This window comes from Uloborus diversus, chromosome 3, assembly GCF_026930045.1.
Source record: "Uloborus diversus isolate 005 chromosome 3, Udiv.v.3.1, whole genome shotgun sequence".
In the NCBI taxonomy this organism is placed as follows: domain Eukaryota; kingdom Metazoa; phylum Arthropoda; class Arachnida; order Araneae; family Uloboridae; genus Uloborus; species Uloborus diversus.
This window is the reverse complement of record NC_072733.1, coordinates 163,707,535-163,851,713: the sequence shown is the minus strand read 5'-3', so window position 1 is coordinate 163,851,713 and position 144,179 is coordinate 163,707,535. Positions and strand designations below refer to the sequence as shown.

Sequence of the window (144,179 nt, the reverse complement as noted above, 5' to 3'; positions counted from 1 at the left end):
TGGCATGTAGGAAGTATCTTGTAAATAAATTTGATCATTTTGGAACAGTTTATATTTGGTAAATGGAATTAAAACTGAGAAATTTTTCTTCATTTTTTACGTCCAACACCATGGAATTGCCAATATGTAATGTGCTTACCATATTTTTATGTATGATAACATGAAGCAGCCTAATTACCACAAATGATAGTTAAAAATCTGAAAAATACGTATTGCACAGATTATAATGCAACATATTCACCACAAGCAATGGCACAGCCAAAGGTGGGGGGGGGGGGGGGGCAGGGAGTTAGAACCCTCTCCGAAATGAGAAAGAAACTTCAAAAATGGAAAATGTCCATTTTTTACACGTAGTTTTCTTACATAGCACAAAAAAAAAAAAAAAACTAATTGGAGTGCGTAGAATTCCATATACAGTGAAATCCCATTACAATGAAATTTTCGAATAAAAAATACAACGAACCCATTTTAAAACGTATTAAGATGATGTATAAAACATCTCATTTTAATGAAGAAATTTTTTTCAAAAATTTGTTCCACGAAATATTTTTTTCAACGTCAGTTCGAATATTTTGTACTTAATGCTGTTTTCAGAAACTAAAAAACAACTTTCACAAGTCGCTATGTGAAAACTCCATTTGTACTTTCAAAACAGAGCCATTCAAGGTGGAAATGCACTCATACTGAAACATGGGTTTATGTGTGACAACAAAAGCAAGTGTATATCCAAGCGCTGTCGATTTCTGCACACCAAAACGCAAGGCACCTTGCGAATTCGGAAAGGGTTCTTGTGGTCAGTATAATAACGATTATCAATTAGAATCTTTTATAATGTCTACTGGGACCAAATGTCTCGCATAAAAGAAAATAACAACACTTTTTGTGATGACGACCAGTGAATAAAAGTTCAGTGTTCAATATTTTAATTTTTTTTTCAGAATAATTAATGTGTTAATTATATTTTAGTTTTTTGTAACTGTAAAAGTTGCATATTTACGTATATTAGGGTGTAGGTTTGTAAAATTGACACTTTTATAAAAATAAAGTAAGTTTTTAGACGATTCCGTTACAATGAAATATTTTATCAGTCCCTTGGAGTTCATTGTAATGGGATTTCACTGCATTTCTTTTACTTATGTAATGCAAGGATCGATCGAATTTAAAAACAAACTTTTTCCTCCTTTTTTCATTAAAAAAAAAAAACCTAAGGATTTCACAAAACAATGATGATACGACTAAAGACAATTATTCGATAGCGATTATGGGAGGGAAGGAATTATAGATCCGGGCCTAGGCCGGACATATAAAGGTGGGGTTGATTATTGCAAGGCCGTAGCCAGGATTTTATTTCGGGGGGGGGGGGGGTTTTATAACGAAGAAAGTTTATAGATAAAAATGCAAAGGGCAGAGGCCCGGTAGCAGATGTTGATTTATTCTGTTAAGTCCTCTCTCTCAATTGCCGGACTGTCATCAAACCCGTTAGAGTTATAAAGGTAGGGTACTCTGTTCTAAGGAGAAGAGGTGGTTTCTGTGCCAACTCATTCTTTTTACATACCCCAACAACTGTTTGATAATTTTTAGGTTATCATAGCTATGGGCTTACAACCCATAAAATTCGACATAATCATAAATTTTTCATATGAGGGGTGATTTTCACTTATAACATGTACACGTCAGCAGTGCTTCAATTAAGAACAAATGTTTGAGGGGACATTAAAAGAAAAGGTGGTTTCAAACCAATTGACATCACATTTGCATTTATTACAGTAAAAAAACAAAACAATTATACTACAACTACAGCATTGTGTGTAAGTATAAATATGTATGTATGTAAAAAGGAGCAATAGAAATTTTGTTGGAAATAAAAGTTTTTATTTGAATGTGTTCTTTTTGTGCCTTCCATGTAAAATTATTTAATTGATTTCGATGATTTTTGAATGATAAAGTATCAAAAAATTTTTCTCCCACAATGGGCAGTTAAATTGCAGATACAGTGGAACTCCATTCTGCTGGTCTCTGAAAAAGACTGTACTGATACGTTAAAATATTCCGGATTTACTTTACCTTTTTTCAGAAAGTCCACATGATTGTTTTTCTACAAACAGATCAAAATAATTTTTCAGCTACAAGACTCGCAGAATTTTTTTAAAGATAAATGTTTTATAGCTGTTTGAAGCCGCTCTGGCATCCTTTTTGCACTGTCTAATTTTTCTTTGTCTGTGAGAAGGATTTCCTCTGACCGTCCAATATTCCTTCATGGCAGTTGAGGACTAGAGCTGCTGGTACCCTTCTTGAAATTTTTCCAGCAGTTGGTGACACATGTCATCTCGTTAAATAACGAAGTCCTTCAAGATCAGATTAACTGAACGCCTTTGATGATAATAACGAAAACAAAGAAGATATAATCGAGAATGTCCCCACAGATGATTAAGCAATTCTAAGTACAAAAACTCTAAAGCTATTTACAATTATAAATGCCAACCAAGAAGTGAATTTGTAAAAAAAATGTTAACGAATTGAATCGTGCTATAAATGAAATTGTATCAAAAAACAAGTAAAAAGGTTACACATTTCCCCCCTACTTCCTTGAATAAGAGTCAATTTTTAAACAATGTGCTCAGATTTTGAACAAGGCCCTGATTTTAAGTTTCCCCACTTGGAACGTTTTTCATCACTGGTTCTACAGAAAGTGTAAAATCAAGTTTTCACTAAAAGATAATTTTCTATTCATTCTAAAAACTTAATACAGTTATCTCTGACTTATATGTCAGCACATGGGATCAAAATAAAAATAAGTGGCCCATTCATTAACGGAATTCACATTTTAGATCAAATTAAATTTCAAACCAGTTAAAAGAGTTGACACACATAAAGCAAAATGAACTTGAAAATTTTAACACGAACCATGAACTATTAAATTTGACTTTATTTCTGTCCATGTGGTAAAAATACATGATGTGGTAATCGTATGGTCTAATTTAGCGAGAAACTTTATATTTAGAATATACTATTATGTTGTTCCGTATTTGGTAGCAGAAACAAGTCCATATTTCTGTTGTCAAATTCAACGCATCCTTATGAAGTGTAAATAGTTCTTCCAAATTTTCATACCAACAAGATCATTCGCAGGGCAGAATTTTAAAGACTAACTCTGTCTCTGAACAAATGATCCAGCTAGTGAGAATTTTCCTTGTGTTTCTGATACAACTTTTTTGGCACTTCTCATCCGTAGAGCTACAGGGGCGAAACATTTGCGAGACTGTCCCGGGATTACATTCTTTTTCGATAGAACATGTATTAAGCACATATCCTTTGCCTCTTTTGGGAATTGTCATAACTATACAAACGTTCAAGAATAATAAATTTTTAATAAAGAACATTTAAGCATAAATCCAAGGAGAAATTTTTGACAACATGGTCTGTAGAGTTGGAGGGGAAATAAAAGAGTCCAGCAATTTAGAGCCTTCGACTCTGACTCCTTTACCCCAAAATCAGTCCCACTCCGGCTCCGTAGACCTGATCAAAATTTATTGCTTAAGAAACACTATGAAAAACTTAATAGCAGCAGAAAATAACACCTACACTGCACAGCAAAAGAAATAGTATAGAAGGCAACAAATGTCAAACAAACAATTCCCAAAAACAAAGGGAGGAGGGGGAGAGAGTTCATAAAATTTGTGGAAAACTGTTTATTTTGTGACTTTGACTTATCTAATCTCAATGTGATGAGTTTTACTGAGAGGAAAAAGTGTAACGAAGTTTGTTTAGCATGAAATTGAATAGCAACACAACGCGGAGCAAGTCGGTTCAGTGATTATAAAAAATTTTTTTAGAATCTAAGACCCCTTTTACACGATTCCCGTTTTCGGACATCGGACGGCAGACATGTGACGTCACAAGTCAGAGGAAAATCGTTGCTCATTTACACGAAGGCGGAAAGCGGGAAGCGTATGCAAATTTCGTAACCGGTTCGGTGTTTTGACAGGGCGTCTGCACCTGTTTGTTTATATTTGCTTCCGTTGAATCTTCTGTTATTTCCTACTATTTTTTTTAATTGTTAAAGAATTGAAGTGTTTTCCGTAAATGTTGAAGGTTTATTTTTTAGAAAACATGTCTTGGATAGCGCTTTTTTTAATCTTTTTTTTTGAGCCACGCTAAAAATAGAAGTAAAAAATTCTAAATTTGCCAAACAGTGCTTTCCCGTGTTTCGCTGTTTTTTTTTTTTTAAATCTGTGTGCATATTCAATACATAACATGTGCACAATTAAGCCAGGCTAAAAAAATAAATAGAAGATAATTCTGGGTTCATCAAACAAGCATTCCCTCCCGCCCCCCCCCCCCATCTGAAATTCAAAGATTAATTTAAAAAATAGAATGATCTATGTTCTAGGATCTTATCACATCATGCTGCTGTTGTATGCATGAAAAAATGAAATTGCACAAGGATTTCATAAATACAATAATTTTTAGAATACTGAAACATATATTTATTTATTTGCTTATTTTAATCAATTTCAAAAATGAGGTTTTTGGCTTGTGCAAATTATTCTCATACAGTGATGTTCCCATCTATTTTTCTGAGGGTATACTCCCAGTAATCCATTACGCACAATATTTGTATGCGATCAAATCGTTGCCTCAGAGCAACAGTAGGATATCTTAATGTTATTTCGAGGATTAGATGTCTTAGTGTTGCTCTGAGGCAACGATATATGTAATATGTGTTTATATGGAAATTTTTGAAACTTGAAGGTATACGCTATATGTCTAAAAAATATTTGAGAATATACGGCATACATGGAATATACCCTATGGGAACACCACTGTTCTCAGTGTGCAAAAGTTTTTCTTTCTGATAGCCGCTCGGAAAACAACAGTTGATAATTTTTGCTGTGTTATTGCTATTACATTTTCAGAACTCGATGAGGAGCATTTTTTCATTTAGTGATACAGTGAAACCTGTGTATGTTGACACCTTTATTTTCTTGAAACATCATTAAAAAGTGTTGAATTATATAATTCATAGTACAGCTCGAGTTCAATAATGAAAACTCTTAAGTATGGCCACCCCTTCTGTGTCCATTTTCACTGAACGAAGGGGTGGCTTCTCAGAGAGGTTTCACTGTATAATAAAATGCTTGTAGTGATGTATCAAAATGTATATTTTTTTAGAACTGCTTTGCATGTTATTGTGGAATAATACTAACAGTGGTGTTGAAATATTTTTTCGGGGGGGGGGGGGAAGGCTACATTTAACACATGTGCAAATCTACGTGTATGCAGGCCCGCACCAAGCCTGATCGGCGCCATCGTGCAAATGTCTTTTGAGCGCCTTTATGCATTAATGTTCGAGAAAATTCTAGTTAACTCCTGGGGTGAGGATTTATAGACAAATGCAGTATTGAAAAAATACGTTTGGCATTTATTTGATGTATCAAAAGGAACATAATGTATATATATTTCATTTTGAACACAGTGTACGTTTTTACCTTTGAGCAGGAGTTAGTTATCTCTTCATCTCGAAGTTGTTTCGAGTAAGGGTGGATGTAAGGGAGGGGTGATCGGAATTGACTTTTGAATTATGGCTTTTTCTCTTGGAAACCTTGCATTGAGCTGTTGTTAAAAAAACGATGGCCATTTTCAGTTAATCAAAGCATTTCCCCCCAACAATTTAAAAAAAAAAAGTCTTGGAATTTGATTGAAATAATTCTTGCTTACTTTAGTCTGATAAGTACTTTTTTGAAAAATGGGAAATGGCTAATATGCAGCCATTACAAGAAAACGGAACTGTTACAAGAGGCATTGAATTTAATATCTAAAACAAATATGTAGTCCTTCCAAAATTTTTTTAAAATACACAAATAGTAAAAGAAATAAAGGGAGGGGGAGGGGAATTGAATAATTATGGTCAAGTCATTACTTTTCAGAACTAAAAAGTTAACCTAAATTATTGTCCGAAGTACATACTGTCCAACCAGGGATTGCATGGAATTTTTATACGTCCAGATAAGACGAATCTATGTGAATAAGGGGGAAAGGTAAAAATTTGATGCCCGTATTCCACTCATTTGAATGAGACTCTGCTTCTGCAAAAGCTGGCATCGATAAAAAATAATAGATTTGTCCATTTCCGGCTGTAAAACGGATGTTTGTCTTTCCATACAATCCGTGGCCAGACAGTAAATGTTACGCACATCTAAATAATATACATATGAGCAAACTATTTTTTTATGTATGATAACACGAAGCAGAGGAATTAACACCAATTAAAAATCGCAAAAAGAAGCCAAATTTTGCAAAGATCTGTTGTAAGTTATGGAGCTGTATAAGGAAAACTCCTTATGGGGCGTTCTCCCCATAGGTAGACGAATACCCTCCTATGTGTATTCCTAAGCATTGCACGACCTCTGCACAGTGGTGTAACTAAGGTGGGACGGAGGGGTTGGTCTGCCCCGGGCACCATTTTGCTGGGGGGTGGCAATTTCATGCTCTTGATGTGAAAAAAGTTCAACATTTGCTGATAGGGAAATTATGCTTCTGATCAATTACTGGAGGCAAAAAAAAAACTTTTCGTTATAATATGAAACTAGCACTTGATTTTAAGAAAATTACTCGAAAACTACCTTATTAAAAAAAAAACTATTTTTTTGAGGAAAGTTACAACAAGAGTAAGAAAAGAGAGGTCTGGGCAATTAATTGCTTATCTTTGGGGTAGCATTATCTGTTTCAGAAATTGCTTTAATTGGTCACTTATTACAAAACTTTTATTCAGACCAGAATTAATTTTATGTTTATCTTATAAAAGTACTTACTCACAACTCAAATAATAACTGCGACTAATCTTACTGCTTTATATCAGTAAAATTCCTATAAACAGCGAGTTTCAAACTGAGACATTCATTTAAGCAGAAGGTTTTTAATTAGTGAATTGATGTCTAAGTAAACCTTTCACATTCACATGGAAAGTAATGATTTTCAATACACAACTTTTCCTTCTCATGAATCAGTATGGTTAATCGAACTTATAGGGCTCATTAATCTTATCACCCTGTATCAGTGAAAAAGAAAACCATCCAAATTCTGTAATATGGCAGTATTGGATCTAGGAAAGCAGCAATTTCCGAGTTTTTCAACATTAAGACAGGCACCCCAGCACGGATACAAAAGGATGTCATTACCCCCTTTGAAAGGACCAAAGAAACCATAAAATTGCATACCTAGATCTTTAAATTAGGAAAATGTCCTGTGCAGAGCGCCGGCCTCTAAGCTCCTGCCTGGTGTCACCAAAAGGTTAAAATGCATTCTTAGGGCTAATTTAGAAATTTTTTCTGAATAGAGCATATTCTTTATTTTTCTTCGTAATTAAGTTCTTATTTTTCCTTTAAATACTTTTGACTGTTTCTCAACCAAAGGGCAGCAAATTGAGGAATTGTCCCAGGCGGCAGAAAATGTAGCTACGCCACTGCCTCTGCACAAGATTTGATAAACTGTATTTGGCTGAACAGTATTAAACTGTAAGTGGATTAATTTTAAGGGCTTCAGAGTCAAAAAACTAAGTTGGAATGGGGGGCATGGTTCAAGCACCAGGTATCGAGAAAATGAAATGATTTTGGGTATTGCTAGAAATGGAAATAAAGTGACAAACAAGAGTAGTAATGTTAACAATTGTAATTTAGGAAATTTCAGGGTGTTAAATAAAAGCAACTTAGGCATGCTTAAAGTTTTCTATACCAATGCTCGCAGTATTAGGAACAAGATGGATGAATTGAAAAGCATAGTTATGGATGAGAAGTTGGATGTTATCGGAATTACAGAGACATGGGCTACCGAATCTGATGCAGAGTTATTACATATTGCTGGGTATAATTTATTCAGACAGGATAGAGTAGGTAAAAGAGGTGGTGGGGTTTTATTTTATGTTAGAGACAATTTTATTTGCAATGAATTGGTCATAAATGATAAGCCTACTGATATTGATATGGTTTGGCTGGAGTTGATGAGCAGTAAGGGCAAAAAGCTACGCTTTGGAAACATTTATAGGCCACCTAATTCAAACCAGGGACAAGATGAACAGATGTACCGTATTATTAGTGACATGTCTAGTAAGGGATCCGTTATCATAATGGGGGATTTCAATTTTCCGGGTATTGATTGGAATAATTTTTATCCTGGTAATGGCAAAGAAGAGGAATTTTTAAAAGTAATTGGTGACTGTTTCTTAGATCAAGTTGTAACTCAGGGAACTCGAGAGGAGGCCATTTTGGATCTAGTTTTTTGTGACATAGGTAGTTTTGTTCAGGGGTTGAGTGTAGGGGAGCATATTGGAGATAGTGATCATAACAGCATTAGGTTCCGGGTTAAATTTGAAGTGTGCAAAGATGATAATTTTAGGTTTGTGCCCAATTTCAGAAACACCGATTTTGTTGCACTTAGGCAGAGCTTGAAAGAGGTTTTTTCGTCAGGGTTGGAAAATAGCGACGTAGATCTGCAGTGGACGGAATTTAAGGATAAACTTGCTAAAACCGTTGGGGACTATGTTCCATTTAGGAGAAAAGGTGTTAGTACCAAAATTTGGCCCATGTGGTTCTCCAGGGAGACTAAAGAAGCTCTTAATTATAAGCAAGCCACTTTTCGTAAGTTTAAAGAAACTGGTCAGAGTGCGGAGAGGCTCCAGTATGGTAAGGCAAGGCGAAATTTTAAGTATTTGGTACGGATTCAGAAAAGGGAATTGGAGCAAAGGCTGGCAGATGACATTGATGGGAACCCTAAGAGGTTTTTTGCTTATGCTAATTCTGGGAAAGCTCGAAACAGTCAAATTGGGCCTTTGGTTGATGAGCATGGAAATTTAATCCAAAACGATAGGGATATTGCAAATGTTCTAAATAACTTTTTTTCCAGTGTGTTTAACGATAACTGTATCTCAACAGTTGACACTAACAAGACACAAGCTATTATACAGCTTGAGGATTTTCTATTTTCCAGGGAGGAGGTTTTATTTCATTTGAAAAAGATTAAAGCAACTAAAGCTCCGGGACCAGATAATATTTATCCAAAAATTTTAGTTGAATGTGCAGAGGAATTAGTGGATGTTATTTTGAGTATTTTCAATGCTTCTTATAACTCGGGGACGGTGCCAGAGGACTGGAAGCTGGCTAACATAACGCCACTCTTCAAGAAGGGGTCTAAAGGTATTGCTGGGAATTATAGACCTGTAAGTTTGACTTCGGTGATTTGTAAGATTTTCGAAACTTTGATCAAAATTAAGATCATGATGTTCTTAGAGACTAATAGTCTGTTGACTAATTGACTAGGACCAGCCTAGCTGGGCCCAGTGCCTGTTGCTGGTCGTCACATTTGTATTTGTATTTGTATTTGTGTAAGGAACACCCCCCCCCCCTCCCACGGTTGTGCACCGTGGGGTGAAACTCCTCATGTAAATTCTCAAGTATCAAAGGACCTTTGTGACAAATTTGGCAAAAATCTGGCCTTAATTGTGGATTTGTATAAACTACATAGCACACACAATCACTAACATACATCATATTTTGTTTAGATATATAGATTTTACTTTTATTGTTTATTTAACTTTTTCCATGATTTAATTGAAAAATAATCAGTTTAAATTTTGAAAGAAACCAAAATTTAAAAGTTACCTGAAAAAATCCAGGTGCTCCTTTAAAATTCCAGTTCGGGTTTTTACAAATGATAGTTTTACCAACCGCCTTTTCTGGTGGTCAAAGAAGTGATTATGGGTGGGAAGTTGCTGAGGGGGGGGGGGGGTCATGACGCAGTCTGCACCATATAAATGTTCAGAAGTGTATCTTTATGGTTTTTTTGAGCAATCATGATTGCTTTATTGCTTTCATTTGACTGTTTTGATGTCCTATGATTTTATTTTCCCACCAGCACCCTCTGCAGCATCACCGTCGACCGGCTCTTCACGATGCTGCTCCCCTAGCCAAAACCGTCTCCAGGTTGCATCCATGTCCTACACACACGCACATACATACACAACTACATGCACACACAAATACCCACACACTCATGCCTGCACACAGACAGACACTCATGCCTGCACACAGACATATACACACACGCATACATACACACATATACCCACATTCATGCCTGGACACAAACACACACCCCTACATACACACTCGTGATTGCGAAAAACATAATTTGAATTCAAGATGTCAAAATTCAAATTATTATTATTTTTTTGACTCTCGCTACTTGCAAGCACAAAAGGAAATGAATATAGAAACAACAAACACGAAGATAAATATTTTACCCTCAGCTAAAGTTGATTAGCAAAACCAGAGGTTTAATTGTGAAGGATGTGAGAGCAGGGACGTAACTAGGTCATTTTCTTCAGGGGCAAGACCTCGTTTTGGCGCCCCCCCCCCCTACATAAAAAATAAATATCAAAAAATTATTATTTTAAAAATATAAATTACGCAGTGATAAGGAGGCCGCGTGTGTTGATAAGCCTATAAATGCGACTTTTACGTAGTTATAAGTTTTTATACAGTTTTATCACTGGATTGCATTTTTTAAAATTTCGATAGTGGGTAAAAATAGTTAAATATTTTATTTATTTTTGGCATACGAATTTTTTCAACTGAAACTATTTTGTATTTTCACAAGGGAGAAATTAACAACTTGTTGCATTATTTTTTTTATCATTTTGGCTCTGCCCCTTGCTCGCTGACTCATATCAACCCCCGAAGATTGCTTCGCAACCTTATTTGATTCACGAAGATTTTAATCGTCTGTGAGAAAGAATCAGATTGAAAAACACGTTACGAGTTTCGTTTCGAACAAAGTGAAAATTCCCCTCTCCCTCCCATAGAGTTTAAGTGAAGAGCTAATTTTTTGAAGGGATGTGAGCAATCTTTCATCCCTTTAAAAACAATTTATGTGAAATTTTAGCATAAAAAATTAATTACAAAAAGAAACTAATTAGAAATTTAAAGTAAATAACCCCAGATTCAAATCCTTGGGGATCGAAGTAATTTTGTACAAAATTTTAAGGCTGTAGGTGCTCTGAGGTCTCCTGGACGCAGGCCCGCCACAGGCATCTTTTCACAATTTCTTTGACGTTACTTTTTTTTAAATGTATCGCGATGCGAATTTGAAATTATCACTTCAAATGAAAACAATAAAATAGAAATGTGTTCAACTATTTATTTTTAAGTATTCATATTATACTACTATGAAAACATTTGTAAGAAAAATAACAGTATTCAACAATATGTCGCAATAACGCGTGAAATAATTTTAACTCCGATGAAAAATTTAGTGGGCTACGTGTTTTTGTTTCTCACGTGAAATCAATTGAATATTGCTTCTACTTAGTATATAAACTTTAATCCGACAACATGCAATAGCTCGAATCGAACAGATTTTCTTATTTGAACATTACCTTGAAAATTTTTCATGCAACGCATTTTAAATTGCCGTATAATCTGTATAGTTAAATATTAATTATTAAAAGAGCTATTTTTTTTTTATAAAGAACGCACATTCCTCACCTCTGGTATTTAGCATACATATGAAAAACATTTTTTAGAAAAACAGATACCTAATGTGCTTGATATCAAAACTCTTTCTATTAACCTTTTTTAAAAAACACAAATCTTAAACATATTAACATTACATGTTTTCAGTGCGTTTCTTTTCAGCTTATTTCCATTTACAGTACAACCTTATTTATTTAGACTAACTTGGACCAAAGACTATTTGAATAAACGAAAATCCGGATAGTACGGATAATAAGCAGTAATTAATTCGCAAATAAGAAGACTTATCTTTTATTAGCAGGGAAAAGCGATCTTTTGCAGAAAAATTACATAGGATTGTTACTCGCAAATACTTAGTCATTAATAGTTCAGCTGCAGTGGTGTCAGGTCAGACTCACGCTCCAAATACGTCACGTAGTTCATTAGATGACTATAATTTATTGCACGACCAATATACATGTTATAGCAGTTGTGTATTTAATCAAAATAAGTGAATATTTGGCACATTTATAGTTTCGTTCTTACTATCATTAATTTAGAATTATCAGTTTATAGTGAATATATTTTTTAACTCTACGAATTTGATCCGGAGAAGCCGGAGATCTGGATAAACGGGAGCCAGATAAATGAGTTTCTACTGTAAATATGAATATGCATCAAAAGTACCAAAGTAAAATTTGAGAGGTGTAAAAAATTGTTGATTTCTAACACATTAATTGAAGTAGATGATTTAAGCATATTTAAAATATTGTGTGGGTGGCAAAAATGTGTCGAAACTAAATCTAAACTTTCTCATTTCAGCTGAATTTATCTCTATAAACCTTAGTATTTTCTAAAGAAAAATGGGAAGCCTCTCGCACTTTAAATTGAATCTCCATTATTATAGTGCGAGATTTTTCACCAAGAATGAGAAAAATTGTAAACTAAACTAGGTCAATGGAACAGTGCAACGATTTTCTCTTACGACCAGTGGGGTAGACAAGCTCTCGTCATTGTAAATGAGAGGAAGACATCATATTGGTAACTTTATGACGTTTAATTGTCGAAAAATGACATTTGAGCATTTCCGCTGTTTTGTACTTCCCATAGCTTTGTTCTTATATTCCTCCTCCGAGAGGCAGGTTCTTTGAATAAGATATAACAAGTACTAGTCACTCTAAGAAAATACTTTCATGCTGTTTACTGCGCCCTCCTCGCTCTATTTCGGTCTATTAATACCATTCTTTAACCACATTAAACCATGCAAGCTTTTTGCCTGCGCCCGCACGGAGAGTTTTTTTCTTTTCTTTTCTTTTTTTCTTTTCTTTCTTTTTCTTTTTTTTTTTGGACTTCTTTCATAATTTTTTTTTTTTTTTTTTTGCAAAAATTAATCTGAGCATTAGCTTTGTCAGTTTAGCGCCCCTAAAATCTGGCGCCCGGGGCACAAGCCCCGTCTGCCCCCCTCTAGTTACGTCCCTGTGTGAGAGGAAACTATTTTAAACATTGAAATTTTAGTCAGATGAAAGATGTTTATGGTCATTTTTTATTCAATGATGACAAGGAAAAAAACCCCTTGAAGATACCCCCTCCTGTATATAAACAGAAAAATCAGATAAATATAGCTTAAAATGAACATGCGTAACATGCATTGAGATTGTTTTCCTTTCGTCCACCCACCTTTCACTATAGTTTGACGCTCGCAAGTAATGTCTATCCTTTTCCAATGTTGATGTAACTTTGGAAAGAAAGATATCGAACAAAATTTTTGCATTTAATATTCTTATTATGTAGCCAACTAATGAATAATAACTTTCTTTTCAACTCCTGTTGAATGCTCATGGAAAATATTTATCAGGAAATTAAAGAAAAAAGTTGTAATTAACTTGTACACATTGTATTTATTTTTATCATTATCATTAAATGTAAAATTTATACCTGTGTGTGTTTTTTCCGTAAACTCGAATTTAAGACCGCATAAACCAAAAACTAGGGACGCACTGAATACCGAACATTAAGTTAAAAGTTCAGCCAAATCATGAACTGATTCAGCACATAACAATTTGTCGTGAATATTTTTTTTACAATAACTAGTACATATAGTATTATGTCTCATAATAAGTTACGAACAATTATGCCCTAGAATAAAACACAGTAAATTTAAAAGAATCCATTGCACCATAAGCGGTCCCATAATTGAGAATATGTACCTACTTGGAAGTTCCTATGAAAAAAGTAACTTTACAACATTTGATTGATAATTATTTAAAGATTTCTTCATTTGTTATGAAATGAAGCTATTACAATATTGCTTAAAACATTGTTTAAACACTTCTAGCTACTAATGAAAACAATGTCATTATTTTTATAACATAATAATCTAAGTAATATCACAAAGTATTTGTAAGATAAACAATCACAATGGTACTTACTTGAAAAGGTTTCAGGTGTAACATTGAAAATCTAGTAAATCTTCTCATTGCCTCCATAAGCAAGAATAAAATGATAATATCTTCTTTTTGCCAGCAAGATAATTCTTATGACAGAATATACAGAAATGATCCTGCCGATAAGAATTACCCAGCTAATTCGTATAGATGCTACGCTGCAGTTCCTAGCATGTTTAAAATCGCTTTTTTTTTCCAGTGCATGATGGTCCTTCATAAAAAAGAGGCTCATTCATTTCGCGCGATTATCAATGATTTACGTAGCTTTGTTCAATTTCGAAGTTACACTTTGAAATTCACTTATCAAAATCATTACCGTAGACACAAAGATGGCTACCTTTTCCCTGATTTTAGAAGGTTTATTGCTACCATAGAAACGAAAGCATGTGACATCAATAGCCAATCATTGCACGTCGGACTTCGCTTTTCTGGGCGCGTTTCTAAACTCGAGACCGGTCGCGACCGATCGAGACCAGGAGTGTTTATAAACTCTCTTCGGCGGCTCCGAACGAAACCCACTCGTGTTTATAAACTCCGATCGTGGTCATTTCGGTCGCGACCAGAGCGACCGCGCTTTTTCGCCGGGCGAATTCGTCACGTGACCGGTCGAATACTGTTTTTGCACAAATAGGCCCGCGAAACTACTCTTATTTACATTTTGTTGGCTGCCGCGCAGATTGAGAGTATTAGAACAAAATAGAAAAAAAGTGCATTTTAGTCGAAAATTCTCAATCATTTTAATTTTTTTTAACTACTGACAACCTGATCCACTGAATGTTTGGCGGAATCAACTCTTTTATTTTGTCTGTTCTTTTAGAGGAACACATTTACATTGCATGTTGAAGTTAGAAATTCATTCGTACAGCGGTCCTTAAACGTGGGGATAGAAAATAAATTAAAATTTTTATGCTCGAATGATGCATATGCAGGGTAGAATTTAAAGTTGAAATAATGGTAAATTTTTGTATTTAGCTTGAAACGATGATTGAAAGCTTCGTTATCATATTTAACGCATGATTGTTGGCCCTAATATGCTGTTACAGTTGATATTTTTGTCAACCTAAAATTTGCAACTTTAGATCTGCATTTAAGATTCTTTTGATTTTCAGTGTGTTGGTTTTAATGAACAAAATTCAGTTTTATTTGCTTCAAGCTAAATGGAAATTTTATATGTCAACACTAATTCCTTTTAAATTCTATTCCTTGTACATATTAAGAGGATATTCTGTTTCTTTTTTTCTGAACAAGAGTTTCATCAAATATCACAATATACTTCCAGTTTCAAAACTTCAACTGAAAAAGTTCTTTCTTTAAAGTAAAGCAGCTGCATTTATTCCATGTTAACAAAATGTGATAGTTCTAGCTGTATTACAGAATAGTACTTTTAATTTCCATTTTTTAATTTTAAATGGTCATCTCTACTGAATATTCTCTAAATTTGCCAAAAAACACAAAAAAGGATATATCTTTAAACATCTCTACAAAGGTACTAATAGAAAAGTGGACTGCCAGCTGAATATTACTTAGTACTAATTTTACATGTTAAGCTTTTGTTAACTTATGTATACAAGATAGCAAAAAACAATGAGTTCTCAATTTATACCAGGATACGTGTTCAACATATATTGCAGATTGCACAAGTAGGATGAAAGTGGCATTTTTTGAATTTGATTACCATTTAGTGTGAATGCTCCAATGCTTTTCTAGTATACAACAGCTTCTTTGAAAATATGCGGATTTTCTCATGGATGGGGACACCACTTTTTACCAGAGCTTGAGCATCAGTTTCCGTTGATCGGGCACTGCGTGTTCAACCATATTGGGGAAGGGGGTATCATTACCTGTTCTAGCTTTTATTAAAATAGAACAGACTAGCATTTTTAGAAAAAGTTGATTTTTTTGAGCAATATACCTTACTATTCACATTTAACGCATCAAAGAATAAATTAATATTTGTGCAAAACAAAACTTTTGATGAAATTTCCAAAAAATCATATTCTGATTTTTGTTACAGCATTTAATTGGTGTAGTCCTGAAAAAAAAGGTGGGGGATAATGCTTACAGATGAATCAGTGGTATGTTCAATGAACACTGGTTTGGGAAATTAAAGAGTTGGAGAACATCATGCCCTCTTGACTACACACCTGAAATACTTGAACTGCCAGATCTAGGGGGAGCAAGCCGGAGCTTTTATAAGAGGGTAAAAAACTACAGTATAACTTCGATTTAACGATACCTGATTTAATGATTTTCTGAATTTAAGGATACATTTCACTGGTCTGGGTTTGACTGCATTGAATGTCTATGCTCCTCGATTTAACGATATCCTTGACTTAATATCTTTTTCCAGTCCCTTGACAATTGTTAAATCGTGGTTAAACTGTATTTGTCTTTTTTTTAAGTCGATGTACAAACTCAAAGAAAAATGAGTGAAGGCATCAGTTGTCTGGATAAATGAAGGTTTACTGCATTACACGTTTCCGTGACATAAAAAGCATTTGAGTGTTTTAGACTAGCGCTTCTCAACCTTTTGTGACCCGCAGACTGGTAAAAGCTGTTGAAAAAAGTTTGCAGACCATTTAAATTTCTTTAAAAAATATATAAAAAAAACTTATATTTGCAGACTATATTAAAAACATGCGACACTTTTTTTTTGAGGCTGTGGTTTTTCTTCCATTTATGGATTTATTTTAGAAAAAAAAAAAAAACTTCTGACTCAGGGAATGATAAAACTTCATAAAAGATTGTGTTGACAGCAAAGTTTTTTAAAAAAATTGTTGCAGAGTAATAAAAATAAATGAATAAATAAATAAAGAAAGGAAACTTAACAGGATTTTTTTTTTAAAAACATGAATGAAGAAAAAGTGTTTGAGGACTGGTCATGATTTTTTCCTGCTAACCAGTACCGGTCTGCCGGACCACTGGTTGAGAATCGCTGTGCTTCACTATAAAAAATTTTAACTTGAAAAATTTCTTTTTAAATACGGTAAAAAAAAATTAACATGAAACTGAAAGGACTAAAGTTTTTTTGTTTAAAAAATTGAATTAATTACACAATACTTTGTCCGGACTAATATATCATTGCGTGTTAACATCGCTATCATGTTAAACTTTTTTCACTGTATATCCATAGATGCAAGTTAGGAGACGAGCCCTGGATTGAAAGTATCTTGAATATGTGCCAGCATCCTGCAGTACTTATTTATCAAAAAAATCAGATATTGACAGTTGGCCCAGTTATTTTCATGGTCAATTTTTTTTTTTTTTCATTTTGCCATTACCTGAACCACGAAGGTTCAGGTAATGGGAATGTTCAGGGTGTGGAAGGTCCACCTACCACATAATTTAATTACCCTAGCAAAAGTTCTGTAGTCCTGCCTACATCTTCGGACACTTTCAAAAACCATATTCAGGGGCAGACTGGATCCCGCAAGAGGGCGTCAACCTTGGCCTCCAAAGGGCGCAAAAAAAAAGGTGTAAACAAAAAAAAAAAAAAAAAAAATGCAACAAAAAGATGGAAAAAGAAAGGAAAAAAAAAACAATGGTACACAGGTTTACGAGTTAAAAGAAAAGAAACAGAAAAGGGAAGTCACACAGGTTCGTGAACGCAAAAAAAAAAAAAAAAAGGAAATTGCACTTAAATGTTTTTTTTTAAATTGATTAAAAGAAACCTTTTTTAAAAAAAAATGTTTTTAGGCTTGAGGGCACATTGGCCCGCGGGCCAGTCTGCCCCTGGCCATATTTAAATCACTTAGATGGAGACTGAACACTAAGCACCCTTAAATATTTTTTAGTGTAATGTGCATAAAATGAAAGATACAATAAACCAAATTTTACTGTAAAACTATACCACCTTTGCATTTTTCAATATTAAATTGAAAACAAGTCATTTTGAAAGATCTTCTCTATTTTGATTCTTTGAAACTTTACTGGTAATTAGAAATATGCATTACATAAAATGTTTAATACAAGAATATGCTTTATTTAGAACAACAAAAAACTTCTAAATTACGGTAAAACTACAGTTACCCAAATCAACCAGACCCTATTCGTATTATTAGATTTTTCCGATAGTACATTCTAATCTACTGTCGGCCCCATTTACACAAATATTGTTAGTTCCACCATATATTTGAATAAGTGGGGATTTTTAACATTTCATCTACGGCATGGTAAATATTCGGTTCCGGGATATTTTATTTATAAGCGGGGTATTCATTTATCCGTTATGCGATTAAGCAGAGGCGACGGTATTTACTGTATGAATGTTGAAATTCAGAAAAACTATTTTTAAAGAGAAAGAGCTATCAATTGGTCAAGTAGAAAAGCTAACGCTTTTCATGCTAAGTGTACTAACAAGTGCTGCTGCAGAGAGAAGGATAATAGCATGTGCCGACAGAATAATAATTTTCCAAATTGCAGCGAGTGCAATCGCCTTTATTTTTTGCTCAAATTCTGAAAGCGATTCAGATAGTTGTTGTAGAGTCATACTGTATATGTTAATGTATGGCATAACAATAAGAAACGCTTTGAATTTTCAAAAACCATTTTATAAGTTAAATTTTTCAATAGTACATTTGTCATTTACTAATCATAAAACCAGACACATGTTTGCATATATATATATATACAATGGAGTCTCGAAAGTTAGAAGTTTCACTTAATTTGAGGTGTTTAATTTATATTATCAGTTATACAGTTTAGTTCCAAAAAAATTGATTTTTATTAAAATCTAAAAATAAATACGTACAGCGTACAGACCTCGTGAGAAAAAAAAAGTTGCTTAGAGGTAATTAAAGCAAAATTTATGCTGAAATATCTGTGATAATTTTCCATGAAGACAATACTTCCTTTTCTTTGCACAAAGAAAAGAGGCTCTTCCATACATTCTCTAAAAAGGGTGCAAATTTAATCTGGAAGAATTTTCCGGATAATCCGAGTTTTCATCGATACGAGCCCCCAATTACCTTGAATTTTCGAGTTTCTACTCTGTACCCATATGGTAGTTTCCGCTTAATGAGATTACTTGGACAATAATTTTGATACCTAACTAAATTTGTAAAAAGTTTTTCAGGGATCCATCCAGTTTTTATTTTTTGGGACCCCATTTTGTGAAAAAGCTAAATATTTTTTTGAATTTTCTTTATTTTTGAAAAGTGAATCATTTTGAATTACCAGGTTATATTTCAATTTGCTAGCTATGAACGTGGCAAAATGATGCTTGTGCAACCTTTTAATTAGGTGTACGAAGGAAATTGTTAATGTCCAAGCTATAGAATCACAAAAAGTCTTGATTGCGGGTCACCACTTTTTCAATCTGTAGTGTCCCATGGTGAAGGGAGACTCTGAATCTTGACTTTTATTTCATGATGCAAATTTTTGTGAATGAGCTGCATTTACAATGTGTAATTTTGTGAAGTATCCACAAATTGGACCCAATTCAGGTCTGGGTCGATCCCTGTTCTTATATTTTTTCAAACAATTATGTATGATTAGATACATATTTTGGCGAACTCTGGGCCACAGAGAGCCAAGGAGGGCCCCTTGTCCGTTTGGTCGATGGGTGTTTGCTTCCTATAAAACTTATAACATTTCCTGAAATGGCCTATGGTCGGCTCTGGGTGAGCAACAAAGGTTGTTCACAAATTTTGAGGTACTCCCAATGTTGAAAAAGCAACAAGAATAACTGAAAAAATATGCTGGTATCATTGTGGAACTCGACTATGGACATTTTTGCTGTCGTCATAATATAGCACTCGAGACTCGGGAGAAGTACAGCGTTTTTTTTTTTTTTTTTTTTTGCAGAAATTTTTTAAGAGATAATTTGAATCACAGACAGTTTTAAATCTTATCAAGATTCTGGTTGAAGTTATTGTGTACTTGAATTTGTTATTTTTGATTTCAATGAAATCCTATCAACTTGAAACAGCAAAACATGCGAGAAAAATCAAGTAATTTTGTTTGTTAATTGAGCTTTTTACCGAAACAATATTATCAATGTATCATGATTATTACATTGTGCAAGCAAATGAGATAGAACGAACATCAAAACACCATAATTGAAATAACATTGGACAATAACTATTCTTACTTACCTGTCACAATCCAAAAAAGGGAAGCATATAGAACAAAAAAGGTCAGCAACAGAGTATGTTAGATTTTAAAGTATACTAGCACTCTCTTTTGCTGCCCATTTTGTTATCGATATTTCCATAATAAAGCTCGTTTGATGCAGTAGCGTAGTATTGACTAACTTTATATTAAAAAAAAAAGACTGAAACAAAACGCTTTTTGAAAAAACCTTCTTTGATTCTTACAGCTATAATGCATACTCAACAAAATTAGTAATGAGAGCTAAATATCGATCAAATTCAAATAAGAGCTAATGAATAAGCTGCTCTTGCAGCCTTGTTTTTTTTTTTCCCAAAGCTTCCCTGATTATAAATTGACGATTAAACTAAGTCATCTTCTCAGAAACATTCAGAGAAAGCCACAGAATACTTAAAATTCATCCGACTGAATTTTTACATGCCTCTTTTTTAGACTAGCACGAAAACAACAATAGGATATTATTATTCCTGAATTTTAAAAGCGAACTTTCAGTTTCACAGTACTTAACACTGACTTTCAAAATGTATCCATTGCGCAAATAAGCGAAATCGACCGGAACGACCGCGCGTTTGTTTATAAACTCCTTCGATTCAGTTGATGACCGTGACGTCAGAGCCGCGACCGGTCGAGAACGGAACAACCGAAGATCAAGAGTTTATAAACGCGCCCTCTGACTTGGAGTTGTGGACGATCCACAACCCATTCCCGACGAAGTCAGGCAGGTTTTGGAGGCGCGAAAACTGGTTTTCGAGCTCAAAATGACGTCAGATGTCCGAAAGCGGGAATCGTGTAAATCGGCACAAAGAGATGCTTTGACAGCCGAGCGAACAGCACGTTTAGTTGTCAGCAGCACTTGGAGTTTGTTTGTCCACCAGGATGACGTCGTCTGCGTTTCGCCAATACAGTGAAACCTGTGTAAGTTGACCACTTGCGGTGCAGTACTTTGGTGGTCAACTTAGACAGGTGGTCAACTTATAAAGGGGGTAATGATTTTTTCTTTTTTTGTCATTTCTTGCACCATGTATTCATTTTTTGACTAATTGACACTTACTCTTTCCATTCAACTCACTTTCATTGTTTAACATTACTTTGAAGCAATAATTTGAAATGTTATTCAAATATTTTTAGAGGTTATTTTCTCAGAATGACGTATAATGTGTCATGTAAATTTAAAATTTCAGTAAATTGATCAAAAAAAAAAAAGAATATCATTGTTTATAAAATGTTATTTGATATTAACAGTTCCTAAAAATTCATAGCTAATCAAAAATAACAAATTTTTTGATTATTTTTTTTCTCATATACATTTAATACATTTATAACCATGATGATCTACTTTTCAACAAAATAACTCCTTATTGAAGTTTGGCGCACTTATTAGACACTAGTTTTGGAAATGTGTCAGCGAATTTTCTCTGGATTTCTCCCTTTTCAATTAATTTTAATATTTCATACTTTTTATCAATCTCAAGTTCAACTAATTTTCTTTTTGAAGCCATTTTATGTAAAACTATAACACAAAGAGCAATAAACTGGACTCTCATCTCTAAAAGGCAGTTGAAAATGAAAATGTCCTATTTCTTATTAATCCCTTGCACCAGAAACACTGCAATGCAAGTAACTTTTACTCTAGCACAATTCCAGTGTTGCCAAAAAATATTGCAACTGGAAAAAAATACTTTGTACTTTTCTACTGACATATGTTTTCATTGAACAGAGAGTACAAAAGGTAAACTCAAATAGAACAACAAAAGAAAAACAAGTTTGGAGAATCTGGTTCTTAGTAGTTTTCCAATGTGGTTAAACTTACAAGGAGATTTAGTTATGCTGCTGTTTTATTTAGTTAGTAAAATGCTGGTCTGGCATCAAAAATATTCTTGGAAAGCTATAAAAAAGTAATAAAATAATTTTCTAAATTAAGTTTTAAAAAATAAACCAAGTGGTCAACTTACAAAGGGTTTTTTACATTACTCCAAACCAAATTGGGGGTACATTAGTGGTCAAGATAGACAGGTGGTCAAGATAGAAAGGTGGTCAAGTTACAGAGGTTTTCCTTCATTATACGAGATAGGACTAATTCCGTTCCTGACAAAAGTGGTCAACATAGACAGGTGGTCAACTTACAAAGGTGGTCAACTTTACAGGTTTTACTGTACCACTGAGTAACCGGTTACTAACCGCTGCGTTCTATCATCAACCGGTTACCGTATTAATCTGTTGATTAGTTGATTGAAGCACGTGATCATTGGATGTCACGTTATCGGTTAACCGGTAGGTACCGGTTTAGCTCGTCGAACGCAAGCATCGAGAGCGTTTCAACCACGGAGTAGGAAGAAGGAGAGAAATGTCCTACGGGATTGCTAGTGTAAAAGTGGCAACGATTGTTCACTTTTTTAGAGGGCGCTGTCGGCAAACCGCTCCCGTCAATCACAGCAAATCAATGTAAAAATGATGCTAAGTTTCTCATTTTTTTAGAGGCAGCTATTAAAGCAAAGAAAGAAAAAAACTACTGGAAATTGGTTGTAATAAGGGGCCAGTATAGTTGACAATGTACGGCTTTCGTCCACAGGAAGTTAGCGCAGTATTTTGATGAAAAAAGTTATTTTATTTTTCATAACCAACTTGCCGAATTCGTCTGCTATTAATATTGCGCTGTGCGATGTTTTATTTATTACGAGTTGGAATTTTTCTATTCCTGTAAATAACTGACGAAATGAGAATGTAGTAGAATTATTTACGTAAATATATTTTTTTAATTAGCTGTAAATTTCGTGACATTTTTCGAGAACTACTTAAAGCGAAAAATTATTTTGCTTTCACGACCTTTAACAGAAAAAAATAAATGTTAATGTTCTATTTACTTAACTTCAAGCTGATATTGATTATAAACATTTTATTCCATAGACTAATAATAAGAGTAGACCGAGCTTTCTCATTCTTGCTGATGAAGAAAATTGGTTCATAGATGTATCATGTGACTAGTGGAAGGGCTTGACGAAGACTTTGGCAGCATGGTTGCTAGATGGCAGCATTATCTATAGTTTGGCACTCGACATGTATTTTAAGACAATGTGTTTTCATTAAAAAAAACTTCCAGGTGTAGAGATTGAACTGTTTTTCTTTTAGTTATGCATTATTTTGACATTAGTAATAGTTTTCGGTAACTTTTATTTCATTTGGAGCTGTCAGCGTTGGCGTGAACGAAATGGCGTAAACGTTTTGCGTTAACGCAAAAATGTACTAATCGGTATCTTAAATTGAAATTGTAGGTAAAAATACCGTTTGCTGATTCTTCTTGGTCGCTTGCATCTTTTATTGCTTAGAGAGTTATTGAAATTGACTAAAGAAAATGCACAATACAATCTAAACGACGACAATCTAAGACGACTCACTATATTAACAAAATATTTACAACTTAGAATAACAAATTTACAAATCGGACTCCATAAAAGATCATTCTTCCGTGTTCCATCAATTCTATTTATTTCATTTCGCGCTGGCGTTGATCGTCTGCTACGATTAACGCCCGCTGTTGCTAGGATATCCACCAGTCACATGGTTTGGTTTATGAGCAGCAAAAGGGTTGCCATAGCTCGGTCTACTCTTATTATTAGTCTATGTTTTATTCATGTATTTACTCACTGCTTAGACATAATTGTTATCATTATTTTTTTTAATTATTATTGCCTTTTTTTCTACAACCAAATCGAAAAAAATCGGGAAACCTTTTTCATTTAAAAATACATGTACAAAAAGAGTAAATTGTAATTTTTAAAAACATGATTATTTCAACAGAAAACCCCACAAACTATCTCAAAAAAGCGTTCCAAGGTATTCGCAACTCCAACGAACTATAGGGGGCACTGAAGTCACTGTCTAATGGCGGACTTAAAAACTAAAACAAACGCACATGGTAACGAAGAAAATGCTAAAAGTGTTGTGATTTTTGTTCGTACGTATGATTTTTTCGCTTTATTCTTTTTAAATTAATTTTCAAAGTCTTGTGGATATTCTGGCCCACGTAGAAAGAAATGAGAATTCAAGAAGCATTACTAAACGTCTAAGATTAATGCAAACTACGTAGTTCGTAGTTCTAAGCAGCTATTTCCACGATGTTGAAGTCGATACTTATCAATTCTTGATAAAACTAAATAATAATTGTGGCCTGACAAGAATAACAATTAATGCTAGATAATTTAATTATATGACATTACGAATTATTATCAAAAGAAGATGATACTTCTTTGCCTTGCTTGGCTAGCGCTTATTGTTTTCCATTTGTAGCTACTACCATTTTATTCCACTCATGATAAAAATTAAAAATGGTTTAACTAAAAACGCGAAATCTCGCCAAGGCTACTTTTCTCGCACTATACTAAAACTATAACCCTAAACAAATTTGGCGAAACCTTTCAGCTGAGAATAAAAGGAATAAAGTAAATTCTTTCTCGGTTATTCATTTTGTTCTACGATAATATATTCAAGAAAATATTTTGCATACTGTCCATTCCAACTAAATGCTGCTGTAAAATATGGTAAGTTTAATTAATTTAAGATTAAAAAAAACTCCATATTCTTACAAATTCATACAAAACAATAAAAATTTTTACCTTGTATAACGTTATCCAAGTTTGTTAATCCAGAATTTTCGCTTTCACCAATTATTAAGGAAATAATGAAAACCAACATTATTTTGAGAAGCTCGAGAATACTACTAAGGGACGAATTAATTTCTGTAGCTGAAAGCAAACTAAGACACATCGATTGCGTTAATAAATACTCAGAACAAACTTCCTGTGTTTACGTCAACAGACACACGTGGAGCGCAACGTGGCAATGTTTTAGTTTCATTTGCAGTTTTGTAAATCACCGCAAGGTAGCGTATTCGAGCGCTGGAGTTCCGAATAAATTTTTGAATAAATAAGGTTTCTCGATTTTTTTTCCATTTGGTTGTCGAAAAAAATTCAATAATAAAAAAATAATGATAACAATTCTGTTTAAGCAGTGAGTAAATTATTATAATCAATATCAGCTTGAAGTTAAGTAAATAGAACATTAACATTTATTTTTATCTGTTAAAGGTCGTGAAAGTAAAATTTTTTTCGCTTTAATTAGTTCTCGAAAAACGTCACGAAATTTACAGCTAATTTAAAAAATTTATTTACGTAAATAATTCTACTACATTCTCATTTCGTCAATTATTTACAGGAATAGAAAAATTCCAACTCGTAATAAATAAAACATCGCACAGCACAATATTAATAGCAGACGAATTCGGCAAATTGGTTATGAAAAATAAAATAAATTTTTTCATCAAAATACTGCGCTAACTTCCTGTGGACGAAAGCCGTACATCGTCCACTATACTGGCCCCTTATTAGAACCAATTTCCAGTAGTTTTTTTCTTTCTTTGCTTTAATAGCTGCCTGTAAAAAAATGAGAAACTTAGCATATTTACATTGATCTGCTGCGATTGTCGGGAGCGGTGCACATACAGCGCCCTCTAGAAAAAGTGAACGAACGTTGCCACTTCTACATAGTAAAGATTTATCTCCTCCCCTTTAACCTCCCTGGTTTCAACGCCGCCGGGAACATTGGACGCCGAGTATTTTGGACGCTGGAAACATTGGGCGCCGAGCATTTTGGGCCCCGGGAATATTTGGCACAATATGCTCGGCGCCCAAAGTTCCCGGCGCCCAAAATGCTCGGCGCCCAAAACGCTCGGCGCACAAAATTCCCGGCGCCCAAAGTGCTCGGCGCCCAAAATGCTCGGCGCCCAAAGTTGCCGGCGCCCAAAATGCTCGGTGCCCAAAGTTCCCGGCGCCCAAAGTGCTCGGCGCCCAATGTTCCGGGCTCCCAATCTTCCCATTTCGGCGCAATCTTAATAGCAGACGAATTCGGCAAGTTGGTGATGAAAAATAAAATGAATTTTCCATCAAAATACTGTGCAAACTTCCTGTGGACGAAAGCCGTACATCGTCCACTATATTAGCCCCTTATTACAACCAATTTCCAGTAGTTTGTTTCTGTTTTTGCTTTAACAGTTGCCTCTAAAAAAATGAGAAACTTAGGGCCGCCATTCACGGGCGCTCCATTCATCCGAATGGCGCGGCACCACTCCAAAATCCAGTCGTGAATGCCGAACGCCTCATCCATTTGGATGGCGTGGCGCGGCTCGCTGGATATCCAGCCGAGCTGAAATCCATCGCACCGCGCCGATTTTCGACCGTTCCATCGCATCGTGAATGTGAAAACCCGCTTGGAGTGGGAAGTCGAGATCGCATGTACTTGAAGCGACTAATTGATATCAACCAATGAGATTTGAGCTCCCTGGGTTTGAGAGAGGTAGCAGAGGGGTGAAAATCGTGATGCAATATTTGTTTTTGTTGATAAAATCATGTTCTCTCATGTAATGGATATGTTTTTTTCAACTTTTAGCTCTACAATTGGAAAAGAAAGCAAATTCAATATAAAAATGTTGCCGTTTAAGAAATGCGTCATATGTTCTACATGCATATTGTATTTGTTTTGAATGAAACGCATGAGAATGAATCTGACAAGGGTCAAAGATTTTTCAATAATTTTCTCACAACTGAATAATACTTAGGGAATTTTGAATTTAAATTGCAAAATAAAAGCAGTATTATTTAAACCAATTACTGTTTGTGAAAATGCGTTTCGTAAACAGAGGTAGGAGAACAAGAAATTGGAAATGAAAAAGATTAACTCGTATGATCTCACTACTCTCAAAAATTAGAGCCTATAAAAGTAACAGTATGAAATAAATAGGTTTTATTAACAGTTGTTAGGTTCAATAGATTGTACTCAAGGTGAGGTTTTTTTTATATGGCTAAAACCAACTGGTGCAGCACATTATTCATACTTGTCAAAAAAAAAAGCTAAAAATTTTATACGTATCTGTTCATCAACTTTAGTTAGTAACCACTAAAGCTGACTTTTTTTTACAGCATACTTTAAATATCTTTTTCATAACTGTAATGTAAGCATTTTTTAGTGCTACATAAGGCTGCACTAAAAACTGCATATTCTGATATGTTTCAGTTTCATCAATTAAAAAAAAAAAAAAAGAAAGAAAGAAAGAAAATCCTACATGCCTAAATTCTTGAATTCAAAGAAAAAAAAGAAAGTCATTCTAATATTTTGCACACAAACAAAACAATATGAATTCTTTTTTCTTAGTGATAAAGATTTCATTGAAATTAATAGTAAGAGCAGATATTTATGGTTCTTAGCACTCAGCTAAATTTTCCTACAAAGACCTTATTAAGCTCTTGCAATTAAATGAATAATCAAGTGCATATTTTCATGTTAAGAAAAACATGTGCTATAAATTTTGCACTAGTGCAGATTGATTTTTTTTTTTTTGGTCATAACAGTTTTGGAATGACAATATATATTAAAACCAAATGTTCCTGGGGGGGGGGGGAAGGGGCATGACTTTCTTTGCAGCACTAGTTATGAAAAACCTTACCTGGCAGCAATGAAATGGTAGGATTGAGATTTGCATAGCCTTTACAATACTGCCAGGTTAGGTTTGCCCTAACTGTATGTCTTTGATAGCAATGTGCCAGATATCCAAAAGAAAATAAAGATTTGTATCCATATCATGATTAGTAGATCTTAAATGGATTTTTAGCCATAAACTCTTATTACATATTTGAAATTCTACATGTGGATAACTATAAAATAACATACAATTAAATTTGAATTAGCTTTACATTTTTTAAAGATATTATAAGGTAACATTTCAGCAATTTTTTTTTACTGATTAAGGAATTGTACTATTCCTCCTATCGATTTTTCCAGCAATTCTTCGAAAAATTGAGACAGAATTCTCCGATTACTCTTCGTAAAGATGTTCTTGGCAGTGCTATGTCGGTAAGGGCAGGTCGAGAGGAATGGAACAACAGCATTTATATGCCGAAATATTATTTCTAGCCAGCAGATGTAGCAGCTACTAGTATAGCTACAGACCAAGCTAGAAATAATTTTTCACATTTTACTTCGTCTTAAATGCAATGCAGTCTCATTCTTACCGACACTCCCCTTCTCTTCGTAGAACTTATTTTCGAAATAAATCAAATTCCTGATTATGTTTCTGCTACGGATTGATTTTTTAAATAAATCGTGCTTTTACCCTTACGGGAATACCTTTCATCTCAAATTTTACACTTGGACAAGGATCAAATCGGGTTAAAAATTCAAGGTCCATATATGTATTTGCGGATCTACATTTTTATGATCCGGCAATTCACTAGTAATTATACACTGTAGCAGTGTTCTATTTTCAGTAGGAGATTTATGGAACCACTGTCAATTTTATAAACAAAATTTGATTTTAGAGAAAACTAAAAACATTAATTGTCAATATTCTGAAAATATTAATGATAATTATTTGTCTTTTATTCGTTCAAAAACAAATGCTTTTGATTTTTTTTTATTATTTGTGTGTGTTTATGAAGGTACTGGATTTACAGAAAAAAACATAGATTGAAATAAGAAAAATTCTCGTAATAACAAAATAAGTTTATTCATACAGCATTTATATACATTAATCTTTTAAAGTGAACATTTATTGCCAGGTGGTGTAAAGTTGCACACATCAAATAAAAGACTATGTTACTAAAATATAAATAGTCGAAAGAATGTTAAAAATATATATATATTTAGATTTTATCAATAAGGAATTAAATTTCAATTTCCAAATTTTACTGCAGACAATTCTTTACTTAGAAAAAGCAATGGTGTTATTTACTTATACAACATTTTAAAATCGGAACACTCTCATTTTCGCTCAAATTTTGTAGAATTTTCATGACATTGGCTGCGTAGAAAGCTTCATTTTTTAAAAAAGTTTCATGTACTGTGAACAAAGGCAACCAATGCCAACTTGTATCCAAAAGCGTGAATCAGTATGCCTTGTGTACCAGGCTAACCTAGGGTAAACCTTGTGTACTAGGCAAATCGGAATCCTTTTTTTTTTTTTTTTGAAAATTCGTAATTCCAAGTGGATAAAAAGACGCCCCTTTTGTCCCCACATGTACCATAAAATCATTAATCTCAGAGGCATCTCATACAAAGCCAAAAATTTATAGTTTTTCTTCAAAACCATTGATTATTTCTTCCTTTTTTAAAAAAATCAAACATAAGTCTAAAGAAAATATCAAGTTGAAAAATACATTAGCTAACAAACTTGCGAATCAACATTTGCAAATGAATAATAAAAAAAATAACATTCAAAACGAAAAAAACAACTGAAACTTACAGAAATCAATATTTTTAAGCACTATGCGGGAGATTTTAGTGATGCATGAGAGCAAAAACTATTTCACATTAATTACCTAACTACAAATAATCAAGATAATCAGTTACTACTTACTGTTTTTCTATCTAGCGAATGCTTCCACACTTTCAAAAGTAAAGACGCATTGGTCTCCACTTTTCTAAGTTCACAATTATTAATTAATCGTAAAATAAAAGATCGACTATTGTGTTTACAGAAAAAAACAGACTTAAATATGTTTTACATTTTTCTCATGTAATTTTATACAAATTGAAATGGAAGGAGGGAGTCTCTACTGGGGGGGGGGGGGTGGCCATCCACCTCGATTTTTGAGATTATGTCCCAAATGTATTTGAGAATGTCATTTAATTAATAATCACGTTAAAATCCAACATAGTCAAATTTTCATGAAAAGTTGATGATGAAGAGTTTACCCTAATCATCTCTTCCTGCATCTTTTTTGGTGCATCAGCCATCTATAAATCTTTAATGAGCCAACTTATGACTACAGGGCATTAAAAATGTATATAATTTAATTAAATCAAGCCGATTTCTTTCAAAGAGCTAGCTGTGTCGAGCGTTTTAACTTTTATGGTTCTTTTAAAATAGTCGTATATCTGTTGTTTAATTATGACCACCTTGCCCCATGCACCACTCCTTTTACCTCACCACATGGGGTAAAGCAGTCATAACTACATATGAAAAAGAAAGTGAATAAAATATTTTTTTTTCTGAAAACTTAATGCAATGTGTTCTCTTAATGTAATGTTTCAAAACATATGTGAAGTTTTTACAGGAAGTCTTAAATATTTATTACGTACATAAGTTGAAAAGCAGGATTTTATGACAATTCCCCACCCTTTCCTGACGGTAATAAATGAAACAATATCATAGAGAAAAATAATAAAGCACATACACCAAATCTAATTTTTCTTTTTAAATTAAAACTAAAAATTGCATTGCATAAAAATAGTTTTCATAAATGTCCTATTTTCAATCACAAGTGATCATAGCCCCTACCACAAAATAAAGGAAACATAAAATTATAAGATAATTTTTTGTGCAGAAATCATTAAACGAAGAAAAACTGTTTTCCTAGAAATTAAAATTGCATAACTGCAACATTTCAAAACAGTAAATATAAAAGTAGTATGAAAGTCAGTGGCGCACACAAGGGGGTCCAGGGGGGCATGGGTGGGGTCCGGACCCCTCCCATAGCTCGTTTTTTTTCCTGATTAAATTCCCCGCACGTGAAATAAATTCAAACAAAGGTAACAATTGTTTCAGTTCCAATGAGTGAAAAACTAAAATCCTCGTGTTAAAACATTTTTTAAAATATTGTGCACTTTTCACATAATGCATTGCCTTTTAGAAGTGCAACGGCGATTATAAATGAATACACTGTAATAACCCTGTTTTTAGTTTTGACATTATAGAAAGAGAATTGAAAAGAGATTCTATGAACTTGAATCTATTTTTTAATTATGAGAAATGTAAAAGTGTAAATTATTTTGCTCTCTGGTTATTTTGTGTATTTCATTCAATGATGCTAATTACTTATTCAAGTTTATTTTTTACTGTTTTCCATTTTCGGGCACTGATAAAATCAAGTCGATATGTTTGACGGCATAATGGGGTATGAGATAGGAATTGCGCTTTCGACCTTGGACCCTCCCCCTTGCAAAATTCCTGTGTGCGCCACTGATGAAAGTGCATGATAAAAGCAAAGTCATTATTGCAAAACAAAAATTATACAAACCTTTCTTTTTTTTAACTTCCACTACTGAGGGATACATCCTAAAAGCCAACAAAAGCGAAAGCCAAATTTAAATTAACAGGCAATCACCATCGTATGACCATTGGGACGAATTCTCTTTATCCCTTTATGTCACTTACCATAAACATGTTATGCGTCCTTTTCAGTTGCATGCATAGTGAACAAAATTGCCATTAAAAATATAATGCTGCTGCGGACGAGAAGGTAAAATAATTACTTATTGAAATGAAAAATTTTAATTTAGGGGAGTAACTCAATATTAAAAAACTTATATTTTACAGCATTAAAGCAAATGCGACAAGCTGTTTGCTTTTTTTTGAGTAATTGTAAATATATATGTACACATGTGTCAGGTTTTTCAAATAGATCATAAAAGAAAGAGACGACTTTTTTTATGAAGTTAGAGTACACGATAAGGACTTAGAAAATGCTTATTTTCAGTCAATGCAGTCAGTTAATGGCTCTCTCCTTGTTGGTTGCTATAAAACTAAGAAATAAATTATCTTAAAATGGGCAATGTAAGTTTTTTTACCTTCAAATGTCTGTTAAACAAGGTAGTTTTGCATAGCACATTTCGAGAAACGTCAATCGTTGTGGCGAACGATTAGCGAATTTCAGTAAAAGGTAATCTGATCTATGTTTGCAACGAAAAATCTTAAATTACATGTGAATACAAATGCTTAAGAGGCCGCATCAGACAGATTCCCGGTTTTCGAATCCCTATGTTAACCTACGGGGCAGAATGTCTTCTCATTCTTGCGATAGCTCATCGGGAAATTGAGATTTTCAAACTTTTCTTTTTTTGACTTAATCTGTGACGACTATAGAGTGCTTCTATTTTTGCGGTTTTTCATTAAAATAATTCAAAATTTTTTTATACAAACTTGAAGTTGAACTTTGAGAAAAGGTGAATTTTTGACGAACCAGGAGGAGTATTCGGATTTTTAAAAAAATAGAAGCATAGCGTATAATCTCAGCTTTCTAAAGATGTTAAAATATTTTCGATAGCTTTAATAGAACAACAGTAATCAAATAAATGGTGAGCCTATTCCAATTCACAAACTAAAAATTTCCTTCCCCCTTTACGAAGGTACGAGATTCGCCTCTACGCAAGTGATTTATGGCCTTTTCGGGGAAACGGTCAGCACCCCACTTGTGGGCGTGTTTCTTCTCCACCTGCTTCTCCACAGATCGACTGTCCTAAAGAGCTGTCTGGAAAGATTTTTTCCTTCGCTTGAGAATTGCGAGGAAAAAACCTGGCAAAAATGACGCTCTTACATAAATTTAATTTTGCTTATTTTTTAATAAATAATTGCGGGTTTTTTTGTTTTTTTTTGTAAAATTATGTATATAAACACAAAATTTAAGCTTTAAAAGTATTTACATCACGATTTAAATGCAGTTGCAAATCTTCGGGGGGGGGGGAGAGATTGAGAGTTTACGTGCTTCTCTCGAAGGGATAAAATTAATTGAACTCACCCATTAAATAATTTTCAATTAATTTTGTCACAATGTAACTATATATTTTTTAAAATTATTACATTATATAAAAAGGAAAGAATATTTGAATATACCTAGAAGAAAATTTGAACTTACCCTTATCACTTTTATTTGCTTTTCGAGTATTATTGGAATTTAAGGATAGTAAGAAAAAAGATATGTAACTCAATGGTTTTAAACCCAAGGGTTATATATTATCGCGATTTGTCTATTACTTCTTTTTTCATTGAATTAGTAATTAACATTAAAAAAATACATATGTATATGCTTACCTAGAAGAGTTATGGCGGGTCAGAAAGCAAATCATAAGTTTATGATCAGTAGCGGATTTTAGGGGTGCCCCCCCCCAAAGGGATGAATTAATTTAACTATTTTATTAATTATTTTTAATTGAATTCTTTTTTGCATTTTTTATATAGGTTATTGACACAAAACACACACAGCATATTTCGAATAAAAGCATTCTTGTTTGCTAAAGAAGTAATACTAGAGTCAGAGGTCCAGAGTGGCAGAATACATTTAACTCACTGGTTTCGAATTCTAGGGAATGTTTATCACCATTCATCTACTAATTCTTCTTTTATGGAATCAATAATTAACATTAAAAAAAAAAATGTGCAGGTTCGCCTAAAAAAGTCATTTTGATCCAGGCAGTTATTTGCCAAATAATAGATTTCATTTTCAGCTCATAAAAAATGCAAAATGATAGAAATCACATGATGGTAGTTTCTTGGAAAAATCATGATTATTAATGGAAACGGCATGTAGAATACAATATGTTATCTCAACTGTGTCATGACTTTAAAAACAATCAGTAACTGCTCTGAAATTCATACAGAAATAGTTTCTGAATTCTTCAATAAAACTTATGTTTTATGAAGTTATGATTTTCTTACTAAAATAATATTTTGTAGTTAAAATATAAATTAATTTATAAAACTCAAATGAGAGATGGGTTTATTTAATAACATTTCCCTCAATGTTCCTAATTAAAACCGCTCATTGTATAGCATCTCGGTGATATCAAATTGGGTTTAGTATTTAATTGGCTTGAAACGTTGAAGATGTTTTCCGTCCACATTCAAAATATATTAGTGCATAATATTCCTATATTTAGAAGTAGATTCATTGACCGCAAAACCATTAAAAATAAAGTCATCAAAACTCTGTTGTTAAACATCGAAAAGGCGGGGGGAGGGGATTCAATTTTCGGGTCTCCTCCAAAAGATTTTTCTGTATCCGCCCCTGTTTATGATGGCATCTTTTTCAGCTTATACGAAACAGCATGGTAAATTAGAGTGGTCCAAAATAAGCCTTTTTATTATTTTTTATTTTATTGGTTTTACTCTCCCATTTGGTTTCACCTATGTAAAAAATAATGATTGTGAAGTTTGAGCACATAATTTTAACATTTAGAGAGAGGTTTCTTAACAGCCTCGAAGTTCTGCGTTTTCCCATCTTATGCTACGAATGTAGGTAGAAATAAAACGGATGCTAGGAAAGGTATGTAATTTCATTTCATGCAAATACACAAAACTTTCCAATCTTTAAAAATCCAAACTTCAGATAAAACGTAATAAACTGGAGTTATAATAAGCGAGCTTGGGCCACAGGGGACATTTTTTTTGCAATTGTTTTCAGAAGTGTTTCCAGAAATAAAGTTATTAAACTCATACTTCATATTGAAATAAAAAATATTTTTGATGATTTTTTGATCTCTTATGGCAGTGGTGCCAAACATTTTTCTACTTGAGACCACACCTCATATTAAAATGATTCTAGCGGTTCAGAAAATAACTAAAATTTGAAAATGTTCAACATTTTTTTTAATTACATGTGAAAACGAGAAAAAAGGAATGAAAATTAAAAACCAATGATTGATGTAATCATTACTTGATGCATCTTTTTTTTAATTGCATCAGTTTATCAGAAACCAATTCTGAATATTTAGCTCAATTTTTGACGTTCTCATTAAACGTGCTTTTCGATTTGTTGAGTTTAAAGAAGACCACGGGCCACACGTATCAACTTCACAGATCGTATGTGTCCCTCGAGCCGCAGGTTGGGTGCCACTGTTCTTATGGTATAACTTTTACACTGTTTCGATTCATTAGTATTCTTTTCGTGAAACATTTAGCGTAAACAAAAAATCTGAAAAGAAAACCTGAAATTTATTCAAAACTCTTGCTTTTAAAAACATACATAAATCAACTACTACGCACAAATTCGAAAAGAGAAAAAAAGGACATTGAAAAAAAAAGGTAAGTAATGATTCAAGATTGCAATCTTTGATTAAAAAACTTCAGAAACAAATTTTATTTTCTTTTTCGAACGCTTTACTAATTCTAAAATTTACCCTATGAATTAAAACAGTATGTTTCAAGTCTGAAAAATACGTTCCCTGATAATTCGATAAGTGGCGCGTGGGGGGGGGGGGGAAGGATTCTGTCATTCCCATACAGCTTGACAAATATGGAAATTAATGCGGAAAAATTTTCATAATCATTCTTTTTCCGTTACTTTTATTTCGATTCACGTTTCTACAAATGAATTTATAATTTATCATACCAGTGTGTTTAATTAAATCAGGATAAATTTAATTGATTATTAAATTTACTGACTTCTGGTTAGAAAGTTAACGATGGTGTCGCAGCGGCCAATGAAGTTCTTAAACGTAATTTTCATAATCGACTTTTAAAATGTGAAGCAGAGGCTGAAATAGATCAAATGCTACAGAATATAGATTGCAAAAGATTAAAATAATCTTACTACCATTATATATGCGAAAGTTTGTCTGTATGGATGTATGGATGTTTGTTACTCTTTCACGCAAAAACTACTAAATGGATTTTGATAAAACTTCACAATAATATAGCTTATGCATCAGAATAACACATAGGGTAGTTTTCGTCCCATTGTGGGGGGCAAAACCCCCTTTGGGAGGCAATAAAACACAATTTTAGTATAAATTCTCTAATATGGGGATGAAAAAATACTTGCACATATTAACATTATATGTCCATCGAAAGCTCTGATTTTTCTGCTGAAGATGGCACCTTTTCGAAATTTCTAAGTAGAATAAAAAACGAGTTATGAGCTTTTTAGTTCCATGTTCGAAGGCTTTCCTTAACTCAATACAATATTTAGTGTATCATCTCAACTCCCTGTCGATAGCGACTATTGTATTGTTGACTATCTTTGCTTTTCGTGACTGTTCAAGGCTTTTCTCAAGTCAAATCTTGAAGTAAGATTTTTGCACAAGATTGGCAAATAATACATGGATTTGGCTGATTTTTTTTTCCCATTTTAATGCAACTTTGAGGCAATTAATGGTTTTTTTTTATTTATTTGTATTGACTGGGTATATTTAATCGATCAGCTGGAATCTAGCCAAACTTTTTTTGTGGAATCATTTCAATAGCTAAGGCATTTGGCATTTTTTTCAACTGTCGCTGTTTTTGAAGCTAAAGACTACGCAGTACTGTGTTTCTCGGTTTTCACCATGTAACCGAATATCACCATTTCTTTAACATTTCTTTAAATTTGTTAACACGTAAAATAATTCGCCAACTAATTCGCAAATTCATAAACAGCGCAAAAACTTCCATTACTTTATCTTTGCACACAATTTCATACAATTGCCAAATTTTTACTGTTTATTGGAAACATTTCGGGTAGCATCATTGTTGATCCCATTTTGGGACGATTTCTACGGTAAGAAGTTATACATTATACAATAATTTAGATTGCCGGTGTAGCGCTGGATATTATGCATTTGATGGAGATCGGGATTATAAGGGAACTGTTTCACTTTATTTAAGAATAGTTGACCTCACTCGAATAGGTTTTGTTTTGGAAATTACCCATGACTTCTTTGCAACTCCTGAACGTTTTCGTGATTTATTTTTTGTGATTTTTGGGTGTCTTCTCAGTTTTGCCGACATTTCATTTACTCCCCTTCCCCCTAATTTTCAGTTTTAATCATACCTTTTGATACATTTAAGGGGACAGACAATTTGAAATGTCGACGAAACTAGAGACAAACAATTTTTTGGTAACTATTTGACCTCTGCCTGTAATGACCATTAACTTAAATCAATTGAAAAAAACTACATCAACGTGAGCGAAGCCGCGGGTAAGAGCTAGTACTGGAATATAACTGTTTTCAATAGTAACAGTTTTGCTTTTATTCGAAAATATCATTTCAAGTCTAAGTCGTTTCTTTAAAATTGGGAGGGGGGTGGGGGCCTTGTTTTGGCACATTCCTCAAATTTTGAATAATTGTTTCATTTTGGTGAGTTCAGCCAGACTGCAGGAATTTCGCGCCCATTTGCCTGGTGCTGGCGGTAATGATGCGGTAATATTTGATGAACAAGAGCGCCAAATTCGAATCGCAACGTGATCCATAATTTCTTTTATCAATCCTGCAAATGCTTTTGATTTGCAGATTGATAATGCTGCGTTTCGAAGGAAAACGAAATGTTAATGATCCTACTGCATATCCTTCTTGTGCATAAAAAGTAGCATGTGAAAGCATTTTAATAAATCAAATTTAGAAAACAAATAACGAATATAAAATTAACAAAATTTCGAGTTACAGTGCATAAGGAAAGGAAATTTAGGCACAAAACACCGTAAAAGAGTCAACGCAAAAATTGTATGTGGTCATCCAATACTATACACGGACCCTCTTCCCCTGCCAATAAATTTTGAGCGGTGACAGCATAGAGGGGAAGACGTCCCCCAAAACCTGTCACCCGCTCCACGTAGAGGGGAAGGGAAACGCTACAGCTTTCTCTCTCTCTCTTCCGAAAGCTAGAAATTTTCTGTCTGATGAGTCCTCTTAACCTCGTCTTAGTAAAAAATCAAGACACGTTTACACAAATAAATGAAGAAATTTGGCTGATGAAGCCAGGAGATAAACGTATTACAAAGCTATTTGAGGACTAGCTATCATTAAATTGACGTTATTTGACCAAGGACATCCAAATAATTTCAAATAAATGCAGGAATAGCGATTTTCTATTTCAAAACAAACATTGGTGTGAATGCGGTCGTGAATGCGGTTACAATTTTATCCCATTCCAAATGGAACGACTCCGAATGGCTCGGCTCTATTCGGCTCGCTCGTGAATGGCGGCACTTAGCATCATTTACATTCGCAACTGCAACGAACTATAGGGGGCACTGAAGTCACTCTCTAATGGCGGAATTGAAAACTAAAACAAACGCACATGGTAACGAAGAAAATGCTAAAAGTGTTGTGATTTTTGTTCGTACGTATGATTTTTTCGCTTTATTCTTTTTAAATTAATTTTCAAAGTCTTGTAGATATTCTGGCCCACGTAGAAAGAAATGAGAATTCAAGAAGCATTACTAAACGTCAAAGATTAATGCAAACTACGTAGTTCGTAGTTCTAAGCAGCTATTTCCACGATGTTGAATTCGATATTTATCAATTCTTGATAAAACTAAATAATAATTGTGGCCTGACAAGAATTACAATTAATGCTAGAAAATTCAATGTGACATTACAAATTGTTATCGAAAGAAGATGATACTTTTTTGCCTTGCTTGGCTAGCACTTATTTTTTTTCCATTTGTAGCTGAGTTATTTCTCTGGAATTCCCGAATCGGTTAATTTAAAAATTTTCTGTTTCGATTTTTCTAATTTCTGAGTTACGATTTAATTGTGTCATGTTATGCAAATCATCAACATAATTCTCACGGATATATGGTGGTAGTTTTCTTTTCAGTTGATTGACCATTATTTCCTTTCACTTATCGAATTCTGTAATCTTACTACCATTTTATTCCACTCATGATAAAAATTAAAAATGGTTTAACTAAAAACGCGAAATCTCGCCAAGGCTACTTTGCTCGCACTATACTAAAACAACAACCCTAAACAAATTTGGCGAAACCTTTCAGCTGAGAATAAAAGGAATAAAGTAAATTCTTTCTCGGTTATTCATTTTGTTCTACGATTCGGAACTCCAGCGCTCGAATACGCTACCTTGCGGTGATTTACAAAACTGCAAATGAAGCGTTCCACGTGTGTCTGTTGACGTAAACACAGGCAGTTTGTTCTGAGTATTTATTAACGCAATCGATGTGTCTTAGTTTGCTTTCAGCTACAGAAATTAATTCGTCACTTAGTAGTATTCTCGAGCTTCTCAAAATAATGTTAGTTTTCATTATTTCCTTAATAATTGGTAAAAGCGAAAATACTGGATTAACAAACTTGGATAACGTTATACAAGGTAAAAATTTTTATTGTTTTGTATGAATTTGTAAGAATATGGGGTTTTTTTTAATCTTAAATTAATTAAACTTACCATATTTTACAGCAGCATTTAGTTGGAATGGACAGAATGCAAAATATTTTCTTGAATATATTATCATAGAACAAAATGAAAAATGTTTAACCGAGAAAGAATTTACTTTATTCCTTTTATTCTCAGCTGAAAGGTATCGCCAAATTTGTTTAGGGTTATAGTCTTGGTATAGTGCGAGCAAAGTAGCCTTGGCGAGATTTCGCGTTTTTAGTTAAACCATTTTCAATTTTTATCATGAGTGGAATAAAATGGTAGTAAGATTACAGAATTCGATAAGTAAAAAGAAATAATTGTGAATCAAATGAAAAGAAAACTACCACCATATATCCGTGAGAATTTTGTTGATGATTTGCATAACATGACACAATTAAATCGTAACTCAGAAATTAGAAAAATCGAAACAGAAAATTTTTAAATTAACCGATTCGGGAATTCAAGAGAAATAACTCAGCTACAAATGGAAAACAAGTGCTAGCCAAAGCAAAGCAAAGAAGTATCATCTTCTTTTGGTAATAATTTGTAATGTCATATTAAATTTTCTAGCATTAATTGTTATTCTTGTCAGGCCACAATTATTATTTAGTTTTATCAAGAATTGATAAATATCGAATTCAACATCGTGAAAATGGCTGCTTAGAACTATGAACTACGTACTTTGCATTAATGTTTGACGTTTAGTAATGCTTCTTGAATTCTCATTTCTTTCTACGTGGGTCAGAATATCAACAAGACTTTGAAAATTAATTTAAAATGAATAAAGCGAAAAAATCATACGTACGAACAAAAATCACAACACTTTTAGCATTTTCTTCGTTACCATGTGCGTTTGTTTTAGTTTTCAATTCCGCCATTAGACAGTGACTTCAGTGCCCCCTATAGTTCGTTGGAGTTGCGAATAATATATTCAAGAAAATATTTTGCATACTGTCCATTCCAACTAAATGCTGCTGTAAAATATGGTAAGTTTAATTAATTTAAGATTAAAAAAACCCCATATTCTTACAAATTCATACAAAACAATAAAATTTTTTACCTTGTATAACGTTATCCAAGTTTGTTAATCCAGAATTTTCGCTTTCACCAATTATTAAGGAAATAATGAAAACCAACATTATTTTGAGAAGCTCGAGAATACTAATAAGGGACGAATTAATTTCTGTAGCTGAAAGCAAACTAAGACACATCGATTGCGTTAATAAATACTCAGAACAAACTGCTTGTGTTTACGTCAACAGACACACGTGGAACGCAACGTGGCAATGTTTTAGTTTCATTTGCAGTTTTGTAAATCACCGCAAGGTAGCGTATTCGAGCGCTGGAGTTCCGAATTGATCTGCTGCGATCATTGAGCTGTATAGTAACCCTGGAGTGCGGATCGGGTCGAATCGGATTGGGGTAGAGTGTAACCTTCGAATCTCGCCAATGTTCCCCTCATTAGGCTTAGGAAATGATCTTAGCATTGGAGTCTATGAGGACTCTCGCGAGCTTTAAAAAATATTTAAAAATAACCCATTTGCTTTTTGTTATCAAATGACCGGTTTTTAACTACATCACGTTGTCGGTCTGCTGAATATATACATCATTAAACAGAATAATTCTTTACTTTTATTTAGTATAAAAATGAAAATTTGGCTACTTTTCGGCAACTATTTTTGCCAAGACTCGGGGCGACGTGAACTGACGTAGAAGGAGAGGGAGGGAACTTCCATCGCTCGGAGATGTGTTTTTCTTTCCCTTCGTTTTTAGTTTGTTTCGCTTAATAAGAGTAAGAATAAACAGATAATTTGTTGATTAAAATTTTAATTGTATTATAAAAAATGTTAGTATTTTTTCGTCGAGAACGTAGGATTATTTAATACAGTACTTCATAAACAAATGCAGATTTATTTCAATTTATTAACCATTTACCTACTGTAAAAGCACTTGCACGAGTTGTAATTTTTGCGAAAATGAACGTATCGGAGACTTTGCGAGATAAAAAATTTAGTGAATTTTATGTGAATAGAATAGAAAGTTTAAATATTTCGTGTGACTTAAATTTTCGCGATAATAATGAGCTCGCGAAAATTAAAGTAAAACGAAACCAAGTCTTTTTACATTCACAGTATTGTTTTTGTATGTTTCTCTCTTTATCTCTTTTCTACAAGGAAGTTTTAGGTTTTCTTTCCGAAGTATTCAGCAGATTTTCCTTGAGAAAAGTACGAAAATGGTTAAAATTAAAGGCACATTTTAAGCCTATATCCCAATCCATTATTTTATTATACAAAGTTGAAGAAAGAAGTTAATGAAAATGTGTACGCAAACATAAAATGAAAAATACAAAATAAAATTTAAAAAAATGCGCTTTTGTAGCTGTATGAACTAAAAAGTAAAAAAATAAATATCAGTAGCGAGATCCTCAGTAATGAACCTTTCGTATAATAATTAATGTATATTTAAATTTCTGGGGTAATGCATCGCCCCCATAGTAGTAGTTTTGTAGTACCCCCATTAGTGAGTATAGGATGGGGGAAGGGGGGTACTCCCTCATGGGGGGTAAGGAGGGGTCCTTACCACAAATGTTCATGCTTTTGAACGTTTTACCTCTCTTGCACCTCAGATGAATGCTCTCTTCCCCTCCAAAAAAAAAGGATATTTAACTATCTAAATACTGAAAACTAATTAGGGGACTACTCCGAAAAATTTTAAGTGAGGGGAGGGGGACAGTGGTCATATTTGGATTCAGGAGCTCATTTTTACGCATGGGTCAGCAAGAATGATGTCAAAAGCATTTTTGAAGAGGCATTTTCATTTCTTTTCTTTTTTTATTATTTTTTTTATCGCGCAGTGTTATCAAAAAGAAGTATGTTTTTCATTAAAAAAATACAGTTGTTGCAAATCAGCAAATTGTGGTTATCGTAAAATAATTATGAAAACAAAACAAAACATGAAAAGAATTCGCTTAGAATTAGAAAATACGTGGTAAAAGAAATGTATTTGAAATTCAGAGTGATGTTTCAGAATTAATATTTCCGAATCATTCCCCCATTGTATATATTAGTGAGGGGATGACAGTGAGGGAATTGCTGCAATTTGATTTCAATAGCCACGACCCAGGCGTAATAAATTTCTGAATTTAAGCACACAAATATTCTTAAACAAGGAATTAATGACGATTATTCACTTTTCATGCATTATTTTATTATCCTTTTCTTATGAATACAGCGTGGGAAAATGACAAACGTAAAAAAAAAAAAAAAAAAAAAAAAAAAACCGTTGCCTGATTTGGTGAACTCAGGACTCTACTTTATTCTACTTTTTTCAGCTGTTAATTACTGAAGGTGAATTCCAAGAAAAAGGAGATTGACACTTGAATTTTAAAAATTAATAATCTGCCACTTGCCATATACTATTCCCATCAGAAATAATTGAATTTCTTGAATCTTAACCTGTTTTTCTTAAATAGTTTGATGACTTTCAGAAAATCAAGTGCAAAATCAAGTTTTCTGTTTATGTTTTTACGCAGCAAAAAATTTCTGCTTTGTTACATCTGTTTTTCAAATAAACTTATTATCAGCATATAATATTTAGGTTAACTTTTGTGTTTTGAATGTGTAGATAAACTTTTTGGTAAGTTTTTTCAAATTTCTTTATTTCAACCATGAAATAGGTCCATAACTAAAGTGACAATTTGATGTCCTTCCGTTACTGAAATACTACATCTCAATTAGTTCACCAAAGAACCTATGGGATATAGAAACTAATGTTTTTTTTTTTTTTTAATTTTAGTAGATATTTAATTTATATGGTTTTTAATGGCAACGGAAGGACAAAAAAATACGGTAACGGAAGGGATTTATCTATAAGCTAATGCAGGGCGCAGGGTAATATTTAAGAATGCTAGTAGAAAACAAACTCTTGTTTAAAGTAAATAAGCACATTTAAGACGGGCCTGATAATCGTTATTTTAAAATTTTCTTATACATTCTTTTCTAGAAAGAAAACATGCTAATATCATTTATGTGAGTCAAAACATTATCTAAAAGTGCCTCTGAAACCTTTTTTTTTAAAAATAGTAAAAGGTGAAATGCACGAAAATATACCACATTGATCAATCCAACAGTTTTTGAAAATCATGAAAATGTAGTGCATGGTATAACATAAGATAAATAAATATCTTTGTGCTGAAAAGTAAAGTAAGAAGTAACAACGTCAGAAAGCACAAATTGCAGATTACTGCAGACACGTGTTTCGGTGTTACAAGGAACGCCTTCATCAATGCAAAAGAAATGGGCTTATGGATGAAAAGACATTCAACAAAAGCTTTTTTCGGATGTCTTTTCATTCATAAGCCTTATCCATTTTAATCCTAAGCTTTTATTCATGTATGCGATTGGTGACGAGGGAAAGATCACTGATTTAAAAGTTTTATCTGTTCGGCCAGTTTCTGTTAAATAAACAAAATACTTCTCATTTATTTCAGCAAGAAAGGCTTTGAAAAAGATTTAAAATTTTCCCTTGATCCTACTTTTGGGGGTAGCAACACTTGGAAGTTTAGTTACGTTTCCTTTTCCGTGCTGTTCTCTGTTATTTAGAGAAAAAAAAATCATTCGAATTTTGACATCTTGAGTTTTTCGCAAACACGAATTGCGATAGGACCCTACTCGTTGAAGTTCATGTTTCTAGAGATGAAATGGAATGTAAATGGCAAAGAAATCTGCACCCGTCCAAGAATGACTCATGATTTTCCAGAATAGATTATACGAGGCATATCCATGAAAAATAAAATAGCGATAAGGATGCAGTAATTAAGATTGTGATTTTATGGCCGATGTCCACCAGTACATTTATCATAAAGATTATTTACAGCGTATTACGTTATGTATTTTTTTATTTCTTATCAGTGTTAACTGATGGAAATGAGTAATCGGGAAATTTTGAATTCAGATAAAGTTTTACTGTTTAAATTCATCCATACAGGTGTTTTCGCCTGAAAAAACGTAATTTTACCCAGAAAAACCTTCTTTTTTAAGTGTAAAGTCTGATTGAGTTGAGCGTCCACTGACGATTTCTAACTATGATGACGACAATTTTGCTCTCTAAATAAATACTAATGACAACCGTCGTCATGGTAATGATTTGTAACTATGAAGGCGAAAATTTCGCTCTTAAATAAGTACTAAAAACAACCATCGTCATGGTAATCTGAAAAATCAGAGCAACATCAAACTTGGGAAATAAGTGAGAATAGTACGCAATTCGTGATTGCTCAAAAAAAAAAAAAAGTATTCTATTTTATATGTGTTCGGACTGACCCGTTGATAGTAATCGAAAGAACACATTTTTCCTGCTTACAAAAGAATTCGTTTGGGGCTTTTGATTCATATTGAACTGAAGGTATAAATAACCTTTCTGAAGTAAGTTTTAAGAACAATTGTAAGCCTTTATTTATGCGATTGGTAACGATTTCATTACTGTCACACAATAGTAGAAAGCTTGATCATTTAAAATTCTTATCTACTGTCAATTCTTATGAGTTAACAAACAAAACACTTGTAATTGATTTTAGTAAGGAATTTTCAATTTTCTCTCATGATTCTGCTTTTACGACTAGCAAAACTCAGTAGTTATGATTATCTTTCTTTTTGCTTGTTTTCTCATTTCTTGTAAAAAATATTTGAATTTAAGATGCGCGCTTTTCCCCGCGAGATTCATCTTAAAATGAGTTGAGGGAATCGAGGTCGCGATTATTTTATTTTTTTAATTTAATATAAGTACTTGTACTGCTAACTACTGTAACATATTTCACATAAAATATAAGTGTCAAGTCCACCCTTTATGGTTTTACAACAGGATACGGTACACAACACAGCAATACTTCATTTAAGTTTCAATTGCATCAATTATTTCCTTTCAAGAGAAAAACAAAACTGCCATCCTCCCAAAAAGCGCAGCTATTGCATCACTGGTTGCATCCAATGAGATCAGCGATCGCACAGTGCATCAGCAAAAATCGTAACGCCAGCGAAACAGCGATAATCTTACAAATCTAGTCTTTCACTCTACCCCTTCTCCCGCCAAGCGAGCTCAAGTTTCCACTATTGTAGCTTCTCTCCAGGATACTATATAGAGCTCAATGGCTGCGATTGACGGGAGCGGTTCGTCGACAGCGCGCCCTCTTCCTACTCCGTGGTTTTCGCATAAGCGCGTGTTTGGCGTGAAAGCCGCTAATGATCGCAATTCTGCAGAACGAGAGTGGTCGTGTATTAGGAACAGTTGGTTGGTCTTGACATGAAGTTTGATATCTTTCTTCATGGTTTCATATTTATAAACATTTCTCTGTACATGAATATTTATAAATGCATCTACTACATCTTCAGTAATTAGGCTGCGCTTGACTATGATTTATATTCATTTTTTAAACTTAAGTTTGCAAGCTAAATGATATGCTTTAACATTTGCAAAAATTTTATAGGAAAAATATTCTTTACTCGTAATTATACAAAATGAACGGTGATCCCGGTATTATTTGTTATCAGCATCGGAAGAATGAATCAAAAGTATTTTCTTTTGTTTTCTCTGATGTGTGCAAAATTTGTGAGGCTGATCTTACTGAAGAAGAACTTTTTATCCCTCCATTTAGAATTCCGTACCCGTTTAGATGTGCTTGTCGAGAACCTAATGCTATAGTAATCAAACCAACTGAGGGAGATTTTTTAAAGTAATTTCCTTTCATCCATGTTCGAAGCTTTTACATCATGAATGTGTGGTTATTGTCTATTTATTAATTTGAAAAAAAAAATCCCTAATCAGTTCTTGTTCTTTTTTTAGCAATTACGCGAATTCCAGCAATTTACATATTGGAATTACTGATTCTAAAGGTAAATATACTAGCAAAGTGCCAATCATATTCTGAAGTTTTCTTTGTGTTATGAAAATGAGCTTTTAAAATTTATCCTTGAAGGAATTTAATTCAAATATTTCTGTATTTGGGAATATTTTACAGAGGTGATTGTGTTCCGGTATGTTACCGGATTTCCGGTATTTTCATCTTGAATTCCGGTATCTTCATCTTCGAAAATACCGGAACATCTATATTTTCAGAAAAACTCACTTTTGTAAAATTTAGGGCGATGTTTAATGAAACGTCAAAAGTCCAAATTGAAGACGTTTTGTTTGGTATAAAGCGGAAACTACGGTCATGTTTTGTAAACTCTATGGTAATTATGGAAGAACAGCTGGGGTGGGGAATGGAATAAAGGCTAGATAAGAACATTTTTCCTTCTTTTGCTTTTTTTTTCTGCAAAAGAAATGGTATTTTTCACACGTGCTTCAAGGTCAAACTGGGAAGGGGTGAAATCGGTGGCTAGTTTTATTTTCTTTTGGGGAAGGTAGGAAGAGAAAAGTGGGACTCCTGTCTTTGTTCTTTATTGCAGTTGGAGGAATTTATCGTATGCAAATATTTCCTTGATTTTATATTCTGGTTTATGATCTTTATCTGCGTGCGTTCTGTTGTTATTGAACTAATTCTAATTATACTTTATCGTTATTAATATGTAGTTAACTCTTACTTTTTATTTTGCTACTGTTTTTGTTTGATAAATTTATTCATTTGAACTTTGCATGTTCTCATTTAAAAAATGAGTTATCTGGATAGATCTGAAGATATCGGCTCCATCGATGCAGGAAAGAAGAACAAGTTTAATTGGGAATGGTTAAACAGAGGGGATTCCTACAATGAAAAGATGGAAATATAGCGTAAAAAATTGATAGGGCTGTATTTTGTTTTTGTGTTTCTTGCAACAAGCCCTTTACATATGCTAATGATAGTGTGAAGGCATTATTGCAACATTCTTCTACAAATACCCATAAAAGAAACCAGGAATCATTAAAAAATGCTGGTGTATTAGGCTTTAATGTATTAGTAAATGAATGTAATTAAGGATTCAGATACAAAGGAGAAAATAAAACATTCTTTGAAAAATTTTAAGAAATGAGAAAAATTAAAAGAATTTAATTCCCACCATGCACATGGACGTATTAAGTCCAATTAAAAATTTGAGTTTTAGTCCCAACAAATAATGTATATAAATTATTTATATACATAATATAATGTATACATACACGTAATGTGTATATATATATGCCCATCAAAACACTTTTTCTTCTTGGAAAAAAAAGTTCAGGTATTTTTTTATGGAGTCACAATCACTCCTGAAATTTTATACAATGCATATTTTCCTATTTTCTTTCCCATTCTGTCCAAGGATATATTACAAATTACCAAAAATTCTGCTTATGGATTGCGAGACAACTTTTCATAGCTTGAATTTCGCAATTAATTCATAGGCGGATTCAGGGAGTTAATTCCGGGGGTGCATCAATACTGGGGACCTGGGTCTTCCCCAGGCCAAACAAGTTGTCCAAGGGCTTTTCTTTCAAAAATTTTGAAAATTTACCTTAAAAATGCTGGTTTATAGTCGATTTCACAGCAGATTTTTTAGCATCGTTTACTGGAAAGATGTGCAGGGACCTAATACAGTTAATATGGTTTTGATAAAGTTTATTACAATAACCATGCCTTTTGACTTCATTTGCCATGGTTGTTTCAAAGTAAAAGAAATTGTATTTCGATACCAATAAAAACCTAATCACAGAGTATACAATTATTCTATAACCCAGCACTGAGTAATGATAAATTTAAGAAATGTCTTCATTTGATGCCTGTAATTATGTATTATCTTTTTTTTCAAATGGAAAAAAATACTCTTATTCTTAATATGTTGCACAGTGTCTCTCGTACTGGCGATGTGTGGAGACTCAGGTCAAAAAATAAATAAATAAATAAATGACTCATTTTTGTTTCTGTAGGTGTGTTTTTAAGTAAATTAACTTGTGCTGTTGCTGTAAAATATATATAAGGTATTTTCCAAACTATGTTTCCTAACAAAATATATGTGATTCAAATTTTTTTAAAAATCCAACCAAAAATTTTGAGGGTGCGGCACATCCCCTTGACACCCCCATAAATCTACGTATGTTTTAATTGTATGGTGAGTTTATATATGTCTTTTCCAAATGTGATCAGGCATGGCTTAAGTCACCATAGTCAACCTTTTTTTAACAGAGAAATTTTGGTTTTAGATACAGTAGAATACCTTTATAATACTGACCTTAATAACACGATTATCTATAAACCGCCCAACTTTTCAGAAGTAAACAGTAGGTTTTTGAAGTTTTAAAAATCCCTCTGTTTTTCTTTACGAACATAAAATTTTTTCGGCAAATTGAATCTTGAAACAGTTTTTCATCTTTCGATCTTAATTCAAAGCTTTTAAATGAAAATTAGTACTCACAGTAAACAAAAAATACCAGGTAGCTCTTGAAAATGCATCTGTCATACAAACCATGAAGCTAGCAGAAGTGCAGAATAATTTACTTTCTTTTTGATTGTGAAACATATTTATTTTTTTAATGACTAATTGTAATATTAGTGCTTTTATACTCATTGCAGATAAAACTCATTCTGAAGTGCTAATATATAGATATATTCAAAATATTAGTTTCAAAACTTGTGAAATGCTCTATATAACACAAAAATCTGTGTAACGCAAAAGGTCTGGTCCCAAGGTGTGCGTTATAACGGTCTTCTACTGTATTATACATAATTCGCTCCAGGTATTGTAAAGGTTCAGGCCTGGCAAAAGAGGTGTAGGAGCTTTATTGTTTTTCAGAACATATATTCAGATGTAACTAGTTTGATTTCTGAGATCAAAAAAAAAAAAAAAAAAGAACCAAGTTTCCTTGAGCTCGAAGATGAATTAAGCTTTATGTTTGGGATGGCCAACAAGTGGTTCACAGTGAGCCATGTTGTGATCATTGGAGTTTGCTTATTTGAATTTGAAAAATTAATCTTGAAATCATTAAAAAGAAAACGCCATCATTTTTGCTTACTCCTCCTTCCATATGAACTAAATGTATGCTAAGAGAAACGCTAAGTACCGAACAAAATGCAACCTAACTTTCACCAACCTAATAAAATGTTTCATTTAGTATGTATCTTCAAGAAAAAAAGCATAATTTACTATCTTATCTTGTCTCCGTTTGGTGACCGGATCAGAGTAGTCCCAACGTCGTTTATGCATGTCATAAGAGGCGACTAAAATAGATACCCGATCTAAGGTATGAGGCACTATGTGATGGATAGATGGTATCCAGGTTGTATGCTGTCTTAAAAGGTACCCTTGAAGAGCCAGGCAAAATCTCGTTCTCCCCCCCCCCCCATACATCGCGAATATATATACATATATATTTTAATTAAGCGCTCAGTAAAGGTTTTTGAAAATTTCTGGGCTTGCTTCTAAGTTATATTTCCTTATTACATATTTTCTATTAGCTACATTAAATTATGTTTTATTTGCCCGTAAATCTCTAATAATATAATGATAGGGAGTCTTGTAAAATTTAGAATAGTTCAGGAAACTGAAATAAAAAGTATTCTTTGTCACAAAATAAAGTGAAGCTTTTTTTTAAAAAAGGCTAATGAGTGAGTGATACAAGACAAAATTATTGCAATATACTACAAATTTATTTTATTGAATTAATGACACTTAAAAACTTGGAAATAAATGAAAACACAACACGTGTAAAGCTTTTCAAAATTTTTAAAAAGTTAAAAAATTAATGTGCAGATTGCATTTGTTTACCGCTAAAAATTTCAGTCCATTCAGGGACAAACTTCGTAGTTCCGATCAGTAAGAGTAATTTTAAGTGTTCGTCTGATACAGAAAATACTTAAATTCAACATACTACTTGAATTTTGAAAATGTCTGTTCGCACTTGTAAGTGGATGCAAAAAGAGAAAACATAGCTCTAGCATGAATTTTTAAGAAAGTCTTTTTCTTGTAGAGAACTGTAAAATGGAACACATGTTTTCCCTGGGGCCAGGAAATGCCCAATGCCAAGAATGTAATGGGAGAGTAAGGCGCGAAGAAAAGAGATTTGTTCTCGGAAAGATCAAAAAGAGAGAATGGGTGCTGCAGACGTAGTTAACGGTAAAAAATGATTAAAAAACAATTTAAATTAATGGTAAAATGATTTTAAATAATTAATTGTAATAAAAAATATCTCAATTATATTTCCAACGAGACTGTCTCTGTTCCTGAAAAAAAGTTTGTAAGCTTCCTGCGGGCTGGACAAAATCTGTTCACGGGCCATAGGTTGTAGAGCCCTGACGTAAAGGAGAAAACATGCAAACTTGCTGCTGGAGGAGTTGAGGGTGCGGGTCGGCCAGAAGATAGTCATGGATTTCAGTTGTATTAATGGAAGGTAATTAAGTTGTAATAATAATAACTCTTAATATTTTGTTCGGGACTTTCAGATTTGCCGTTAACAAAATGTAACCTGTTTGGGACAGCACGCGAACTGTGCATACTGGCCGGGGCAATTTCTTCCACTAAGCCTAATAGGCAATTTCGGAAAGTATGTATTACATAATCATGGATAAAATGTCGACTTAACGTAGAAATAAAACCATTTTTTAATATACATGATAAAATGTATCATAAATTTAATTGTAACAAAATAAATTGATAAAAATAATTGATATTTAACAATAAAAATACAAAATATAGTGTTTTTTATTGTAACTAAAAGTACCGAAATTAAAAAATATATTTTGTACAAAGGAGGAAAAATATTTGTGCTTAATATTAGGAAATACTTGAAGGATATTGTAACAATATTTCAAAGCCTGATGAAAATTTTCAAAGCACGGAGCAATGCGCATTATATGCTCATAGATAGCGTTACGTCTTAAATTGTGCTTTGAGCAAACTACTCATCTCCGTCTAAGTTCTTTGCCTTCTTTTTCCGCATATGATTTTAGAAAGTAACTACTGTAGGAAGAACTCCAATAAAAATAATTTATATTTTCAATGGCACCCAAAAGATCCATAGATGGATCAGTCATAAATTTAGATAGTTCCTCGTTGGAAAGAACACGTGTTCACCATGGCTACACAAATGAATCTACCAGTAAAATCGCTTGCTAGAATATCTCCCATGAAATCCCATTTTAAAATGGAATCAAAACTACAAACAACCACTTCAAAATGAGTATGCCTTTCTCTTTTCACTTGCTAGGACACATGTTTATATTTTCTTTCACAAATCCAATAAATCACAGACACTTGAAGGACCCCATTCTGATGTCAGAGAGGGAAATACTAATGTTCAAGACCAATCATTTGGACGGAACATGGATAAGTAATGCCATCTGACAGTAAACATTTTTTTCCGAAACCAAGCCGCATACGAGCGTCGTTCGGATTCTTGAGTAGCATGAGCCAAAACGCAGATTAGCATGATTTGGACAGGAGGAGCTGACTCAAACTTGCGTCGTTCGGGTTAAGAATCGTTATTTTAACAGGAAATTTCACCGTATTTATTTTAAAAAAAATTAACTGTTATTTTCAAGGTAGACCGTGCAAAGCCGAGCAGCGCAGCTAGTCTAACAATAAAGCTCATAATTTCTTTCAAAAAAGAGTTGGTAATCCTCATATATATCGAGTAAAACGCTCCTGACGTCATCAACAATGAAACTTGTGTCACGGCATGATAATATGTTTTGGTAATGTTTAAAATGCAAGTAAAGGCTTGATTTTGACTAGGCTGCATTGGATCAGGTAACTGTTTTACTGGCAATACTTTGTCATTTTAGCGGAATGAAGAAACAAAAAAGTGATGAACAATGAACACTATCTCCTGGAGTTTAAGGTTAATGCCCCAGAGTTAGGGTTAAAATTTCAACTATCAATATATCACCAAGCAAGCAATTGCTTCGTTCAAATGTAGAAGCAATTTTTACCCGTCATATCTTAACAGGTGATTTTCTAGTTGTTGAGAGAAACTAATTTAGTTTACATGCAATGTACTGCTGAATTTGGTTCATTTTAAACACTATGAGTTTTACAAATGTATTCAGTATAACCTTGATTTAATGATTGTCAAGGGACAGGAAAAAGAGATCGTTAAATCAAGGACCATAGACATTCGCTGCAGTCCAATCTTGACCAGTGAATTGTATCATTAAATTAAGGAAATCGGGTATCGTTAAATCAAAGTTATACTGTACTCACACGCATCTGTTAAGTGTTGTTAGGCAACCCTTTTTTTTTAAATTGTGCTTACCCTCAAGTGAATAAGTAGGGGCTGTGCTATGTTATTCTTTTTTAATTATATATGTATTGGTTTAGAAAAAAATATACTGAATTACTTTTTTTGTCCTTGGCTTTTGGCAATTACAATAAGGCCATTTTTTTCATTATATCGCTCGTTTTGAAGAAGAGTGCCACAACATGAAATTTTTAATTTTCTTTTTTTTCCTTGCTTAAAGGGCTTCAAATGCTGTTATCTTCTTTTGAAAATAACTATTTTTTTTTTCTGATATTAACCTCTAAAGAACACAACAAATTTACTTTTCTTATAGCAAATATCCTGAAGAGTTGAACTTCAAACGCTTCTCCTGTAAAATTTCATTTCTTCTCATTGTGACACTTCTTCCAAATGAGCGATATGTAATAAAAAGGTATTATAGCATTATTTGTTTTAATGTACTTATGATGTTTTCAAATTTTAAAGATGTAGTACCTGCTATAGAGACTTAAAAATTATTAGTAATTAATAATTTTCCTTTTCATATATTTAATGTTACCTAAAAATCTTTAGGAAATGTCTATGAATATGACTATTCTGGTATAAGTCAGAATAATGGTGACAGTTGGTCTCAATGTTTTCCAATAAAGATTTTCAACTCAAAATCATCATGCTTACCTTCAGAGTGGGACAAAACTTTAGATAACATGCAAATGCAAAAGTGTTGGTCAGCTGAAAGGTATGGTAGCACACAACTGTGCACTTGAAACACTGTTCTCTCATATAAATTTTTATAAATTTATTTTGTTGTTATTTGTATTTCAATAGTTTTTATTTGGAATGAAATCTGTCATTTGACTGCAACTATTCACGTAATCCAGAACTTTCCAATGTCATTCTTTGTTGGTCCGTGAGAGCTGCTATATCGCTAATGTTAAAATATTCCTCATTTCATGTTACCTTTTTTCGGATAATCCGCTTAGTAAGATTTTTCAAAAGCAGATCAAAATCCTATGTGCCCTATAAAATATTAATGAATTTTTTTCTTGTTTCATTTTTGAGATAATGTGTTTTTTTTTTAAGTATTTCTTAGCTGTTAGAAGTCATTCTTTTATTAATTCTGTTCCGACTTGCTGTCGTTATTCAAAGCATAAAAAAGCTCTGAAACAATTTTTAACTGCAAATACAAACTATTCAAACCATTGCTTCTTGGCAACCATTTCCCCAAGAAGCAAATTTGTAAGAAATTGTGCTATAAATGAAATGGTATGTAAAATTGAAAATACATTCAAGTTACAGATTTCTTGTACTAGTCCATGAGGGAGTTGTTCATTTTTAGTCAATATGCTTTACCTTTTACCGCAGTCCCCAATTGAACGTTTTCTCGCTTGGCGCATTTGTTATCACTAGGTCCGACAGAAAATTAGGGTACTACTGTATTGTAATTTCATTGCTCTTCACAGTACAATGCTTTTACAAGAGAAATACTATTTTTAAATAATGCACAACCATCCAAATTTTTTATTTTAAAATTCTTGTGGTATTTTCATAATTTTGAGTTTATAACAATAGTTTTCTATGTAGTGTATTCTGTGTAGTGATTGAATAAATAAAAGGATCTGTAATATTGTATGCAGGGTCAACATACCAATAAATTATCATTTTTTTAAAAAATGCTTCTATGAAGATATTCAAATTAGACATTGTCTAGTCCTAATCAAACTTCCAGATCATTTTTCTGGTTTCTTTGAATCAAAGCAAATGGAGTATAGCCCCTTTAAATGAGGGTTCGTGATGTTTTTTTTAATCCAAAAAGTTTTTTTTATTTAAATCAAATTTTTTTTGATTTAAATCAGATTTTTTTAAATGTTCAAAAATTTGTAGATATTCCCAATAAGCAAAATATCTTGCCTCAGCATTGCATAAAGGTTGACATGCAAGAGAAATCATCTTGCATTAATGCTGCCTCAATATTGTTATGTTACTGCATTTATGCTGTCAGCAGGCTGCCACAATATTGACTGACAAGGTGTATGCAGCATAATATCAGGAAAATATCAAGGTAGACTGCTTTTGTAATCTTGCATACGTATTGATATGACAGGATGATATCAAGATGATGTCATGACAGCATGAAATCAAGGTCTAGGCCAGATGATCTTGCTTTTGTAATATTGCATACGTATTGATATGACAGCATAATATCAAGATGTTGTCATGACAGCATGAAATCAAGGTCTAGGCAAGATGATCTTGCTTTTGTAATATTGCATACGTATTGATATGACAGGAAAATGTCAGGTTACATTGACATGACAGTATGAAATCAGCACGTTTGCAAGGTGTTTTATCCATTTATTTATTTGTATTATTTTCACTTTAAACTCGAGAATTAAATTTCATTCTTTAATTATTTTTGTTATTCTTCAAGATAGTTTTCGATCCTAAGAATATTTTCTTATAGCTGACATTTGATCGGAAATTTATATAAAGGTTTTAATAGTACTCGCAATTTAATTTAAAAAATGAAAGTTTCTTCGTTTTGCGTAATACTTGACTCTTTTTTTAAATTCATGCTTCTAATTGTATTATAAAGACATAAATGCCTAGTTAGGAATAATTGCGGAAGTTTTTATAGCGCATTTAAGAGTAAAGATAGCAAAATAATAAATAAATACAATAAAGTACATTTTAAAATGGATGTCAGCATTGAAAATATCCCATGGACAAAACATATGAATTTATCTTAAAGAATAACATAAATAACCATTGAATAAAATTAATCTTACTCGTGAGATTGAAGTGATAATAAGAAGTTCTGGGCTTCATGTCCTTTGTTTCAAAGTCTAGGGATGAAAAAAGCTATTTTCGGCCATTTCTAACATTGATCGCACATCGTCTGCGATATGATTTGTTTAGTACTATATTAATAAACAAATGCAGTTATCAGTCATTCATAAGTTATTCCTAAAACAATACTATTCCACACTAATAACTAAGCAACCAACTTAACGAAGCCTAAGAATGCAACGCCACGTGCAGCTTCTCTGAACCGACTGAATCACAAGTCGAAACAGGAAGATGTGCCAGGAATGCGAGGGACGCTGGGTAGAAAGAACTGTGCGCATGCGCAAGTATCAACTAAGGTCCACCTGTTCTATTGTGTACTAATTACCTTGACCGCAACAGCATGAAATCAATATCATCTTGACGGCGTCAACATGTATGCAATGTTATTGTAAGGTAATATCAATATTGATATTTTAAGATGAATGCAATGTTGCATACGTGTTGTTATTGTACTATTGCTTTTTAATCTTTATGCAAGCTTTATGCAGTATGAAACACATCAGTATTGACGCCGTCAGTATAATATCAAGATCTGTCAAGGTTGATGCAAGAAATTTTGCTTGTAGGGATTGATTACTTTACATTTATAAACATATGTTTCATACAATAGATGAATCCACTCGGCTTACTTATAAAACTTCTCCAACAATTGAATAAATTTTTAAGATTAATAAATACATAATGCTTAGATTAAGATATGATTTTGTTTTATGCTTTGCTTAAATATAAGGTTTCCATCATCATATAGGTTTTTAGTGAAAAATAATGTGTTGAACAATTACTTTTCTTAACTATATTAGTCATGATGTATAAGAAAACTACAAATTCTTATTTAGTTCTAAACTGTAATTTTGGAGTAAAAACAATATTGTAGGAGTGAAAATCTGTTACACACACAGAAAAGAGAGATCTATGTAGTTTTACCTGTTGAATTTAAAATAGTATAATGATATAATGCAGCGTAATTAAATTTAGAGCAATGCATTCTAAAAATGCAAAATACATTTATAAAAATAAAATCAACTGATTTTAATTAATAATTTTGTTTATAAAAATACTTGATTCAAAACAATTGATTTAAATCAATGATTTTTTTTTTTAATTTACTTGATTTAAATCATGATTTTAATTGGGATTTAAATCAAGCTGATTTAAATCAACGAACCCTGTTTTACATGGTTTGTACATTTAAAAAAAAAACTGTAGAAACTGCTTGAATGCTCAAAATGTGTTTTTAGTTCTTGAATTTTGTTATTTATTTTTAAATATTACTTTTAATTATTACTTTGCTGCCATTTTTTGCTGAATTTGTCCAATTTGATTTGTATACTGCAAAAATTGGATTTTTTTGGGAAACTTTTTTGAAAATCTTATTTTTGGAAACTTCTCAGCTTGGAGCCAGATTCCACTATGGTGGAATTTTTTGCTAAATGCAAAAATGCTATCTGAGTCATGAAAATGAAACAAAGCAGTTCTACTATTTTGCTCAAATCAGAAAGGGGGAAAAAAAAAAAAAAAAAAAAATAAAGCCAAGGAATGTGCATTTGAGAGGAAATGATGCACAATTTAAGAGAGAAAGCAAGCATAGCGATATTGAATTATCTTATTATAAAGCCTAGCTAGCATGTTTTAATTGCTATTAAGTTCAACAATACTTTGTCTTTAAGGCATTACTTCCCCCCAATAATTGCATTATTGGCATTTTAAAAATTTAACTTGTGTCCTCCCAATGCTAAGAACTATTCTAAATTTTTATTTAAATTTTGAAGGAAAAAAAATATTAGCTACTTTGTATTTATTTTATGGTTGAATTTTGTTTTTAACTGGAGATGAAACACATAGAGCCAGTTAGAAAGATATGAAAACATATTCAATATCTTTCAGCATTTTAACATTTTGCTAAAATGATGAAAGATATTGACTAAAGCTCATTTCCCAATTTTATCCATTTTACTTAAGAACTTTTGAACTCAGCTTAAGCCCTGTATCAAGCTTGTGCTTTGCAGAAAATTACATGTAGTGTTTCAGATATCAGTCCTTTTACATCTTGTCGAGAATACTCCGACTCCAGGTTTCTTTTTTTTTCTTTTATTTTCACTGACTCCCCTTACATATTTTAAAAAACTGACTACTAATCAATTTGATTACATGTATAAAAGCCTACTAATAAGGAAATAACTGTCTTATGACAACCAGCTGGCTTGATTGTTTATCAAACTTTCTGTAACAGCTACCTACGCCGTCTACTAATTTGCTTATTTTCAATTTTATTTAACTGATAGCAACTGTCAGCAAACAGTTTTGTTGCCAAACATTTTCTAATCACTTTCAAATAAAAATAATAATGAATTTTTTCCCTCGATCTCAGTTATAAAATAGTAAAAAGAATGTATGTATTGCTTGAGCTAGTCGGGGAAACTACTGAGGGTGCTTGGCAAATTCAAACAAGTGTTGGCACAAAAGCGCAAATCCAAAAGATCCGATAAAAGATAAATTCTTTTTTAAATCTAAAGACTTTATCTAAGAAAACAATGGTTATCACTGAAAAATACAAAATAAAATTTGTACATGATTTATTTGTTACAACACTCAATAATTGTAGATAATCCAAAAATCTTCATATTAAGTTTAATTCTGAAGCTGCCAATCGAATTAAAATTAAAAATAAAGCCAAGAAATGTAAGTATAGTAAAAGCTATTTGTACAAATTTGTATGCCGCCGCATTTTGTGTAAAATTTACTCCAAATGTACATGTACCCGACTTCTCTGCAATATAATGCAATATTTTTGTTGAAATTTTTAAGATGAAATTTAAGATTTATTATTGGTTATTTTTTTAGAATTAAAGTATTTCAATTTTCATAAACTCTGAAATTAAGTTGAGGTGTCACCCACCAGATGGGTGAAGGGACCGCCCCCTCTCAAGAAAAGTTTTTGATTTTGCAAAAAAGTTTTTTTTTCTCTCTCAAAACTCTTTATCTAACTCTTCTCTGTTCTTTAAAAAATTGAAAGGACAGGATTTGATCAACATCTATTTTTTAAACATTAAAGGGGAGTAAATTAATCCTTTTAATTTTCTTTAAAAAATGGAATTTTTAAGTAATCACACTGTAGAAATGGCAACTATTGGGTAATTTGATTTTCAAATTGAATTTCTAACGCTGTATGCATCTTAGATTTACAATAAAATACAATGTGAAAATTAATTAATATTTCAATCCCTGTTTAGGAGTTTTTCCCCTTCCCATTGGGGGGGAGGGGTTGAAAAATAAATAAATAAATAAAAAAATCGGAGTCGGACGTTTAAAAATCCAGGAGGAGTCAGAGTCAGCCATTTTTCTTCTGACTCCGCAGCCCTGTGTGCCACATGTGTCCAAAAAGAGTATTAGTTGCCAAACTTATATGCACGTAAAAAATCATAGCTTGTATAAGGCGACAAGCATTGGGGAAATGCCCTGTCATATGTTTTCTGTTTATAGGAAACAGCAAAACTTAAAAATAAGTTTGGGCATTACTTCTGTTTTTTTTTTTTTTTTTTTTTTTTTTTTTTTTAATTACTGGTTGAATTACATTAGTCTTGAATTTTTCTGTAATACATTTTTATTATATTTTTAGTTCAGTGGTAGTCCATCTGATCCTTGCAGCCCACACTATTAAAGATTGATTTTGATGCTTTAATAATGTGGTGTAAATGGTTTTGTTTAATGCTGAAATTTTTACATAAACTGGAACCAAATTAACACTTATTGTTTTATTATTGTTGAAAAGTTCATGCTTTCAGATAATCCCAACTTGTCCTTTAACCGGCTCATTTTATCCTTGAGAAATACTTGAAGTCTGCTTGAAGAAAAATTCAATTTTTGGTATGAACCATGCTTTAGGAGTACTAGAGGTGACATTAATTTCTAAAGTGCCCTGCATCAAAAATCATAAGAATTAAGTCCTATTTGAAGTGAGTTAACACCTTTATTTTATTTTACCTGGATAAGTTTTGAGTTTATGTGGATGCAGTTTGCAAACAGATAAAATTTTCCCCTCTTTCAAGATCCAAACTCCTGAAATTGCAGATAATACACAGTAAATTCAATTTTGGATTTCCAATCAGCAAGCTGGTGCTGCTAGAGACATCTTTCAGAATTGGTACCAGAGCTCTTTCCAGAAGTAAAGCTATTAAACTCACATAATTCAGAGCTCACTAGAAGAAAAGCTTTAATAAGTGACAAAGGAGAGCAAAACCAACAAGGGTACCAAGGTCAATAAACCATGGGTGCAAGACCTTCCGTCTCAGGACGGATTTCCGTCTTAGACAAAATTTCTGAGACGGAGATCGGAACAGAAAGAAATTCAATGACTTTCAGTTTTTACTTAAAAAAGAAAAATTCAGTGTTTGAAAAATATGCTTTAATATTACTGGACCGTTCCATAACCACGAATTTACATCGACATTTTCTTGGTTTTCTGCCATGGACTTGTTTTGTTTGCAACATGCTTTTAGAGGAGTGGCTTTTAGACTTGCGCTGTTTGACTTTTTCTAGGTATAGCTTTGTTATTTCCAATTCACTGCATTGCAGACTGCAGAGTTGCTCGTTATTTTACTGAATTTTTCAAATACTTGTCTCTAATCGAAAAGTTAACAATTTTGCTTGCTAGTTTCGATCATCCTTTCAGTTTTTTTTTCATTTGCGTTTTTTTTTTGCAAACTTTACACGCATAAGTGAAAATTATGTACGCTCTTAAAATGTCTTAGAGTTTAATCTGATTCACTGATTGAAAGTGATTCCTGACGAGATGAAATATTTACGCCACAGCAAAGGCGTCCACATACCAGGTAAAGCGGGAACTATCAGGGATTTTGAAGATTTTAATGGAAATGGGAGTTTTAGAAAGAATTGGAGGGAAATCTCAAGTTGGTTTGAACCATCAATGAGCAATCGTTCCTGCATTTTTAACAAGACTTGTGGAATCACTAAATTCCAATGTCATTCAATCTAACACTTGCTAGAATGGAAATATGGGGGTGGGGGGGGGCGGGGAGAGAGAGAAAGAAAATGAGAAAAATAACGGCAGCACAAGTTTGCGAAAAAACACTGTTCTTGCAAAGATACCGCAAATTAACCCAAGATACTGAGGTCTTAAAACTTTTATATCTTGGACAAGCTAGGAGGGGGGGGGGGCTACTCTCTCCCCCCAAAGTTTTCCCATGCTGAAGTATTGAAATGCTATGTTGGCCATTTTTGAGTGAGTTAGGGAATTCAGGGGCTTTCTCAAAACATTTTCAAATTGTAGTCTTAAACCTTTGAGTTGTCTTTGGCGATGTGTGGAGGGGAGTTGCTCTTTCAATAGAAAAAGTTAATCTTAAACACAAGCTTACACTGCCTTTAGTAAACACAATGAGAGGGAGGGGGGAAGGGTATTCCTGACGCTCAGCCCGAAATATTTCTGTTTCTGAAACTTTAAGAGCTTTGTTTTGAGCTATCTTTGGATGACTTAAGGGGGAAGGGTCTAGGAAGCTTCTTTCAAAAAGTTTCCGAAATTAAAGTATTAAAACTTTTAGCTGGTCATAAGTTATGTTTATAGGTAAAGGGGGTACTATTCCTAGAAAAAAATTAAGAAACTGGAGGACTTAAAAATTCAAATTTAGGACATTTGTGGTGAACTCAGAAAAAAGGGTTCAGGAGTTCTCTTCCGAAAATGTTTTGATGCTGAAATATTTAAAACGCTACTTTAGGTTATATTTGAGTGCCTTAAGAGGGATGTGATACGGGGACCCTGCCTGGGGTAAGGATTCAGTTCCCCTAGTTCTTTTTTTTTAATCAATGAATATTGGAAAGTGTATCTCATTAAAAAAATATATCTACTTCAGTGAAGCGGTTTTTTCATTGCTAATTTCACCATCTGCTATCTTATAAAAAAATACTTTTTCAAATGAAAACAGTTGGGGGGGGGGATGTTGCCAGTTCATTATCATTAGTCGCCCATACCCTTCCCCCACCTTTCTTTCTTTTCTGGTTTGTTGGCGCTACCTTGGGTAGACTTTCCGATCAGAACTGATTTATGATGCAAAAGTGAAAATCTTATGTCCCGAGCGATTTTATTGCTGCAATAAAAATGTTTGCGATCGGCAAAAAACTAATGGCGGGGAGCTGCTACCACTTTTACCCCTAACATTATCCAACATTGTGTAAAATTGCGTTTTTGGAACTTCAATTTCGAAATATTGCTGAAGGAGGGTTCCTGAACTCCATCCCTTTAATAATGCAGTCAAAAAGCGTATAAACGTTATGAAAGATGGAGTACAATTTCGTTTTGAAAGCTTATATTTTGGGGAGAGCCCAAAGCGCCCCCCCCCCTTTCTCTAATATTTTTGAAGGTCGCCCAATTTTGTGATTTTTGGGACTATCAGTTTGAAATAATTGATGTAATATTCCCTGAACCCCTCCTTTCCTTTAACTTTACCAAAATGGCCAACCATTGCGTTTTTTGGACTTCAATTAAAAAAAATTTCTGGGGGAGAGCCTCCAGACCCCCCGTTATTTGCAGTTTTTTAGGTTTTTAGAATATTACAATTTAAATGCTTAAAATTCAAATCAAACACAGATTCCAAAACTGGCATTGTTAAAAACTACAACATTTATACACATAATTTTTTTAAAGCACACATGCGTGGGGGGGGGGGCTGAAAATATTTTCCGTCTTGAACACATCTCCAAACTTGCATCCATGCAATAAACAGAACCACAAGCTTTCACATTGAAAATTGTGAGCCATTCAGCCATTCCTTAACAATAGCAAACAATTTTTCAGATTTGTTTGTGAAGTAAGATTTCATCACAGGAATGATGCGATGTATCATGGAAGCATTAATGAGACTAACTCAGAACTACAGAGAAAAATAATTAATGACTCCCAAAAGAATATCATAACCAGCTCTTTTTTATAAAGGCTAAGTTAATTCATGTTTCCTTTAAACATGTTGTGCATGTGTATCGTCACAAGTACACATATTTGTCAACCCCTATAGTGATTTTTTTTTAAATCTATGGAACCTAAACCCAATTTTAATACTACTATTAAGTTTTAATTTTCTCGGTTTTGATCTATGCAGAATATCCGTTTAATGTAACTCCTGTGTAAAATAAGGGTTTTCTGTATTCATAAAAAGACTATAATTCGGCTGCATTGAATTGATGTGTTGGAAAAGATAAAGCAAATCGTTTCAATTTCTTTAGAAACACCATTAAGGATGAGATGTTTACTGATCCACTCAGGGCCCAGGTTTATGGGGCAGGATGCACCATTGAAATCTTTATTTTTTTTGGAGAGGGCTTTGTCTCTGAGGCATAGTTATTATTAGCCGGTACTTCGAATTTGAAGTATGCCATTACATTTGGGGCAATGCGCACCCCTAGTTTCTGTTACATTTAAAGCTTTGCAGACATTCTATGCAATATCCCATGATTTCTTAACTTAAAAGATTGGATAATTTGATTTTGGTAATATTGGTAGTGTACAACTTTTAAACTGTATTGTTTGTTTTTCATATGGCTTTCATTTCTTTTTTTTTCCTACGCCTCCTAAAATTAATACATAATGTATTTTATCCATCCCAATGCTTGTAACACATGTAGACAGGAACCATGAATAAAACAAAGAACAACTGCACATGCACAACAGCAGATCAATTGGGACTAGTAAAGGAGAGTTCTTTTGTTTTTTCACCTTCCCAATATACTTTAGAAAATTAGCCACTTTTTTGTAGGTCAAGTCTCGGGTGCAACAATAAATGTTCTACATTCATTTTGAACTTGTGATGCCGATTTAGCATTTAATACTGGTTGTTGTGTTGTTATTGCTGTCTTGTGCCAGCTAGGCTGCCAATTTGGGGTGTGCTGCTTTACTTTTCCAACTGTACCGTAATTTAGTGTGAACTCCATCTTCCACAGTACACACATTTAACAAGGAGCCGTTTATAAGGTAGGCAACAATTCACAGCACAGCAACACAGTCACACAAAGAATGAACTTGAACAGGAGAAAGAAACTCAACCCATATCAGAACCGGGATTCAGACCCGGGGCTGTCGTTTTTTAGATACGTAATTTTGTATCTGATTTGTAAGATATTAGGGGATTCAGTGTGATGATTTGTTGTTACTGTTCGTACTGTTCAAACTTCGGTCCTCTTCGGACCCCCTCCCGAAAAAGTTACGAACTTCGTGGATGCCCCCCTCCCTTCCCCGCGCGCACTAAAGAAAAATAATTTAACACAGTTATATCTATTTTTTCTAATACATATTTTTAATGCTTTTTCTCCTTTATCTTTATTTATTCATTGTTCTGTACATGTTTCAGAACTCTTGTCTGTTTTTCTTTTTTGAGCAATCACGATTGCTTATTGTCCTATCTTGACAGTTTTTGGCGTCTGGTTCCTTTTACAGCTTGGACCAAGGGCCTCTGCCGCATCACCGCCCACTGGCCTGTGCAGGCAGCGCGGCTGCTCCGGTCCTGAGCTATCCGCTTCTCCTGGTCGGAGGCGTCCATGTACTACACACACGCATGCTCACACACATACACTCACACATGCCAACGTGCATACACGCAGGTAAACGCACACATACAAGCCTACACACTTACACACATAACTATGCACACGTAACCGCACAGGAGGAGAAGCGAGCCATTTCTAGAAACAATAACTCCAATTAATAGGGTCCTGTCGTAGCTCGTGATTGCGAAAAATATAATTTGAATTCAAAATTTCAGAATTCAAATTAATTTGGTTTTTTTTTTAATTATTATTTTAAATTTTGGAAGTAAAATTCTAGTTAAAATTTAATTATTCAATTAGGAATAAAAATGTTATCACCAAGTTTCTACAACAAGTTTACTAATAAAAATGAACCTTTGAAGTTAGTGAACAAAACACTGTTAGCCTAGTTTAAGTGTGTTAATTTTTCATATGAGTTGAACTTTTATGGCATGTTTGGATTTTAATTATTAAGTATGGTTCAGGCAACCCTACTCTGGCAGTGTCATAATGCTGTGATTAGGATCTGCATCAATCATCACAATCAATGCATTATTAATGCTTCAAATGTAATTATAATACTTAAAAATTATGCTTACCATTAATACAGAAGAAAAACATTACAAAACTAATTCCACTTGCACCAGTGCTACAACTTTGCTCACGGCTGTAAAAATGTGCCTCAATGTTTGCATTTTACATAATATAGTTTTGTAACAATATGAACTTCGTCATGTACACAAAATTAATGTGTATTGTTTACTTTCAAGAGTCCCGATGGGGGGGGGGGGCCTGCTGCATCCTGCATGTTTTTAAGCAAGAACTTTTTTATTTCTCATACATGAGCTTTCTTTTTGAATTAAAGTATTGTTACTCGTCCCTCAATCTCAATTATATTTACATTTTAGCTGGCTAGCTCTGCGGACCACAGTTTGGAAAACTCTGGCCTATACTGTGGACATAGAGTAGAACCAAATTTCCAACCTAAGTGAAGAGGTTGATATTTGCTAAAAGTTGTTATTGCTATAAGAATGAGTGAATTTTAGCCTTGAAACTAGACATTTATCTTCTTACTGTATTGCAATGTGAAAATAATTTGCCGTATAATCCAGTTTTATCTTGAAACTTGGTACCATCTGTATTAATTCTGGTCCATTTGGAGTTTTACCTATTTCTTGTCTATTGCATGTACTGAAATAAATATATAGAACTGGGTATTGATTATCTTTCTTTTCTTCTAAATGTCTATTTTTAGACATTTTCAATGGCTACAAATTAAATTATTTTCCCTGCATGTTTAGCTCACTAACATTTAAATTACCAGTGAACCCGTTCCTGTCTGTGGAAGAATTATTATTAACCATAAATGTTTTTATATATTACTTTGCTTTAATGCATAATGCTAGAAAACTATTACTAAAAGAAGTCTGTGTTTTAAAAATATTTTTTTATATACTTTAAATTCAATGTTTTATTTCATATTACAGAAGAGGGCTGTTATAATGCACACTTTGGGACCAGAGATTTTGCATTTTATAGGGTTTTGGCATTAAATAGATCATTTCATAAATTCAGAAAATAATATTCAGAATATATCAGCATATTTACACATCAGAGTAGGTGTATAGTGCAATTAATGTTAAAGTTCAAGTTATGCAATATTAAATATGTATTATCATTCACAAATTTCAACTTACAAATAATTTCTTAGAATTCTTATGCTAACTCATTACTGGAAGAAAAGTATTTGTTTTATATTTCCTATAATATTTCCCTGCAGATAATTTAATGTACTATTTTTACAAAAAAAAAAAAAAAAAAAAAAAAAAAAAGAGCATCTTTTCAAAATATATTTTTAATTAATAGCTTAATGTGTTTTAAACACTATTTTCTTTAATATAAATTGGTTTTCAAGTAGGGCAAAGAAAGGAAAACATTATCATTGGTAATGTAAATCAGGGGAATTTAGTGAGTTTAATCAGGAAAAGTTAAGGAAATTTTTTTCACAGTTCCAGTCGCCATCCTATTTTTGCAACTAAAAATGTTTCTTCAAATAAATGAAAAAGGTATCAAATTGAATTAACAGTTGCTTTCAAAAGTAAATTATTCCACAACTCTAATGTTTATCACGAAACTGTCCAATTGACTGCGCTACAGTAACCCACCCAATTAGCGAGCGAAGTGAACTCCAAGCGACTAACAATCCAATCCTTTTAACGAAAACGTTTAAACGAAAATTCCCCTGCTGAAAAACAACGTAATTAAAAAACACAGTATATCTAGGACAAAAAGGAAAACCCGCACCCCGTATAAAAAAGAATTTTTCTAAAGAAAAGCAATTGTTTGAGAAAATTAAAAAAAACACCTCTAGAATAAGAAAAAAAAAACCCTCCCTCTTCTGATGTGAAAAAATCGATAATCATATTCTTTAACGGAAATGCATAAACACCCTTTAAAAACCTAAATACAATCCTTTGCAATTTAATTATTTTGCCAAATAAACAAAAAATACTTTAAATAAAAGTAGCTTTCAAATGTAAAATAGTTGTGCAACTCCATTGTTTATCGCCAAATTCGCCAAGCGACTTTCAGAATAAGAGAAAATCAGTTAACATATGCACAATGTATTTAACCTAAAGTAATAACTAAAACATACGTAAACAATAACGACAACTTTCCCCTAAATGTAAAAAAAAAGTAAAGAAAATATACAAAAAGCCATCCTAAAAGAAAAAGAAAAATCCATAGGGCATTTGAAAAATGTTGTCAGAAAAAAGAAAAAGGCGCATATTTTATTCATTTAAAATGCTCTATAAACAAATCAAGATTCTCTGGTAGCCCTATCCGAACATATCCGTATGCCAATGATGACGTCACTACAGAAAAATAATTTGACATTAATCAAAGTTTAGCCTTGAAAATTGGCTCAATTAGATTCGCTTATGTCTCTGTTGAAATTAATGGAGAGAAATGAAACAAACTTCTTGTTCAGAAAAGAAAACCCTTTCCAAAGACATATAATGTTAAAGGGTGGGGGGATTTTTTACCCCCTAAATAAGTGAAATACATAAAATTTTAACTTAATTCATTAATTTTGAAAAAACTAATTGAAGATGCAGACTCCCAGGGTGCATTCGAATTTTGTGCCAAGTTTCAGGGCTGTAGGTGCTATGGATCCTCCTACCCTCTCAGGTACAAAGAAAGAAAGAAAGAAACAAACAAACACTGTCACCTTTATATATTTAGATTCTTTATCTTACTTTTGTGATTTATTTACATATATTAAAATACAAATTTATACTTAAGGTGAAATATTTGCTTATCTTGAGTTATTTCTGTGTTTAGGTACAATGAAGAAAGCTACAATTGTTACAGTTTTGTTTTGAGTTTTCTGAAAGCTCTGGACTTACAAGAGTTGCATCCTTACATCCAGAATAAAACAACTTTTTGTGAATATTTTGTTGCACCTCAAACTTGCATTGCTGCCAAATATATTAGCTTGTATAGACAGTTACAAAATGAGGGATATATTGTACAGTGACAAATTACGTTTACATTGTTAATCCAATAGACATATAAATTTTTTTGTGTAAAAAAGGAGAGAGAGATAATAAATAAAATTATTTATTGTTTTGATGTATCATGATTTTTATAATTGTAATTCAGCAGGTGATGACTTTTTTATGTTTATAATTTTTAGCTATTTCCTTTTTAGAAAATAATTCACAATGTTTTTAATTTTACTGATTAGTCATCATGAACTGTAATTAGTTATTTTATTCTGCCATTGTATTTTACTTTTTATTAGTGTTTTAAAAATTAAACACAGACATCTTGTTTTTAAATAAAAAAAAAATGCTTTTTTTAATTTTTCGTTTTCTACATGATATTGCTACATGGCATATGGTACAATTAGAAACATTTTTGAGGTATGCAGTAAGGACTCTTCATACATATACATCACACATATACATCAATCTTTTTTTTTCAGTAAATGTTCCCTGTAATCTAGACTTGACTGATATTTAAGGACAAAGAGAAAGATAATTGCATGTCAAATATGAAAATAGTACTGTATATTAGGGCTAAATTCTCGAGTAATGGGGTTCTTTATACTACTGTTGATTTGAAGTTTTTGTTAAAACAAGAATATATATATATATATATATATATATATATATATATATATATATATATATATATATATATAAGATATATATTCGAAAATGGCTTACTGGTAGGAAGCAAAGAGTAGTTGTGAGAGGAAATCATTCTAATTGGAGTGATGTTTTAAGTGGGGTTCCTCAGGGATCAGTTTTAGGGCCTCTTTTGTTTATTATATTTATGAATGACATCAATGAAAATATTTCTGGAAGCATGAATTGTTTTGCTTACGATGTAAAAGTTATGGGGATTGTCGAAAATGAAGAACAAGTAAAACAGCTGCAAGAGGATTTAGATCATATTACTAAGTGGGCAGATAAATGGGGTATGGCAGTTAATGTAGGGAAATGTCAAGTGCTACACTTAGGTCATGGAAATAAGCGTATGAGATATCGTTTACAGGGTTCAGTCATAAATCAGGCAAAATGTTATGGATCTGGGTGTCTTTATAAATCAGGACTTCAAGTTTAGTCAACAGTGCAGTATTGCTAGTAACAAAGCCAACAAAATGCTTGGGTTCATCAATAGATCTATTTCAAACAAATCTAAGAAAGTTCTTCTGCCTTTATATAGGAGTTTAGTAAGACCTCATTTGGAGTATGCTGTTCAGTTTTGGTCGCCTTATCTGAAGAAAGATATTTTTGTATTGGAAAGGGTTCAAAGAAGGGTAACTAAATTAGTAAGGGGACTCTCAGATTTAGATTATGATACCAGACTTAATAGGCTTAACATGTATAGCCTGGAGCAAAGGAGAGTCAGAGGGGACATGATTCAGTTATTTAAATTTATCAAAATGAAAGATGTAAATGGATTAAATTTTTGCGGGAAACGCAGGACAAGGGGTCATTGTTTTAAGCTATTTAAATCTCAGGCTAACTTGGAAATCAGGAAAAACTACTACTTTAGCAGGGTCGTGGGCACTTGGAATAGCTTACCGGAAGAGGCGGTAATGAGCAAGGGAGTGGATAGCTTTAAGAGGGCCATTGATCTTCATTGGGGACTAATTAATTGACTAGGACCAGCCTAGCTGGGCCCAGAGCCTGTTGCTGGTCGTCACATTTGTATTTGTATATATATATATATATTAATTTGAATTTTTGGCATTTTGAATTCAAATTATGTTTTTCGCAATCACGAGCGTGTGTGTGTATGTATGCATGTGTCTGTGCGCAAGCATGAGTGTGTGTATGCGTGTGTGTGTAGGATATGAACGCAACCTGGAGACGGTTTTCACAAGAGGAGCAGCATTGTGAGGCCGGTCGACGTGATGAGACGGTGGTGCTGGCAGAGAGTACTGGTGGGAAAATAAAATGGTAGGACGCCAAAAAAAAAAAAAAAAAACAGTTTAGTGAGAACAATAAGCAATCGTGATTGCTCAAAAAAAAAAAAAAAACCTAGTTTTTAAGAAAATTACATTTTAAATACTAATTTTTTAAAATATGGCTCGAAATTTTTCCATTTTCAAAAAGGTTTATTAAACTTTTTATCATCCAGTCATTGAAATTATAACTTACACAAACGATCATAAATGCATGATCGGGAGAATGAAAAATGAAGTGGAAAAATGATAGGTTTTTCATCCTTTCACAAATATTTAAGTGAAAATAAAGCTTTAATTCCACATGTAGGGGAGAGTAGCAATTTAAAAACATTTAATTAATGCAATTTTCTTTACTGATAAGATTTTTTTCAAATAATCGAGAAAATTTCATTACATATTCAGCTACAAAAAATTCAAAAAGGGGGGGGGGGGAATCACCTGTAATGAACAATAATAAAAAACTCAAGAGTTTTATTTGTCCCATTCATCCCCACCTATGTGTTTGAATGGATCACTAATGGTAATGAAAAGGACAATGTTTAAAATTACAGTTGGCTCTCTGTTTAACGACGTTCTATTTAACGTTTTTCCTTACTTAACGACGGCCTTTCATGGTCCCAGATGGTTCACTACAGTGTTGAAAGCATTCTATTTAAGGACAATTTCTACTTAAAAGACGATTTTTTGTGGTCCCTTGAAAGTCGTTAAACAGAGAGCCAACTGTATATGTATATATCTACAAAATAATTATTATTCATATGATGAATACTGACAAGAACAAGTGACAAAAAAGTATTATATTATTGGTTTACTGAGGAAGTAAGCAAAAGAACCAGTCAATGTAAAACTTGTAATTAATATATGTATTTGCTTTCTCAGAGAACTCATTCAATAAGTAAAATTAATTGAATTGTGCTAATTAAGAACTAAAATAGTTTATTGTATATTAGTGCTTCAAACATGAAATGTTTTGAAATGTTACCACATGAAAAGCTTTCCCATAAAACATGTTTTTATTAAAAAGTAAAATTTAGTATTGTTTAGCACTTTAAAATCTGTATTTCTTTGCAAAACACTTAAAATACATGACTTGAAATCATTATGTATCAAAAATTAATCTGAATAATCATACACAAACTCAGAGTTATATATAGAATTACAAAGAAAATCAGTTATTTCTTTAAAATAACTCTTAACTTTTGTGTAAGTAGTTTAGATCAAATGATTTCAATAATTACTCAAGCATGTTTAAGTGGGTAAAGGAATATTCAAATTATATAGGGGTAGGTGCCAAAAGGTTCATGTCTTTGTATCTTGCTTATCAATGATTCAATTTGCTCCAAACTTTGCACGTTCATCATATGATTCATAAAAAGTAAAAAAGGAATTCTGTGTGAAAACTTTTTGAAACAGGAACATACAGACCTTCTTCACTGAAGTTCATACTTATTCTTACAGATATATACTATTTGATAAAAATATTGTGTTAAGCTCATTAGTATAAATAAATTGATTTTTTACCATGCTTTGTTTCTTTATTTTTTATTATTCAAATGGTTTTAATTACCTTTTTTAAAAATCCCTCTTTCTAATTTATATATACTCAAAACATAATTAAAGTGTCATTGTTGTTTTAAGTGCAGAATGATTAAGTTCGTGAAGGAAGGTATCAGGTAAAACTCAATACTTAGTTCATCAAACTTTATTTCAACATAAAAGCTAAGATTACTGTTTTATGTGACATCTTCAAAAGAAATATTTTCTTAAGATCTACTAAATATGTGCATATGTTTTAGTAAACACAATGAGAAACTTCTGTTTCACCTGTGAAAAAAACATTTGAAAAACAATGTTAATATATATTCCAAGTGATGTATAAATTGCTTTTTTTTGTTTTTATACATAATACACATGCAGATGGCACACTAAGAATATCTCAATCCTTTCTGACCTTGTGACTCCATCGGAATCACTAAAATGCTGCTAAGTGTGAAATGTGCATCTTAGAGTGCAAATCACAAATTCTAGCAATGCCAAATTGATAACTTAGTAAGATCTGAGCCCTAAGCTTTTGTAACTAAGCTCTAATGGCAAATGAAACCATTTTTATGAGTTTGAATGGAAATTTTGTAGGAATTTTATATGCATAAAACGAAACTTGTGTGTGAGTTTTAAACATCCATGTCATATTGGAAAAAAAAAGGATAATTTGAATTGTTTTCGAACAAGCAAAATTGTCGAGTTTTTCTTTTTTTAGTCCTGCATTTGGCTCTATGTAACCATATAATAAATGCTTAATTATCGTTTGGGGACATCGCATTCTATTTTTTCAGTCATGCCGTTAGGTACAGTAGCCCCTCGATATATCCCGCTTGTCGGGAGACAACAAATAAAAAAACAGTTTAAAAAACTGAAACCTGACTACGACAAAAAAAAAAAAAAAAACTAAAAGATAAGAAACAAGGTAGATGCTGTTCGATTTCGTCTTATAGACATGGGTGCAAGACCTTCCGTCTCAGGACGGATTTTCGTCTTAGACAAAATTTCTAAGACGGAGATCGGAACAGAAATAAATTCAATGACTTTCAGTTTTTACTTAAAAAAGAAAAATTCAGTGTTTGAAAAATATGCTTTAATATTACTGGACCGTTCCATAACCACGAATTTACATCGACATTTTCTTGGTTTTCTGCCATGGACTTGTTTTGTTTGCAACATGCTTTTAGAGGAGTGCCTTTTAGACTTGCGCTGTTTGACTTCTTCTAGGTATAGCTTTGTTATTTCCAACTCACTGCATTGCAGACTGCAGAGTTGCTCGTTATTTTGCTGAATTTTTCAAATAATCGTCTCTAATTGAAAAGTTAACAATTTTCCTTGCTAGTTTCGATCATCATTTCAGTTTTTTTTTTCATTTGCGTTTTTTTTTGCAAACTTTACACGCAAAAGTGAAAATTATGTGCGCTCTTAAAATGTCTTAGAGTTTAATCTGATTCACTGATTGAGAGTGATTCCTGACGAGATGAAATATTTACGCCACAGCAAAGGGCGTCCACATACCAGGTAAAGCGGGAACTATCAGGGATTTTGAAGATTTTAATGGAAATGGGAGTTTTAGAAAGAATTGGAGGGAAATCTCAATTTGGTTTGAACCATCAATGAGCAATCGTTCCTGCATTTTTAACAAGACTTGTGGAATCACTAAATTCCAATGTCATTCAATCTAACACTTGCTAGAATGGAAATATGGGGGTGGGGGGGGGCGGGGGGAGAGAGAAAGGAAATGAGAAAAATAACGGCAGCACAAGTTTGCGAAAAAACACTGTTCTTGCAAAGATACCGCAAATTAACCCAAGATACTGAGGTCTTAAAACTTTTATATCTTGGACAAGCTATAGGAGGGGGGGGGGGGGCTACTCTCTCCCCCGAAAGTTTTCCCATGCTGAAGTATTGAAATGCTATGTTGGCCATTTTTGAGTGAATTAGGGAATTCAGGGGCTTTCTCAAAACATTTTCGAAATTGTAGTCTTAAACCTTTGAGTTGTCTTTGGCGATGTGTGAGTAGGGAGATAATTCCGGTTCACCGACAAGAGGGGGATCTGGGGATCAGATCCCCCTCCCAACTCCTCTCACTCCCCCTCTCACCTCCGGGTTGCGCCTGTGACCTCGCCTGGTTGCGCCTCTGACCTCCCCACCACCAGGGCCGCCGCGAGAACCCGTAGACGGTGACGAGGTTATTTTGGTGCGTTTTTGAATATTTTCGCGCCTTTTTTGGACTTTGTCGTTTCTTCTTCTAACCTTATACGAAGGTTTTCGCATGACCACGTTTTCGCACGGCCGCGTTTTCACACGACCGCGTTTTTACACTTTGTCGTTTTTTACTTTTAGGGAATGGCAACACTTGTTGTAATGACAACTGAAGTTTTCGGGTGGCAACACTTGTTGCTATGTTTTTACCAGGGAGATTAAAGGGAAGGAGATAAATCTTTACTATGCAGAAGTGGCAACGTTTGTTCACTTTTTCCAGAGGGCGCTGTATGTGCACCGCTCCCGACAATCGCAGCAGATCAATGTAAATGATGCTAAGTTTCTCATTCTTTTAGAGGCAGCTATTAAAGCAAAAAAAAGAAAAAACTACTGGAAATTGGTTGTAATAAGGGGCCAATATAGTGGACGATGTATGGCTTTCGTCCACAGGAAGTTGGCGCAGTATTTTGATGGAAAAATGCTAGTTTTGGAAGCCCAGTTAGCATTAGGGTGTAAGCCAGTTGTAGAGGGTATAAATGTTCCAGAGATTCAGGGGGAAGTTTCAAATGAGGAGTTAGATTGGGAAACTAAGGGTGTAATTTTGGGGGACTCTATGGTAAGGGAGGTGGGTAACACAGTTGGGAGAGTAAAGCGTAAGGTGGCTAGGTGTTGTTTACCAGGGGCTCGGGTAAAAGACGTTAATATGGTTGCTGAAAAGAAGGGAGTATTGAATAAGGAGGACATGGTTACTTTGTGGGTGGGAACAAATGATGTAGGCCACAGTAAAAATGAGGAGTTTTCTAGGGAATGGGAATCCCTGTTGGATAAAGCAACCAGCTTTTCGACAAATGTCCAAGTGGTTGGTTTGCTTCCCAGGTATGGAGTGCATAGGAGCTGGCTAAATCAACGTGCGAGGTGTATGAACTTGCTACTGAAGTCAATTTGCGAAAAGCGCAGTATCAGGTTCATTGATGTATGGAGTCATTGTAAACGGGATTGGATTGCTAGGGATGGCCTGCATCTGAGCTCTACAGGGGTCAAAATGGTTAGTGGATTAATTTTAAGGGCTTTGGAGTCAAAAAACTAAGTTGGAATGGGGGGCATGGTTCAAGCACCAGGTATCGAGAGAATGATATGTTTTTGGGTATTGCTAGAAATGGAAATAAAGTGACAAACAAGAGTAGTAATGTTAACAATTGTAATTTAGGAAATTTCAGGGTGTTAAATAAAAGCAACTTAGGCATGCTTAAAGTTTTCTATACCAATGCTCGCAGTATTAGGAACAAGATGGATGAATTGAAAAGCATAGTTATGGATGAGAAGTTGGATGTTATCGGAATTACAGAGACATGGGCTACCGAATCTGATGCAGAGTTATTACATATTGCTGGGTATAATTTATTCAGACAGGATAGAGTAGGTAAAAGAGGTGGTGGGGTTTTATTTTATGTTAGAGACAATTTTATTTGCAATGAATTGGTCATAAATGATAAGCCTACTGATATTGATATGGTTTGGCTGGAGTTGATGAGCAGTAAGGGCATAAAGCTACGCTTTGGAAACATTTATAGGCCACCTAATTCAAACCAGGGACAAGATGAACAGATGTACCGTATTATTAGTGACATGTCCAGTAAGGGATCCGTTATCATAATGGGGGATTTCAATTTTCCGGGTATTGATTGGAATAATTTTTATCCTGGTAATGGCAAAGAAGAGGAATTTTTAAAAGTAATTGGTGACTGTTTCTTAGATCAAGTTGTAACTCAGGGAACTCGAGAGGAGGCCATTTTGGATCTAGTTTTTTGTGACATAGGTAGTTTTGTTCAGGGGTTGAGTGTAGGGGAGCATATTGGAGATAGTGATCATAACAGCATTAGGTTCCGGGTTAAATTTGAAGTGTGCAAAGATGATAATTTTAGGTTTGTGCCCAATTTCAGAAACACCGATTTTGTTGCACTTAGGCAGAGCTTGAAAGAGGTTTTTTCGTCAGGGTTGGAAAATAGCGACGTAGATCAGCAGTGGACGGAATTTAAGGATAAACTTGCTAAAACCGTTGGGGACTATGTTCCATTTAGGAGAAAAGGTGTTAGTACCAAAATTTGGCCCATGTGGTTCTCCAGGGAGACTAAAGAAGCTCTTAATTATAAGCAAGCCACTTTTCGTAAGTTTAAAGTAACTGGTCAGAGTGCGGAAAGGCTCCAGTATGGTAAGGCAAGGCGAAATTTTAAGTATTTGGTACGGATTCAGAAAAGGGAATTGGAGCAAAGGCTGGCAGATGACATTGATGGGAACCCTAAGAGGTTTTTTGCTTACGCTAATTCTGGGAAAGCTCGAAACAGTCAAATTAGGCCTTTGGTTGATGAGCATGGAAATTTAATCCAAAACGATAGGGATATTGCAAATGTTCTAAATAACTTTTTTTCCAGTGTGTTTAACGATAACTGTATCTCAACAGTTGACACTAACAAGACACAAGCTATTATACAGCTTGAGGATTTTGTATTTTCCAGGGAGGAGGTTTTATTTCATTTGAAAAAGATTAAAGCAACTAAAGCTCCGGGACCAGATAATATTTATCCAAAAATTTTAGTTGAATGTGCAGAGGAATTAGTGGATGTTATTTTGAATATTTTCAATGCTTCTTATAACTCGGGGACGGTGCCAGAGGACTGGAAGCTGGCTAACATAATGCCACTCTTCAAGAAGGGGTCTAAAGGTATTGCTGGGAATTATAGACCTGTAAGTTTGACTTCGGTGATTTGTAAGATTTTCGAAACTTTGATCAAAATTAAGATCATGATGTTCTTAGAGACTAATAGTCTGTTGACTAGTTTGCAGTATGGTTTCAGGAAAGGTAAATCCTGTACTACTAATTTATTGCATTTCTACGACAAGGTTACCTCAGCTTTAGATAACAAAAAATGTGTGGATGTTGTTTATATTGATTTTCAAAAAGCTTTTGACAAGGTACCGCATGTTGCTCTTCTCAGCAAGTTAGCTGACATTGGAATAGGAGGAAAAACTTTACTTTGGGTTAGAAATTGGCTTACTGGTAGGAAGCAAAGAGTAGTTGTGAGAGGAAATCATTCTAATTGGAGTGATGTTTTAAGTGGGGTTCCTCAGGGATCAGTTTTAGGGCCTCTTTTGTTTATTATATTTATGAATGACATCAATGATAATATTTCTGGATGCATGAATTGTTTTGCTGACGATGTAAAAGTTATGGGGATTGTCGAAAATGAAGAACAAGTAAAACAGCTGCAAGAGGATTTAGATCATATTACTAAGTGGGCAGATAAATGGGGTATGGCAGTTAATGTAGGGAAATGTCAAGTGCTACACTTAGGTCATGGAAATAAGCGTATGAGATATCGTTTACAGGGTTCAGTCATAAATCAGGCAGAAAATGTTATGGATCTGGGTGTCTTTATAAATCAGGACTTCAAGTTTAGTCAACAGTGCAGTATTGCTAGTAACAAAGCCAACAAAATGCTTGGGTTCATCAATAGATCTATTTCAAACAAATCTAAGAAAGTTCTTCTGCCTTTATATAGGAGTTTAGTAAGACCTCATTTGGAGTATGCTGTTCAGTTTTGGTCGCCTTATCTGAAGAAAGATATTTTTGTATTGGAAAGGGTTCAAAGAAGGGTAACTAAATTAGTAAGGGGACTCTCAGATTTAGATTATGATACCAGACTTAATAGGCTTAACATGTATAGCCTGGAGCAAAGGAGAGTCAGAGGGGACATGATTCAGTTATTTAAATTTATCAAAATGAAAGATGTAAATGGATTAAATTTTTGCGGGGAAAGCAGGACAAGGGGTCATTGTTTTAAGCTATTTAAATCTCAGGCTAACTTGGAAATCAGGAAAAACTACTACTTTAGCAGGGTCGTGGGCACTTGGAATAGCTTACCGGAAGAGGTGGTAATGAGCAAGGGAGTGGATAGCTTTAAGAGGGCCATTGATCTTCATTGGGGACTAATTAATTGACTAGGACCAGCCTAGCTGGGCCCAGTGCCTGTTGCTGGTCGTCACATTTGTATTTGTATTTGTATTTATTTGTATTTTATTTTTCATCACCAACTTGCCGAATTCGTCTGCTATAAATATTGCGCTGTGCGATGTTTTATTTTTTACGAGTTGGAATGTTTCTATTCCTGAAAATAATTGACGAAATGAGAATGTAGTAGAATTAATTACGTAAATACTTTTTTTAATTAGTTGTAAATTTCGTGACATGCTTCGAGAACTAATTAAAGCGAAACAATTTTTTGCTTTCACGACCTTTAACAGATAAAAATAAATGTTAATGTTCTATTCACTTAACTTCAAGCTGATATTGATTGTAATAATTTTATTCACGTGTTTACTCACTGCTTAAACAGAATTGTTATCATTGTTTTTTTATTATTATTGCAATTTTTTTCTACAACCAAATCGAAAAAAAATCGGGAAACCTTTTTCATTTAAAAAATACACATGATTAATTTCAACAGAAAACCCCACAAACTATCTCAAAAAAGCGTTCCGAGGTATAATTTTTTGAATGAATAAGGTTTCTCGATTTTTTTTCCATTTGGTTGTCGAAAAAAATGCAGTAATAAAAAAATAATGATAACAATTCTGTTTAAGCAGTGAGTAAACACGTGAATAAAATTATTGTAATCAATATCAGCTTGAAGTTAAGTATGTTTGTATTACTCGTACGTCAGTAGCAAGAGACTTATGTACACTTCTTATTGGTTAAAGTGAATATTCATTGGTTTATAGTGGATGTTTGGAGAATCATTTTCAGAGTGATTCTGAGCTTTGAAAGACGTCGTGAAATTTTGTTCTATGTACTTAGGATTTTTCTTCACCCGCTAGTGTTAAAACCTAGTTTGATTTATTTTTTAAGTTCACAGGAAGTTATTTTAGTACTGTGACTCCCAATCCTATGAGAGTTAAGAATGAGTAACGTTGGTGAAAATCATTCTGAAACTTTGAAGCCTGAAGATGAACAGATGGATGCAACGAACATAAAAATTAACATTGAGGCTTCTCCACAGCCTGATGATATGATACACTTATGTAATTGTATTTTCACTTTAGTGAATACTTTTCGGAAACGTACACGCGTGCATATTAGAAGATATACGTGTGAGAAAGATGGTATTCTTCGACCAACTAAGGATGGTATTTCCTTAGAACCAGATGTGTGGAGATCACTTATTTCAAGCCTACGTAAAAATATAAATCAAAAATTAATCGAAGACCGTGATTTCGCTTTTGTTATAAAAAAGGACTTATGTGTATTCAACGAGAGTGCGAATGGTAACATCTGTGTTGTGTGCAAAGATTGTTCAAACTGAAACGAGAAGTGTTCCAGTTGATGCCTGATAGAGTTCTACTTTTGGAAAGTCAGATTGACAAATTGTGTTACGCGTCCCCTTGTATCTCACGTAGTGTCAAAGACAAACTTATGACTTATACTCTAAAAGAGTACATCCTTTCGGAAGTTGAGAAAAAATATCCCTGTGATTGTCGATGTGATAAAATCAGCACATATACATCACAAGGAGTTAGTAAATTGGCTAATTCTCTACGTAAGTGTCTATTTGGTGAGCTCATACGCAACATAAACTACCTTTCAAAAAAAGAATGTGAGGATTGTAAAAATGGATTCATTTTTTACATGAGAGTGCATGAATGTGAATCATTAACAAGGGGTCGAAAGTTCGACACTTTTTTCGAACAGGCTCTTTATAATGTTAATTGGGAAAACTTGGCTCGTGACTTCGTTACTTTGAATGTTGATAGTCCATGTTTAAAATGTCTTGTGTCTGATTTATTTGATGCAATCGATGTTAAAAATATGCTTGAAAGTGTTGAAGAGTTTTACTTAAAGATGTAAGTTTATTTAATTGTCTTTTACTGCGTGTGCGAATAAATTGTGTTTATCATTTTAAAAGAGACTTGCGTTTTTATTGAGTTGTTGAATATGGTTGATGGATTATACTTTGAAATCACTCTTACATATATTTTTTATATGCACTTTCTTGTAAGTAATCTTTATACTATCGGTGTTGTCTTCATCTTATTGTATGGTTTTGTAATTAAGACTGAATGAAAATATAATTTTTGTGATATTTCAATAGATTAATACATGCGAAGGACTTCGACTAATGCTAAGTGGAAAGTCACAATTAGAACCGTAAAGCTTAAACATGTCAATGTTTTGAAAACAATACATAGTTATATTCACATACACAAACTCGTACGTGTCTATATACTTATATTGGAAAAAAATTTTGATATAGACCTTCAAATTCTCATATGAGATAAGAACGCTCTTTCTTAACTTAGTTGGTTACATGATCAATAAAAGACCCTCACCTATTTGTGATTCGTCATGAAATAATAACGATAGATATGTTACTAAGTGTGTAATAGTTTTTATTTTTCATAAATTCAAAGTTAAAACCAATTTGTTAATTGTATGATTATATTAAGTGCTAAAAATGTGATATTTTCGCTTATAATTTCGGTTGATGAGTAAAGTTTAATTACAAGTTCCCTCACACGAATGAACAATAACATGCTAGATGGATGTTTGAAAGCTTGAGTGGATGATTTGTAAGTATCTTAAACAGTATTATTATTATTTGTAATGCGTGTGTGTTAATTAATACTTAGAGTGCAAAGAGTAAATGGTTAAATGCTATTGGTTATTAATACTAAGAGTAAAGTGTTATTGAGTTTTAAATTTAATTAAATCATTTCGTTTGAAGATTCAGTTGAAAAAAATTTTATTTTGTAAGTTTGAAAATTTTTGAAAAAAAAAAAAAAAAAAATAGTTTTGCAAAAAAAAAAAAAAAAAAAGATTGAAAAGAAAAAAAAATAATGTGTTACAAAAATATTATTATTATTTTTTTTTGTTTTGAAAAAAATATTTTTGCGGAAAAATTTATTTTTGTAAGATTAAAAGTTTTTTAATTAGTGGTGATTTTTTTTTAATTAGTAGAAAAATATTACAAGTTTGAGAAATTATTTCTTAAAAACATTTTATATGATTGAAGAAAAAAAAATATTTGATTTCATTTTCTAAGTAGAAAAATATTACAAGTTTGAAAAAATACTGTTTTGAATCAAAAATCTGGTTTTAAAAAAAATATTCTTACAAGTTGGAAATTTTTTTATAAGTTTGAAATGAAAAAGAAATTAATTCGAAACTACGAATTAAAATCTAAAATTTTGTTTGGAAAACCTGGCATCAGGCTATTGACGATCTATGATTGAGATTTGCCGTGACGTTTGAGAAACGTGAACTAATTTTAATTGGCCAGAAACAGTGACATCACTTAAAAGACGTGCTTGCTAAGGGGTGATCATACTCGCACGTGGGGTTTATTATCTGTTATCGGTAAAGGGTAAATAGAAATATTGATAAAGTCATTTCCTCAATTCGCATCGGTGTGTATGTGGACGATCCGAAGTGCTGTAGGATGAGGGTAGCTTTTTTCAACAGCCGCGTTGATTTGCCGATATCACGGCATGCCTTCTGCAAATCGACGATGGGGAGCCAGCCGTATGCAGCGATTTCAAATAAAACATGCGTGTTGTTTTATTTGAAATCGCTGAAATAATCGTTCAAATAAAACATGCGTGTGTAATTTGTGAGATTGAGTTATAATTAACAATCCACTTATTACAATTTCATTCATTGTTTTTGAATAACATCGCGATAGCTGGTACTTGAGGGATTTCACCCCAAAAAGGTTAGTCTTTTGTACTTAATTTTACTCAGTATTTAGTTATAACTTAATTTTGTCAAATTTTAGATTAAGTTTCTTAATTTAACGTATAGCTGACCATTTGAATGTTTTGTTCGAAAAGGATAAAGACTATAAAATAAATGATGTCGATTTTGTTAAAGAAATTAGTTGTTAAAGTAAAATATTATCGGGAAAATGAAATAGACAAAGTGAATCTACTTCGTGAAAATTTTTGTTTTATTCTAACAAGAGTGGTTGTGTGAAAAAAAAAAAAAAAATAAATAAAAAAAACAAAGTAAAATACTATGCGATGAAATGACTAAGTTAAATACTAATGAAAAAAATAATTATTAGAGTTGATTAAATAAAATGTGATAAATTAAATGAAACTCTTGAAAAGCATATGTAGTGATGAAATGTAACTTGAGTGCGAAATTTGCTTACTGGAAAAAAATTAATTTGATTTTTTTAAAATCCGTGAAAATTTGTTAATGATAAGTGTTAGTTACTACTAAGAGTAAATTGATCAAATTTTTAAATTAAAATAGTTGGATGAAAAATTGTAGACCTGATAATGTTTCGAAAAATTTGAAGGTTCGATTCCTGTCACTAATTGTGAAAAGTTTCTAAGTTTAAAAATATCGGGGAAAAAAAACGAAAAAGTAAAAACAAGCGAGAAAATGATCAAACTCTAAAATATACTAAAAAAATCGAAATCACGAAAAAATAATCTAAGTCTGAAATGCTTGAAATTAGTTTAAGACTAAAAAGTAAGAAAATAGTTAAAGACTGAAAATAATTGAAAAACGCTAAAATAGTGAAAAAAAATAATCAAAGTGCTAAATGACAGGAAAAAAAGTTAAAGTTCAAAATGTATGAAAGAATATTTAAGTTAATTATTTCTTCGAAAATTTAACAAGTAAGAAAAAATATTTTGTTGTATGAAAGTAAAAAAAAAAATTACGAGTAAGAAAAAAATAGTTAAGAAAATTATTTCTTCGAAATTTTAACAAGTTAGAAAAAATATTTTGTTGTATGAAAGTTAAAAAAAAAAAAAAAATATTTCATTTTTATTCGTAATAAAAAAAAAAAAAAAAAAAAAACGAGTAAGAAAAAAATAGTTTAGAAAATTATTTCTTCCAAATTTTAACAAGTTAGAAAAAATATTTTGTAAATTTGAAAAAGAGAAAAAAAAATAGTTAAGAAAATTTAACAAGTTAGAAAAAATATTTTGTTGTATAAAAGTAAAAAAAGAAAAAACATATTTAAGATGATTTTAAAAAATTCCGTGAAAATTTGTTAATGATAAGTTTTAATTAATGCTAAGAGTAAATTGATTGCAAGTTTTGAAATTCATGCAAAGAATCAATGTTGTAAAAAAAAAAAAAAAAAAAAAAAAGATAAAGTTTGAAATGCATGAAAAAGAAAATCAAAGTTTAAAATATATTTCAAGTCCACAAAGCATTGAAATAAATCTAAAATCTCGAATGCGTTGTATTTAAATAAATCTTTACGTAAGTGAAAAACTTTGTTATTATGAAAACTAATAATAATGATGATAGTTTCAATTATGAGCTGAAATTTAGTTAATGATGTGCCATAATTAGTACTAAAGAGTAAATTAATTGATGGTTTTAAAATTAATTTCATTGTAATATTCGTTGTCATGGTACAGATTCACATTAAGACTGAAAGAGTAATGGGAAATATAGCATAGTGGTTAGCATACGTTTTTGCTAACTCAAAGTTTCGGTGTTCGGTTCCCGACACTCTGTAAAAATAAAAATAATTAAATTCAGGGAAATATTCTAAGTCCGGAAAAAAATATTCAAAGTCACGATAGATGGCGCCACGAACGTTCTTAAAAGTAAAAATCGAAAAGTAAAAACATAGCAACAAGTGTTGCCACCCGAAAACTTCAGTTGTCATGAAAACAAGTGTTGCCATTCCCTAAAAGTAAAAAACGACAAAGTGCAAAAACGCGGTCGTGTGAAAACGCGGCCGTGCGAAAACGCGGTCGTGCGAAAACGTGGTCATGCGAAAACCTTCGTATAAGGTTAGAAGAAAAAACGGCAAAGTCCAAAAAGGCGCGAAAATATTCAAAAACGCGCCAAAATAGCCTCGTCACCGTCTACGGGTTCTCGCGGCGGCCCTGGTGGTGGGGAGGTCACGCGGAGGTCAGAGGCGCAACCAGGCGAGGTCACAGGCGCAACCCGGAGGTGAGAGGGGGAGTGAGAGGAGTTGGGAGGGGGATCTGATCCCCAGATCCCCCTCTTGTCGGTGAACCGGCATTATCTCCCTACTTGTGTGGAGGGGAGTTGCTCTTTCAATAGAAAAAGTTAATCTTAAACACAAGCTTACACTGCCTTTAGTAAACACAATGAGAGGGAGGGGGGAGGGGTATTCCTGACGCTCAGCCCGAAATATTTCTGTTTCTGAAACTTTAAGAGCTTTGTTTTGGGCTATCTTTGGATGACTTAAGGGGGAAGGGTGTAGGAAGCTTCTTTCAAAAAGTTTCCGAAATTAAAGTATTAAAACTTTTAGCCGGTCATAAGTTATGTTTTTAGGTAAAGGGGGTACTATTCCTAGAAAAAAATTAAGAAACTGGAGAACTTAAAAATTCAAATTTAGGACATTTGTGGTGAACTCAGAAAAAGGGGTTCAAGAGTTCTCTTCCGAAAATGTTTTGATGCTGAAATATTTAAAACGCTACTTTAGTTTATATTTGAGTGCCTTAAGAGGGATGTGATACGGGGACCCTGCCTGGGGTAAGGACTCAGTTCCCCTAGTTCTTTTTTTTAATTAATGAATATTGGAAAGTGTATCTCATTTAAAAAATATATCTACTTCAGTGAAGCGGTTTTTTCATTGCTAATTTCACCACCTGCTATCTTATAAAAAAATACTTTTTCAAATGAAAACAGTGGGGGGGGGGGGGGGATGTTGCCAGTTCATTATCATTAGTCGCCCATACCCTTCCCCCACCTTTCTTTCTTTTCTGGTTTGTTGGCGCTACCTTGGCTAGACTTTCCGATTAGAACTGATTTATGATGCAAAAGTGAAAATGTTATGTCCCGAGCGATTTTATTGCTGCAATAAAAATGTTTGCGATCGGCAAAAAACTAATGGCGGGGAGCTGCTACCACTTTTACCCCTAACATTATCCAACATTGTCTAAAATTGCGTTTTTTGGAACTTCAATTTCGAAATATTGCTGAAGGAGGGTTCCTGAACTCCATCCCTTCAATAATGCAGTCAAAAAGCGTATAAACGTTATGAAAGATGGAGTACAATTTCGTTTTGAAAGCTTATATTTTGGGGAGAGCCCAAAGCGCCCCCCCCCCTTCTCTAATATTTTTGAAGGTCGCCCAATTTTGTGATTTTTGGGACTATCAGTTTGAAATAATTGATGTAATATTCCCTGAATCCCTCCTTTTCTTTAACTTTACCAAAATGGCCAACCATTGCGTTTTTTGGACTTCAATTTAAAAAAATTTCTGGGTGAGAGCCTCCAGATCCCCCGTTATTTGCATTTTTTTAGGTTTTTAGAATATTACAATTTAAAGGCTTAAAATTCAAATCAAACACAGATTCCAAAACTGGCATTGTTAAAAACTACAACATTTATACACATAATTTTTTTAAAGCACACATGCGTGGGGGGGGGGGGGGGCTGAAAATATTTTCCGTCTTGAACACATCTCCAAACTTGCATCCATGCTTATAGAGTAAAACAAGTCATTTGATTTGTTAAGATATTCCTATTTATTTAGTTCTATTGAAACCCTCTATCACTTTCACTTTAATAACATTAGTATAGATCAATTCAAATGCCGTTGTCGTACGTTGCCAACAAGTTTTTTTTTTAATCAGCGCACGACAACGGCATTGAAATTGAATTATAATATTATTAATATGAAAGTGACAGAGGATTTCAATATAACTAAATAAATAGGAATATCTAATGTATCAAATGATTTGTTTTAATCAATAAAAAGATAATATCATACAGCACTTACCTTGTTTCTTACCTTTTAGTGTTTTTTTTTTTTTCGCTGTAGTCAGGTTTCTGTTTTTTTTTTAACTTTTGTTTTTATTTTAATATTTTCTGTTTTAACCTGTGATAGACAACATAATAATGGCTTGAGTAATTCATGCTTAACAAGCCAGCACTTTAGTCTGTTATAAAAGAGTGGTAAATTTAATTTATTGCTATTATATCAAATCAATTGAAAATTTTAATTGTAATTGATTGATCTTACTGAATAAGACTACAATAGTAATCAACACCAAACTTGCTTCTTACCTTTTGTTCTCTTAGCTGGGTTATTAATAAATTTATTTAAAACCCATGCTTAAAAAAAAATCTGTTAAAATCAAAATTTACAAGTTAAAATTGATTCCTCCTATTGTTAAAGTTGGGTCAATCATACAACAAAATATTTTTTCTAACTTGTTAAAATTTCGAAGAAATAATTTTCTTAACTATCTTTTTCTTACTCGTAATTTTTTTTTTTAACTTTCATACAACAAAATATTTTTTCTTACTTGTTAAATTTTCGAAGAAATAATTAACTTAAATATTCTTTCATACATTTTGAACTTTAACGTTTTTTCCTGTCATTTAGCACTTTGATTATTTTTTTTCACTATTTTAGCTTTTTTCAATTATTTTCAGTCGTTAACTATTTTCTTACTTTTTAGTCTTTAACTAATTTCAAGCATTTCAGACTTAGATTATTTTTTCGTGATTTCGATTTTTTTTTTAGTATATTTTAGAGTTTGATCATTTTCTCGCTTGTTTTTACTTTTTCGTCTTTTTCCCCCGATATTTTTAAACTTAGAAATTTTTCACAATTAGTGACAGGAATCGAACCTTCAAATTTTTCGAAACATTATCAGGTCTACAATTTTCATCCAACTATTTTAATTTAAAAACTTGATCAATTTACTCTTAGTAGTAACTAAACTTATCATTAACAAATTTTCACGGATTTAAAAAAAACAAATTAATTTTTTCCAGTAAGCAAATTTCGCACTCAAGTTACATTTCATCACTACATATGCTTTTCAAGAGTTTCATTTAATTTATCACATTTTATTTAATCAACTCTAATAATTATTTTTTGATTAGTATTTAACTTAGTCATTTCATCGCATAGTATTTTACTTTATTATTATTTTTTTTCATACAAGCACTCTTGTTAGAATAAAACAAAATTTTCACGAAGTAGATTCACTTTGACTATTTCATTTTTCCAATAATATTTTATTTTACTTTACCATACTTTACTATTTTACTTACTGCGTTTTACTATTTATCATTCATTACAGCTTTTCCAAAATATTACTTTACAACCAACTAATTTCATTAACAGAATTTTCATTACAATTTATAAATTTCATTTTATTTAATTATTTTTACCTACGGTAAAATAAAACACATCACATAAAAATGTTAAACATCAATGAAGAACCCAAGAAATGTTAAAATTATAAGTCGAGTATCAAAACTTCATGTATACAATCCTACAAATTTAAAAAATAGACGCACCGAAAAATAACTTCTACTGAAATTAATTTCAAAATTTACAATCAATTTACTCTTAGCATTAATAAACACTTATCATTAAGAAATTTTCATGGATTTTAAAAATCATCTTAAATAATTTTTTCATGTAAGCAAATTTCGCGCTCAAGTTACATTTTATCACTACATATGCTTTTCAAGAATTTTATTGAATTTCTCACATTTTATTTAATTATTTTTTGATTAGTATTTAACTTAGTCATTTTATCGCTTAGTATTTAACTTAGTCATTTTCTTGCTTGTTTTTACTTTATCGTTTCTTTTTTCTTTCCCCGATATTTTTAAACTTAGAAATTTTCACAATTAGTGACAGGAATCGAACCCTCAAATTTTTCGAAACATTATCAGGTCTACAATTTTCATCCCACTAATTTAATTTAAAAACTTGCAATCAATTTACTCTTTGTAGTAATTAACACTTATCATTAACAAATTTTCACGAATTTTAAAAAATCAACTTATTTAATTTTTTTCCAGTAAGCAAATTTCGTACTCAAGTTACATTTCATCATTTTATATGCTTTTCAAGAGTTTCATTTAATTTATCACATTTTATTTAATTAACTCTAATAATTATTTTTTTCATTAGTATTTAACTTAGTCATTTCATCGCATAGTATTTTACTTTATTTTTTTATTATTTTTCACGTCTAATTGACCATGTCAATTTGCACGAGATGCGAAAACGTCATCGGCATTCGATGTGATGTGAAAACCTATTGCCATCTTAAAATTACTCGTAGTAGGTTACTCGTACGTCAGTACCTTAACTTATGTTCAGGGAAATAATCTCCATTGAAAAAGAATTCCAACACAAAAAGTTTGAAACTACTACGACCAATATTCACCAATATATGAAACGCAGCGTTTTGTGATTTATTACACCACTTTTCTTTCGCCGTCAATGACACCATTTTGGGGGAAATATAGTGGTAACAAGGGTTTGAAATTACATGTGAGAGTGTGGTTTTTCAAATTATTCGAGGTTTTGTAGTGTGTTTTTGTGTATCACGGCATAACATTTGCATTCATTTTTGAATTGCAATGAAAAATATAAATACCTTGTTTTTCTTACTTTGACGACCTGTCATTTTTCTGAAACAGCGATAAGCTCCAGTCTCATCTTCTGTATGGTCCCTTAAAACTTTAAACTGGAATATCTCCTTGAGTTTTGGTCGCATAAATGTCAAGTTTTTTATTTTAGTAATAGTTTTTAATGGAGATTATTTCTCGAAATATTACTTAGGGGACCTGGGACCCGTAAAAAAAGTTAGATTTTGTATATTTTGACTCATTTTTATTTTTGCTTGAAACTTTCAATATTTTAACTCTGCATCTGATTTTGAACATTTTTGCAATTGGAAGTATACATGTAGGACTAACGGTTGCGAAAATAAAGGTCTTGCAGGTTAAAACGGAACACTCTGTATAATATGTATCAAGTACTTTTCCCCCGCCCCCGCAGAAAACTTTGAAATGGTGTGCCTAAAGTTATTTTCTTGTTTTCAACGAGGCCTCAAAATATTTTGAGAGTCCTTAAAAAGTCCTTATTTTTACTTTTAAAAATGAGTATGTACCCTGTTACTGCACATTGAATAGCAACAAATATGTACAGGTACAGATAAATAAAGCGTTTTCAAAATTCCTAGCTATTAGGGACAACAAGGAAAAACAAGTTTTAAAAATTAAGGTGTTATTAATTAACCAGGAGTCTCGTGTTTCTATGCGTGTGAAAAAAAAATGATAATGATGAGCTTCCTTCTAGGAAACAAACATTGGCAGAAATTAGACGGGAATTCAAGTTAGGAAACATGTCAACGTGTTTTACAAAAAGAGAAAAACGTTCGTTATGGGGAAACTAATGCCACTACGGCCTCTGACAAAAGTTCACGACAGACAAATAGAGTGTGCGAAAAAGGCATTATTATAAGTAAAAGATGCAGTTATAAAATCTTTTCCAAGGAGAAAAAATTTAATTTCGATGGACCAGATGGTTTGTGCTATTTCTGTTACAATATCTCTGTAAAGAAGAGGAAAAAAAATATCCAAACGTACAAAAGTTTTTGTGTAAGACAAGGAATTCTGAGAGTGATGTTGATGTACTGGGGGATAATTTTCGTTACCAAAAAGCACCGTTAATTACGAGTGGATCCATTTTTTTTCATCAGGACTATAGGATAGGAATATAGGACTAGAGGATAATGCGTAATTATATTTTCTCAACCTTCAAAATCATGATGTGAATTTCGTGAAATTACTTGACTGGCTGGCTAAAAAGCTTGATATAAATTCGATGAAAACTCTGTGAGTTATAATTTTGTATAGTTTTTATAATGATATTATTTTCTTAATTATGGCAAAACATTTATAGTTTGTGTTTTCAAGCATTCAGTATTTCAAAATGATTTTCAGCCTAAAACACTGCACTTTATGCATACATTCCCTAAATTACTTCAGAAGTAAGTTTTGTCTGTGTAATTTTCTGTTTTCTTTAATATTCTGATCCCCACTGTAGATGATCTGAGCAAAATAATCTAAGTCTTATAATAAAGAGAATTTCGACTTTTTTAAATCATGATATTTTTAGGAATGTTTTTTCCTACTTTTTGCTAGCAATATAATCCTCATACTTACTTTTGTAACAACCCTTCTTTGAAATCGCTTTATGAAATCTGTGATCTGTCTTCTGGGCTTTCATTGAAAAATTTCGTCCGGTAACTGATGAATGTTCGAGGATATACATTGTTCTGAAAAAAAAAAAAAGAATAAATAAATAAATAAAAAGAATTCTTTGGACTGATCGAAGAACTATTAAAGAGCAGTTTTCAATGACCTATGTTTATTGATTATAATCTAAAGTGAAGTGACTTAGAATGCAAATAGGTATGAAGGACAAGTTTGAAATTTAAGTTTTAATTTTAAAAACAGAAAGCCTTTTTTTATTTAATTGTAAATTATATCATGAAAGTATTTAGTGAGTTTACTGAATATTCACTGAAGTTAAAGTGCATATCTCTCTCCCCCCCATGCATTAATAAGTCATGTGGCCCCGAAACACGGGCATCGAATTAAATGTTTGAACTTCATAACGCTGTTATTACTACATTCAATACTTTTTTTTTTCTAGGGCGTATGGCGCTCCCGCCTTTGTAGACTTCGGCTTTGGCTTTGCAGATCATCCAGTCCTTCATGTGCCACCATTCAGGCACAGAATTTTGACTAACAGTTTCTCAACAGATAAAGGTCCCTGGGCTCTCACGATGCAAAATTGCTGCTTGAATTTTATTTAGTCGAGAATGCATGGGACAAATAGGAACTCAATGGATCTTGAACAGTGTCGCAACCAGAGACAGGTATTAAGAGGCAGGTTGAGCCTATGGGACTGAGGGTCCATGTCATCCTCTGCTGAGTTGAATGTTTTTAAAAATATTTTTTCTTACTAATGAGGAGAAAAGAACGCATCTTTTCGTTTCGTTTTTCGTCGCAATCGTTTCGTTTTTCCTTGGAAAAACGAAACGATTTTAAAAAGAAAAAAAAAACACACTGCTCGACATTCAAAATGCAACACCAAGAAGGAGTGTTCAGAAATTTATGCAAATTTTAGAGTTGACGTACATCACTGAGTTATGTAAATAATGTGAAATGCGCAGCTCTCCGACGCACGTGAAGTAAGATATAAGGGAAGGAACTTGCAGAATGGGCAATATTCGTGTCGTTATTTCTGACTGGAGAATTATCGAAGAAATTTTGTTTTTGTCTTGGAGGATACGTGTAACACAGGAGCATGCCAGGCCGCCGTCAACGAAGGCACTTCCAGCAGACAGACGATTTTACGAGGGGTATGGTGATCGGACTGAGAAGGGGAGGTTGGTCCGTACGTCATATTGCAGCTGATATCTACATGGATGCGAGCACGGTGCATCGGCTGTGCCGAAGATGATTGGAACAACGAAATGTGGCAAGATTGAGGGGTGTAGGGGCAGTCAGAGTGACGTCAGAGCGCGTGGATCGACGCATCCACCGAAAAGCTGTAGCAGACCCACAAGTCACTTGTTCCTCAATTCTGCAGCAGGTGCAAGATACCCTGAATGTTCTCGTGTCAACCAGAACCATTTCCCGTCGTTTGGCCGCACATGGTCTGCAATTACAGCGTCCGCTAAGAAGATTACCATTGACCCCACAACATAGACAGCAACGTTTAGTATGGTGCCGGACTAGAGCGACGTGGATGACAGAATGGCGAAATGTCGTGTTCTCAGATGAATCCCGCTTCTGTTTATCCAGTGATAGTCGCCGCATACGTGTGTGGCGTCGACGTGGAGACAGATCTAATCCGGCAGTAACTGTGGAACGTCCCACCGCACGACAATGTGGCAGAATGGTTTGGGGCGCAATTGCGTACAATTCTATATCACCTCTAGTTCGTATTCAAGGCACTATGACGGCCCAACGATACTTGGATAATGTGCTGCCGCCGGTGGCAATCCCTCACCTTCAAGGGCTTCCTAATGCAATTTTTCAGCAGGATAAAGCCCGACCACACAGTGCTCGCATCTGCCAACATGCTCTTCAAGACACGCAGATGCTTCCCTGGCCACCATACTCTCCTGACCCGTCACCAATCGAACATGTGTGGGATGTGATTAGACGCCGTTCGCAGACTCTGTCACTGCCTCGTTCAGAGGACGAACGCCTATCGTTTTGAGACGAAGATCATTTATTATTCCTTGCTGTCTCTGTCTTTTTTCCAAGTTTCATCACTTTCTGACCACTCCTTCTTGGTGTTGCATTTTCAATGTCGAGCAGTGTATGTTGGGGGAAAATTCTAATTCTTTTAAAAAGACACCTCTAATTTTAAAATTTCCGATATTTGAGAATTAAGGGAGCAGTTCAATGTGCCCCCTCCTGTTCTTGCTTTCAGTTTTTTACGTCTGAAAGCAGGAAAGTCTTCAAACACCTTTAGGCACTCCAACCCTCCACCAAAAGTATCACAGAGCGTCTCAAATTTCGTTTTCAAGGTTTCAATTTTTTGATATTTCCGTTTCAAAGATCGTCAAAAATTGCAGTTTTAAAGCTTCGATTTCGAAAATTTGTCGAACCCCCTAACGTTACCAAATACGGTCAAAACTCGCGTTTTTAAGTCTTATTTCGAAAAATTTATGATGTGTCCAGAACTTTCTTCTTCTATTATCAAAGAACGTCAAAATTGTTTTTTTAAAACTGTTTTCGAAAAATTTGAGTGGGAAAGCCTCTGAATCCGTTTATTTATGTAAAACAGTATACAGTTACGTTTCTGAAACTTTGATTTCAAGAAATTGGATGATGGGAGATTAATTAATGTCGATCTTTTTTCTTTTTTGAAAATTCGACCAGAGAAAAAACGCGTTGCCCCACTCCTTCCCTTAACGCTAACAAATGTGGCCTATAATCTCGTTTTCAAAACTTCAATTTCATAAAACTTGCATGAGAAGACCCCAAAACTTTCGTTCTTATACAATAAAAAAAAAAAAAAAAAAAAAAAAAAACTCCCCCCCACTCCACGTTTTTAGTCCTCGGAAAACGATCCTATGCGTGTGAGTGGGCTCGTGTGCATACATCACGGTGCGATATTCCTGCGGGGGAGGGGAAACGCAATTTCCAAATTGCTTAGAACTTTTTGGATAAAAAAAAGAACTTGGACGTATTGAGAATCCAAACTGAGGCTACTTTGTTCAGGAGAAGTCCGGGAAATTCCTAAAACCGAAAAGAAATCAAGGATTTTTCTGAAAAATCACGAACTTTATTTTATTTATTAACTTTATTTTTATTTAAAGCACAAAGCATCGAGATTGCTATATCAGCCAGCACTGAAGCGACTTGTTTTATTTGTTTTGAAAGGATTTTTTTTTTTCAGATGAAGACATAGCGAATTAGACGGCGCCAGCTCGAGAATACCCCCTCTCCCCTCAGTTTTCTTTCGTATCGGTTCTTCAAGCGCAATTTAGGTAAACAGACGGCTATGAATACAACAATGGATTCTGATGAACAATGTGCAGATCTTGTATCCAAAGAAATCATCCTTTAATTGCTTAAATGCGCATGTTTACGTTCGAAATGTGAAGCTTTTATATTCTTATGAAAGTGAACAACCAACGTAAATAAGGCACAAATCTGAAGAAAGACAGCATACAGCTTTTTTTTAACACGCTTTTATTAGCTTCACTTGTATGTTTGTGAGTAACTCTCCTTTGGACTAAGAGCTAGTGGCTTATTACTGTTAGTACATTCCACCACTTTATCCTTGGTCTTCGCTGACGTCTACCTCCGGGAATCATTGGGCGTGTGTTTTAATCCCATCTACACCGAAATTAAATTTATTATCTTGCAACTCAATTTTCGCCCACTTTTTGTGATCGGATTCTTTTAAAACTTGGAATGCAACCTCAGACCCGATGACATTGCAATATTCTGTAATCGAATCAATTTATTAACGATAAGTTACTAGTTTATTCTAATTAACACGCTTTTATTCGCTTAACTTGTATATTTGTAGGTCCAACTTTCCTTTGGACAAATAGCCAGTGGCTTATTAGAATTACTTACAACGTACAAATCAGAGCTGCTGAGTGTAACAATGTTTGCACATGAATTTACCAGAAAGCATTCAAAATGTCTGATGCAAATAATGCAACAGAATACTAAGATAAATTCCATTATAAAAATCGAACACACGCACAAAGATTTCATTTAAGAGTTACAAATGTTAGCAATATTTAGTATCTAAATCTTATTTGAAAATATAATAATAGTTTAAAAAACTAAAAACTCACGCTTTTGTAGCAAAATGAACTAAAAAGTAAAAAAATAAAATAGTAGTTTAAAAAAACTAAAAAAAAAAAAAATGCTTTAGTAGCAAACTGAACTAAAAAGTTAAAAGTAATCTTTGGATGACAAGTATATAAAGTAATTGACCAAACAATTTTACTGTAATAGAAAAAAAGCGTGGGTGGGGGGGGGGGGCTTCTTATCAGTTGTCTTAAATTTCTTCCACTTGTTATCCATGCAAAAATGTAAATAAGCAGCCCCCCACGCTTTTTTTCTATTACAGTAAGATTAAGTGTTTGGTCAATTACTTTATATACTTGTCATCCAAAGATTATTTTTAACTTTTTAGTTGATTTTGGTACTAAAGCGTGTTTTTTTAGTTTTTTAAGCTATTTTTATATTCTTGTCTGAAAAACGTTCATTTTTGCGAACATGTAAAGGGTTCGTTTCGCGATTATGACTTTTACTAATAGTTACTTTTATTCTGAATTAATATTCAGAAATTTAATAAGAAAAAAGATATTAGATTAATAGAACAATCTAGATTAATAAAAAATATTTAAAAAGAAAAAATATCGACATTAATTAATCTTTAAAATTTGGTTATTGGATTTCTTGTAGCTTTATTGCATTCATTATTTTAACAGGAGGTTTTTCCAGAGCTAAACGAAATTATTTTCTCGTATGTCAAACATAAATTTTCTATTAGTGGTTGTAACCTTAGAGCAGGAATTAGAAAATGGAGCGAGCAAGTCCAATCATTGACTTAGCAAAAGCTCAGACAAAGACCCCAAGTCACGCGACTCAACAACGACGAATGGTTGTTACGTTTATAGCGTGAAACTAGCGAAAGAAACACGATTTCTTCCAATGCTTTGATTTAAAACCTATCACGTGACTTGGGACCTTTGCTTCACGTCTTCACTCCCTCCATTTTATCTCTTCTCAATGGCTGTAAACTCTTTCTGAGATGTCTCTGGCTTCAAATAAATTCAAATTTGGCGTTTGAAGGGACAAGGAAATTTTTAAAAATATATATGACTTAACTATTAGTCACACACACACACATATTGTTTCAACAAATTCAGCTGAGTTGCCAGTTGCCACCTGTCCTGATTTTGGCGGCAGATTCCCGCTTTTTAATCGAAGCGCCTGCTCTTCGGCTTCACAGTTTATTTCTCCCAATCTTTTATTATTCCCTACAATATGTCCCGAATTTTAACGAAAATTATAATACTTATTATTTTTTTACTAATAACTTAATGTGGATGTCGGAGTCAAATATTTGATGACTAAACTTATCGTTTTGCAATCGTTCATTGCGGGATCTTTCTAGTATGTAAGTTGTTGAGATTAAGTCCCCGATCACTTTTCACTTCACGAATCAAATTTAATACCTCCCGAGATTATCTCTTAATTTACGCAGTAAAATTGGTAGGTTAAAGGTATTTGTAATTATTTTTAAAGCCTCCATTACTTCTAAATTTTATTATTCCTCATTGCTTTCTAAGCCATCCAGAAAAATACAGGAGAGAAAAAAACAGGAAATATATATATATATATATATATATATATATATATATATATTATTTATTTATTTATTTATTTATTTATATTAGGGTAGTTCTTATATGAGGTTGACAAATAAAATTGTAAATTTTTAAGGGGTCACTACCGCAGCTGAAAATTTTAAATTTTGGGAAACATTTCGAAATTTCGCATTTTTAGTTAAAACAACAGTATTTATTTAACATTTCTTACAATTTATAATTAAACACATCTGTTAAGATTTTTAAAAACTCTTTCAATTAACGTAAACAAAAAACCAAATCACAGTATACTTACTACCTTTTAAGACAATAAGTTGCTTTCTTTAGAGTACGGATATTTGCTTTTGAACTGTTTCACTTATAGCAACAAGTACTGATTTTGTTCTTCGTCTTTTGTAAGAAGTTTATTGTATTCTTCCATTAGTGCCACTCCACGTTCCGCTACATTATTTACAACTTTTAATCAACTAACAATTTCTTTACTTTGCTTGTTGGATTCGTCTTCTTTCCATTCTGTCACATCTTTTTGCAGAAATTCTGAAGATATACTCAAGATTAAAAATTAACTGCATTGTGTTGCTCGATGCAAAATCATTCAAAACCTTTTTAAGGATTAGAATTTTTCGGGCTCTCTTTAAAGGTTCATCATCTCCTTTTCTATTTAAAGCGTCTACCATCTTCCCTCTCATTTCTTGAGGAACACAATCGTCAACAAACGCAAGAGCGACGAGCTCCTCTGATAGATACCACAAATGGCTAACAAACTTGTTCATTGCACACTATGAAATCTCATTGTTTCATTTTTTAGACTTTTTAATAGTTGCAAAAACTTTTTTGGGACAAAACAAGCAGTCGCTGCTTGAAAACAACTCTTTACATAGCATTTCATTACAAACGAACATATGTCGCGAATGCCAACTTTTTCTTGCTCAGAAAGTTCAAATTGATTGCCTTTGCCATCCATCGAGCACAATATGACCGCCTTGGAGTTTTAAAGTGTATTCCCCTTTCGGAAATTCCTTCAAGAAATATTATGGTCAACTCTTAAACATTCTTTACAGTCGTCTTGAGGTTGAAACTGATCAAGTTGATTCTTGGCAAACTCAACGATATCTGGAGCATTTGGAGTATTCTCCCGTGGATAAAAATATCAAATATGGCAGTTTGAAAACTACTGTGATTGATGGAGCTCCAAAATTGCTTAACTCGTCTGAATATCAGTATTTCAGGCACTGTTGATGATCCAATAGATTTAACCACAACAGCCCCAAGCATTTTTTCAAGAACATGATAGCGACAACTCCTCCAGAGTAATTCCCTGTTTAGGTTTTTCTCAATGAGTTCACGTGCTCTTTTTCGTGATCCTGTGTTTGTCGAAGTTGTATCAAAACACAGGCATTTGACTTAGTCACTAATTTCCCTCCCAGGATTCTAGATTTTACCAAACAACCGAAGCTATTGTTTCTCCTGTCGCTGCATGGAGAATCACAGCAACATCATTATTTAAAACGTTCTTCTTCTTTTTCTTTTCAGGGGGAAAATTGCGCAATAAATTGAATTGAAAGAACAGCTGTAACTTTCAAACAAGTAACATTTATCTTAATTTTCCTCTAAAGGAGTTGGTACTCGTACAAGCTGCAATCTTGTATTTTCTTCACGTTGCTTCATTTTTTCGAAACTAATCTTTTTTCAATGAGCATTGCTTCTTTCTTCAACAATTTTGCATCTACTTTACCCATTTTGCCAAGTCGTCCTTGTTGTCTTTGAGAAACGAGAAAATCTTTATCTTTTTGGAAATGGTTCATATTAAGAGCGTTAGCGTGAGAAATATCAAACAGTTCTGGTAAAGCCAGTCTCCATTTGTCTTCTTTCTGTTTCAAACCTTCTGAGCGCTTGGCATTATTTTCTTTGTGCTTTCTCAGCTTTTGCCATTGTTTAAAAAGTTCTTTAATTTTATCTACAACATTTTTTTTTTTCGATTGGGAATCATAGCCTTTTCCCAAACAAGAAGTACATCACTAGCTGCACAATGAGCAGAATCTCGAGTATCTAAGGCATTTTTATGATGGAAAAAATGCTAAGAACTTATTTTTTTTGATGGCAGTTTTGTTTCGTACAATGATGTTGACATTTGACCAACAAGCCAAATATCTGTAGGTTTTCTTGTTGAAACGGGCATTTTGTTGCTTGACGTCATTAAAAAAGTGTTATAAGCTAAAGCACTCGTACTACTTTGAAAATAATATTTGAAACCATTTGACGAACAATTTTTAAACAACCTTTGATCAACTCAGCACTAAATTAAGAATGAAATATTGGCAATCCACTTTCAGAGAAATATATTCAACTCCGTACAGTAGCAGACTGCAGTCTAGTCTGTTCTTCTGTTTGTGAGTCAAACTGGAAACACATTGCTTTTGTTACGTTACTTTTCCTTCATATATTTTTAAAAAAAAGTAAGAAAGAAAAAAACAACAAAATAATGGTGTTTGATAGAAATAACATTAGAATCGTTTTTGCTTTCCATACCGTCAACTGGTTCGAGGTTCGAGCCTGAAAAAACAAAAACAGCGGCGCCATTATTAGTATTGTTCCCCAATGAAAGAACAGAAATTCACCAGTCTTGCTCTCTGAACACATATCGTAAAATCTCATATTAAAAAATCATTATACTTCAATTGGAATCCCGTCTACCTTGCACGAGGGGGAAGGTGACTTCCTGTGTAAACAGCAGGTGGTATTGATTTTTATTTATGCATTGTTTAGTTTGCAAAAAACTTCATTTGAATTTTGGGAAAAAATGCTGAAATTTCACAACCTTGAAGCTCTGAAGTGACCCCTAAAATGCATTTTTTTTGTCTAAAATTTTTGTGGAAGTCTTAGTTTAAGATGTAAACAAAAATGATACGGTGGCCCGTTCAAATTTCAAAAGTTCATTTTGTCAAGGACCACCGCGTAATATATATATATATATATATCTACTAGCCATTATTAGTATTGTTCCCCAATGAAAGAACAGAAATTCACCAGTCTTGCTCTCTGAACACATATCGTAAAATCTCATATTAAAACATTATACTTCAATTGGAATCCCGTCTACCTTGCACGAGGGGGAAGGTGACTTCCTGTGTAAACAGCAGGTGGTATTGATTTTTATTTATGCATTGTTTAGTTTGCAAAAAAATGTTTCTTCATTTGAATTTTGGGAAAAAATGCTGAAATTTCACAACCTTGAAGCTCTGAAGTGACCCCTAAAATGCATTTTTTTTGTCTAAAATTTTTGTGGAAGTCTTAGTTTAAGATGTAAACAAAAATGATACGGTGGCCCGTTCAAATTTCAAAAGTTCATTTTTAAGGACCACCCTAATATATATATATATATATATATATATATATATATATATATCTATATATATATATATATATATATATATATATATATATATATATATATATATATATATATATATATATATATATATATATATATATATATATATATATATATATATATATATATATATATATATATATATATATATATTTATATATATATATTTGATGAATTAAAGACGATGCCGGTCATATGGTGCAGACTGCGGCATGACTGGCCTCGCCTCGTTTTTTTTTCTTTTTTTAGCAATACAAGAAATATTTAAAAACTTTTAATATTGGTTATAAACGTATTAAAGTATCTTACTCCTTTAGATCCATTACGCCTGAATGAATTAGGAAGTAAAAGAAAATTCATCAAGTAGAAAAACAGTTCTTCATCTGCTGATCCACGTCCGAGATCACTTGGAGACAACTTACTCTCTGCTATGAAGGTTTTTGATCCTCTTTTTGTCATACATCCAGTAAAAGCATTGCAAAACGGTCTTTTCTGAAGACTTCTGAAGAAGTTTGGGTCCTGAAAAGAAATTGTTTTGGGAACAAATTACTTAATTTGCATTTTCTTTATCGAAATCTATAGACCCCCCCCCCCGCAATGATACGTATGTACAGTGGCGGACAAGAAAAAAAAAAAAAAACCTCCAGCATATGCGGAAATTCACTCTATAAAAAAATTTCTTTAGAAATAAAAGAGAAATTGTTCTGAAACTTTTGTCGCATAAAAGGTATGCTTTTGCTGACAACTATTAAGAAAAATTAAACTTCCCATGCATCTAGGAGACCAGCAATAAATTGAAGAAACCAAAAACGGCTTTTAATCGTTCGTAATTAATTCATCGTAATTAACTGTGAATAAGCTGTAAATTTCAGCAATTAGGAAACTTGATGTGTATAATAGTTGTAGATTTTCGTGAAAGTATCTCTTATATTCATATAAACATTTCTTTCAAAAATATAAGTTTTTTCCCCCATGTTTTATGCTCATGATATGCAGTTTTCCGTACTGACTTACCAAACTTCCAGAAAACTTGAGAGAGAGTATACAAGATAATCATCATGCTAAAATTAGAATTAAAAATTTGATGAAATATAAACATTTAAAGCAATTAATTCCTCACTACGCATGCGCGAAAGATAGAAATTAATAACTTTCGGAATTTCATGGTCAACTAGATTTTACTGCTTATTAAAAAATTCCAGATGAAGACGTAATCAACCGCAATTCAATTATTCTTGGATAGACGACTAATTGTAAAGGATAATTCATAAACTATTTTTATTCTGCATAACACTAAGAGACTGCAGGCACGTTTTGCAAACTTGTGGACGATCCCTCGCGATTCGTCCCCTATCCATGAAAAATTGAATTGCTTGATTTTTTTCCCTATAAGATGTCAAATCTAGTTGGCTGTGGAATTTCAAAAGGTATGAACTGCTATCTTTCAAATTTCAGTATGATGATTCTATTGTATGCTGTCAAGTTTTCTGAAAGTTTGGTAAGTCTGGACGGGAAACTCTGCGTGTTATGAGTCAAAAACAGACGAACAAAATTGATATTTTTGAAAGAAATGTTTATATCTTCGCGACTATAAATGATACTTTCACGAAAATGTTAAAAATTATTGTACATCCTAAGCAAACTAAATGCTGAAATATACAACTTGTTCCCAGCTATTTACGATGAAGGATGATAAAAAAAAAAGTTTTGGGTTTCATAAATTTGTTGCTGGTCTCCTGAATGCATAGGTGGTTTTAGGTACATTTAGTGAAACATGTTAACCGAAGCATACCTTTATTGTGAAAAAAGTGACAGAAAAATTGTTCTTTCTCAAGAAATTCTGTAAAATGTTAATTTTAGCAAGTGGAGGCAGTTTCTTTTTTTTTTGTCCGCCGCTTGATGTTGTATGGAACTTTAAAATAATTTTATGTAGGGGAATGTGGGGCAAAGTGAAATAGCGGGGAAAAGTGAACCGGTGAAATTTTTAATCTGCTTTTAGCGCCACCTACCTGTTAATATTTTAACTATATAGTAGCATATATAAACTATTCCAGTCAGTAAAAAAATATCACCAAGGATTAAAGCATGTGACAATACTGGCAATTTTTAAAAATTGATATTCGTATTGTAACATATTGTCGCAAGTCAAAAATTATTTTTGTTATTATAAAATGATAAAGTTCTTGTTATTAACATTTTAGATATTAATTGAGACCTTCTAATACTCTGTGAAATATTTATTTAGTTGATATTGAGCTTATTTGTATTTTAAATATTTTCTACAGTCAGTCAGCACATGCGGGGCAAAGTGAAAAAGTTTATTTTGTTTATTAGCTCATTCATTTACTAAATCACTTACGTATTCATTTAATAATTCATTCATTTACATTCCTCCATTTAGCGATTCACTGATATTTATTCATTCATTTACTTATTTTCTTATTCATTCATTCTTTTACCTATTTATTTATTTTCCTTCATATATTAATTAACTAATTTAATTTTCAGTTTATTATTTCAGTATTTTTTCGTTTACTTACAAAACCTTTTATTTCTGATTCATTTGATCAAAGATATTTTCTATAATTGAATAGAAAGTATTTAATTAGAAAAATGTCTCAATTTTTCACTTTGCCCCGTCTGAAAAAAAAAAAGTGAAACTTTTCCACTTTTTTTTTGAAACCGCAAATTTACTGTCAAAAATAAAAATAATGTTTCACTGTTAGTTTATTATAAAATGGAATGTTCTTTCTTTATGTGCTGTAATTTTCAAAACAAATTTCCAATTTGTTTATTTTCGTCCCGGTGTCCCGGTGAGCCAGCACGGGACTGTTTAAAAGCACTGGACTGAGGTTTTCGGTTAACTTTATAAGTTCAACTTGCCCTGTGACCGACGGAGCTGAATGGCTGGATCGGCAGAGCGATCGACTGATAACTAGAGGAACGAGTACTCGGGCCCAGCCCGGACCATCGACAAATTAGACAAATATCACGCATTACCTGAACGCTTGAAATACAATAAATAACACAAGTGAAACAATAAAGTAAATGAGATGGGAACGCTTCTTGCTGTTACAAAAACCTGAAGCAACCTGGAACTAAATTGATTCTTATTAGTGGAGTTTTTTTTTTTCAAAGCTTTGGCACCGGTCAGAAGACTAAAACATAATGTAAGCGAAAATATAAGTATCAGGTTTAAGATTTGAGACTACAATGGAATAATTTTTTGTTCAGAAAAAAAATTCTTCTAATGAGTTTTTGACCTTCTTTGTAAGTAATTAAAAAATTACTACCCCCGAACTGATATTACGCTTTTTATTTAGTTAACCTATGAATAATTATTAGAATACTAAGTAACCACATTAAAATTGCTAACAACTCGATGGGTAAAATATCATTTTTTTTCTTCTTTTTCTTCTTTCGGCAAAAAACAAATAGCCAGTCACATTTTTTCTTTCTTCGAAAAGCTACGCTTAAAATGCGAACTTCGTTCAACTGATTTTGTATTTTAACTGTTCAATTAAATGATGAACACGTGCTGCCACCTAAGCCATAGCGGTTTAAGCAGCCTGAGCTAACGAATTGTATAAATGTTCAAAAATAAAAACACACTTCTCTTCAATAGCTTATCTTATATATTATTTCTGTGGATTATTTTTCTGTCAGTATACGAGTTCTTTCTTATTTCCTGAAGAAATTCCCCCTTCATTTTAAAACCTATAGTGGGCCGGTTAATGACGAAAAATAGAACTACGGTCTAAAAATCAATTTTTCGGAAACGACTCTTGCTGTCGCAAAACCTTGATGCAGCCTGTAGTTCTTGCAAAGAAGTTTTTTTTTTTTTTAAAGTAAAATTATAATGCAATTTTCCAATTTTTTGCTATTTTTATTATTTTTATCACAATGATTTCCATCACTATCGGTTATACTAAACGAACAAACTACCATTCTTGTAAAACAAATTTTTTTCCTTACGTACATTTTGTTCCTCTTCCGCAGATACTGAGCATATCAGAAAAACAAAACTGAAAATCCAAATCATTTGCATTTCACCTGAAATTAAAAATAGTTATTGAATATCATCAAACAAAAACTAATGATAATGATCAATGTAAATCGACATAACACATAGAAAAGGAAAGATGAAACATTTTGTCAATGTACAGTAGTATCTTTCGAATAGTAGATTTCGAACTACAAGACAAATTTTTTGGAAGTGTCTAAATACATTTAGACATAAGCTGTAAAATCAGGATTCACTAATGATTTGATTTGTGTAATCTTCAGACTTGGAAAATTTTTGATTTAAAAGCGAACCGTTAAACGAAAAGTACAATAATAAATCATAAACCATAGGGTTTAAAGAAGAAAAAAAATCCAGATGAGGATCATTTTAAATTTGTTTAGAAACTTAAAAAACAAAACAAAATGAAGATAAATATTATTAGAAATGTTTTAATATTTACTCAAGCGAAAAATGAAAATAAATAAAATGAATAAATAAATTTCATATTTCGTTAATAAAGTAAAATCCTTCTTATGTTTCACAATAAACAATAATTGTTCCTATAAAAATGTTTTTACATTTAATTACTTAACTAATAATGAAAATAAATGTTATTTGGTACGAACAAAAAATACATCAGTAGTTTCATCAACTATGAACCATTGATGTTAATTTTTGTTCATTTGTAACTATAGGTAACACATAAATAAAGTTTGTTTATGAGTCAGCTCTTGTGTAAAAATGGATTTTCCAACATTCTACGAAGAGAAACAGTAGCTTGAACTTCCACTATTTCATTGATTTTCCTCTCAGGCTTTAAATCCGAAACAACAGCAACAAAAATTATGGTAGTTCTTTGATAGCGCACTTCTTTAAATATTTTTTCTTTGCACTTAGTGCTGAGGCACTAAAACTGAGAGATGGAAGTTTTTTTGCTTTGTTGCTTCTCTTGTGAACCTAGCATTGCTGCAATCAACGTTAAGCTTTTATGGTTAAAATATAAGAATAATTAATGTGTTTTAACGTAGGAAGACAATCAAAAAAGAATTGTACAATTTGGAGATTAAGAGAAAATAGAGATATAAGCCAGAAAATTTATGCAATTTGAGTTTTGTGAAATAAAGCACTTTTAAAACGAAAGATGCATTTGTCATTTATAACTAATTAAGAACGTTGTTCTTCAAAATCGCTATATATATAGCATATAATATCTATATATATATAAAAGAAAGTCGTGTTAGTTACACTATTTATAACTCAAGAAAGGCGAGACCGATTTAGCTGAAAATTGGTGGGGAGGTAGCGTAGAACCAGGAGACGGGTATAGGATAATTTTTATCTAGTTCGACCGCGGTCCCGAAATATTTGTAACTGCAAATTAAATGTTTATTTAATTGTTTAGTTCTATTAATTCCTCGTAGATGGCGAGGTAAGTTAACTTGAGAGGGCGCTGGCCGACAGTGTCTATAGCTAAGCTATTGTGGAACTGTTGTGGTCACCGAACTGATTTTTGAATGCGGTTTTTAATTTTTCCATATTCAGGTACATAATTTGATTTTGTTGGATTTTTCTATTGGGTTTTGTTTTCCTTATTTCTACAGTGTTTGTTTTTGTTCTTATAGTTGAAGATAGTTACTTATCTAAGTAAATAATTTCATTTGTCGTATTATTCAATTTTATTATAGTATTGTTTGTTTGGCGAAACATTTTAAATTGCAGAAGGAAAACCACTTCACACGCTAAAGGGCAGGGTTACGGTAGCGCGGTTGCTTGGCGCAGCAAGCGATGAACTATGCAGTTGAGGATCATTTTGAGTTTTAAAGCTAATATTAATCTTTTTCAACAGACTTCCTTTAAATTCTTAGCACGGGTATCGCCGTGTATATATATATTAGGGTGTCCCAAGATATAATGACGAAAAAAAAATTTGAAATCGAATACGCATACCCTCCAAATTTTTTCCATTTCACTTCAGAAACATGGGAAAAAAGTTTTATTGCAAAAAAATAACGAGAACCCGTTCCGACTTGAAGTCAAAGTTCGACCTGAAATCCTGTACGGCGACTACAGTGGAAATATTGCTACCTGTATAATTCCTTACTACACGCAACATCAATTTACTTAAAGTAGTTATTTACAACAATATTAGACTACAAGAAACATTACTGCACATATTTGTATTTCAATGTTTGCTTTTTACAGTCAGGATAGAGCTTCTGGTGCTCTTGAACACAACGTAACACAAATTGTTTTTGTTCCTCATCAGCTGTTAGCAACCCATGAAAGTCCTGCATCATTTTTACCGCTCTTTCAGCTGCATCGTTTACTGCTCTAAGCATTGAGACAGTCTTTTTCACATCAAGGAATGAAATATTATTGACCATACCATAAAAGTTGGATGAATTTTTGTAGAGCAGCTTTAGAGATGATTTGGTCCATATTTTCGTATTTTTGTTCAAAAAGCACAAAATTTTTTTTTTTGGGTGCTTTGCATGCCAAAGTGCATTGAAGCCATGGTTTTCCGTATATTGTGACTAAAACAAACAGACATCTAACAATGCTTCATTTTCCTTCGTATCTAATTTTATTTATGAACTAAACAGTAATAGTTTTATGGAGTAAATCGCTTGAGCCATCCATCGAGCTTGGTGCATGGCTCCCGGTGGTCTTATTTTAAATTCATTTTCTGTATCTCCACCTAGAAATATAATAGGCAGTTCTATCAACTCTTGATAGTCATCCCTGACCGTAATATTAGTAAATTCAGCACGGTAAAAGTCATGTAAATTTTCCAAGTTAGGGTACAGTTCAGAACAATTCCGCAGCTCCTATATAGCACTGTCTTCAGTGGGATTAATCAGTTCATATATATGATGGTGGTAAGCAAAGGAAAGCATTTCTCTATCAATTTTTGCTCAAGAATAGCGCAAGAACCACTTAAAGGACCTGTTTCGGAAGCTGTAGTATCACAACAGAGAGTTTTAACTTTGTCTTCGAGATTCCAATCTAAAACTGCCTTTCAAATAGCCTGTGTTTGTTCTTTTTCTGTAGAATTATCCAGTTTAGACTTAACAATGAGTTGTTCGTCACATCCATATGAAATAACTATAGATAAGCGATCTTCTTTTGAATTTTGAGCACTCAAAGTAGGCAACAGTTTCATATTCCAAGGTAAATTCACTATGTATGGTACCTCTTACTGAAAATCAATTTTTATTCTTTCCTCATGCTCCTTCCACTTTTCGATTCGAATTCTTTGAATTGAAGATTTACCTATGGGAAATTCACCAATGTTACACCCAAGTACGTCAATAGTAGCTTCAAGAATAAACACATAATCTCGTATACTTGGATACCTGTCCAATGAAGCAACTCACTTTGGAGTAATAAAAGCGCTCCTCATTACATATTTATTTGTTTCAGGTTCTGATAATCCTTGTTCCACGTTCTGGAATACTTGTTCCATGTACTGATTTATATGTTTCAGGGAAATCTTCTGAATTAATATTTTCCCTAGAGCTCGAAGAGGAATCTGCTTGTACAGGTTCATACAATTCCGAGGATGTTGAAGCGGAATCGTATTTAATGCGCATGTTTTCTTCTTTGACAGCTCAAAGTCGAGCCCTTTCCTCTTTGTCGGGCATTTTTTTTTATTGCATTCCCGAATAGCGAGATTTGCACTTTCACTGATGGTTAAATTTACTTCTCGAATGTCATAAAACAAAACAGACAGAACTTGTCCGTTAGAGGGAAGTTTCATGCCCGTAATTTATTGTTTTACGCGACTCCTATTACCTCATTTTTCGAACTTTCAATTCCACTGCCATGTTTCATTCCCTATGGAAGGACTATACTGCGCTCGCTGACCGGACTGTATTCGTACTGACACGTTTGACGATTTGCAAATTGCGACGGATAAGCCCCCCCCCCCCAACGTATGTTTTTCTGTTTTCATTTGTTTTCTGTGCACTCGGCTGCTTTGAGCTTCGCAAAGTATCGCGTCGCCAGCGTTCGCTTACTTATGAATACTGGTGCTATTTACACGTTTAAACCTTTAGGCGCAAGTCGGCACGGGTTACCGTGCTTCAAATTGCGTGAAACTTTTTTTACAACGGTTTTGATATAAAAGGAAAAAAATAAGAGGGTATGCGTTAAAAAAAAACGACTTTCATTTTTTTGGGACAACCTAATATATATATATATATATATATATATATATATATATATATATATATATATATATATATATATATATATAAATCTCGTGTCACGATGTTTGTTCGGGGTAAACTCCGAAACTACTCAACCGATTTTTCTCAAATTTCATATATATGTGTCATTTGGTCCAACTTAAAAGATAGGATAGTTTTTATAATTTTTTACCGCAAATTTCATATTAATTATGCAATAATAGTGTGAATTAATTGTTTAGTTCTAAAAATTCTTAATAGATGGCGGTGTAAGTTAACTAATCGATATAACTCTAACATCGTATGACTTACTGCTAAAAACACCATGACAAAAAATTTAGAAATGTTGCTTAGAATTTCCATATAACGTTTCGGGATATTACAGGTTATTATTCACTTCCTGAGAAAAACAACTATATTTTTCAAAACGTTTCCTTAAATTGCTACAAATTGCAGATTTCACACCGTTGTTCAAAATATTTTTCTCCACCAGTATCAAGATTAACTAAACGTATTTAATAGGTGCATCGGTTTCGGAGCGATTACGGTTCGTCCAGATTGACTTAACACCCAATGAGTGCGAAAAGATATCTGGATCAAGAAGCTTTGCGAGAGCTGCAGAGGAACTACATTCGACTTACTTGCTTGAGAGTCTGTCTTCGCGTTGGCAAAGCGTGCATTAATGCGTTGAGAACTTTCTTAGAAAAGCAGGAAGGTTCTAGGCTATTATATAAAACATGCGTTAGGCTTCGTTGAAGGTGCCAGAATCATAACTTCCTTTAACCAAGAAGACTACTGAATTCTTCAAAAATATTCCAGTTAATTTTAGGAAGGTTAATGAATTTCAGCGGAAAATAAATTTTTTCTTTATTTTGTTCCCCAAGAGATTTTTAATATCATTAATTCTTGCAAAGATACGTTCGCAACAGGAAATTGCAGTGACGATTGCATCGTCAGACATTGCTGCTACTTTTTTCAGATGGTAGACGAACAGCACATTCAGCTTTAAAGTTGCCTACTAGATATTCATAACAAACAAAACGCAATGTGTAACATTAAAGAAAAAATAAAAAACGCAGAATAGCTGTAGTGTTGCAAGAGAGTGAAATTATAATTTTCGATAAGTGTACTAAGGCTCATGAGTAAAACCATCCATTCGAAGCACATCATTGGATTGTGCAAGATTTGAACGGCAACGATAAACTTTTAGGCGAAATTGTCTGAATACTGTCTGGGGACTTCCGGCAGACATTACCAGTTATTCCGATGAAATCAACGCATGTTTCAAACAATCGTTTTTATAGCGTAATGTCGAGATAATGCGATTGGCCATGAACATGCGAGTATAAACGCAAAATAATCTAATCGCACAAGTATTTTCTATGCAATTGCTGGGTATTGCAAACGGTGAAATTGAACTGTATCAAAATACACAGTACAACAAATAGCCAGACAATTTCTACACTGCCGTTGAGACGAAAAGTGAACTAATTGAGAGTCTATTCCCAGATAAATTTAATTTTTTTAAAACCATAATTGCCTCTGTAATCGCGCTGGTTTTGTAGCAGTTTTTTTTTCGGTAAACATTCCCGAAAGGACAGGAATATTTGTGGATCGTCAATTGTCGACTGTCAAATACATATCCCGATGCATGTCGCAAATTGTATTTATTGGTCGCACAAAGTCATTGGGAGTTGACACTTTCTAAAGCAGGTTTGACATAAGGAGAAACAGTATTCGTCAACTGTTTAAAACAACTTTGACGATATACTATCCAACACAATCATCATTTTTTAAGGAGAAACCATATAACTTTCACGTTTGAAGACGGATTTCAGAAAGTTTAACAAGCAAACAAATGTCCAAATCCAGATTTTACACCAGAGATGAATATGAAGCTTTAGTTTTAACTGAAGGTTTTTGCGTTTCAATTTCAAATTTGCCACTTAGGTTATTATGATATGCCGTCACTTGATAGTTGGGCCACCGACTTAGTTAACACTATTTGCAACGTATAACAACAGAGCAATGACGCTGTCTTAGCTACAATTATTGCAAATAATGAGCCATTACTGACGGCTGGAAAAAAAAAGCTCCCCATTGATGCTGAACAAGCCCATATAGTTGTCGATGAAAACAAAGCAGTAAACATTCCAACTGAATTTTTAAATTCCCTGGATACACCAGGAATGCGACTACACGATTTCCGGTTGAAAATTGGCTCAACAATTTATTCTTTTTCGCGATTAAAACTCACCTAGATTCTGCAACAGTACACGTTTCTTCATTAAAAGTCAACAATTTTGATGGAAAAGTTAAAAAAAAAAAATGTTTGTGTTGTCACGCAATCCATTAATAGCGCCATATTTTTGAAACACATTTCGAAGGCTTCAATTTCCGATTTGTTTAGCTTTTGACCATAAAGAGATCTCAAGACTAAACAATGTCTATTTGCGGTTTGTACTTGAAATATACATATTTATCTCCTAGGAAAACTATCTGTCACCTACTCACGATTGGGAAAGTTATCATACTTATTCGTGTTAGCAAAAGACAGGTTAAGCAAGAATATTGTGCACAACTTAATGCTTAGATTGTTTCCAGTTTTCAAGTAATAGAAAAACAATTCGAAATGAATGTTATCTACCTCATTTTTTATATATTTTTAATTTACTTAATGTTATTATGTTTTAAAATGGGCTAAACAATTTTGAACTTTATTAAAAATATTAATTTGATTTTATCAAAATAATGAGTAAAAGATTTTTTTAATCCAACTGCTGCGCCACAGCAACGCGTGGCTGGGTCAGCTAGTATATGTATATATATATATTAGGGTGGTCCTTTTTTATATGGGAAAAAAAATTTCGGAATTCAATAAGTGACGCCCCCTAGTTTTGTGACACTAAAGTAATCGCTGCAAAATTTGAACTCGATCGGTCAATAATAACACGTGCCCCTAGGACGTTGAACTTTAACACTTTTAATAATTTTCCCACAAATCTTCGAGTTTTTACTTCAGACCCCGTACATCGTTTCTCCTATGTTTGCAAAATATTTTTACAGCGAGGTAGCACTAAAATTAATCTTTGTAATTATTTCATATCGTCTAAAGATTTTACATTAAATAAGAATGAAATATTGCTCTAGAAACTTACCTTAATCGTACGCTTTTCCCAATGTATCTCAATCGTGTGCATTTTTTTCCCGATAGTCTTGGAGTGTCTGTAAAAAACTAAATTGCTTTTGTGACTCATATTTGGTAAATTGATTGTGAAATTCTTCGGTTAATTGTGCTCCTCTTTCAGTTGTGTCATTCACAACTTCCAGCATTTTAACGATATCTCTTCCCTTTAAATAGCTTCCTTCATTTCGCCATGAATCAGGATAAAATAGGAAAACATCTTTTGGTGTTTGTAACTTATCAAACAGTTTTATTGACTTGTAATTGATTCTATAAAGAGGAAGATCTTTACTAAGAAAGTATTCCAAATCATCTACTGTTATTTGAAATTTTTTATACAGTCATCAGACACGTCTTCCTATTCAGCAAGCATTTTTTGAAGTAGTCTTTTCCTATCTTCAAAGTTAATTCCTTCATCCAATATGGACAAAGCTACTAGTTCATCCCCTAAGTACCATAAGTGATTTATGAATTTTTCAATCACTGCTTCTGCTGCATGTTTGTCATCATTTTGTACGCTGCAGGTTTTTGAGACTCTAGACTTTATATTAATTTAAAAGGCCTAGAATGGGTTGCTGCGAAAAACTATATCTTCATACAACATTTAACTGTGTACGGGCAATCTCTTCAAGTAGTGTCAATTTAAATTGCTTCCTAAATATATAAATTTTCAAACAAGAAATTCCTTTTGCCATCCCTCTGGATCAGGGATAAGCACCAGGTTGCCGAAAACATTTCCCTGTAGGAGGGAGGACTTCACCAAGAAATATTATTACACGTTATGAGAATTCTCTGTAATATTTCTTAATTCCGCTTTCTATGAACAATAATATGTCATCAAATTCTTCTTTTAGAATTTAAGTGGTATGTGTAATTTTTGAATTTTGAAGCGCTTAAATAATGGAATATCGAGTCTAGAACTAAGAAAGGCAAGAACTCCTTTAAAGACACTCTGCAGTACGATTTCAAGTGCATGATGATAGCACTACAAATGCGATATATCACCGTTCAGCTTTTGCTCTAAAAAATTACCTGCACAATTTATACGGTTGGTATTGTAAGCCGCTGTATAACACACTACAGCTTGAACAGTTAGCAATAAAGAGCAATCATCTAAGATATCATATACAACTGAAGAAATATCTCAGAAATTCTGAGTAGCTGTTCAACATTGGAACCTGAAGTTATCATGGTAAGCCTATCGGCGTTTTTTTTCCCAGTTACATCTGGATGTAGCTTTGTATCCCAGGGAATATCCAAAAAATTTAAATTTAAATTCATGAAATCTGATTTTACCTCTCGAAGATTTTCTCTTGCTCTCTTAAGGGATGTACGATTGATCATAAGTTTATTTGGATTTAAATTTACTGCATCTACATAGGCTGTTAATAAATGAGCAGATTCTTTGTCCCTAGTATGGCATTTGTCTAACATTGATGAAATGCGAGCAGATCTCAATAGTTGTCAAGTTTTTTTGCGTTTTTGTAGATCAGATATAAAAAAGGTTCAACAGGTTACGATAGATACCCATTTCGGTTTCTAAATCTTGTGAATTGCAAGAGGAATTTTATGATAATAAAGGACTATGCACTGAAATAGAAGACAGTTTAAAGTATAGATTTTTACATTATTCCGATCTGGAATTTTTTTTAAATTTATATTTCAGATATGGAAAATAGAGTTTATTTTTATGGTAGGGTAATCGAAGATTTTTCAAAATTTAAATTATAAGAATGCATAAACATTTAAGTATATAACTAAAGAACAGGGAATTAAAATATAATTGTCATTACTTATATTTATAGCATGGAAACCTAGTGACCCTATTTGCCACACCTATTACATACACAGAACATTTTCTAAATCAACACCCCCAAAGGATGGAGGAGGCAGTTTGTTGTTGTCAAAAACCATTCATTAATGGCCTAGGCCATTCATTAATGGCCTTTAGAATCCCTTGTGTCCATCTTGGTGGAAAGAAATGTTCCCCTGCCGCTTGGTTTGAAACGAGCGCGAATAGCGGTATGCCTGTCCCAAGGCCATTGGTGTACATGTACCCTATGTAATATGTAAAATTTTACAGAATGAAAGTGAGAGAATGGTTGGTCTGGAAGTAGCAACATCTATTGAGGTTCGAAATTACTTTAAAAATGAAACCTAGGAATATTTTTACATAAAAATGAGAAAATCCGCAATTTTTTCTTTAAAGTTCAAGGGGCACGTGGTACTATTCATGGATTGACTTAAAATTTTGCATGAATCATTTATTTGTATAATGGAACAAATTGAGGGGGCGTCGTGTAAAATATCTACAACTTCAAAAATAAGGATCACCCTAATATATATCATTTTTTGCAGAATTTCGATAAAATAATTTCAAGTCGAGGTATTTGACTCTCTTAAATGCGTTCTATATTTCCTAAGAGAATAATTTAATAAAAAATAAATAGTAGCATATGAAAATATTAATGTTATTAAAACAATACTGCTTACAAAAGGTTTGGTGTTACAAGCAACAACTGTAATGCTTAAAAAAATTAAAAAAAAATAAAAATAAAAAAATAAAAAATAAGAAACATAAATAAAAAAAATGAAAGAAATACATTGGTTTCTGAAACTTCTAAATTGTTTCTTTAACGCAAATTAGTAAATGATAAAACCAAGGCTTTGATATTTTATTATATAGGCTTAAATGTAAATGTTTCGTATCTTATTTATGCAAAAAAACCCCGTCTTGATCTTGATATTTTTTATTTTTATTTGACATACTTCGATATTTAATCTGTTTGGCTTCATGGGGGCTTAGCAGAAGCTCAAAAGTTTTTTTTTTGGTTGCGAAAAATGCTGTTTGTAGCTCCGTTTATAACGTACATGCAATATTTTCCAAATTCAAGCTTTAATAAGATTGATTTTATCATTTATTTTTCTGCTTCTTCTGGCAGAAGAGGTAAAAAGTGCTCTATAAAAGTGCTTTATGGTATAATATATCTTAGAATTTAAATGATTATAACACATTATATATATATATATATATATATATATATATATATATATATATATATATATATATATATATTTGTTTTACATCTAATTGTCAAAATATTCATTTCTATCCTCAACACATTGCCATAACATTGTCAAAAAGTGATAAAAAATGAGAGCAGTGTCTTCCCAGAAATAAAAATATTCATTAATTCTACATTATAAACATACTTAATTTCAATTTCAATCATAATTATTCATGTGAATGTATCTTAAATAAAAAGGAATAATACGATAAGTTTCTTCACCGAAGATCTGTGATGCGGCTCATACGCGAGGTTCGGCGCTTCCAAGAAATTTTTTCAATGTACGTATTTTTTCAATGTATGTATTTTTTACAACGTGTACATAACTTAGGATCTGACGATTACATGAGCGAGGCCTATTCTCTCGTGAAACACCGAACAATGAGTGAAAAAATCGTAAAGAAAAAGCCAGAAAAATGAAGATCATTTTTTATGACTTTATAAATATTTTGAGTTCGAAAATCCCCCTAAGTCTCCCTACTTGCTACGAATGTTTCATTTCAGCTCTTGCCTCTTAGCCAATCTAAAGAATTTTAATGATTAATATAATGATTTCTTCCTCTCCAAATCAAAATAATGGCTATGAAATCCTCGAAAACTGAAAAAAAAAAAAAAATAAATAAAGGGAGGGGGAGGGTGCAATTTCTATAGAAAGTGGTTGATGTTGGAAAGCGATGGGGATATTTGGCTTCCGGAGGCCGTTTTACATAAGAAACAGCAAGAATTGTGTATTAAAAAAATAAATGAATAAAAGAAATGTGCTGCGCAGTATTTTTAGAGAATACTTTCCTTAAAACCTAAGACTTTATTTAGAGAACATTATTCATTCAATTGTTAAGCAAAGTTTAGAGAACATGCGGTTAAAATAGCGTTTTGAAACTCATTTTTTTTTCTCACATGGAGAATGGCCAAGACAAAATTCCAAGTAGTTCTACTTGCGTCGAGACCAGCTGAAAATATTACTTCCTTTTACGATTTTTTGAACATTATTTTGCTAAGGGGAAAATTGCAAATCAATGAAACATTACAAATTTAAAGTATGGATGAATTAAAAAATACCCTTTTAAAGCTAAATTTTAATTTTTATAAGATGAATACGTCAATAGAAAGTATTAAATAGTATTATTTGCATTAGATTTTATTGGCACACATTACTTATTTTTTAATTTTTAGAAAATTCATTGACTGAAATGAAAACTTAATAAAAATAATGCTGGTGATTTAAAAAATTTTAAGCAGTATTTGCTTTGTTAGTGTTGAAAAATTAAGATTAAAAAAATGAATGGAAGCACAATGTTTTTAAATTACGGTTTCCTCTTACATCTGTGACTTCTGAAATTGCCTAAAATCTGTTAAGAATGATGGTATTTATCAATTCAGAAAACTGTTAGAGAGAAACGTCAAAACGCGTCTTCTTACTTTCAACTGCTAACTTAGTGGGTATGCGATAAAAATAAGAAAAGTAAGAATTCATTACTCAAAAAACATTTTCTCCATGAGAAAATACTTAACAAACGAAATTTAGCTAAAGTGCTCAAATACCTTCATTTCAATTAAAAATTCATAATTTTTTAAACAAAATTCATAAAATGTTTAAATTGCTTTGAAATAGGTTTTCTTTTTACTAAAAGTGTCATTGTTTAAAAAAATGCAACGTTTTGACTTTTTAAGTAAAATTTTCTGATATTAAATTCTCGAATAAAATGAGAAAAAAAAAACATTAAAATATTTAAATATATTTTTAAGCAGACCCATTGTCAATTCATTCGTAATAAAGTAAAAACCAAACACATGAAATTAAATGTAATGTGAAAACAATTATTTTAAATTGTATCATCTTTTGTTGAAATAAATGTTTCTGGATTAAAATATGGTAACAGACATCAAAAACAAAAAAATAAAAATAAATAAATAAAATAATTAAAAAAAAATAAATAAAATTCTGCTGAACTAAAATATTTGTATGACAAAACTTAAAGTCTCTTACCAAAACTTTGACAAAATTCTAAACAATGTCGTACCAACTGTTTTTGAAACCAATTCTCATCATGCTTATATATAACTTTAAATTGTAGTGACGTCTTAAGTCATGTGATCATTTTTCGCCATCGAAATGGTTTATCAGTTCTATGAGATCTATTCGTTTTTACGATCAGCCAAGACAAATTGAGATCCATGAATTTAAAGGGAAAATGTAAACATCCGGATACTGTTGAGGATAAACCGATCACTACATTATAGAGAGAGGCTTTCTAGAAAATTGTTTTGTGAATTTCAGATTTTCAGACAGAAAATAATTATGCATCGTAAGTTAGAATATAAAATTCTGGGATGCATATAAGAAAGCTGTTTTTAGCTTTTATTATTGCATGAAAATTCGTCTCAAAATATTTTCGAAATATTTTAGACTGGGTGTTAAAAATTTAAATAATTCATTTGCTTTTTTTTTCCTTTCTCTCCTTCTAACTTTTTTTCTTTTTGTTCTCTAAGAAAACGTTTTTAGAAAAACCAGAAGGAAAATTATTCTTTGAAACCTTGAATAGAGACTTACTGGAGGAATGACAGAGGTAAAATTCTAGGTTGAATTAGCCAGTTTGAGATTGTGTTTGAATCGTGAACGAGCTTCCCCACGCTCTGCCGGATCTAGAGGGGGGGGGGGGGAGGGGTGTACCAGACGGTTTCTTCTAGGGGAGGGGGCAAAATCATCCAATTTCTGCATTTTTTTTAAACTTCATCCAAAAACTTGAAAGAAGATGTGTAAGGGAGGCAGATTCCTGCCAGTTTGATCGTCGGGCCCCCCGTAACCCTAAAACTTAAAAAAAGCCTAAAACCCTAAATAAATACTACTCCGATTCCGAGCCGGGACCCCCTCAAAGGACGGGCCCCTGATTTCCAACTAGGGTGACATGGCCTATCGTTGGCAATGCTGTTTCCACCTGATAACCACCACCTCACTTCTCTAGGAAGTAGCAAGGAATGATGAAAGCTTCACATTTCGCCATATAGTATTGTACAAAATATCTACTTAAACAGCCGTGACTCCACAGTTGATTTTTGCCCTTTCAAATTAAATCTTATTGAATATTTAAACCCAAGAACTTTTTTTTTTCACCAATTTCAACGGAAAATCTTTGTTTTCAAATGCAGAAGCATATTTCAATATTTACCATTTGTATTTTATTTTATTTTATTTTTTTCAAAGTTGCAGACCACGGTTTGGGAAGCCCTGAGTTATCATCTTGAATATTGACAATGTTCGGTCTTAGTATTATATTATGGCACAAGATTTCTAGATTCTAATCAGACTATAAAAATATCACCTATCTTGGTTTCTCCACAAATCATAGTTGATGCCTCTTTACCTAATTTTACGCATCGTAGGGCTCTCATTGACTGAATGAAAGATAAATCTGGTCGCTAAGAGAAGGCCTGGTTTCTCCCGGAGAATGTTAAACATCGAATTGTAGTAAGGTTAAAAAATCGGTGATTTCAACTGCATTTATTCATTTACTTTTATTTATTTATTTTTTCATTTATTTATTTCTCTATTTATTTTTCTTTTATTTATTTATCTATTTATTTTTCATTTATTTATCAATCTTTTCATTTATTTATTTATTTTTTCATCTATTTATTTATTTTTTGAAACTAAAAACATGGAAATTATTTCTGAGTAAACTTAAACCGAATAATAACAAGTATCTTTATTTAAATTTTCCCCTCAGATTTTGGGAGGGGCCAGGGACCCCTCGGCCCCTTCCTTATATACGCCTTTGATCCGGTGTTTCCCGCGTCTCTAAATTAATGACTTCATATGATTGTCTCTCAGCTTCGAAATTGAAATCTGAAATAGGAAATTTTTGTATTTCATTCAAATTTCTTCACCTTTCATCGTATTCCGAAGCAAAGAAATTCTTTGATGACGTTTCTATCACCTGTATTCAGGGCTATTATGTTTTCGAGGTTTCCAAAGTAACTATTAAGCGGAATCACAGATCAAGAGAGCCAACAAGGTTGGTGAATACACTATCATAATATATTTTGCTAATTTGCATACAATCTGTGAGGGACTATCAGTTGTAGTAGCTGCGAAATCCGATTTGCCGTTGTTAAGCATCTTGAGTGTAATATTCCAGGTTATATACTGATATGCTTGTAGAATCTATACTAAAAATATAAAGCTGAAGAGTTTGTTTGTTTGTTTGAACGCGCAATCTCAGGAACTACTGGTTCGAATTGAAAAATTATTTTTGTGTTGAATAATTCATTTATTGAGGAAGGCTATAGGCTATTTTATTTTTTTAAAATCAGATTGACCGAAATATTTGTAATTGCAAATTAAATGTTTAACTAAGTGTTTATTTTTATGAATTCTTAATAGATGGCGGAATAAGTTAACTCATCGAGAGGGCGCTGGCTGACAGTGTCGAAAGCTGCAAGGAACCGTGCCGCGCGGCTCAGACACGCGGCCGGTTACGCTATTGTGGGACTGATTGATCAGCGAACTGATTTTTTTAATGTTTTTTTTGCGATAATCAGGTACATAATTTGATTTTGTAGGATTTTTCTATTGGGTTTTGTTTTCCTTATTTCTTCAACGTATGTTTTTGTTCTTGTAGTTGAAGATAGTTACTTATCTAAGTAAATAACTTGATTTGTGGTATTATTCAAAGTTTGATTTCTCGTATTATTCAATTCTCCATCTCACAATTGGTACAAAGGCAAAAGGCCAGGACAATCTCTTGCCCTTCCCTGTGACAGGCAGACTAACACCATTCTGTCTCGCCTCGCCAGTGGACATCTGAAAAGTCTCACTTTCTCTGGAAGCGCCAAGAGGTTCCCCATCTGCCCTAAATGCCAACAAGACCAGGCATCACTACAGCATACTTGAGTTGCCTGGGATTGGACTGGAACGACATATTCGACAGTCCACTGCTAGTGTCAGATTTCATAAGGATCAACGGCTTCAGCGATTTGGTCTGACTCCGTCAGACCAAAGGGAGATTAAAACCAACAACAACAACAATTGTGATTGTTTTTTTATAACGTTTTTATTATACTAGTATTACCCAGCCGAAACCCGGGCAACGCCGGGAACCCGGCTAGTATATTTTATTCAGCATCGACGAGAGGTTATGCTAGCCAAGTCGGAAACTAGGGACCCGATCCTTAAGGGACCCAGCTGGAAATCAGAGTAGTATAAGTTTCATTGGTTTTATTTTGGGAAGTTACCTGGTGGCCCTACTGACAAGCGACCCACCTTGGCTCTCAGCCCCAGCCCTGGTTATATTCACCAATGTAGTTCACTATTAGAAACCAACGCTTTTGCTTGATTGATTCCATAAAACTCTTTGAAACAATAAAACAAATATTGTTACATATCTGCCGAATTGTGTTGTTTATTGTTATTCTGCACGATGAGAATTTCGAGGATAAAAAACCTGACATCGTTGATAGCAGATGATCGAAACATCATCAGAGAACCTGGTTTGTGTCACATTATGATGACAAGGTGGAGGAAATAGATTAGGCAGATAAAATTTGCAATTCTAGCTTTCAATTTCAAAGTTGAGAAACTACCAAGAATTCAACAGATGGCAGAACTGGGAAAAATGGTAGCCTCCAATTACTAGGGGAATTCCAGAAAAAGCTTTGAAAGAAATGGTACTTGATGTGGCGTACCTACTGATTTGTTAGTTTCTAAAACTTAACTAATGTTATACTAAAGCAGCTGAGAAGATGCGTAAAATTAGACAAAGCTGTATCAGCTACGGTTAGGTGAAACTTCTGTGGGTTGTTGCAAGCTGCCTTTAATATGATTAATGTTTTTTTTTTTGCTTCATTTTTCCTATATGTATGTAAGGATTAATTTAAATGAGAGCTAATTTTTACAAAGTAATAATTTAAATACTTTATCTCAAAGTACAAAGCATTACAATCTTTTTAATTTTCACTCAATATTTTTCAAATTCAAAACATGTGTGGTACATTAAAAAATAGTTTATCATTAAAATGATTGCATTCTGTGTGTTATCTACATAAAAAGCCAGCTCTTACGTGCAATTTACATCACATTTTTCAATTTTGATTTTTGATGAAGCCAGTGTAATTTTTCCAGTTTATATGCAATAGTGCTCAACTTCCGAACAGGAGTGGAACTTCAAGACATTTTTTGCTGTTGAAATCTTTTTACTCGACAAAATATCTCTACAAAAGGTACCTTTTCCGCTCTATTACTTAGCGCTCATCAGATTTTCAATTTTTTCCCTCCACTCTGTTTTATAGCTGAAATGGAAGAAACCAAGACCCATAGAATAATTCCAGTTGAAGATGATAGTTCCGGTTGAAAATCACATGAAACGTGAGACGAATGATTTCATTCTTTATGAATTTACGAAAAAAAAAAAAAAGAAATATAGCCTGCATATATGTTGGGAAATTTTATAGCAATAATACTTTAAATGATATGAAATTACAGTTTTGTACCTCAGTTAATGCTTTCTGAAAGTTTTCTCTTTCATCCTATCAGCCGTCACTAATGTGTCTCAAGAAGACACATATTTTACCAAAGACATACCAAAACCAGGCAGCAACAATCATTCATATTCTTCCAGAAGAATTTAGATTCTGACAAAGTTCACTAATTCGGAAAATATGCGTCTTACTGTTCCCTCTTACTAAAGGAACAGTGAGACAAAATTACATTTTGGTTTTATTTATTTTTTTCGTTTCCTATTACAGTTACAAATGTTGTACAATTTGAAAGAAAAGGATTTCTGTGTTTTTAAAATAATAAAAAATGCAAATGAATATTCGTGTCTCACTGTACCCACTCATCCCATAAGTTGTTTTAAACTTATTCATTAAAATGAAACTACTGTTGCTTGTGCATTATCGGTACGTGAAATACAACTTACTCATGAATATATTTTTTTTTTGCCTAATTTACAAGTTATGATTATGAAAACATTAAGGACATTGTAAAAGTAACATTCCCCCAGTTTCCTCTCTTTAGGTGCAGTCTTACATGAAAAAAAAAGAAAAAGAAAAAACCTTCAATAAAGCTTTGGATTAGGCTGAGAATAAAACTGAATTAAAATTTGTTAATACACTAACGCAGTATAAAATTGATCCTAAGTCTGCCACTGAGAAAAAACTAAGGGAGAGCATTATTACGCTTTGGTTTCATGAAATAGGATTTATATTCAGATGAAATCTTTTAAGCGGGACCATTGCATAACTCTCCTCGCAGTTCGCGGAAGACTAATTAAACATTGAAGTGTTTGTTCACGGGTGCATACGCTTCTAACCGTAAGCAATATGATTAGTTATATCAAATTCTCATTAACTACAAAAATTGTGAACATATTTCTTATCTAAACGTTTTCTTAAATATTGTATTTTTCACCTTTTTTATTTTTCGAAAAAAAAATTAAGATTAACTAACGCATTAGTCCTAGGAAAATGTGATTGAGATTAATCTTACAACTGTATTTTATCTGAACAATGTCACCAATGCATAAAACATACACATAAAAAGTTTCAATTACACATTTTTCCACTTTTTTGTAAGTTATGCAGCTTTTTACCCAAAACTATACATGTAGGGGAGACTGGCGATACTTGATCTCCCCACTTAAGTTTCCAGTTTTTTTCTCTGCTGCAAATAAAAAGTTTTTTCTTTTTCTTTTTCTTTTTTTTAAAGTACGCGAAGAAAGATAATTTTTTCCTCTATCTGACGGTGTTTTTTTAGTTGAAATGAAACAGATAGTTTTGGTAAAATAATTTTTTTCAAAAATTTCATAAAGTGATCATGTATCCTTGCATCTAGGGATGCATGATCCCTTCATGGGGGATACTTGATCCCACTGAGAAAATACATAGACTTTTCATTAGATCGATAATTTATTTATGGATTTTAGTTTTCTACATAATGTTTCTATAAAAAAAAACACAATTTATAATTTTCTTTATTAAATTATAATAATGTGAACACAAAATAACATAGTTTCAAATTTCACTAGACATTTGTAAAAATAAATGTACACAACTTTCATGAACTTATGATGCTTTTGATTAGTTACTTATTATGCAATACAGGGTTGAACAATACTATATTTTATAAATAAAATTAATTTTTTTAAAGTAGCGTTATGAAGCTAAAACTACAACAAATAATAATTAAAAAAATAGATGACAAGCACGAAAATCATTTTATTTGCTTCTTGTCTTGTAATAAAAAAATTAAGAGTTTCATCATTTGAATTAATTTTTAAAAAGAAGGAAGAAAAATGTAAGTATCAGTGCACTTATAAAAATGAAAAGAAGCCTAGCTTATATGTTTTCAAAACCCGAAAAGTCAAATGCAAACAATTCGTTTATTGTAGTTCTTTAAATTCCGCTCAACCCAACTGGATGTGCGCAGCTTAACACATTTTGTCAACTTTTCAGGAGAAATAGATTCATTAAGCATATTACCTTTTCGCTTCAGAAAACTTATTTCAAACTCTAGAAATCCAACTTTGCATTCTATTCACTAATGGGTCAACATAATGGGCAACTCACTTTTTTGGTGTAAATCTAACTATAGTAAAATCATTTATTTTTTCTTTCAAACAAAGATTTGTCATCTATTTCAACTTGTTCAAGCTCATTTGGCTGATCAGAACATAATTTATCAGAAAAGTTAGTTTATGTTTAGATGTTTGAGGTGTTATGTGGGTTACAAGTGTGAACTGATATTTCAATTGTTTAGCACATTTACAGTAGTGATTGTTTAAATCTATCACTCAAACTATGATTAATTTTATTATGTTAACATGGTTTTTGAATGTCTAAAGTCAATGTCAACTAAGCAAACAACATTTATATTGTTTTCATTGCGTTTATATTGTCATATAGATACTTGATCCCTGGAATCATGTATCTCTCTAAACGAAGGGATCAAGTATCCCTAATATGCGATTTTTACAAACATACATGTTCTATTATTAACAATAAGTGGCAATTTACTAAAAATATGTCTCAATTATTGAAGACTGTCTATACCTTAACATTACACTTCGGAAATTCTTTTTAAGTTGTATTTAACGGAGAATGTAAATTTCGGAATGCTTTCCTAAAAAAAGTTTCCCTTGTCACATTCAGACGATCATTTCGTGAGCTAAAACAAAATGGCTGAAAAAAAAATTTTGCCAGTTTTTATGTACAACATTAATATAATTGTCAGGTTTCAAATTTCTACTTAATGATTTTGGTACGTTTTTGTCTATGGGATCACGTATCCCTAGGGATCAAGTTTCCCTAGTCTTCCCTAATATGTGTTATATATATTGTATGACTAGCACTACCAGAATTTGCCACTGGGGTTCATAATAAGTTAGACTTTCCTCCCGATATTTAGCCATGCAGTCCTTTCATCTATAAAGCAAATTAGCATACTAGGATTGACAATGTACTTTAAATCCAACGGTTCTGATTTGGGAGAAAGGCTTCGTTATATTCCGTTGAAATACTATTTAATTTCTATTACAAATTGTAAAAGTTATTCTAAATAAAACATTCCTGCGAAGCATATGAATCAAATTGATTCAATTATTGAAATCATCAAGGTATTTCTTACGAAATGAAAAAGCAATGCCTTTTAGATAGTTTAGTAATTTGAATTTCATAATCAATAGATGGCGACACTTGCGTTACCTGTCTGTTTAATGAAATTTCGTTTGGAAAATGAAATACTTCAATACCTGTCGAGGCCACTTTAACATCAGATTAGTATAGGCAGGACCGGAGACCATGATTTCCAAACGGGAGAGGATCTAAGGAATTTTATTTCCCTTGTGACAATGTGATGAAAAAAAAGAGAAAGCACCTAAATGTGGGAATGAATTGAAAAAAAAAAAGTCAATCAAATTAAGTTCTTCATTTTGGTTTGGTAACGAAAAGATTTTTTTTAAACCTTTTTTTCTGACAAAGGCCTTTTCTACACAACTTTATATTTTGTAAAAAGTGAAAAAGTGTGCGCAAATATCTTTTCATATTTTATATTAATATTTATTAAATAAAATTACATTCAGTGAGCAAATCCGCAATTTTGCAAAAAGAAAATTACTTACTAAAGAAATGCCATTTTTTAAAATTCCCGCAACGTGTTACGACTATTGTGAAGCGACAAATTCATCCACAATCTTCTTATGCAGGAAATACTAATACTACACCAAATGAATACAGCGATCTCCCTCTATCTGAACACTCTCTAATGTGAACATCCCGATATTCTGAACCTATTTTGATGGTCCCGGCGAAACTCCATAGACAACATAGGCTGGCCTCTCTGTATTATGAACGCTATTTTCGACCCTGTTCAATTATTACCTCTCTATATACTGAACATGTTCACAATCGGTACTAGCGAATTCCTATGAATCAAATTGGAAAGTCTGAAATACATTCACGATTTTATCACAATGATTGAATGATATAAAAGTGAAAATAGAGAGAAGAAGAAGCAAAATTATTATTTTTTGCATATTACTGCACTGCATTACATTAAATCATTCATCTGAGCAATAAGAGCCTCAAGTTTCTGCTAATGAACTATATTTCAAGAATCCAACCATTGTACAGTAAAACCTGTAAAGTTGACCACCTTTGTAAGTTGACCACTTGTCTAAGTTGACCGCTTTTGTCAGGAACGGAATTAGTCCTATCTTATAAAATGAAGGAAAACCTCTGTAACTTGACTATCTCTCTATCTTGACCACCTGTCTATCTTGACCACTAATATACACCAGCTTTGGTTTGGAGTATTGTAAAGAACCCTTTGTAAGTTGACCACTAGGCAAAAGCATTAGATTGTACTAAAGGTTTCATCAGTTATGCCTCAAATAAATAACCAGACATTTTAGAAAATCCTATGAATATTTATGTTTCCATCGAAAAACATTGGGCTGATGTTAGGTCCCAGAAAATGCGCCAAACTTCAATAAGGAGTTATTTTGTTGAAAAGTAGATTACCATGGTTAAAAATGTTCAAGAAAAAATCAAATGAAGAATTTGAGTAACTTTTGTATGATACTTTACGAGTCATTCTGGTAAATAATCTCTAAAAATATTTAAACAACATTTTTTCTTATTGTTTTAAAGTAATGTTAAACAATGAAAGTGAGTTTAAAGTATTCCAATTAGCTAAAAATGAATGCATGGAACAAGAAATGACAAAAAAAAAAAAAAAAAAAAGATTTTCATTACTACCCTCTATAAGTTGCCCACCAAAGTGCTGCACCGCAAGTGGTCAACTTACACAGGATTTACTGTATCAAGTTGTATTCAAGACCTTTCAAGTATGATTACTTTCAATCAAAATGCGGCTGAGAATCACCCTTTTCACTTTGATGATAATACGTACCTTGCATGAGAATACACAATGCAAAAACATATTGAACAAAAAACTTTTTTTCCAGGTATAGCACCGATGGCTGTATTGTAATATTTTATTATTAAATGTTGCGTTTAACTTTTTAAATTAAATAAATACATAAATAAATGCAAGAGTCCTACTGAGTTGAATTAGACATTGCACTAGACTCCAATACAAAATTCAGCACCTCTATCTCAGTAACTGGTATAGCTCACTGGGCTAAGTACTGAACATAGTCCACTAACGCAATAGACTACATCATGCATTATCCAGTCTGAATCTCCCTCCCTATAATGAACACCCCCATAATCTTAACACTTTTGTTCGGTCCCATGAGTGTTTAGAATAGAGAAAATTCACTGTATACCCTGCCTGATTGACTCGACCATTTCATGATTGAATTTCTCACGCATAGTTTAATTTAACTTCAAAGAGATGAGATATATTGCAGAAACTAGGAATGCGCCGATAAGCAAATCGACCGATTAATGATCATGATGATTCTTGATACTACAAGTTTTCCGTAACCGGTTTTTTTTTTTCAAAATGTTTCGAAATTTCATTTCACTTCTGTTAGAAATGTTTGATATTATTTTTAATAAAATTACATAATGTTAACTAGTCATGAAAATTAAAATATTTAATTATTCACCTGTATTCAACTGGCACTTTTAACGTGGTCGAAGGTAGCTTTATTTATTTATTTTTGTTATTATTAAAAACTTAATGCAAAGTTTTTATTCTTTATGAATATTTTAAGTTTTTCTTGAAGCACCAAGATAAAGGAAGGACGCAGAGAAAGTTTTTTTTCTAATGGGACTGAGAAGCTCTGCCTTTTACAGACCTCGTGCGATATTCCGGTATAGCATCCACTCTTTCACGTAGCACTACTATCGGTGGGATGCCATTGCCACGAGAATTTTGACGCCCAGAGTCCCCACTAGATGGAGACACCTGGGCTCTATTCGATGCGAACCTGCACCAGAAATTTAATTTTGCCAAGAGATACTCCATGCCAAAGAAGTACTCAAGGAATCTTTTACACGCCGCATAATCATATGACATGGACGCTGTCGATTTATTGCATCTTAAAAATCCACCGACTATAGACAGGTTTGATCCTGCGCCTTTGGGCATGAGAGACCAGCGATAACCACTATACCACTCTGTCGGTAGGTATTGACATGTGAATAAGTTGATCATACGTCCAGGATCGTCATTAAAAAAAAAAAATCCAAGGGGGGAAGGGGGCAAAGAGTTTATATTCAATAACTTTTACAGGGAAAATACACACAAAAATGCATAATTATATTATTTTTCTGATATCCAGTTCACCCCCCCCCCCACCCTGATCGCCCAAATGACGGACCTGCATATGCTCCGTTTTGAAGGAGACTGTCTTGTTTTCAGGTATCTTTTCCCGTTATTCCCGCAAATGCTGGAATGTTTCATTTTCTGAAGAGACAGATCATAACGCTGAATGCTTCAACCAAAAGTCACTGGGAGGAGAGTTTAGGCATTTTCATAATAATAAATTAAATCATGCATAATTTATTTATTTTTTTTATAATTGCCTGAGAATAATGCACTCATAAAAGGGGTATTGTCCCTTAAGATTAATTTGTGGGATAACGAAAAAGCAAGCTACAAATCGCAGTGCTTAAAGCAATGCTGATTTTTAAAGTAAACTGTATACAACTCTGGCAAAAATTTCATTCTTATTTAAAATCTGCAAACAAGCAATTTGTACATTAAAAAATTGCATAAATTCTTCTCTTTTAAGGATTCATTTCTGTTTTTGTCTGTCAGAAACTATATTTTTAATATGTGCGTGCAAATGCGTAAAATGGGTAAATGTCACGTTTTGAGGAAAAAAATAATTGGTCTCCTTGCTTATGATACATGTTGCAACATTGAAAATACACCTATTTGTTCAAAACATCAAGATTAATCTAACAAAATTAACCAAATATAAATATTTGTAAAAAAAAAAAAAAAAAAAAAAAAACTTTTAAAGCATATACGTGAAATTTTTAAAAATCAAATGATAAGCGAAATAATGAAAAATGAAATAAAGTAAAAGGTTATTTAGCGAAGGAGGAAATATATATGAACTAGATAGAAATAGTTTATGTCCTGACAATCCTGAAATATTCGTGCTTTTACTTCAGTTTTAAACTACCCGGATTTAATTGTTCATAATAGTGTTACTTGAGCATAAGCTGTGAGGATTGATTTCGATATTTCATTCAATTTTACCCAATTTTTGAATTGTTTGTCTTTATTTTAGGCAGAATACTTTCATGCTACGTGATACTTATGCTGCAGAAAATTAAATTTATTTATTGTTAATAAATTTATTCATCTTGGTTTCTTGTTTAAAAAATACTTAAAGATTTAGAAAATATAAAAGTTTTTAAAATATTTTCTTTGCGTATAAATCGACAAATTTTTCTGGTTATGAACAATGGGCAAAGCAGCCGATTATGGCGAAATACCGGTTGCGGCCGACTAATCGGTGCATCCCTAGTAGAAATTTACGCAGTAAATCCAATTCTGCTATTTATTTACTAATTTAATATTAACTGGTCCTCCAACTGCAGCACTCTTCAATCTACACCTCCAGGGCGGTTGCGTCCATGTCCTACAAACATACACACTCGCACACACCCGCCTACACTACCGGCCCACACACACGCCCTTACACACATTTACAAACACGCCTAGGCGCATACACACAGGTCTACACACCCACACACGCCTCCGCGCACGCACACAGGTCTACACACAAACACACACAAGCCCATACAAGCCCATACACACGCACACACTCACACGGTTTTGCAATGCCGTGGGCATTTGACTCCCCAAAATGACCGGCCAGGGTATTTCATTTTGGATTTGTACCTAATAAGCTTTCAATGTCTCCATGGTGAGATAAACTCAAAGTCACATAAAAAATCAGTTTGCATTTGCATATTATATAATTGCAAAAAAACAATCTTAGTTGTTGATTTTGCGTATGAATCACAGTAATCTATTATTAAACTCCACATCAGCAAATATCAGTTAAATAAATAGCGAAAGGTTTGTTGTGAAGTCGGAAGGGGAAGTCAAGTTAATCATGAAGATGGCTTCCTGCGTGCATCAACAATGTGGGCAGTTGGAAAGTCACAAGGGAGCAGAAAGCTCTATCCCAGATTACAGGAATACTCATCAATACATCAGAAGTTGCCCACAATGTTTAAAGATATTCCTCTGGCGATTCATTCAGCTGTAACTAAACCAGCTTAAAATTACTGCTTCACTTTAAACAAGTAATTATTTCTCAATATCTTTTCCTATGAAAAAAATGAAATGTTCTATATCTCAGTTATTTTATTTTCATTTTCAATGAGCTGAAATTCCATTATTTAAGCAAGGTGTGATACCCCCCCCCCACTTTTTTTTTCTAGCATTCGCTTCAGTGACATTTGTATATTCGTGTAGATATACATATCAATGCACAAAATTATTAACTCAAAACGGTTTAATTTTAATTTGATCATAACTTAACTCGGTCAAATTTGACTTTTTTAAAATATGAGAAGATAATTGGAGAAAATAGTTCTAAATTCTGTTTCGTTTATAAAATTAAATAAAGCAAACTTAAAAAGCACTTTCAAAATTTATGGAATACTTGTTTTTATAAGCTTGAGCTTAAACTTATGATCGGACTTCATTTAACGCTAATTCATAAAATTCTTAGGAAAGGGATATTTCAATCTTTGTCTTTCTCTTGTGAAGCTGTAGATGATAGTAGTTATCCGAAATGTTTCTCATTGGTTTTCATAACGGTTCCTTATTCCTTAAACTTAGATAGCAAACGAATGTTGTTGTTGTTGTGTGTCAGCTAGGCTGGCAATTTGGGGTGCGCTGCTTCCAACTGCACCGTAATTTGGGGTGAAATCCGACTTCCGCCGAACCCACATGCCATAAAGACCTGTTTATAAAATAGGCAACCATTCACAGCATAACAACACATTCACACAAAGAAAGGACATGGACATGAGAGAGAAAGTACATCCATGTCCGAGCCGGCATTCGAACCCGGGACCTCCCCATCGCAATCAGACTTTTTGTGTCCACTAGACAGGACGGGAAGAATAATTGTAAGTTTTGTTAGAATATCGTTGAAACATCTTTCTAAACTGTTTTTGCACTCCCCTCATGCTCTAAATTTTTCCAGCAGCACTTGAGAATAAATTTTCCTTGCTCAAACTTTAATCTGATTTCGGCCATTATTTACAGTTGTCACACTTGAAAATAAGCACAAAAAGAGCAGCTGCTATGAATATTTAAAGAAGGTATGCATTTTTCGGGTACACTCTGCATACCATATGCATATCTGAATGTATGGGTGTGCGTTCATATAATGTATATAGAGTTACCTACTAATAAAAAATGACGCTCACTTAACTCCGATTTAAAATTTCGATTATAAAGACTAGAAATTAAAAAGCAAAAACCGCAGAAGTTGTATTGCAATGCCCCCTTGGTAAACCATCCGTTGAGCAATACTTTCATGATTAAGAACTATAAAGAAGTGAAGATGCATATCGTTTAATCGATGCTGAATGGAAATCATAAATTTTTAACACAAAAGATGATGTATTAAGTATTTAATTGAAATGTAATTAGTACACTGAAGCTAGGTATTAATTCTAAATAAATTATATATGTTTCAAATTAATTTGCACTGTACTGTAGTTCTATTTACTTTAGACTTTTTTCCAAAATATTTGTAAAAAGACGAATCTTTTTCAACTTTACCAGAATGAAATTGTTAGAACGAATGTAGTTTATTTGAGTTAAATAGAAGTTCTCAGAGTTGCTTTTCTGTGAAACTCTACTTAAATATTTATTTTCTTTAAGAAAATCGTATTTTCGAAATATTTGGCCATTTTATTTGGATGTAACTGTTTCTGGTTAATGATATGCTTTTAGGAAGATGACACTCGAACACATGATGATCTTAGGATTAGAGTAAATATGAGCTGCTATTTTCTTCTTCATCTTTTTCTTTTTTTACAATAACTAGTTTTTAATAACATATTTTTTTGGCTATTCAAAAAATTATTTAAAAACGCTTAATAACTTTTTTTTTCTGAAATTAAGAGAGAAAAAATATTGCTCTGTATATCACTTATATCAGGAGTTCTTAAACGTTTTCGACTCGCGGCACCCTTTGAAGAATTAGAATTTTCTCACGGCACCCTAACCTATCTCTATTCTTTGAGGTAGGGGAAACCCGGGCAACGTGAATACCTTAAGCTTTTCTTGAATATTGTCGTTTAGTTATAACTTTAGAAATTGAAACAAATGTTTATAATCAGTCTTCATTTAATGAACTTGCGTAATGCAATAACAGTTGTCCTTAATATTAATTACACTATTAGATATAAGGCCAGTTTTCAACGATGGCATAAATATCCACTTTGCCCAACACCCCGGGTAAAGTGGGTTCGTTACTAGGGCAAAGCGAACAGCAACGTTATTTGTCTTGAAACTAAACATTAAAAATAAAATAACCATCGAAAATTAAAGGAATACATCCGAAAACCTTTTTTTTTTTGCTACAATGGTAAATATTGCAGTTATTGCAAACAAAGAAATTAAATTTAAAAATAAAATAAACGCCGAAAATAAAAGGAACATATTTAAAAACATTTTTTTTGCTGCAGTGCTAATTATTGTTGTTATTACAAACAAAGAAACTAAACTTAAGAATAAAATAAGCATAGAAAATTAAAGGCTCATATTAAAAAGCATTTTTCTACAATACTAATTATTGCAGTAATTATTGTAACAAGCAAAGAAATTTTTAAAAAAAAGTCAATATCTAAAATTTAGGAACATATAAAAGAAAAAAAAAACATTTTTCTTCTACAATAGTAATCATTGCAGTTATCACAAACAAAATCATTACCATATTCGAATGCTGAACACTCTTTATGACACCACTGAGTACAAACACATTGTAACCTGTTTTCCATTGGCTGATTATCTTCTTCAATGAACATTTTATCACAGAAAATGCACCTTACATCATCAAATTTCTATACTTCCTTATTCTTATCATTCTCTTATGCAGTCCTATGTTTTGTAGCAGAGATTTTTGATTAGTCTTTTTAGTACTTGGTCTTTTTAAAAGTCTTCTGAGAAGCTTTAGTCGAAACTTCATCTAGTTACTTCATGACAGTCTTTTTGGATTTTTCAATTTTTTGTTTCTGACTGTCCTTTACAGGAGTACTTGCCTGGAGTGTAGATATCTGTAGTTTTTGTTTACGTGTTGTTATTGGTTTAACAGGCTGAGGAATATGTAGTAAAACTGAATGACTGTAGCAGTTCGTAGAACATCCAGGTTTGGGTGAAGCGGGAACATCATTACCTTGGATTTATTCTGCTGTTTCAGATCCCATGGAAGTATAACGACGGTCTTCAATGGTAGTATTGTCTTGGGATCTTAATATTGAGGAACTTCCAGGTTCGGATGAAGTGACTTGTTATGATCGGGCAATGTGAATATGGTATTCACTTTGCCCAATCCGCTTTGCCCTTCAGGTACATTTTTGAGGTTACAAAAAATTACTAACAAACCAGAGCATCTAAACTAGTCGTCTACGGATAGTTGAAAGCTACATAATCGTACATCAAATCCTACTCATAACAAAGAACATGTCACAAATAGTATTAAAGTTATAAATGAAACACTAACCTCTGTTAACTAATATTATTTTCCCCAAAACATATTTTGTTCGCTCACTGGCGTCGCGTGAGGGGAACTCGTCCCGACTTGTTTGCCCCACACGGAGCGGCAACAGGCGACCGTTGCTATGACAACGCGGCAGCCGGCCAACTAATTATTTGGGAGTTATAGGCTAAATTCGCTTTGCCCAGGGTATCCACTTTAGCCGGGTTTCCTCTAAATGCATAAGAGTGCCAAATTAGGCTACCCTAAGGTTCAAAACCTAATATCAGTCCGACTTCTGCACATTCATCAGATGACCCATAAAAATTAAGAAAAAAATTAAACAAAGTGAAAATTTCAATTTCAATTATGTTTCCCAGCAGTTTCAGCAAAGAAAATCCTTATGAAGAACATGGCTCTCAAAAAGAAAAACTATGAGCAACGATTATTTCACGCAGAGTTGAAGCAAAATCGCCCCAAAGTAGTATCAAACTAAAGCAATTTGAGTCTTTAATATCAATACATATTACACCATATTTAAAAACCTGGGATGGCCTTATTGGTTTAAGTGGTTTTATTTGGCAAACTTACCTATCAATATATATATATATATATATATATATATATATATATATATATATATATATATATATATATATATATATTGATAACATGAACACTTCCCGGCATCCCTAGCCTCTTCTTACGGCACCCTGGAGTACCGCAGCACCCAGTTTGAGAACCCCTGACTTATATAATGACATGGGAATTTGATATCTCATCCATTCCAATATGTTTCATACTGAAACAATGAAGCGAGTCAAGAAATAAATACGAGAAAACAATGCTATTTTAACTCATTCATGAGGAATGGCGTTAGGGGTCAGCAATGTTACAAGGGGTGATCAAATGAAAAGGTACGAAACAACATAAAAATGAAACAGTAAAATATTTGCATATTCCGCCATGGGAGAATGTAGCGAGACATCTCGGGATGCCCTTGGAGGCTTTGACTGGGATTGGAGCATGCGCGGGCGCCCGCATGCGCAGTAGAGAGCAAAGGCTCTTATAAAAACCGCCATCAAAATGATGCGACAGTCCGTATGAGGACAGGATGGCGTTCGCTTTGCAAAATTCGACGATTGAGGAACAGCGAAGTGTTATCCAATTTCTGACAGCGGAAGGTGAGAAACCGGCATCTATTCATCGCCGGATGGTGACCGTTTATGGGGAAATATGTGTATCTGACCGTTCCCCAGAGTCACACAAATGGAACTGTACAAGTTCAAATGGGAGACGTTGGACCATCCGCCCTACAGTCCGGACATGTCGCCTTGCAATTTCCATGTGTTTGGTCCACGAAGAAACACCTGAAAGGAAACACTTCAACTCGGACGACGTACTCACGGACATTGTGAAGGACTGGGTGTCGTCACAGCCACAGGAATTCTGGGAACAAGGAATCCTGCGACTTGTTCATCAGTGGGATCGTTGTGCTCAGGCCTATGGTGTATATTTTGAATAAAGTCTACATTTGTACCCACCGTGTCGTTTCGTACTTTTCATTTGACCACCCCTTGTACTTAGAGTTAATTTTACAACGACATTGCTTCCTCATAATTCTTTTGATACCGTTCACAAAGACGTTAACTTAAGTAGCTCAATTTCTACTTTTTGAACACACAGCATTGTAAATTTCTAAAACATTTCATTCGTTGTGCAGGGCGAAGTTTTTTTGTTTACCTGTGGTTTCAGACACCATGCATGATATTGGAAATATTTTCCTAATCAAATTACGCTACAAAAATTTAGCCATTCAAAGTAAAAGTTGTAAAATTTATATTGTAAAATAGTAGTTAAAATTCCAAAGCGCAATAAAGCTAGCAAACACAAACTAATTCATAGAACAGTTTTGAATATGTTTTACACTATTAAATGGCTATACAACGCATTTTTAGGAAAAATATACAAAAATTGTATTTTTACCTTTATTTCCATTTATAAATGCACTAAAGTTGGCAAAGCATGTATTCTTAAATTATGCATTTTGGACTTATTTCGTACATACATTTTTCTGTTCAATTTATGTTGTTATCGGAATTCTTTACAATAAGACTCTCTTTTACCATTATATAAGCCTGTTCATTACACTCTCACCAAAAAAAGAAAGACATTCTCATATTTTCTGCCAAACGCAAAAAATTCAATTAGACACCAAAATCTATCAAAAACAAATTACTTTCCGAGATTTTAACTCCAGCGGAAAAAAAAAAAAAAATCCAGCGAGCGATGAATATAAAAAGAAAATAATTAATTAAGCATTGGTCTTTGAGAAGGAAAATGACACAATACAATTAAAAGTGTAAATGAGACAGTGAGAAGCAAAGAGATGTTAGTACCAAAATTAAATATTTGGAGATAACCAGTAGGAGTGGAGATGAGCCTCTCCTTTATCTTGGGGCAAGAAGCCTTGGTAAATGCTCATCGAATCCCCTCTTCACTTTCTTCACTCCAATGTTCCCCGTACCTACCACTATTTGTGGTTTAACTCGTTGGGTGGAACCCTGAAGACAGCTCTGATCTTTTGATCCAGACCAGAAATACCAGAAATGACCACGAGAATATTTAACGTCCTCCAGTCACCATTAATGAAGACGGTGGATCTTCGATCCAACAGGGATCGAGCCCGGGACGTTCCGGTTCCGATGCCTTACCGATCAGACCACCACAGCCCCCCTTGGTAAGTGCTGTTATCCAGCATGATTCAGAAAATATTTTTAATGAAAACGTACTAAACACCGCAACTTTAAACGCGTTTCACTCAAAACTTGAAAATGCCCACGTACATCCTTTTGCTTCTTACTGCCTCAAATAGAAATAATATAAAGAGACTTAAAATTCGCAAAAAGCCATTTTTTTTAGGTAAACAACGTAAGCTATCACTGTGAAAACGAGAGGTCCACAGCAACCCAATAAAAACGGGAGGGGGTGAAATATACGAAAACCATGCTGCAATGAATTCTAAAGATAAAAAACTCCTAACTATCTGAAGATGAAATAGAAGGTGTAAGGGTTAGAAAATATATGTGTGAACAATATTGAATTTTAACAATAGGAATGTTTGATAATTTGTATTTAAGAAAAGAACAATAGATTCAAACTAGTACATTGAAAATTCCGAATGTTTTTTTATTTTTTATTTTCATTTTTATATGCCATTATGAAGAAAGAAGTATATGAAACTTCATAACATCTGTATGTTTCAAACGAATAACATGATTAAAATTGCGAGAATAGTAATCAGAATTGCAAGCATGTCTTTTGGATTTTTTTTCCTTCTTAAGTTTATATTCGTGCATTGCAAAAAGGGCAACCCCGAAATAAGTGTTTAAAATTCTAATTGCTATTTGTGCAATTTTAGCTTTGTTATTCGTTTGTAATTGAACGTGAAAAGGGAAACTTTCTTTGTTTTTATACTTTACTGTCAATTTTTACCAAACTATGATCATTTTTTCCTGTATTTCTTTGTCGGCACTAACATATTATGACATTTACAAAAGACGCGTAGTAAAAAGAGCACAAGTTCTTGATTTGAATACAATGATTCAGTTGCTACAAAGTATATTCGTTTTAAAGAAATATCTTCCACTAATATTTTTTATGGTCGTCCAAGAAAATATTTACTACAAGCTCCAGCGAATGTAAAATAATTTTTCGTCGTATTGCGTGGGCGATAAGACCTCTTCCTATCAATAAAGCGCCCTTTTTATATGCATAATTTTTTGAACAAGATTGGCAGAACTTGTTAGCCTAAGAGCTTCTCTTTCCTTCAACAACTGAGCTAGACGTCGTAAGCATTCCAATGCTTCTGAGGGCGATTTCGACTCATTGGTCTTTGCAATACGCCTCCAAAATGGATATTTCCCGGGCAGAAACGATCAGGAAATGAGTTTATAAGACTATACGTCTAGCGCGAATTGCGGAACAACGAAGTTGAAGCCGTTTGAAAAGAAAGAATGTATTTTCTTAACTATAATACGTGGGTAGGGAATTCTGAAAGTCACTGAAACTGACTTAGTAGTTTACACTGTTTTCTGTATAATTTTTTATCACAGTTGCGCCATTAACTAAGCCGCAATTCTTGAGAAAGTTATTATTGAAAAAAGAAAATCTTTGTTTTTAAGGCATTTAACAAAGCAGATGTATGCACACCAAGCTGAAATACTAAGCAAATTACGATAAAAGATTTTTAAAAATATCTCTTTCACCAAAGATGCTTTTTACACTCATACATGTCTCTTTCTCTCTATATATATTTATATCCTCATATATGGGTCATTCCGTGTAAAATCAACGAAAAAAAAAAATACTTTTGAGATTCATATCAAGTAATTTTACTAAAAATTTACAGGTTTGAGTGTATCCACATGATAATAGAAAAAAATTGTTTCCTTAGACTTTTTTTTTTTTTTTGACCTTTAGTTTTTCATGTGAGGCCCCCCAAAATACTCGAAAAATTGCAAAAAGTGATGTTTCTGTACTTACTAAAATTATTCTTACTCAGCTTCTATAAGAGCTAGAGTGCCGCTCTAGGTGTCATTTTAAAGCTTTTTAAATAGGCGTTCACATAATATGTCACATGGCAAGGTTATGTGACATTAATATTTCAAGGTCATGAAAATCGTTATCTGACATTGAATATTTTAAAAAGTAGATTTTTTTTTTTAAATCTGAAAAATATTTTTTTGCTGACTAATGTGGTCTATACGTAGTACAAATTTCAGAGTGGGATAATGGGATCGTACTAAAAATTAATTATGAAATATTTCAATGCCTCAGAATAATGCAATTTTCCCGCAGTGCGGTTGCTAATCCATAAGGAATAATATAATTAGAAATTCATTCCTTTCACTATTAGAAATGTGCGAAAAAATTCAGAATGAGACTGCAGTTGGCTCATGATGAAAAAGAAATACCTTTCGCCGTCTCAGCATTTAAATTATTGAAATTGAGTTATGGATCATAGACTATGATAAAAAGACGAAAAAAAAAGGGCAGTAAAAATATCTTTTGGAAATTAAAAGCTTTATAAAATCACTAGTTATGGGGCTACATCTTTGTATAAAAACATGTTTGATCGTATTAATTCTGGTAACCATTAATCAAGCTTGGGGATCAAAGTGAAAAAGCATTTCTTTTTCATATCCAGGGCCGATCCTAGGGTGTCGGCCGCCCGTGTGCAAAGACCTAATGTGCCGCCCCTCAAGAGTAATTTGCATATTTTGACTTATCTTTAACATCTATATAAATCTTTCTTTAAATTTCTATGCCAAGTTCGAATTTAAAAAAAGGGGGGGGGGGGCAGAAGAATGATCTTATAAAAAGGAAGAAATTTTTTATAGTAAAAAACTCCTTAGGTACAATTTATACTTTTGAAGAAAGTAATAGATACCAAATTTTTCTAGTCGTAAAAACTCATTTTATAGTAAGATAAATAAGTACCTTTGTGCTGTTGTAAAGAAACGAAAAGTAACAACGTATAAAAAGCACAAATTCGCAGAATTTGTGCTTTTTATACGTTGTTGCTTTTCGCATTTTGTAGTCTTTCTTCGGTGACATCAGAGAAGGGACGGAGGAAGGGGAAGAGTGGGGGGAGGTGTCAGGGCTTTTGGGGAAGAGGATTGTTCCAAGAAAATTATCGTAATTGGTGTATGAAAAATATTTTTAGTTAATCTTTAGTTGTGTTTCGTTGCAAGGACAAAAGAGTCAAGTATATTCAAGGTGCATGGAGAAATTTTGATGTCAAATACCGCAATTTTAGGAACGATTTCGAGACTTTAGGTGAAAGTAATGTTGCAGTTCTTTCCTAAAATTCTTTAAAAATTGAAATCAATTTGAAGCTATTTTTTAACCGACGAAAAAACGGAGGAGGTTCTCAATTCGACACGTATATTTTTTTTAATGTATGACCACGCATAACTTTTTACAGAACAGTCTGATTTTGATAATTCTTTTTTTATTGGAAGGGTATACCCCGAAGGTGGTCCCATAAAAATTTTGAAAAAAAAAAAATCCTACCCTAAGGGTGGGAAAAGGGGGTTGATTTGTTGTTCACTCACAGATTTTTAATGTATGACCACACATAACTTTTTATAAAATACTCCGATTTTGATAATTCTTTTTTTATTGGAAAGGTTATACCCTGAAGTTGGTCTCATATAAATTTGAAGAAAAAATTCCTACCCTAAGGGTGGGAAAAGGGGGAGATTTGTTGTTCACTCACAAATTTTTTCATATATGACCACACATAACTTTTTACAGAATAGTCCGATTTAGAATATTCTTTTTTTTTTTATTGGAAAGGGCCTGAAGTTGTTCCTATATAAATTTGAGGGAAAAAATCCTACCCTAAGGGTGGGGAAAGGGGGGCGATTAGTAGTTCACTCTAAGATTTTTTGATGCTGAATTGGGTATAACAAAAAAAAAAAAAAAAAAAAAAACTCACGATGAATGAGATGCAGACTTGTATGTCTCTCGTGTGTACTGTCTTGAGCAGGTAAACGACAGTATCTGCAGAAATGAGTTTTCGAGATATTTGAAGAATTGTGCGCTGGATTCAGTACTATCAACTGGGAAATGTTGGAATTATATTTCTTTTAGCGGAAGCCAAATAAGTTAGTTTGTACAACAAAGCTAACGTACAAACAATGATGACAAAATGCAAAAAAAAAACGAGCTGATGTGTGCATCACATGACTTCCTTTTACTCCAATTTAATGTCATTTCCCCATTATTCGCTATTTTAATGTGATTCAATATTTATTCTCTAAATATCACCAACAATGGCCAAATTGAAACCAAAAAAAAAAAAAAAAACTCCGCCAAATTTGTCGCCAAGTTGGCGACAAAACTTGGCGACCAAAAGACTGGCGATATATCGCCAAGTGTCCGACAAATTATAACGCCACTTGAGTTTACATCGAAATTAACAATGATTTCCCCCCAAAAAGGTGCAAAAGACCCCCTTAGGAACATCCGAAAGCAACCAAAAGGGGAGGTGCACAACTAGACCCCACTACGAGTCTATGTACCAAATTTCAACTTTCTAGGACATACCATTTTTGAGTTATGCGAGATACATACGCACATACGCACATACGCACATACGCACATACACACATACGCACATACATACAGACGTCACGAGAAAAGTCGTTGTAATTACCTCGGTGATGGTCAAAATGGATATTTCGCGTGTCTATACATTCTTAGGCACTTTTCCGCATGTGGTCGAATCGAAAAAAAAACTCAACATTCATTTAGGGGTGAGCAAAATGGAAATTAAGGGCGATTTTTGAGTGAAAATTTTTTCGCGAATACAATACTTCCTTTTTTGTAAAAGGAAGTAAAAAAGATAAAATTGCAGTTATAGCCCTTTACCTGCACACGGCAGTGTAGACCTCTCAATCTCTGGTACTTGTGATTAGGGTTAGTTTTCAGTGCCAGTCGTCAAACATTTTTTATATTCAGGATTTGTATGAAAAAATAGGGCGAAGTTTAGTGATGGTGACATACTATTTTTAACCGACGAAAAAACGGAGGAGGTTCTAAAGTCGACACGTATATATATATATTTTTTTTTAATGTATGACCACACATGACTTTTTACAGAATAGTCCGATTTTGGATATTCTTTTTTTATTAGAAAGGGTATAGCCTGAAGTAATTCCCCTATAAGTTTGAGGGAAAAATTCCTACCCTAAGGGGGGGGGGGAGAGGGGGAGGTTAGTTGTTCACTCCAAGATTTTTTGATTCTGAGTTGGGTATTACAAAAAAAAAAAAAAAGCTCACAATGAATGAGCTTCAGACCTGTATGTCTCTCGTGTGTACTGCCGTGGGCAAATAAGCGGCAGTATCTGCAGAAATGAGTTTTCGAGATATTTGAAGAAATGTGTGTTGGATTCAGTAGTATTAACAATAAGAAAATGTTGGAGTTATATATTTTTTTCAGCGGAAACCAAATAAGTTAGTTTGTACAACAAAGCTAACGTACAATAGATGACAAAATGCAAAAAAAAAAAAAAAAAAAAAAAAAAAGAAATGAAAAAAAAATGCAGTTACTGCCTTTGACCTGCCCACGGCAGTGTAGACCTCTCAATCTCTGGTATTTGTAATTAGGATTAGTTTTTTAACCGACGAAAAAACGGAGGAGGTTCTCAAGTCGACCCGTATATATAAGTTCTTTTTTTCCATGTATGACCAGGCATTACTTTTCACAGGTTCGTCCGATTTTGATAGTTCTTTTTTCATTGGAAAGAATTTTCCCAGAAGTTGTTCCCATATAAATTTGGGAAAAAATTTCCTATCCTAAAGGATGGAAAACAGGGGTGAGTTATTGTTCACTCAAAGGTTTTTTACTTTTTTTCATGTAAGACGACGCATAACTTTTACAGAATAGTCTGATTTCGATAGTTGTTTTTTTATTGGAAAGAGTATACCTAGAATTTGGTCCCATGTAAATTTGGAAAAATTCCTTATCTAAAGGTGAGATATTAGGAGTGATTTATTGTTCGCTCACAGATTTTTTATTACTGAGTTGTGTATTACAAAAAAAAAAAAACAACTCACGATGAATGAGCTTTAGATTTGTCAGTCTCTTGATTTAGAGCTCTCAGTCTCTGCATTTCTGCTAAAGCTCGTTCATCGTGAGGTTTGTGTAGTAACTTATTTGACTCTAGATCAGATAAAGCAATACCCTCAAGTGTTTTTACTCTACTCAGTGCCACATATGCCTGTCCTTTAGCAAACACTTTCTTTCCGAGGTCTATTACAGCTTTATCAAGGGTCGTACCTTGCAATTTGTGTACCGTGACGGCCCAGCATAGAATTATTGGCAACATCCTGTGCTCAATGTCCCCATAACCTTTCGTTCCTTGAAAAGTTGCAACCACTGGAGGTATGGCGACACAACCATCGCTATCTTTTAGTCTGCTTCCTATGCTTTCATCGTCAAACTTAACTAATATGCAGTACGGTAATTCTCCTTCCTCTAGTTGCTCCCTACGTATTGATGGCCATTTTATTTTTTTTAAATACCCAATGCACCACTGACGAGGCCGTCAGATACTGATATGTTACGTCTCAACATCACACGAGATTCGGCAGCAAGTTTTACCTCTGATAAAAGTCCACCACAATTGTTCACATCTTTCGGGACAACATTATCTGGAGGTTTCTTTCCATAGGTAGCAATTTCACGAGACTCATCTATGGAACGGATTGTATAGACACGACGTCCTCATTTTCATTTGAAAGTCGCTCTCTTATCAGATCTAAACGATGAGCGTGTTGCTCTTCACTCTCATTTGAAAGTCGCTCTCTTATATCTAAACGACGAGCGCGCTGCTTATCACCTTCTTGCAATAAACTATCGTTATTGTAGCTTCTCATTCTCGACAGTCTTTCCTCGCGCTGACCTAAACTCTCCTGTGAACGTGTTAATGTAATTCTCTTTCTGTTTGCTTCCAACCTTTTTTCTTTCTCATTAATAGATTCTTCTAAACATCTTTTCCTCATCCGAGCAGCATTTTTTGTAGGCCTACCCATGTTAGTATATAAAGCCTGCTTTTTTTAAATTATTTATGTAACACAACAGATAATTGTTAAAATACGATTATATATATATATATATATATATATATATATATATATATATATATATATATATATATATATATATATATATATATATATATATATATATATATATATATATATATATATATATATATGTTAATAGCTAAAGTAAGGTAGGTAGCTATTTTAAAAGTAATCAAAAATTTAAGCATACAGATTATAGCCACATTAGTAGCTTATAGCCACAAAAAATTATAAAATAAAAACTTTTTAACAAAAAAATTGAACCGCCGAAAAAACTGAAAAGCAAAAAATAATAAACCATTTTAATTAAACCTTAATAACTAAGTTCTTATTGATGTAAGTATACCTAAGTATATATTTTTGTAATAATTTAGAGTTTTTAATTAACCTTAATAACTCAGTTCTTAAATTAATGTAAGTATACCTAGGTAGTTTTGAGTCGGTGCCAAACAATAAATAAACAAAGATCCCTAAATTACCTAAATTTAAAGAAATAACCAAATAAAATTAGCAATGTAATGTGAAATGTCCGGCGATAAACATAAATGTTTCAAAAAATGCTCCCTCCACACGCCATCATTAAATCATGAATACTAGTAGATCGTACACAACGAAAAGTACCTCTCGTTGGAGCTTTGAAACCTTTGGGACCTCGTACGAGAGAGGCAAACAACCAGTGAGAAAAATCTTCAGGATCATGTATGCAATTAACGGCTACAGTTGTTATGCCATACTTACGCTGAATAATACTATGACCCACAAAACCATTTATTTGAGCTTTTAACAAGATGAGAAATCCTTCTTCAGTATGATGAACAATGATATAAACATTTTGACTGTTGTATATGAGGCAAAAGCTCAGTAGCAGCCAAATACTCGACACGTGCTTCTTCGAGACCACTCGACGACGTTCGGGTTTAACTTCGTGAACGCTCGGCATTTTCCGGCGAAGGGGCGTGTCGCCATACGCCACCGCTGCGCCTCACGCTTTACAAAAATAATTAATTTGCTTGTTTGGCACCGACTCAAAACTACTTAGGTATACTTACATTAATTTAAGAACTGAGTTATTAAGGTTAATTAAAAACTCTAAATTATTACAAAAATATATACTTAGGTATACTTACATCAGTTTAAGAACTTAGTTATTAAGGTTTAATTAAAATGGTTTATTATTTTTTGCTTTTCAGTTTTTTCGGCGGTTCAATTTTTTTGTTAAAAAGTTTTTAAGACCGTAGCTTTAGAAAGGATCGACGTTCTTCCCAAAAAATCTCCGAAACGGAAATTTTAAAACCGCAATTTAGGGTTACCTTTGTTGACGTTGCAAGAGGAAAGGAGATTCAATCGTCTCCCACCGAAAGATTTCGAAATATAAGTTTAACACGCAAATTTAGGCCGTCTTTGGTGACGGTAGGGGATCTGGCGGCTATCCTCCGGTAATTTCTCGGCACTATTTTTTCAAAAACCCGTTTTTGGCTAGATTTGAAAACAGTAGGGGAAACATGAAAATATGCCGAACCAAAATATTTTTCAGAATTGAAATCCATTATAGGCTATTTTTGAGAAGGAAGGATTTTGGAGCTCTTAAGCGGATTTTTCTAAAATCGCAATTTTATGTTATCTTTGGTGACGTTAACAAAACTGGGAAGCTTCTATGGATCTTTCGGATATTTTTCAACATTAATATCTGAAAAATATAACTATAGACTTTTGTCCACCTCACCTCGACGATTGATGGATATGCTCCAGCGCCGTAAAAAGTTACATAAGCATGGCAGTTCTCCTCCGGAATTCTTTAGAAATAAATATAAGTCCCAAAATCGTAAAGCGTGAATGGATTTCGTGGTCCTCCACTGCAAAAATTTCGAAAAATGCCAAAGCAATTTTATATGACGTTTGATGATAGGAAGGGCTGTCGTCTGAAAATACGTTTTGGATTTTGGAGTCAACATTTTAAGGCTATGTTTGATTAAGTTAAGGTGGAAGAGGTGAATCAGAGATTTAATTGGGTTTTTAAGATCGATGGTTCAACCAGCGAAATTTTCCGAAAGTAAAGTCCTAGAAACGCAATTATAAGCCTTCTTTAGTTTCGTCAAGGAGGTCATGGCATCCTTTTGGATCTTCGTTTTGGAGCTACATTTAAATTTGCTTCCTGGGGCAAGGACCCTGTCCTCCTATCTAATCCGAAACCGGGCAGTTCATTCAAGATTTTAATCAGAAAAATTGTCGTAAAGGGGAAAAAGTACAACATTTTAGTTCGTCATTCATATATGTTACTCTCAAGGGAGTCGCAGTTATCCACTTTCTCTCCACGCATCCACGATTGTTAAACACAGAGTTTTTTACATAGTTTGTTATTTGAAATGCTTGCGAGAGCACCTAATCAGTATAGCTTTTTTTTAAATAAATAAAATATGTCTTCATTGTTTAGGTCTATGAAAACTTGGGGGGTAAGCATTAGTGGCCGCCCTTGGTGCTCTTTTTAGACGGCACCATTTCATGCTTCAGAAGGGGGCCTTCCCCCTCCCCTGTATCCATGCCTGATTAACGGTTCTGTCACAAAATTTGCAACCAAATGAAGCATGTGTGTTAAGAGTAGATATTAATGGACAATAAACCAACACAATGTTCCCTAACATTCTATTTTTCTTAAACTATGCTATGCTGTCGGGAAATCGGCACATACTTTGACAATTGAACATTTAAAAATCAGCATATTTATTCTTCTTATTATAAGTTATCTTGTGAGAAATTCTTGAGGAATTTTGCTTGATTATAAGAATTATATGATGCGGCCTGCGGCCGCCCCTTGTTTTGGCCGCCCTTGTGCGGCGCACACTCTGCACACCTGCTAGGATCGGCCCTGTTCATATCTCATGGCAAAAGTTAGTGAGATGGTGTGGATGGCAGGGCCGGACATTGTATATGCCAGCTAGGTGCACCCACTTTTTAGCGGCTAACAAAATGCTAAAATTGCTTCAGCCAATGGCTAAAATTGTAAGGTGTGACTTCATGGGTCCCTGAAGAACTGTTTGACCTAGGATCTCCCAGTACCTTAATCAATTCTTGGTGAGTAACTCTTTTAAAGTACATACTTGCTTGCAGTTAGAGCCAGTCATTGAAAGATCTATGGTAACCTGGATATGTCTCCACATCACTGTTTTGATAAGGCAAATGAAAAATTGCATCCATACATCTTCAGTACAGTACTATTTTGCAGAGAAAAAGAGAAGAGACTTTGAAACTTAGGTAAACAATAATAATATGCTGTTCTTGAAATTTAACTCCATTTAACAGTAGAACGCGTCACAATACTCGAGAATGATCTTGAATTCTAAAAAATGGTTGGATATGATGAATATTAGTGACAAGGTTGTGTTTTAGATGCAGACTAAGAAAATAAAAATGAAACAGTGCAGAAGGAGTTTTTACATCTACATTGACCTTCAAGTTCCTAATATTATCCGAACATTACGAATGTTTTTAATGCCATAATAAATGATCCTTATATATTATTTCTGTAGCCTGTTTTTGGTTTCTACGCCAAATTTTCCTCAATTCTTGATCGATTTCTTTGATTTACGGCTAATTTTATAGCTTATGGTGCTGGCTACTGACGAAAAATAGACCCAAGGTCTAAAAATTGTTTCTTTTAGCCGAAAAACCTGTTTTAAAGAACCAGAATAAGGTTTTCGGTCTAACTTATAACTTTAATTTGCGCGATGACCGACAGAGCTGAGTAGCTTGATCGGCAGAGCGTTCTCTTCGTAACCAGGAGATTACGTGTTCGGGCTCACGTCCGGACAATCTGCAACAAAAAATTAGAGAAATATCGCGCATTACATGAACATTGAATTAAATGAATAACAACTATGAGGGAATAGAATAAATGAGAAGGAAATGCTCCTCGTTGATATGAAAACATTCAGTGATTTTGTGCTAAATTACTTCGAAATTGCAGGTGTTTTTTTTTTTTGAAGATTTGGCTCTGGAAAGAAAATTAAAGCATTATGTAAGCGAAAATATAAGTAAAAGGTTTAAAATTTCAGACTACAATAGAATTGTTTTTTGTTCAGAAAAAAATAATAAATCGTATATTGAAATATATAT

General features: G+C 33.1%; 1 protein-coding gene and 1 long non-coding RNA gene across 4 annotated transcripts; one reads left to right on the top strand and one right to left on the bottom strand.

The window, feature by feature from the left end:
- Positions 1–45,164: 45,164 nt before the first annotated feature.
- Positions 45,165–67,176, top strand: LOC129218335 (MKRN2 opposite strand protein-like). 3 transcript variants are annotated; one of them, XM_054852574.1, is made up of 6 exons: positions 45,165–45,336; positions 45,601–45,678; positions 45,789–45,838; positions 52,686–52,851; positions 63,400–63,563; positions 66,834–67,025. In XM_054852574.1, the coding sequence occupies exons 1-6, from the start codon at positions 45,317–45,319 to the stop codon at positions 66,872–66,874; spliced, it is 519 nt and encodes a 172-aa protein (XP_054708549.1). In that variant the 5' UTR covers positions 45,165–45,316; the 3' UTR covers positions 66,875–67,025. The 3 variants fall into 3 exon arrangements, with proteins under 3 accessions (XP_054708549.1, XP_054708547.1, XP_054708548.1); XM_054852572.1 differs by having other exon boundaries at positions 45,175–45,678; XM_054852573.1 differs by lacking the exon at positions 63,400–63,563 and having other exon boundaries at positions 45,177–45,678; positions 66,834–67,176.
- A 3,483-nt stretch (positions 67,177–70,659) lies between these two features.
- Positions 70,660–114,292, bottom strand: LOC129219262 (uncharacterized). Its single transcript, XR_008580391.1, has 5 exons — positions 114,248–114,292; positions 101,792–101,865; positions 98,122–98,331; positions 88,702–88,814; positions 70,660–70,797 (listed from the first exon to the last, which is right to left on the bottom strand). It is a non-coding gene; the product is annotated as an uncharacterized LOC129219262 (long non-coding RNA).
- Positions 114,293–144,179: the final 29,887 nt, after the last annotated feature.

Excerpts from the sequence above, each read along its gene's own strand:
- LOC129218335 (XM_054852572.1), top strand. The coding sequence starts at position 45,464 with ATGAACGGTGATCCCGGTATTATTTGTTATCAGCATCGGAAGAATGAA. Across the intron at positions 45,839-52,685 it reads TGGAATTACTGATTCTAAAG|GAAATGTCTATGAATATGAC; the intron begins GTAAATATACTA and ends AAAAATCTTTAG. Across the intron at positions 52,852-63,399 it reads AAGTGTTGGTCAGCTGAAAG|CTTGGACCAAGGGCCTCTGC; the intron begins GTATGGTAGCAC and ends TTCCTTTTACAG.